The sequence below is a fragment of the Athene cunicularia genome, assembly GCF_003259725.1.
Source record: "Athene cunicularia isolate RWA chromosome 2 unlocalized genomic scaffold, athCun1 chr2_part1, whole genome shotgun sequence".
Lineage (NCBI taxonomy): Eukaryota > Metazoa > Chordata > Aves > Strigiformes > Strigidae > Athene > Athene cunicularia.
This window is the reverse complement of record NW_020799095.1, coordinates 30,254,565-30,390,069: the sequence shown is the minus strand read 5'-3', so window position 1 is coordinate 30,390,069 and position 135,505 is coordinate 30,254,565. Positions and strand designations below refer to the sequence as shown.

Here is a 135,505-nt window from a genome sequence, read left to right as displayed (position 1 = left end):
GATCGCCCCTACACCCCCTCACCCCCCCCGTGACTTCCCGGTGTGTTTCGCAGAGTCAGTGTCCTGGTTGGAGCTCCCAAAGCCAACACCACGCAGCCGGACATCGTGGAAGGAGGGGCGGTGTACCGCTGCGGCTGGCCCGCCGCCCAGTGCCGGCAGATCCCCTTTGACAACACCAGTAAGTCCGCCGCTGAACCTGGGGAGCGCAGCGCTGGGTGGGTGGGGGGCTCTGCCGCGCTCCGGAACCCCTTCGGCACGACTTTCTGCCCTGCTCGCTTTAGCTGTGTCGTTTTGATCTAAGGGTCTGCACTTCGCTGGAGAAATCCCGCTCCTGGGAGTCCGTATGCGCCTGCGCTCCCAGGGGAGGGTTCAGTGGTCCCCAGAGAAGTAACAGGAGCAGGACCTCCAGGATCTGTGCGTCGTTCACCTTCATAACTGCTGCTTCTTTTGCTATTAGAGCTTTTATGAAAGGTGTTTGTGCAGATTCCTCATTTAGAAAATAGAGGGTTTTTTTGAGGGCTCAGAAGGCAAAAACCCAAACGTGGACATCACAGGATTACTAACTAGCCTTTGCTGTTATTTTCAGCAAGGGATTTTCTGTTTGTTCAGATGGATGAAGTACCTCATGTGGCATACTGACTTAATTCTTTTCAGAAAGCAAGAGTTTTATTTCAGAATATTGAAGCTAGATGCAAACTGATTTAGGCACAATGAGGATAGATTATATCCACTTCCAAAATCCCAGGACAGATGTTTCTTATTTAATTAGAGGGAACACACGTTTTAAACAATTCAGGCTGTTCATGTTTTCTGTTGTCTCTTTATAAGGTCTTGAAAATGGTTTAAGCCTAGTGTTTGCAGGGACATTAAAACAGATTGGCTTTATTTAGGCAGACTTTGACAGTTTAATCATTAAGCAGAAATTCTCTAGGTTATATTTAATCTTAACATTTGTGGTTTATTTAAATGTGAACACAATGCAATTCAGTTTTTTTCAGAGAGCACGAATTAAATTAGAAGAGCTTACTTAACATGTAGCAAGTAGGCAGTGTGGTTCTTTACTCCTTCCAGCTCCTGCCACCCACACATCCTGTTACTGTGTTAGTGTCTAGGAACTCTACTCAGGATGACTCTCCCATCATGCTGGGCATTCTTCAAAACAGAGTAGGAGATAGTTCCTTGATGTGTATGTGGCTACTTGGGCATGTAGTACCATGTGCAATGTATGATTATATATAAGTGTGAATGTACAGACACAGGCAGTATGCATACAATATTTTTTATTGTACTGTGCCCTGAGTGTCCATCTTTTAAAGTAAAACCAGTTTAGGTAATATTCCGTAGTTCATGTAACAGAAGTGGAATATATTATCTGTACAAATTAATTTCAGGTTTGAATAGAAAACTTACAGACCAAATGAAAATGCCATCGCATTTTAAAGGGGTGTTTTGAAAAATTAATGAAAACCTGGTGATGAAACCCAGAAGGACATCTGGCTTTCCTGGGGGAAACTCCAGAAAAGTTGACTCAAGAGACTCAGGACAAATCCATGCTCTTGGCAGAATGTCCTTTTGCACGTACTATGTTTCGAATAAAATCGCAAACACAGGCTGGTGAGGAAGTATATCAACAAGGCTTTGGACTGTATGAGATGGCTATTCAGCTTGCACTCACCAGAGTGTGGTGCACTCAGTCTTCCTGGGGCAGTTGTTTCTGTCCTCACGGTAGATGTCTGGCTTGTAAACAGCTGAAGTTAAGCCGGAGAGAACCCCTTGTGTAGATGTACTTGGAGGAGGGACTGAGTTACAGGCAGGTTTGGCAGCATTAGGGTTAGCTGTCTGGTTCAGGTACCAAGGGCAGTGAAGGTGCCATTCCGCACAGTTCAGCAATAGCTAGCTGCCCTCATAGATGGGGACCCTGGGAAGGTTTGCATAGCTTGTGCCAGTACCCAGTCTTCATTGCCACCAACATAAGGGCCATCTGACTTTTTGCTGAAGTATGGATGTATATTCATGTCATCTTTTTACTTAGAGAAGCAAGTGTTCCATATTTTCCACTGTTCCCCCAAACAGAGCAGTCCACATGAGCTCTAGCCTAGATGATACTATTTCAAGTAGTCTGTTACACACAGTTTCTTTTGAAGCTTTTGGCCACTGTATGCCTAGTGGGACTTAGATAGTTCTTAGTAAATATGAGGAGTATTTTCAGTTTATGGCTCTTTTCCTTGTACACACACCTCGTACTCACTATGCTCTCTCCCTACAACATCACTCAGAAATGCTGCTATTCCCATTTTATATTCCCATTTTTATATTTATTCTGATAAACAGGAAGAAGTCAGTCTGGGCTGTCAAAGATCATATAGGAAGCTGCTGATAGCACTGATAACCGAGTCAGGATTTTTTTCTTCTTGCTCCAGTTCCTTAACCTAAAAGTTATCCTTTCTCCCAAAGCAAAACCAGCCAGGACTGTAAATTCAGCTCTAGCAGCTTTAATTTTAAAGATTAATACTTCATGCCTCATAGGAGATTTTGAAAAGTCTTGGAAAGCTTTGGGAATGTTTTCTGAAACAAACCAGGAAAACTACAGAGGCTGCTTTAGAGCTGGAAGATTTCATTTTGAAGGATTTTTACACAAAGCTGCCTTTTTAAAGGGCTTTTTTCTTACTCTAACCAAATAATATAATCTCTTACAGGTAGATTCACTAAGCACAGTAAAAGAAATAAAACTGCTGAATAATTGAAAGCATCTTTAAGTAAGGTCAGAAGTGAAAATTGAGTGGAACTAGAAGGAAAGAGTATAATGTAACATTTAAAAGGCAGTGTGACCCAACAAATACGTAAATAATTTACTAAATCAGTATTTTTCAGCCACGAGAGTTCAGTGGAGGACTTCTAAATTCTAAAGAATTTGTAAACGAAAAGCAAATTCACATATACTACATCCCAAGTTAGATATGTGAAATTGCTGCAGGTCATAAAAACTGTGAATTTCCACCGTAACATAAAAATTCAAGAAATCAACAAATCCAAGTGGTTGAAAACCACTGGCTTAAATTACTTAGGAGCATGAGGGCTCATGTCTTCTATTTCTGAGGTCAGGGTACACAAATGAAGCTCAGGTACGTTGCACTCTGTGCTAGTTTATGTTCTGCCATTGAGGAGGGAACATACAGTGCACTTGGATGTTACTGGGACTTTTACTGCCACAAATAAGTGTGTAAATAGGCACCTAATTAGTAAGACTAACTTTACAGATTATTTCACTGTTTCCACAAGAAGAGTAGACCTAATTTCAGGAAGAGTTTCATTTGCTAATGCTTTGGTGGTTTTTGTATTAACACTGTTAATATCTTGCTCCTACTAAATGAAAACAGTGAGGTCATTGACTAGTATTCTGTGATGACTTCAGTCAAGATTCTAGACTTTTTGAATATCATGGTGACAGGTGTGGAGTCGCTTTGTATTAATTTATAGTTACCTGTATTGTACAAGTATTGAGATGTTTACTGAATGAATGGACAGGTACGCCTTGTTATGGGACTGTAAAGTGTAACAAATTAAAAAGCAACAAAATCTCTCTCCAGAAGTATTTAGGGCTTTTTAAGAGGCAGTGATGACCAAGAACATACTCATGAATCAGGGAAGAGAAAGAAGAGAAAAAGAAGTTGTTGAGTGTGCAAAGTATGTATTGCCTTAGACAGAGGGGGCTCTTGTCCTGAAAGTGATTTGAGGGAACAACTAAGTGATAGATGCCTCAGTGAAAAACTTAGGCTTGCTTAGCTTAATACTATAATGATAAGTGCTGATGGTCCTGTAGAGGCTGTTTTGTTGAAGAGTTTTGTTTTTCTCTGTGAATAATATCTTTCTATTTTTAAAATAACTGAAGTTTTAAATTAAAGAAAGTTATTCTATATCCTGCATGCCATAGAGTGCTGAAGGGAGAATACAAATGCTAAGCCCAACTGGACGTGACGTCCTGACACTGGTGTAAGACCACCGTGATGTTCCCCAGTGGGTCAGAGATCTGACACTGGAAGGGTTGCACCCAGAGTCACTGGCAAGGTGCAGCTAAACCCCCTGCCACCACACAGGCTGTGACACTCAGGACTGAACTCTATTTTTTGTCTCGTGTAAACTTGAAACAACAAAAGACATGTCCCTGTAGTTTGTGAAGCTTTCTTGCTCCTTTTTTCTCAGAAACGAAGATTGCATGAGGGAGTAGACATTGCATTGGTTACTAATGTATATGCAACAGGAACACTCAGTATTCACTCAACTCTCAGTGAAAGATATAACATCACCTTTAAAAATGTGTCATTACTTCTAAGTGCCATGTTCGAGTTGTGAGACAGACTGGGTTCCTTACTCCTGGCATGGGTACTCAAAAACAAGACTACTGAAGTAATCTCTGTGGCACTGTGCATATGTTAGGATGTTGAAGCTGGTTTGAGTGCTACGAGCAGCTGCATAACTTATGTTAATGTGGAAATATGTGTGGACCAAACTGCTACGCTGAGAAGATGGCTCAGTTAGTAGAGGTGCGGGAGTATCTGCAGCCCTTTCCTAAAGGTCATACCAGTTAACTGAAATTGTTCCACAGGCAGTTCTCCCAGATTGTCATTGATTTCTCAGGTGACCTATCTCTGTTCTTCAGAGTAGCTAATGCAGAGATGTCCAAGGTGATAAGGTGATTTACTTGCAAGCCAACATCAGTAATTAATCCTATTGATGAAAAAGACCATTCTTGCCGAAGGGACAGAGGGGCAGAAGAAGGAAGGGGGATGAAATATTGACATGCTGTAGAATTTGGGCCAACCCATCCATACGCAAGTCATGCAACCAGACATTCCCATATGGGTTGGCCAGTGATATGGCCTCCAGCCAGGAAGGGGCTTTAGCAGGAACTCTCTGTGTTTCCTGCTGTTGGTACATCATTGACTCTGCAGTCACGTGTTTGCAGTTCTTTAAAGCTCCCTAAATGCAGGCGCAGGGGCCAAGACTGGGAATAAGCTGAAAGCACTGCCCCTGAGAGCACAGCTGGTGCGTTAACCTGCTCCATCACAGCAGGGAACTGAGCTAAAGTATAATGGAAGGGTTTTTAGTATCCCCTTACTCCAGGAGATACAGACTGAAGGGCATAGCCTCTTCTCCCTGTTTCCCTGCTCTGTAAAGCTGTCCTGTTGCATTGCAGCATAAGGTTATGTTACTCTTTGAAACTCAATGAGAGGACAGGGGAACAAGCATTGGCATTATATTAAAGACCTATGATCTGTCTTTTCTTTCTTACCTACACAAAGCTAACTTCTCCTTTTCAGTTTCTCCATTACGAAATGAGGTTTAAAATGACCGTTTCTGCTTTGACATTGAGGTAGAATTACCAAGTCCTTGTGTTTAAGCCCGGTGCTCTTCGTTCAGCTGCCAGGAGAGGTAGCAGGAGAGCAATATGAAGAAAACTTGCTTCCTGCTTGGTTAACTGAGGAACTTCTGAACCCTTCAAAGCATCTTGCAGCCAGAAGCAAACTTAAATGCCCCCTGAAGTGCACTATTGCATTTGAAATCTAGTAAAAAGCTAATAGTTGATATTTCAGAAACTCATTATAATGGTCACTTTTAATTGAAAGGCTTAACAGACTGCAACAAGTTCTTATGTTTTAAATTAGCTCCTAAATGCAGAATTTTAGATACCACTTCCCCTGAGTTTCCAGAACTCACTGAGGTGTTGTCTTTGTTATCAGTTAAATTTGCCAGTTTTAGTAAAACAGGTTATATTTTTCTAAACTAGCTTGAGAAAATTTGAAGAGCCTCTGAAGAGGAACAGGGGAGGGGGATGTAGATCAGTTCTGGCCAAGCGTGCAGTTGATAAAAAACATGAGCTAATCTGGCCAACAGTTGAGATGATTGTAACAGAACCCAGGTACTGTGGGACTCAAGAGGTTTAGTTACATGAAAAAATCATTAGCTGTAGGGAAAACTTAGAATCCTGTTATAAAAGAGAATTTACATCTCAAGAGAAAGTGCTGAGGGAGAACTTTGTTGTCCTTTTAAACGTTGACACATTTCAGTCCACTGTGCCAGTAAGACGTTATCTAGAGCCTCATGGTTCATTTGTAGCATTCTGATTTGTAATAGACCCTCATGGGTTTCTTTTATGAGTCTCAGCCTTATCTAAAGAAGGGAAAAAATACTCTTAGCTATGTTAGTTCAAGCCCTGAGGTCTTAATTTGGTTTTGATCAGATTGTACTTAGGGAAAAAATCCTATTGGGTTTGCTGATTCTTTTTTTCTTGATTTGTGGAATGAAAATCCAAATAAAGCTCTCCAGATATGATCTATTAAATTAAAATAACTCATATGAATAGCATCTAAGGCACAATAAAACCCAGAAATTAAATAGATGTTTGCAGCATCAGATAAATCCAAAATTAGAAGCAACTCGTCTTGCAAGGGTTTTGCATGTCCTTACTGTCTCTAAACACTGTGGAGTCCCCTTTTCCCCCAGCATTGATGTTGAAGGCAATTGCTTGGCATGATTCCCTAGATCACAGTCTCTAGCTTTGCATTTGTATTCTGTCTCTCTGTTGAGAGTCTAAGTATCAATGACCCTGTGAATGTTACCGACTTACCTTTGCTTAGTAATGGGTGGTATGATTGGAATTTTATGGTGACGATACCAAAAAAATACCACTCTGCCATGGTGGTAGGGTTGACAAGATCCCTTCTCTTCCCTCACTGCTAGAATATGGGGCCCTGTTTGCCAGTACAGATCCTTCCCTCTCTCTCTCCTCCTGGAAGGCAGGGCTGTAATGATGCAGCGGGGCTGATCTCGAAGTTAAATTAGGTTGCTGAGTGCCAAGTTCTGAAACTACCCAAGGATGGAGACGCCACAGCCTCTCTGGGGAATCTGTTCCAGTGCTTAATCACCTTCACTCTGAAGAGTATTTTCTGTAAATCTAATCAGAAATTCCCTTGCTATAACTTGTGTCTTTTGCTTATTTTCCTTTTGCTGTGTACCTCAAAGGGGAGTTTGGCACTCTCTGCCTATTGAACACTGGATGAAGTGCAGATAGATCCTCCTTTGCTTTCTCTTATTTGGGCCAAACACCTGCAAGTCTTGTACTGGTGTCTCAAAACTGTACATAGCATTCCAGGTGTTGTCCCCAGGTGAGGGGGATATTCACTTTCTTTGACCTATATGTATTTCTATAAATGCTTGTTGTTTTCATACATTTGTATTCCCATTTTCTATAAATATGGATTGGTTGTGGTGATTACTCACCTCTACTCTGCTTATATCTAATTATGTATAAATATATATGTTACATTTTATATTGTCTATTTATACATATGGATATGCATGGATACGTACACACACACACACACACACACACACACACACATATCAGAACCGTTTTTTGAAAGTGGTTTGCCATCCTGGATGTGGTCTGAATAGGTACAGGTTAGAAGGCAGAGTGTAACAGCCTGATGCAAATACCTGGTTAATGACCATCTGCATTTATCCAGGACATACAGGCAAATGCACATGGAGCAAGTAAATATAATACTTTTCAAAGCTCCTGAAGGGTGAGAACTTACCTGAAAGTGTTGCAGTTGTGTTACATAGCTGAATTTGTTGCTTTGATTAGAAGCATTATTTTCCTGTGTTAAGTTTGATTAAAATATTTTTATTTGCTTTTGTTCATTTGAGTATTTTCAAATTACAACAGATGTTGCATTTTTTACTTCTGGTTTTCAAGAGCTCAGTGAACCACAATGGACCACTATCAGTGTTTTCAAATACATGTTTCTTATGCAGATCCTGATTACTACAACAAAGAAGTATTTGTAAGAGTAATGTTTGATTTGTGACTGGTAAACAGTTTGTAATGTACTGACTCAGTGACTGAGAGGAGATCAATCCAAATAAAGGGCCACATTTACTCTAATGTGCGCAAGTGATGAATATACCTCAGTACTTGCTCCAGGTTCAGGCTTTTAATTCCTAAAAATGAATTCTGCACCACTCTTCTTACATAGGCTTGCATTTTACTGTCTGGATTCAAATTTCTCTACTTGTCCAGCTACTGCTTTGGCATTTTAAGGGGCCTTTTTTTCCTTTGGTAGCCCCTAGGTACCTTAAGTCTAAAAGACTGGGTGAAGGAACACTGACTTTGGAAATCATGCTTCACCATCTCCAGAGCTACTTCTGAAGCTGAGTCTTGGGGCAGTACCAGTATATAGGAGTCTTGGTTCCTGCAGTAGAAAATGAGATTCTTTTGGGTTGCTGAAATGCAGTTTAAGGATTTCCTTGTACCTAGATTTACACTTGTACATCTCTGCTCTTTGCATATTCTTGACTGCCTGGGCTTTAGCCTGCAATACAGTCTTAGGCAGTACAATTATGAGTGACTCCAGGGCTGAGTTTTAAGCCAGATTTGTGAGTCATCCAGACTATTGACCATCTGGAACAGCTCCTGGGCTGGCTCTGAAGCAATCCAGCTGGTACTCAGGCATTCCCTGGACTGCTCTGTGGACAGGCCCCGGCGATGGGTGCCCAGCCCAGCTGCTTTCGTGTATTCTAGCTATCCTTGCACTAGTGTCACGTGTCATGATACAAGATAGCCTGGACTCCTTCCTAAAAGGGGCCACCCATTCTTTTCCAGAAGAGAAGATGACATTTGAATGCAACCTGAATTCAAGCCAAGTTTTTACTGCTCACAGAAATATAACTTAGCTGGTGGGCAAGGTACAGTGTAGATAGCCTGTGGGCCTCAGATCCCCATAAATAACACAAGGAGAGATACTTCCCTGTCATATAAGGGTGTTGTCAGGATACAGACCTGTTATTTTTTGAAACACTTAGGTAACAGTGTTTTGAGGGATATACTCAAGGCATTTTTTTTTTTTAATTGAATTGGGATTTATCTGAGTAAATGAATAGTTTTTATCTGAGTCGACTCTAAGCAGGCCATTCGTGACTATGTACAGCTGGTAAAGAAAAAATTAAGTACTTTTAGGCCATGGATCTTCTGACCTTCTCAGATGTTTGCTTTAGGAGAAGAACCATGCCCTAGATCAGGTTCTCAGTTGTAAGTGGATGACTAGCTCAGAAGTGGACATTTACAGTGGCTTCATTCAGAGCCTTCTTGTCTAATAGAATACAATCAGGGCACAGTAATGACAGTCCTTGTCTATTCAGATGAGTTAGTTGTGTATATATAGCTTCCTTTTAATAAAGTTATAGAAGAAGCCGTAGCTGTTTTACAGCAATCTGAAATACTGATTGGTTATTATATACAAAAGACTAAACTGTATTTTAAGGCACAAACTCAGAAACTGGGAATATGACTCCATAGCTACAGTAGGGATCCTGAACACAGGTGATTAGACAATTTCTGTCAAAAGAGATTTATCTAGGGAAAAAAAAAAAAAGTACTATTTATTAACTTGTGTGTCTGTGATATTTTACTAATTATTTTATAATGAAAATCCCATGCCACATAATGAAGGATTCATACTACACCATATTACTAAGTGGAGTGGAGGTGTGTATGTGTGTACAGTTCTTGCAGATTTACTGGTAACTTCAGTGGAGGTTTTATAAATCCTGTAAATGTTTGTCCTAGTTTTAAAACCTAACTTCTTTTCAATTTTTAGTGTACTTTGCCCGTAGACAAGTATGCTGTTTTGATTGAAAATGTAAGCTCTTTATAAGTTAGAATATTGGTCGTGAGTATCCTCAGAGCCAGGCTAAGATTGGCTGCTGTAAGCTGACTGTGGCTGATTTTCAAGCTTCAAAAGTTTTGTTTCTATCAAGACCTCATCTGTGGACATTGATCGTGTTCAGATCTGCTGGAACATTGAAAAAAGAAAAAAGAAACCTTTAAAGTTTGAAACAGTCTGACTTCACTGGAAAAAAATAAACATGGTGTTGCCAACAACTAGGTAGAAGCTGGCAGCTCCTACAGTGCAGTGTGTCAAAGTCGCTGTCTCTCACACTTAAAGTTTAGGCCTAACTTAAATAAAATGTATTTTTAAATTAATATTTTTAAAGTGATTTTAAATTATACTTCCTGAATTTTAAAGATCTAAATATGCCTGATATTTATCTCTCTTATCTCTCTAAGCATGGATTTCCTGTAATTGGCATAGCCCAGAAACAAATATTTATATGAGGAAAGATGTTTTCTCAGAGTCTTTCAAAGTTTCACAGATCCATTCTCATTCAGCTTTCCTTCATGCTTATTAGAAAAAAAAAAAAGCGCAACTCACCAGAGATAGAGTACTCTTGTTCTTCAAATACAGTGCATTTTTCTTTGTAATTGAGTTTGTATCTGTAACACAAGATTACCATGAGCTGAAGTAACTGGTGATCCAACATCCTAGAAAAACATTCAGGTATCTCCTCTATTCCTGTTGGACAAATACCAGAAAGTGTTGATTTTATAAAAGTGTTGGCTGCATTTTCCTCAGTTTTTAAAAACTGTATGTAAATGCATAGAATATAATCTGACATTGCATTTTTTCTACATTTCAAGGTAGACAGTATATGGTTTTATTTTCACTTAGAGTGAATAAAAAGGATTGATTCTTGTGAAATCTATCCTGATAGGAACCAGAAACCAACGTAAGGGAATGCAGATACAAGAGAGAAGGAGTAATGCCCTGCTCATGTATAAATTGAGTTCATTAGGAATGACTGGTGAGGGAAGAGCATAGCTCATGAACATATGGGAAATCAGTTTACTTCAGAGAACTAGGGGTGAAAGGAAGGGATGTCTGCTTTTTATTAAAACCTGAAATGCATTATAATTGGCCGGAGTCTTTGCCCAGATGGCTTCTCTTATGCTGACATCTGCAAGAGTGTATATAAAGCAACATTAAGAAGCTGTCTCTTGTGACAGTGTATACACATGTAATTCTGTTAAAAACTAAGTCCTTTGCTATCTGTAGTGTTGGTCTTTGAATAAGCATGCTGAGAAATGTCATTTGTTTGACAAAAACTAATTATGGAACATGCTTTTTACACATAAAGTTTCTAGCACATATGAGAAAACTTTTTAGGGCTTTTCACCTATTTTTGTAGATTCTTGTTCATTCTTATCATAAATTCCAGGTAAACTTTTTTTTTTTTTTTTTTGGCAGGGGGAAACACAGGGTTTCTTCTTCCAGTCTTTTGTATTTTTTTTCTGAAGTTTAAGTGTAATTATTTTGAATTTTCACATGCGAATTTAAGGTGTTTTCCACTGACCAGTGAAAAGCTTAAATGATACTACAATTTCCTATTAAGCTGGTAGGATGATGACAGCAGATGCAATGTAATACATCTGTTAGTCTGTTCACTTGTTTCTGTAATTCACAGGGTAATACTTTTTAAAAATAAGCTGTCAACATACCTCTTCTTTTATTGTCAGACAACAGGAAAATTAAAGTCAATGGCACCAGGGAACCTATTGAGTTTAAGACGAATCAGTGGTTTGGGGCAACAGTCAAAGCTCATAAAGAAAAAGTCGTGGTAAGTCTTATGCTTTTGGTATTCATTTGGAGATAATGTTTATTTTTCTCAAATGTATCTCTTTAATAGCTCTCTATGTGTAGATTATGGAAATAACTCTATAATTATGCATGAATTATAAAATAGATAATGTATATAACTCAGAAAATGAAGGCAGTCTGTAAAATCAGGTTGAACTGATCAAGTGAAGATGATCCTGCTGGCATATGAAAATAGCAGAATGTCATAATGTTATGGAAGTGAGTGATGATTTTTTTTTAACAGATAAGGGACATATTTTAGAGTTACACAGTAACTGATAGCTATATGCTATAAAATGTTTTGTATTATGAAGAGTTTTTTTGAATGTTAAATGCAGAATGTAATGGAAGCCAAGAACCTGTGCTGAAGGTCAATTAGTAAGAGAAAGCACTGACCTCTTTTGTCACATTTACATTGTTTTGAACAGTGATGTCTAGTCATGGTAAAAGACCTGCAAAAAAGTCATGATGAACAAGCTCCACATCAAGATTGCTGTCAAAGTGCAATGTCTGTTTTCCAGTTTCACTGAGCATTTTACCTGTATTGATAGAGGACCCTATCAGGGGCCAAGTACTTTTATTGCTTAGTAAAGCAGTGGTGATGCTTCTTATACACAGACATTTTATACTTACAATTTATGCACTAAGGTTTACACTGAAAATGTTGCTGTAATAATTGTGATAAAAATAATTAATTTGATTAATTAGTTTTTACAATTGTAAAGTAATATTTTCTGGTTTGGGATTTGCCTAAAACTTCCTATTATTACTTAAGAAGTAGTTATAAGGCAAGAAGTATTTCAAGGAAATGCTTTCCTTTATATAGTATGACTGGTGGTTAACCTAGGGAAGGATTTTGACATGGAACGGGTAATAAATAAAACATCATCCTGTACTCTTACAGAGCTAAATAAATGTAAAAATTCTAAAAAATTCTAAAAATAGCTGAAGATTTTTCATTTTATATACTCAACTAAACAACAGTTCACAAACAAAAAAAAAAATAGTTCTTTACCACCATTTGCCGAATCTTAATCAAGTGAGCAGAAAACCTCATCACTCACTGATGTGCTGTGTCTGCACTGACCAAACTTTGATTTGTTTCTGATAACTTTTCTCAGGCTTTCTGAAGCAGATATGGTCAACACTTTTCAGGCAAAAATTCGAACAGCAAATCTAGAATAAACTCTTTTAAACTTTGTAGACTGAAAGGAGAAAAAATATATTATCAAACTGTCAGAACCTTTTTTTTTAAACTAAAAATGTGATAGTAAACTGCTTTAGGTCAACATGTCTGATTACATTGAATTCTTGTTCCAAACTGTTTTGCTCAATGTCAGATGTACCTGAAATCACTCTCACAGGACATGTGCTCCACTTTTTTGCTCTCTGTTTTAATCTGTAAGGTCTTCCAGGCAGGGGTACATTAAGAGTTCCTATTCCAGAAGCTCTGGCTTTTATAGTAAGCTCTGAGTAGCACAATGGTTCATCCAGCTGGAACTGATTGCAGGACAAAGGCTTATATAGTAGTGTGGATAATAACAATGCCTTGCCAGAGGTAGACAGGTTTCTGATTGGAAAAGTAAGACAAGGTATGATGTGGATGGAGGATTTGTTTGTATCTTACAGAGGCAAGTCTGAAGGGAGAGGTAGTGTCTTCCCTCTCCCCAGCCAATTGAAAAGTTTTAGGGCACAGGAATCCCTGAAGAATGACTCGCATACCTGACAGCTTATCTTTTTTATTTTTCCAATTATCTGAATTACTTTTGAAAAAGAATGTCTCTCTCTACACAACTTATCTTTTGTAACACCACTACTGTACACAGAAGATTAAATGCTAGTTTGCTATCCAAACCTTAACAAAAACTGTTCACTCAGAGGCTGTTGAATGCATTATATCTATATTGTCTCTCTATAAGCCAGGGGTTTATAGGAAGGCAGACAATCTGGTGATTGTGATAGACAATATGACACAACACCCTGACAAATGTCCTTCTGCTAAGCAGAGTAACATCATAGCAGTTCTGCTGCAATGCCTGTTATCTTAAGACATATCAGGACAGAAGTAGGAATGTCTTCAGCCACATGTCTGTGATCTACATCTTAAACTATGGGATCAAGTTCTGTGCAATGAGCAATAATAGAGTAAACCTATTACTTGTGAAACAGGCTTAGAGGGTATTTGTAACATATGTTTAAATGTGAGTTGTAGTCTCTGACAGATTTCACCTGCTAAGGGCTATAGGTGAAAGTTCAGACTATGCTTTTCAGGTTATAATGAAATTGTAAGAAGCAGTGGTCCTGCATTTTCTTCTGTCAATACATTGTGATCATCACTGTATGAATGATACAGTACCAGAGAGAATCCTTGTACACTGTTTATTAAAAACTACATTTGACAGATGTGTGAGTGTGTGAAAGGTACATGTGACATCATTGCTGTTTTGATAGGCTTGTGCTCCCTTATATCATTGGAGAACCCTTAAAGACAGCCCTGAGAAGGACCCCGTTGGCACCTGCTATGTAGCAATTCAGAACTTCAGTGCCTATGCTGAATATTCACCTTGTCGCAACAGTAAGTATTAATAGGAAAAATCCTCTGCTGGAGGAATTGATATTGCAGTCAGTGTTTTCATCCTTCCAGTCATCACACAGTCTTGTTTGAATGAAGATTACCATATGACATTATTGCATTGGATGAGGGTTTAAAGAATAATTGACATTAAATTATATGCCTGCAATTGGATGCTTTATTGTATAATTGAAAGAGAAGAAATTAAGTAAATTAAGCTTATGCAGTTACAGTGATGATATATAATTGGTTCAATTTAAATGGCTTAAAATGTAGCAAACGGATCTAGATAAGAACCAGACAGCATTTTAAACCAATTACTCATGCTCATGCTGAGTATAAATCTCTCATCACAGGATCACCATCTGAAGACCAGACCCTGCACAGAAACACATGAGCCTGTATCACCATTCATGCCAATATCACCCACAATAGCTCATTTATGAAGGACTTCCAGCATGGAAGAAAGCCATGCACATTAGCCATTCCACACTCTTCTCTGGGCTGTTCTGAGGATGTAGTAGCAATCTCTGGGCCTTACTTCTTCGGGAATAGGGAAAAACAGTGCACATATATTTAGAACCAAGTTCAGTTACATAGAAGTCTGCATAAAATGCCACAGTTTAGATTGAGTTGGTTGTTCATCTTGTTCAACATCCTATGTCTAAATGTTTGTGATGATTATTAGTAGTACTCTCATTACCTCAGTGCTCCAAATTATTAAAACAAATATGAAGTATCCAGTGCCTTTACTGAGCTTTGGACTTGCCTGGTTGTATGGCAGTTTCTGCACTCATGGATTAGAGAATTGTTCTTTCAGTTACTTTTCTAAAGGTAGTCTCTGTAAGATAGTAGATGTGATGGGCTTACCTGTCCCTTCCAGGGGAAACCCTCACAGCAAAACCATGATGTTGTTCAGTTTAGCTGAGATGGGTAGCTACTTCAAGCTGCATATGCTAGCCTCACATGAGAAGTTTCTTGTTATGATACCCCCTGTACAGAGACCCTGCTATTGCAGCTAGCATTCTTGCCATGTGCATGAGGGCTAATTTCAAAACATCTTTTAACTGTTACTCTACTGCAAACTGTGCTCCTGCCTTTGAGTAGGAGCCAACCATGCATAACCATGCATTATTTTGCCAAGAAAGTAACAGGCATTCTACAGAAGAAGTAGACACTTACTTCCCATAACTAAAAGGTCTCCTTCTAATGAAGATCTAGAGACAGCATCATATCATGTAGCTAGATTTTCTTGACATCTGACAGATATGTGATAATGTAGCCCAATAATGCTTTCTATGGTCTACCAGAAAATCTGCACACCTTTAACAACATGAGATATTTGCATGTGCATTCAGTGTTACTCTGGCTTTCCGTTTCTCATATTGCAGTATAGCTCTAAATTGGGTTGTGCTACATCTTTTAAAGCCTAATACTTGTCCCTGGATGGACAGGTACCAAAAGAAGCTGAATCTGTAAGAAATGGTGACCGTAAGATCTGCTTCATGTATTTCTGATGTCTCACTGGGGCTTTGCCAAAAGCTTATGCCATTTGAAGAGAGTTCAACTGGCCATTCCTACTCTCAGTTTCCCAAGCCTGCAGACTTCCAGCACTCCAGCGCTCATAGGAAAGCCCTAAAATGCATGCTAGTGCACTTTGTACAGTTATATAAGGATTTGGAGATTACAAATAAAGATAGACAGAAGCAGGAAGGATGTTTTTGCATGTACACATGACCATTCAAAATTATTACACTTTAGTTCTCATTGAGCAAATGTCTGTCAATTAAAGGACTGGTCCTTGTGAAGAACATGTGACCCTTTTTCTTGTCCTGGTACAGATAACCAGGATGTTGTCTGAACATTTACCCACGCTGACCCATCCACTGTGGCAACATTTTTTGAGAATGCCTTAGTAAACACTTGCTTTGTGTTTATGGCAGACTGTGGTGACCATTCTGTGATTTCTTGTTGTTTACTTTTGTATCTCTAGCCAAATTCAAACTGAATCCCTGTAGTTGTTGCAAGGGTCATTCCTTGGCAGTGAGACGAGAAGGTCCCTAGTGGTCCCACTTTTCAGTCTTCACAAGGGGGCTGCATATTCAGGGCCCTGTAGAAGGTCTTGATTCTAAAAAAGAGGCTCTGCTCTTCTAAAAAAATCTTTTAACATATTTTGGTAGTTTTATTTTGACAGCCTTTCAGCTCCAGGGGTGTGTAAGCTATCTTCTGCATGCACTGTGAAATCAATAAAATGCTTCTACCTTCATAATTCCAGGCAATGCGGATCCCGAAGGACAAGGCTTTTGTCAAGCAGGTTTCAGCTTAGATTTTTACAAGGTGAGATTCTGCTTCTGAAATACTTTGACCAGTTGTAATTTTGATATATCCCCAGTGTTCAAGCACTGTCTCAGTGATCAAGACTTCATCCTCATGCTGTTGCATATAGAGAGATTCATGAACTTGCAAGTTCTTTCCCCTTTTGCAAGCTTCAAACTTCCTGGTTTCATTAATAAAAGAAATACGGCAACCAGCACCTGTTTATCTCTTTGCAGCACTCCAGTCTGACTCTGCTCAGTCTACCTTAATAGGTAATTAGGCAAAACATTGTGTGTGCTTCTGTCTCAGTGTGTCCCACTGACAATGCTTTCCAGACAAACTAGTCATTGAGTAAGACCATTCTCTTGTGGAGGTTAAAGTGCTTAAGGGAAATAGCTAGTTGATCTTATATGCCAAGAAGGTCCAGAAACAATACTGTGGGCCAAAGAATAATCTTTGGAACTGTTATTAAGCTATTACAGCACTTGGACCTCACACAAGTTTGATCGCTGCCATTGTTTTTGGTGTTCTGCAGCTACACTGATATTCGTGTGCTTAAGAGCTGAGTAGTAAAGACCTCACCGTAGAGTAGACAAAAGTATATTTCTCTATAAAGTGTTACTGTTGCTTCACAGAATGTGAAAACGCTCTTTTATGCTGACTTTTTTTTACAAACAATCACTAATTTTTAGAATGCTATGTTAGTGCTAAAGAGTGATCTTAATTTCATTTAACTGTGGATTTTCCTGTGCATCCATGCACGTACATCCTTTCCTTGAACAGGGCTATTCTCCTTTATTGTGATTCTGATACTTTTTTGATGATTTAAATTTAGTTTCCCATGCATGCTTAATTTTGCTGTGTTCTTTTGTTGCTTAATTTTATTCAATTTTGTTTTTTGCAGAATGGTGACCTGATAGTAGGTGGGCCTGGTAGTTTTTATTGGCAAGGTACGTTCGTCTGGCTGGTTAACTTGATCTAAGCAGTGAAGCAGAAAGTATTGTGGAAAATGTTCTAGATTTCCATTGTTTTCTCAATTTAAGAGACCCAGTCTCTGGTCTTATTTTCAACAAATATAGATTGGAAGAATTGCTTAACAAGCAACTGAGCATACAAATAAGCCAGGGAAAATTCAGGATGTAGGTTGTATAGGAAGCAAAAAATATAGAAACAACTTATTTTTATGTTGGCATTTTAGAACATTTGTCATTTAATTAATAATTTAACTTTCTTCCTAGGAATACTGCAGTTTTAAACATAGCTAATATTTGTACAGCAAATGTAATATCTTCAACATTTTTGTCACTATTTGTTTCTGAACACAACATTATATTGCTACCTGCATATATTTTTAGTTCATCTGTGGCATTGCTGTAGTTTCCAACTTACAGTTTCTCATGTAGATAAAACCCGAAGTGGTTTGGTAAAGCGTTTAAAAGGGTATTTTTACTTTAACCTGTTTTGACATGTATGATACAGCTGATTCCCAGACTCTGCCCACCAACTTGCCCATTGTCAGTCTCATTGATGTGTGGTTTTGCATTGCTATTAAAGGGGGAAGATCTAGTTGATTATGATGGTGGGTACTCGTAGCTTTGAATTCCCCATTCAGAAATTGCTTCCACTGGTCTACTACTACATTTGTACAGTACAGCATCAGAAGCTAGCTGGGCCTGAAAATGCTTGGCTTTAGTTTGACTCAGTACCTTGAAATGATTCTGAAGATATTTTTGTGGTGGTTCAATAGAGTCTCAATGGCTTGTTGTACTGACTTATGTGTACTCTTGAGACTTTCAGGGTAATAATGGAGAAAGATTGAGAGAAGATATCTACTCTTTGCATCTGTGATATATTATCCCTTCAGCTATGTTCTGATGTTCTGCTAGCCCTATTCTTAGAAACTGGCTCTCCTTTTTGTCCCTTTCATTTATGAAGTTGTTTGAATCCAGGTCAGGTAATCACTGCAAGTATTGCGGATATCATTGCAAATTATTCCTTCAAGGATATTCTGAGGAAACTGGCACGAGAGAAGCAAACAGGAGTGGCACCACCCTCATATGACGACAATTACATGGGTAAGCTATGCTCTATGTCAGTTAGCAATATGTTCTAAAAACATGGGGCTTATATAAATGTGAAAACAAGCCCTAAATTACTAATGTCCCAGTTGTGAGAGGATTTTAACGTGTTTTGCCTTAAGCTCAACAGCAAATCAGTAGTTTGCTGGTTACTTCAGTGGATTGTGAACATTCTTAAAAATATGCAGAGCAGTAGTCTTTGAGGATTGAGATCTTAAATGGCTCATTAGGGTTCTTATTATATGATCTTAAATAATTAAGCAGAAATACAAAATTTTCCTATTTATATCTTGTTTCATTCCAAGGTGATGGATAGATTTTAAAGTAAATAGACTACTTCAATTTTCAATACATAAAATTCAATTGTGCAGTATTTTGTGCAGTACTGCACAAGTACTGAATTTATTCTCACTGATATTTAAAGGATACAATTCAAGTAAGCAATAACAAAAGTCAGTTTGAAGATATGTAATAAATAGAAAAAGGCTCTTCATGTACTTTTTATTAGTACTGATCTCTAAGAATTTGAATGATATTCACGTGTCTCTGCATGTAAGAAGTTTTTCTTCAACATAGTTATAGAAAAGATGCAGTGGAATTTGAAGACAAAGGTGCATCCTTTCATCTGTGCCCATAGATTTGAATTTATAGTCCCTGATACAGTCCAAAAGTCTTTACTGTGTCAACAGCAATTATCTCACAGGTTTACTAAAGCTCCAGGAGGTACGTAACTGGATCTTTGGAAATCTGTCTTCCATATAGAACTAAAAGAGGATACTCACATATTAATGAAGACCTAAATTGTGTCAATAGCTGTTAGAGCAAACCACCATAGTACCTTCTGTTCTTTCAGATAAATCATTATTAATAATTTAGAAGCTTATTTTTTGGAGAAGATGGATAGATTTATTATACATTCAGAATTACAGTTCATTTAGTCATGATAATGAGATAAACAATTTTCCTTTTTTCCACACAGTTTTAGTGTACTAATGTTAGAAAATTTGCATTCTGATGATCAGATGAACAGAAAAATCTGATTGTCCTTGCATATTTTTTGAAAGAAATGGTTTATCGAGTGTTTTGCTTGTAATTTATATTTAAACAGGCTACTCTGTGGCTGCTGGGGAATTTACTGGGGATTCTGAACAAGGTAAGAAGCTATGCACTTGAATGGAAACCAGATGGCTGTGCACCTATTAAATTCCTCATTATTCCTCATTCCTCAAGGTCTCTTATGTAGGAACATACCTTTTATACATTTGAAACACTGGTAAAACTTAAGCTATCTGTATTATCTATCAATATTCTCAGAGGCAAAATTTCCTTAGAAGGTATAGCATAACAGAGCAGAATTTAAGTAACCCAGAAGTCTGAATCTGTTGTTATGGTACCGTGCCCATGCATCTGTTCAGCAGTTAGAGCTGTGACAGCATGGTAGGTGGAGCTATCCAGGCTCACTTAACTTAGTTTGGTGGCCAGTAGTAAGAAGTGGAGCCATCAGTGCAGTTCTGTACAGTCTTTCAGTCCATACTTGAGTTACTCACCTGCCTCCGTGGCTGCTGGAACTCAGCATCTGGCTGGCCAGATGTAACATGTCTTGGAAATGTCTGTGTATGCTGAAAGCACACTTCTGACTGCCACATAAATATCACAGCCTGAGCTAGGAGGTAATATTCAGCTGCTTCTGGAAAAAGATTTGTCTACACTGGCATGCTAGCTCTTGCTGGTGAAAGCAGCCCTTGGCTCTATAAGTTTCCCCAGTTCCAGTTCATGTCCTTTAAGGGTGAGGTTCATTAGCTGATCCTTTTCATACATTGTATTTTCCTGCACAGGCATAATGCAGTAAGAACAAGTTCCCTGGGCTTTTGCTTCTACCCCAAGCCTTATATTTAAGAGCAGGGGACAGAATAATATCATTCCTTTTGTTAAAACCTGGGCTTGGAGGGAGAGAAAACATTCTACAGGAAGGTGAGGTGTTCTATTAGCCCTTGAATTAGGAAAAGTTGAATGCGCATGAATTTGAATGTCTGAATATAGAATCATGCCTGAGACTTTGTAAAGGTTCATGGACCAAGTTAGTTTGATGCAGGACATATTTAGAATAACTTGCATCTAGGCACAGCTGTCATCCACAAAGAACCAGACATCTCCCAGACTTAATAGCATTGCTTAAAAACATCATCACTGTGAAACCTTCACCGGAAATGTTTCATGATCTGTAAAACACCACCTTCTAGGATTCTACAGTCATGTTTTAATGAAGTAAGCAATGTGCATTGAGAAACCAGTTTTGACCAAAATTATCGGGTAAATATTTTTTTTAAAATTTGCAAAACTTAGAATTCATCTCAAACACTGAGGTTCAAGTTGTCCCTCTTGTGAAAGGTGACACAGGATATTTACTAGTTTCACACAGACAGGGAAGCTGGCAGCTCTGGTAAAAGTTCTGTAATTTTCTGAGGACAATGTCAGAACAATCCATCCTGGAGAGGCTAGGTTTAGCAACAGGAGCTCCTGGAACATCACTGGGGCTTTAAGTAAATACTAACAGGAGATAAACCTCACTTAATTGATGTGCTGAACTCATAGCATGAAGTGCTGTGGCAGAAGAACTAAAACCAAGCTGAACGTTGTCAGATTTTTAAGTTGCAAAGTAAGTTTTGCAGGTGTGTTAGAAATTGAACACTAGCTTTTCAATGTCTCTGCAAGTTGAATCCAGTATAGCAGAAAAGCTCCTGTCACAGCTGTCTCTTTGGTAGAGTATGCTAAAACCAGTCAGTTTTAAATAGAAATTTGTCCATGATTTAGCTATTTTCAAGTGTTCTGAAATTGTACAGGATTTCAGAACATATGGTCAGCTGAAAATATCCGTGATCCCTGGTGTTCCATACCTTAGGAGCTATGTTTCTTGTGTAAAGCTAACAGTTAGTCTGAAAGTATTGCTTAGGGGGTAGCTTTCTTGAGGAGGTGAACAGCTCCATGGTCCAGACTCACAAAGCCAACAGAGACATAGTACATTTCTACAAATGAACCCATCTCTCCAGAACTGCTGCTGCTTAATCCCTGTAAAGTTAAGAGTTTCCTGTCTTGTGCCATTGTGGGTTTAAAAAAAAAAAAAGCTCACAATTTTGAGCCAAACACTATAACATGAAAAAACAGATGTATCCCTGGTAATTAGAAGGCTGCAGCTACCTTTTTCTTTCTTTTTTTTTTTTTTCAATGCATACTGAAAGTTTTATAATGGATGATTCTTGAATCAGTAAGTCATGTGAATGATTGGCGTAAAGAATTGCATTGTTGGCTGACCCAGGAATCATCCTGTATCCTGTTCAGTCCTTTGTTACTACTTCCATCTCCCCTAGGCCAAACACATTCAACCACAGGGAGGATATAAAGCCAGAGAGGAACAGAGGAATGGGAGGTCAGTACAGGAAGGTGTCTGAGGTGCTCTGGTATCTGAAGTTCCTATTGCTGTCTTCTGACGTGGATATCCTAACAAGGGAAAGTTTAGATAGTAAGACACAGGCTGTCACTTTGCTCTTTTCTTCCTTTTTTCCCCATTTTTTCCAGTAGCTGTTTAGGATTTCACCATTCAGCAGAATTACACCCTAGAAGGCAGCTTGGTCCAATATTTCATTTTCAGTGGATCCCTCCAGTGCCACTCACAGAAATTTCTTTGTAATACTTTTTGATAGCCTGTGCTGAACTGGTTGAACACTTTCATGGCATCAAGCCAAATAACAGATGAGACAAACTGCTGTGCAGCAAGAAATAAGAGGGGTATTCGTAAGGACAGTTGCATTTAGCTTGTGTACTCTGTGATGCCAAAACTAATTCTGGTTCCATCAATCCACAGCTGTCAGGTAACAAGCTGAATTGTACTAAGAACTTTATTATACGGTGCTATGAGAAGTATGCTAGGCAGAAAGAGATCTCTGGATGGGTGTATTCAACAGTTGAGATGTAATTTTTCATGCAACTAACTGAATGAATGTTAAAATCTTACGAATTAATGTCTTGAAGTGATTTGCAGGTGTTTCTGATACAGATAACTAATCAAGATGCTAAAGGTTCTATGTCAAGGAAGATTTAAGGGGCACGGGATGCATGTTGCATGCACACTTGCATAGCATAACCAGTTCACTGTTGATCATTTATCCTTTCAGAGCTGATTGCTGGAGTCCCAAGGGGAGCACAGAACTTTGGCTATGTATGTACTGGAACCACATTTTATCCTTTTTATAGCAAGAAGGCAGACTATTTGGAAGGTTAAAGACTTCATTACATTTCTGTCTCTTTGACCCTAATCTTTCTAATCAGAGAAAACTGCCATTGACTTTCACCCTCAGACTTAATTGGCTGGGTTGAAATGCCTGACTGGTTTGAGCTTTGAATATTAAGACCTTAGTCCCTTCTGAAGTCTGTTTTCAATAGCCAGTTACAAGCATGCTTTGAGTATGACTGGTATCCCTACACCCACTGAGCGTTATCAGACCTAAGCGTACCCACAGGTTAGCATATTTCACGTGCCATGCTATGTCCACAGTGGAGAGAAGTCTAAATTCAGATTACTCATACCCAATGTTTATTTTTAGTGCTCTAAGTATGTACACTGAATGCCACTTGCAGAGTCATGATACGCAGTTAGAAGTGAAGGGAGAAAATTATATACATGTGTGGATACAGCTTTTACCTCACAGGAAAAAGAAGTTTTGGAACTAACCTGATTGGGAAACTGAGATCCCAGCCACAGACATATTCTTTAGTTTTGTGTACGCAAAATTCCTTGTGTCTCTGGAACTCATTCATACCATTTTTCAGAAGAAAGGTGTTTATGTGTATGTATATATATTTATGTATGTATGTATGTATATAGTTCTTTATGTTTTAAGTTCATGTTTTCATGCCTAATAATGGCATGAAATAACTGATTAGCTGATAGTCTGTGATTTGCTGCTGTTCAGTGTCCAGTAAGGAAGGGAAATACCTTTTCCCCATTTGATTCATGGGGAACCTGAGACTCATAAGATCTTAGTGATTTGTTGAATATCATACAGGAAAACAGACCAAAAAGAATCATTTTTTCTTGGCCACTTGGACCATCTTTCAGTGTGTCAGACTGGTTTGCAGTGATGTTATGGTGTAGCACCTCCATGTGTGCTTCAAGCTTTCCATATTTTTCTGTTACCAGGTCTCAATTATTAATTCTTCAGACTTGACCTTTATCCAGAACTTCACTGGTGAACAGGTAATGTCAAGCAACTATGTGATGAAATATTCTATCTCTAGAGCATATAATTTCATTAACAGATCATATAAAAAATTTTTAGAACTAATGACCATAGAAACAAAGAGGATTATCAGTAAAATTTTTTTAAAAATTTATATCTGATATGAAAGCCTATCTGTTGTTTTTTATTTCCAGATGGCGTCTTATTTTGGGTACACTGTTGCAGTATCTGATGTTAACAATGATGGGTAGGTTACCAAATATATTCAGCTCCACTGAACATTCATAGAAGCAATGCCTGACATTTATTAATAAACATAGGTGTTGAGGTGCTTCATACCTCAAAATGCTTCTCTTGACTTCTCTGCTTTTCTAATTTTAATTGTTCACATAGGCTTATCTTTGTGCAATCACAGCGGCACAAGTATTTGCAGGCATGAGTTTATCTTTCTGAATATTTATTCAAAGCAGCGTGGCAGAGTGGGAATGTCCAAAGTCTTAGGAAACAGGTCCATGTAGAAGAACAGTGAATAAACAGCACTAGCAACTTCTGGGAAGAGATAGGTGCGAGTAAAAAGTTCATTCTCCCATTCTTAAAAGCAGGTAAAGCTTCTCACAATGTGGACCATCCATAGCTTCACTTCTGAATTTTAAAAGCTTTCCAGTATCATCAGCGTCTCATTCCAGCACCTGCTGGTTGGCCATCCATTTTCATCATCCAGAGGACCAAGAAGTGTCTGTGGCCTGTAGTTGTTACAATGGGCATTATACTTGTCTGAGGGAGAATGCTGCTCAGCTCCCAGAGTCATGTCTAAGACACTTGGGGATTTTTCAGGCCCTGTTGAACAAAACACTTGCTAACTTTGAACTCATGTAAAGTCTGATTAAATATTTTAGAAGATCAGGACTTCAGTAAGAGAGGAATATTGATACTAGCTTTCTAGCAAGGAGATAAAGATCCCTGAAGCTCAAAGCCTTAGAAGGCTGCACAGAGGTGAGCCAGGATTATATTTAGAGCTGTGGCATACTCTTGCCTATTGCAAAATGTCTCATATATGTCTACTTCATATTCTTTCCTTACAATTATTTCTCATTAATTAACATAGCGCATTAAATAATTTTTTGGACTCAATCTTTGCTTCCCATCAGTGACTAGTGACCTTTTAAAGAGTGAGGGATACAAGAAAAGAGAAAAGTAACAAGGTGATAAAATGTTACTGCAGTTCCAAAAGAACAAAACAAAGCAACCCCCACCCCCCAAGAAAACAAAACAAAACAAAACAAACAAACAAACAAACAAAGCTTCAACAGTTTCTGTTGTGGCTTCATAGTACTCAAATCTTTTAAAGCTTCTGAGGTCAATTTTTTTCATAGTACAATAGCTCTTGAAAATTCCTATTTTTATGATATACAGAGTCAGGATTAATTTAGTCCTACCATAATGCATTACTAATATGATAGGGTGGAGAAACACTAATCTAAGTTGCAATAGACATTCATTAGACTTTCTGGGAATTTACTATTTAACTTCTCACTGAACCAAACTATTTCCTATGCAGGTTAGTTCTTGTGAACCATAGGGTTACTTGGCAGGTCTCACATTTTCTGTGTACCTCTAAAACCATTGTTTATGTCAATAATATAATCAAACTGCTGTTGAGGCCTGTGTGGTCTTCCAGTCTATATCTTAAAAGAAATCTAATGACTCTCTAAGATCCAAACATCCCATAGAAAACAAAACACAAAAAGCTCTCCTTGATAAACACGTCTGATTAGATATGTAGTCTGTCTTTGCTGATTTGCACATGTAGTTCATAAAAATATTTATCCGAAAGGGAGAGTAAAACAGAGAGACGGGAAAACGAAAGCAAAAGAGAAATGACCACTTCAAATTCACTTGGGTTTTTTTGTGCAGCAAAGGATAAAGGATGGCCTTATCAGTACGAGAAACCTGATTAAGTTGTATGCTGAAAAGATTAATAAGAATGATGTTTTGTTGTAATAAAAGGGAAGACATGGCTCAAAGATTAGGATTATCCTAGGAAAAACGTTCTGTAGACCTTCTGCTCCAGCAGTTCTGCAGGTGTTCCAGGGTGACTCTTGCAGTTTTATCTGCACCATATCAGTATTGTAGGCAGAACAGGGAAATTGAGGATATTGTTTGAACTACCGTTTAGTTGCCCACTGATAATAATGAGAAATTCACAGTGAAACTTAACAAATCAGACTTTGCCATCAACTTACACACTACATTCCTATTAAAGAGGAAAAAAGAGAACACTTCCCATTTAAACTGAAACAGTCCAATAAAAGTAGTGGAATAAACTGTTTACTGGTCTTTTATTTGGCCTATATCAAAGCTTCCCAGAGTTATACTTTGACCTCTTGACATTTCCCATACTCCTGCTTTTTATTACTCAGCAGGATACAAAGAAACTGCATACAGTCTCAGCAGGTGGTCAGCTTGTGCTTGTTAAAGATTTTTCTTTTTTTTATCATAAGGGAAGCCATAATAGCTGCTTATGTTTCTGTGTTGGAACAAAAATAAATATATAATTTATATTAACTACAACATCTCAGTGCAGTAATGAAATAAATCTAATGAACCAGTTCAAAATATTACTGCAAACTGAACTGCACTTTATGGTTTAATATTACTGTCCAGGTTCTTTTGCCATTGTCTTGCTTTTATGCCTTTTTAAAAGGGATCACGTCGATCTGAATTTGGCTCAGAACTGCAATTTTAAAAATATAAACTCCTACAATTTAAATATTCTACACCAACAAAACTGCATCATTCTAATCACATACGTACTTATAACCCAACAAGTGACCCCCCACCTTGGCAGCTTGTTGTCTAAATACTTAAACTGTAGGAGCTGAAAGGTGAAGCTGTCTATAAAGCATGATAAGCAACAATTGCTTGCTTATTACCCACTTGGAGAGAAACCAGGAATAAGTAAATGAGGATCAGAGAGAGCAGGGTAGCTGAAGAATCCTTCCTCTCTGGCTATAGTACACTGCTGTGACATTGAAAAAAACCCCAACAAATAAACAAACTCAAACCCCTAGAATTGCCTGAGGGAGAATTCCTTCTTTCTGAGGTCTTGCTGAAGCAGCTTTCCTTGACCTACAGAGTTCTGCACTGACAGAGAAAGGGGGAAAATCAAGAGAGTGAGGAAAGAAAGACTTCGGTGTGGGACATGCCAAGTCCTTGAGGGAAGGCAGACTTAAGTGCTGCGGGTGTTCCAGTTTGCTCTGCTGCCCATAACCAGTTTAGAAGTAGGTCAGTGTAACTTAGATGACTGCATTCTCCTGCCTTTCCCTCAGCACATCCGAAGATGAGCCACCTTAGCTACTGGACTGTGGTCCCTACTCCCTGGACTATTAGTGCATTTTATACAATCATTGTAATTTATTTTAGCAAATTGGAAATCTTCCTAGAAAAATAGCGTTATTTTTCTGTGCACTGTGCACTCCTGCTGAGATACTATGATCCCTGCACAACAGACTTCAGCTCCTTTCTGCTTGCTTTCTGCTCATCTGGTGAATCTTGAATTCAGGGTTAGGCTTCTGCTTAGAGAATTTGATGCCACTGTGGATGACAGATAGTCACCTATCTCTTTTCATCATTTTAGGCACTCTGAATATTGCTCTATGAACCAGAGTTTTAAAGGTATTTAGGTATCTACTTATTTTACATTGATGTACTGGGAGCTTCCTCGCTCTGAATCTTTTGGTTCCTTACCACCTCTAAAGAAAAATCTTCCCTTAGTCTTACAATCTTTCATTTGTAAAATATTCATTAGAGCCAGGTTCATCTTCTACTTCATGGTTTATACAGCACATAACACCATGGGGTCTCAATCTTACTGGAAATATCTGGACTGTGATGTAATAAAATAATAATTGATGATAGCGCCACTTTGTAATCCTTTTATTACAGAACATATGTAAAATAACTTGTAAAAAGAAGAGCATTCATGATCTGTTTTTATTGTTGCTATTGTTTCATGGCAACTATTTCAGCTGACATTCTGTCCCAGCCACACACATCTTCCATTAGTAGAGGAGGACTTTTGATGTTTAGTGTGAAAGGAAAATCTCACCTTTGATGTCAGCATCTGCTTCCTTCCTTCTTTAGTTATTCATGCCATGGGGTAAAAACTGACATACAAAGAATAGAACTGTACCAAAGTGACCTGACATTTTGAATTAACAGTTTCCTTTATGGAAACATACTATAAAACTTAATACAAGTACAGTGACAATTTATAGAATATGTAAATTCTACAATGAGATTAAAAGGCTTCTAGATGTGTTATTCCCTACTAAGTTCTATCATATAGATGTTAGAACCATAGTATATATCTATGGTAAAGTAGTAGCTGAGCTAGTCCTAAATCATATGGGGTTTTCTTCTGTTGGGATTGGGAAAAACAATATAGTGCCATTTTGTTAATTGTTTTACTAATGGATAAAGCCTTTGTGAAAACGTCACTATTGGGGAATATGATGAATTGAGAGTAGAAAGTTTTCTACAAGTTTTACAAAGTTTGAACAAAGTTTCACATTAGCAAGAAAATATGTTTTCCAAACTAAAAATTCTGTGATAAAATAGTACTAGTTATTTGCAGTAACAGAGTTCCTTAATATGGATGACCAATGTCCACTAAATACATGGGAATTATCCTATTAATTTGTATAGGCTTGAGCAACCTTCAGAAATTAATCTGAAACTATCATTTCATATCTCAGAATAATCTATTAAGAATATTTCTGCTTGTTATGTGTCTGTCAGTCTTGCTTGATTTTATTCTTCACTGTCCAGGAAAAGGTCTTTTTTCTCACTAAATAAAAGTTGGTAACATGTTTTGAAACACCCCCATTTAGAACAACATGCAAAATATCCTTTGATTAGTCTGTCTTCTTTTACTGATTCTTCTTGGAGTAGCAAAATGGATAGGACTTTTCCCTCTAAGCCTCATATTTTTGTGATGCTGTGATGTCCTTTAATACTTAATACAGCAAATTATGTGAGCACTGGAAATACTCATGTATCTAACAGTCAGCAGAAGTGTTTTCAGAAATAAAGCTTTGACTTTGTTTCCCAGCTTCCATTTGAATTAGTGATGAGGCATTCTTTATTAAATGATCCTCTACATGTGTTTCCTGTATATTACTTCAAAAATCTGCTGGAAAGTGGCAATTTTTGTTCTGTTGTTCACTAACTGATACAGAATTTTTGAAAGCTAGATTTTATACTATAATTTATCTCTCACTAGCACCTTTAGCAGGATAGATCTACAGAATTTGTCTTAGTAACACAGATCCTCTCTTCGTTACATTAATGTTTTCTTGATCATTAACTGTAAGGTATAGCTTTTCAGTGTTTGTTGTGGGCATAAATTGAAGTGCAAGAAATTCTGTTTAAACCTAGGAAGAAATGTTTTTACTGAGAGGGTGATCAAACCTGGAAACAGTTGCCCCGAGAGGCTGTGGAGTCTCCATCCATGGAGATACTCAAAACTGGAGTGGGCACAGCTCTGGGCAGCCATCCGTGGTGAACCATGCTTCGCACAAGTGTTTGGACTAGAACTCCAGAAGTGCCTTCTTACCTAAGTTAATCAATGCCTCTATGATAATTATCAGCTTCCTGTTTAATAAATGCATGAACTGTGTCGATCACACTCAACCTCAGTGACACTGATTTTTGTTTGATTTTTCCAGTTTAGATGATATCTTAGTTGGCGCCCCTCTCTTTATGGAACGAGAATTTGAGAGCAAGCCTAAAGAAGTTGGGCAAGTTTATTTATACCTGCAAGAAAGTGCATTCCTCTTCCAAGATGCGCAAATTCTGACAGGCACTGAAGTGTTTGGGAGATTTGGCAGTGCAATCACGCACCTTGGAGATCTTAATCAAGATGGATATAATGGTAATTTATATGTAATGTAGTAATATATATCTCTGTATATAAAACTGAAATTTAAAATGGCTAAGCATTGAATATGAAGTGTCTGTGCAGTGGCTGAAAAAGACTTTTTAAAGGCCTTTGAAAATCACGAGTATTTACACTTAATGAAACTGATATTGAGGGCCAAACTGTGAAAACCTTACCTGTAGGAGGGCAGTCGTATTGGCTACAGTGCTATTTTTTAGTAAATATTAGCATGTTCATTTGAAGAAAAATATTATCTGTTGGTTTTTAAGTACATTTAAATATTTAGCTAAGATATTGCATTTGTTTAAAAGCAGAGTCCTCCTATCCTCAAATACTTGGATGAGTTTGAAGATTGTATGAGGCTCAGTAAATGGAGCATTTTGCTCACAGTAGAAGTATTGGATAAGTGCGGATGTACTATTTTGGAGTCAGACTTCCATTGGTACTTAGGCAACAAAAGAAGCAGGTGCATAATGGGACCTTTTTCTAATGCCTATAACACATACACACAACAAAATGTTCATGTAAGTTAACTGGGAGCCTAAATTCAAGAAAGCAATCCAACTAAACCAACTTTCTTAATTATCTGAGATATCCTGGATGCCTTGAGCATCTAGCATTAAGCCTCTTAGACAAGGTTAGTAGCATCTTGGTTTTCCCTGCACAAATTTCTATACTTCTTATTTCCAGGATATTAGGGATCTGCAAAGCGTGCATCTCTGCATCTAAAACCTCAAGGAGTTTTTCCTGAAGGAGGTATTTTGCACCGTAGCCTTAAAGATAGTTGGCCCACTAAGGAAAAATTAATGGACTTAGCTCCTTCTTAACCTGAGGGCTGTTTTTCATGGTGATTTAGCCACTAGACTCTTGGGCAGAATCACCAGTGTATGGCTTCTGTGCAAGGGAGAAGTCATGTCAGGAGCCGCAGGATTGTATTGGGGTTCAGGGTGCACAAAATCTGAATACCTTCCTTTGGGTAGAAGCCACTGGATTGTGACTGATGAGAATACCCTCACTGGGTTGTCCTGAAATCCCACCATGTTGTTCAGCCCAGCTGGATGCCACTGTGGAGACTTCCTGTTTTCTACCTGTAAGCAGATGCCCTCAGCTTCTCTGGGTAGGGAAGGTTGTTATATCTGCTCTCCAGCATTCCGGTAAGGCAGGGAGGATGCATTTCTGCTTTTCTTTTTCACTTTAGATAAGGTTAAGAAGGAATGGCCTCAAGTTGCACCAGGAAGGTTTAGACTAGATACTAGGAAGCATTTCTTAGGTGTTGGAATGGGCTGCCCAGGGAGGTGTTTAAGAGTAGGGTCAACATAGCGCTTAGGGACATGGTGTAGTTGGGAACTGTCATTGTCAGGTTAGTGGTTGGACTAGATGATCTTCAAGGTCTTTTCCAACCTAGACAATTCTGTGATTCTGTGATCTAGAGCCAAGGTCTTCTGCTTCAGGACTGCAGATGGTAGTTATAGAGCTTTGGTACACTTCTGCCTTTAGAGTGAAGGTACAAATTCTAGGTGCTGCAGTCAAGTTTAATAGAGGAGTCCAAGCATCAGCTCCTAGATCAGAATCTAAAAGTAAGAGCTATAGTTACGTATTCTCTTCTAGTGTTTCCTATTGGCTAGCTCAGCTAGTGTGGCTGTTGAATCGCAATCTAGACACATGATTCTCTCCACATCCCATGCATGGGAACTAAGAAGAGCATTGTGAGTTCTGCTTCTTGCATATGGCACATCATTTCTTAAGGATTGCAGCACTTAACTGCATAATGCCCAAGGCCTCCTGTTAAATTCCTGACTTGGTACTATTTTCATTTCTCAATAAGATGGTGGCTTGGTGTAGATGAAAACATTATATTTTGTTCTTTTTAGCATAGTAAAGCACTGGGTGCTTGAGAGGGTGGGTTTTTTTGTCTATGTTGGATATTTTATCTGGAAAAAGAAAATTAATTTTATCTAGCAGGTATTCCTTATTAGTTAGGTGATAGGAAAATCAAGAAAAAAATTGTGTCTCAAATGAAGAGAATGAAGCAGTCATTCATTAGGTCGGAGTTTATTAAGGCTTATTAAATGGTAGAGGAATCCAGTGTGGACTGGCAATTTAGTATAATGCAATAACACCTATATAGGATGATTTTATAAGCTTTTGTCATGAATGTTTGACACAGAAAAGAGATTATAATTTTTTTTTTTGTTTGACTCAAAACTAGAATCCATACAGAAGTACAGATTGTTGAAGTTCTTGCATGTATATAGCAGAAGCCATTTATGTCTGTTTTCCTGCAGAGAATTAATCTTTGCTTTAATTGTGCCCATTCTTTTTATTCTTTTATTTCACTGCAGATATTGCTATTGGTGCACCATTTGCAGGAGAAGATAGAAGAGGGAAAGTGCTCATTTACAATGGATACAGTAATGGGTTAAAGACTAACCCTTCCCAGGTTCTTAATGGAGCCTGGGCCTCACAGTCCATGCCTTCGGGATTTGGCTTCACTTTAAGAGGAGACTCAGATGTAGACAAGAATGATTACCCAGGTAAGATCTTTTCATTAGAAAGGGAATTTCATACTTCCGTTCTTTGGAAAATGAATCATGCCTACACTGCTCCTTTTGGAAGGCAGAGGTCAGAATAAAGAATATACATTTTTTGGATAGTTCTAGCTTGCTTTCTTGAGAGTTAAAATCAGACAAAACAAATACTCCCTTTCCTGTCAAAAGACATGATCAGAAAGGCAAGAAAGGGTTTAAATAGTTACATTAACATAAAACATGTGAAGTTTACAATAAAAAGTTTAACCCTTTCCCCCCACTTCCAAAATGCTCTCTGCTTATTGAACTTGTAAGGTCTCCTTCATCCTGGCATTCTTTCTTAATTAAAAACATGTTGTGTTATAGAAGAAGGGATTGACTTGGTTGTGTTGCTAAGTTCTTTTTTGCTGTCCGAAGAGACACTGAGCTATATATAGATTCTTAATGGCTTTGACTGCATTACCAAAAAAAAAGCAGAGAATGCAAATACATTGCTTAAAGGCAGATATTTCATTTGGGCCTTTCCACCCCTTCTGTTTTTGCATTTTGCTATATGGACTTTTCCTTTTTAGGTTAGCTTTGATTCTTCCTTATTAGTTTACCTGACATGCAATTCAAATTTATCAAGTTTGTAATATTAGTTGAGCTTCTCCTGGGAGGTATTTATTTTTGTAAGAGGCATGTTCCTAGCATCTAAGTAGTCTGAATGTTGAAGCTAATTTAAATGTGCTTGTATTTATGCTCTCTCTCCTCTAGAAGAAAACCTGTTCTGTCTCTTTTCATCACAATTCAGAAGCCTTAGCCAGGGTGTGCAGTAAAACATCATACTTTGTTATTGTGAAAGGTTCATCCACAGTAAAATGCTAATAGCCTTTACTTCCCTAACTTACTATAAAATCACTTTTGTTAGCTTGGTTATTTCAATGGTAGTATTCTTAAAAGCTGTACTGTTTCAAAAGTGGAAATTGTGATTTTCAAAGGGACAAAAATGGGCTCTCTTTTACTTTTGATGGACTGTAAAAACCTTGAAAGGTGTCTTTTTCCAAAAACGGAAGAGAGTTTCTGGGAAGGGGTGTTTATGATAGATTTTATGGTTTTACAAACAGAAAAGCTGACTGCAGAGTAATAAAGTGAGGCTATCATAAGGCTGAAGTGAGAGGATCTTTAGCATTACAGAAAAGAAAGGGCTTTTAAACACTGTTCTGACTTTTTGCTTGCATATTGTTGATGTTGCTATTAATAGTCTTTCATTGTCCATGACTAATGAGGTTCTTTTGGACAAGGGAGTTCTTTATTAAGGTTTCAGCATTTAAACATTTCCTAAAGCACCCACAAGGCCCCCTAGCAAAACCAAAGAAAACAGGATATTGCATTCCTGGCATTTCTAAGATTGAAAAGATAGAGGGAAAGGAGAGATTCTTTCGGGTCTTCTTTGAGTCACATGGGGAAGAAAGAAGAGTAGAAATCTAACTAGTGTACTAGCATACTTTATGTGGAGCATCTCTTAAGATAATTTATAAAAAGTTTGGGTGATAGGTCTCGATCTTTCTAAATGTGTACTGAGGAACTGCTATAGTCATTTCAGTTGTGAGATTTCTTCTAGTTATTCTACTTGTCATTGTTGGCTCTACTACTTGCATCTTACTTGCAGAACTTCATATTGTGATATGGCTTGCTATATGTTACATGGTTTGGTATTATTATTATTAGCAAAAAACCCCCACCCTGCATTTACTGTAACTAGCTTTTCCCTCCATCCCTCAGTTGAATACCTGGATAAGCAATCCAGAGTACTGGTGAGAATCTGTCAGAAAATTACTATAAAAAACCATTACTGTCAGTCAACCACCTTCTCCTTAATTCACAAAAACTTGAAGCACCAAAATAGAGCTGTAAAAACAGCACATCCATGGCACAGTTTTAGCACAAAACTAGAATGCCTTCCTACAGGAAAAAAGGAAAAAAAAGAAAGGAAATAATGCAGGGAAATGCAGGACCAGGACAAACACCCTAGGCAATCAAGTAACTAATCCTTCTTGTGTCAAAGAGCTTTTCTGCTTCAGCTCCGGTCGGAAATGCTGAAGGTCAGCCCTTGTACAAGGAGGAAACAAGGTACTGAACTTGGAAGGAATAGGAAGTTTTATTTTAGAAGTCAGCTGAGAGGCAGAGTATTTGCTGAGCATAGAAGGTCTAGGAAGCTAGTCCTTAATTCAGTGGTTCCCAAACTACTGGTCATGTCTGTGATTCAAAGAGGTTTATGAAAGACTAGAAAAAAAAATCTCAAACATTTTCATTTAATCTTTTTAATGTGTATATTATAAAATCAACAATTTAATAAAAAAATAATAAAACCAAATTATACTGACTCATTACTCTTAGAAGTTCAGTTCCCATAGACTGGGAAATGAGAGCCAGCTGTAAAGTCTGGCTGCAGGTATAAACGTGTATTACCACAGTCTAAGGTAAGATTCTCCAAGAAATTAGCTTCTTCCATGGCTAGAATTCAAGTGCTGTGTTAAGACAAATGAACTCAAAAAGGGATCATGCTTGCAAGAAGCTCAGGACTGACATCAGTTTGTGAGGAGTCATGTAATTATAGCTGTACTTGTACAATTTACTCAAGCCCTTGTGCCTAACATTGTTCATGAGGCAGGCATATCCCTGCTAGGAAATGAGAGCCTGAGAGATGGGAGTTACTCCCCTATTTCAGTTGTAGTGCACTGTGTAGCATTTGCAGAGCTTTTAGAGTTTCAGACCTTCTTTAAATCAGATCATGTATTAATGTTCTTGGAGCAGGTCACAGCCCTGGAGGCCAGAAGATGCCACCTGTCTGTGTGGCTTCTTATTACAGACCACCGAGCTTCATCCTGGGCTCACTGTATTGAGGCCAGGAACCAGTGCTCTTAGAGACTGAGTTACAAGTTGGGGAATGCAGATCCTAAAAAGGGAATGTGAATTACAGTCAAGTTTTTCGCCTATTGGGCAAAGGTTCTATCCTCTCCTGGTTGGGAGTTCAATTCAGGCTGAGATCTACCCATTAGCTTTTTGGAGAAGAGCCACCATTTGGTACAGGACGTGATATCTTTCTCTCTTCATCCAAATGCCTGTATAAGCTCAGGAACAGAGAAGGAACTAAGGACCAGACAAAGGCTATGTAATACTCGGTGCTGTTCAAATCCCCCAGCTTTTCTGTGGACAGAGGAGTGGTTTCTCATTCCTCTTCCTGCAACTCTTGGCCAGCAAAAGGAGAGAGACCACCTCCTGCTTCCTGGTCTTATTTAGGAAAGGCAGAAGAAGACACTCTTGTCCCTCAGGACCTCTCTTACGTAATAAAAATGTGAGAAACCTGATCAAAGGTTTAATAGTGGAGTAGCAGATCAGGCAGGGAAAAGTAATAATACAGCCATACTGATACAGATGAAAGATCTGTCTAGCACCACAGCATGCCTGCAGTACTGGCCAACAACAGATGTCCAGGGAATTGTGCAGTTGTTTCCTTCTTCCCAGAATATTCACCCAGCTCTAACCAACTGGAAGAACAAAGTGTCCCTGAGACAGAGGTGGCATCTTCAAATTTAGTAGCCCTTGCCAGACTTTTCCATGAATTTGACCAATCAGTTGTAGGACTTGTGTGAACCTTTGGGAGCTGCAGAAACCTGTGCTAAGGGGCCCCACAGCCTAGCTGCATGTTTTGTGGAGAAGTAGTTCTTTTCACTGCATTTCATTCAAATCTTGAATGTTCTGCAGGACAGTTTCTTTGGATGTGCCCTAGTTCTTATACTGAAGAGACAGAAAACAACTCTTCTTTAGCCCATTCTTGTTTTACAAACCTCTGCCATATCTCACCCCTTCCTTGGCCATATTCCATCTCTCGGCCATATGTTTTAGCAATCCTATGGAAGGAACCCTAATTTACTTAATTATTCCTTGTACAGAGGCAAATGGCACACCAGTCAAAGAATCACAGAATCATCTAGGTTGGAAAAGACCTTGAAGATCATCCAGTCCAACCATTAACCTAACACTGACTGTTCCCAACTACACCATATCCCTCAGTGCTGTGTCACCCCAACTCTTAAACACCTCCAGGGATGGGGACTCCACCACCTCCCCGGGCAGACCAACCCCTAACAACCTGTTCTGTAAAGAAATGCTTCCTAATACCCAGTCTAAACCTTCCCTGACAAAACTTGAGGCCATTCCCTTTTGTCCTATCACTTGTTACTTGGTTAAAGAGGCTCATCCTCAGCTCTCTGCACCCTCCTTTCAGGTAGCTGTAGAGGGCGATGAGGTCTCCCTCAGCCTCCTCTTCTGCAGACTAAACACCCCCAGTTCCCTCAGCCGCTCCCCATACGACCTGTGCTCCAGACCCTGCACCAGCTTCGTTGCCCTTCTCTGGACACGCTCGAGTCATTCAATGTCCTTTTTGTAGTGAGGGGCCCAAAACTGAACACAGGAATCGAGGGGCGGCCTCACCAGTGCCGAGTCCAGGGGTCAGATCCCTTCCCTGTCCCTGCTGGCCACGCTATTGCTGACACAAGCCAGGATGCCATTGGCCTTCTTGGCCCCCTGGGCACACTGCTGGCTCCTGTTCAGCTGGCTGTCAATCAACCCCCCCAGGTCCCTCTCTGACTGGCAGCTCTCCAGCCACTCCTCCCCAAGCCTGTAGCGCTGCTGGGGGTTGTTGTGGCCCAAGGGCATCCCCCGGCATTTGGCCTTATGGAAACTCCTCCAGTTGGCCTCAGCCCATGGCTCCAGCCTGTCCAGGTCTCTCTGCAGAGCCTCCCTGCCCTCGAGCAGATCAACACTCCCACCCAACCTGGTGTCATCTGCAAACTGACTGAGGGTGCACTCGATCCCCTCGTCTAGATCATCAAGAAAGATGTTAAACAGGAGTGGCCCCAACACCGAGCCCTGGGGGACACCACTCGTGACCGGCCGCCAACTGGATTTAACTCCGTTCACCACAACTCTCTGGGCCCAGTCGTTAAGACAGTTTTTTACCCAGTGAAGCGTGTGCCCATCCAAGCCTTGAGCAATCATTTTCACCAGGAGAATGCTGTGGGAAACGGTGTCAAAGGCCTTACTGAAGCCAAGGTAAACAACATCCACAGCCTTTCCCTCATCCAATAAGCAGGTCACCCTGTCATAGAAGATTTGTCAGGCAGGACCTTTCTTTCATAAGCCCATGCTGACTAGTCCTGATCCCCTGGTTGTCTATTATATGACTTCTAATGGCACTCGGGATGACCTGCTCCATGATCTTCCCTTTCAGGTCAGACTGATAGGTCTATACTTTCCTGGATCATCTTTCCTGCCTTTCTTGTAGATGGGTGTCACATTTGCCACCCTCTTCCAATCCAATGGGACCTCCCCAGTTAGCCATGATTTCAGGTAAATCATGGACAGCAGCTTGGCGAGCACATCTGCCAACTCCTTCAGCACCCTTGGGTGTAACCCGTCCTGTCCCACAGACTTGTGTGCATCCAAGTGGTGCAGCAGGTCTCTGACCACCTCCTCTTCAACTGTGCTGACCTCAGTCTGCTTTCCCTCCCCATCTCCCAGGTCCTGAGGCTGGGTGTCAGGGAACAGCCAGTTCCACTGCTAAAGACTGAGGCAAAGTAGGCATTGAGCATCTCAGCCTTTTCCTCATCTTCACAGTCCTGCTGTACCAGATGATGGTTCAGTCTTGCCACCATTACTCTATCTTCTTCATACATTTTTATGTAAAGAGCAGTGTGTAAGGTGTGACATGTCTGGCTGAAGCATTGCTTATAACAAAGATTTTACCACTGACCCAGTTTTTGAACTTAGGCAACATTAAATAAAGCTGTATCTTTCCCACAGAGAAGAAAATCAGAATTAGTACTTTGTCGGAGAAGGGAGACGCGGACACCAGTTGGTCATCAGCAAGTCTCATTTATTAGTTGCTTATGATCACTTAAATAGCCGTGTTAATCAGCTCATACATATTGCAAAATTCTAGCTCATCATTGGTTAATTGCTGCTGTCCACGCGCTCAGGCTGCTTTTGTGATTGGAGAGAGTGTACTGATCATGTTCCATGTCGTAAGCCTTGCTAAGCAGTTTCGTTTCTTGTTAGTTTCGTTTCTTGTTAGTTTCTTCGCAGAGTCTGCAATTCTTCTAGTTGTAGCCTGTTCCTTATCCTGTAGATAAGAAGTCCTCGTGCTGCGGGGTCTACGTGCCGAAGTCTGAGTGCTCCTCTGGGCCTGAGGCCAGGTCGGCCTTGAGCGTCTCAAAGCCTGCATTGTACAAGTCCCAGACTTTGCCATGTCCCTGTTGTATTAAAAACTCCTCTACAGTACTTGACAAAAAAATAATCCCACATCTTTTTCGTTGGTATCAGTGATTATGTTTGTGCAAGAAAATAAAGTGAGACAGGAACTGTGGTCTGGCTTTGAGGCTACATGGCACAGCACAGCTCACCACCATCAGATGAAACCCTTCTGCCCACTGAAACAGGATGCCTATAATCAAATTGCCTTTTGGGAAAGTTCCTTGGCCCAGGCTATTCCCCAGACCATTCCTGACCACTGTGTGGGAGAGTACTAACTTTCACACACTAAAACCAAACCAGAGTTTGTGCTAACAATATAAAAATCTGGACAGTACCAGCACAGTCCTCAAGCTGACTTTATTTTCATTTTGCTTGTGTAGTCACTCACTGCACAAAGCACAGGAAACAGACAACTGGATGGCCACCTAGTCAACATCGTACCTAAAAATGAAACTTTCTCTAGCAGAGTCAGCATGCAGACAGGGTGCTTTCCCTTCTTGTTAGCAGTCCTGTCAGTGTAATGACCATCTGTCTAAAGCTGCCCTGGCAAAGATGTTATCGCTGTAGCAGTAACAGACTTCTACTCTCAACATTGTGAAAATACAGGGATTTTTCTAACCTTTCAACATGGAAGATTTAGTTTTTGTTATTAAGCACAACCCTTGGTTTACATCTCCACAGCTTTCCAGGGAAGAATTTCTGTAAATTGTGTCATACTGGCAGATGTTCCAGGTGTTATGTGCCCAGAACTGTTCTTTTATCTACACAGACAGGGGTGATAATACGGTTAGCCTCTGCTTTGCAGGCTTGGAGGCAGTGTGAAACTTTAAACCCTGGGAAGCAGCAGAGGCAGAAAACTGTGCTGATCATCCTAACAGCTGTGTTGCTCTAAAGACATGCAGCTGCCCCCTCTCTGGTGTTCATCCCTTTCAGTCCCAAGCAGAGTGCTGTTCCTCACCTAACAGAAGAATTGCAATGCCAAACAGTGGTAATGCTGGTAATGAATGGATGGATGCTCCTTTCTCTGTAGTCATGTAAGACTTAGGCAGAACCTGACCAAACTTTATAGTCAGATAAGGCTAGTGAGAGGGGCGCAGTAAGAGGAAGCTGATTAAGCGTGTCAGTCAGATAGATTGAATGTACCAAGCCAGCTCTGTGCTTTTTGATGTGACTGTTCAGGGGAACAAACAGAATGCAGCTTTCCTGGTCTTCCAAGCATGACACTGACAAGCTTTGTAGCGTACTTACTTGTGATACTCAGGACCTCTCCAATATATCTACTATATGTACCCAGTATTTGAAGGAAAAGACCAATTAATCCTCTTAAGCTACATCTACACTGGTAAATTAAATTTGGTTCTGAACTGTCACTGAACAGTCCTTGTCCATACTATCAAACTCACTTTCTTGCCAGAACAGGGTTGCTGCATGCTCTCTTCCAGAGACTAATAACTGGCATGTGACAACTGCTTTAGGGCCATTCTAATGGTACCAGTGCAGACCGTGCAGGTGCAGCACGCAGGCACATTCTCTGGCACTTACTTACTAATACTGACATAACTGTAACATCGATACATTTCAGTTTGCTGACAACTCATATTCTAAGGACACATTGAAAGGAGGGGATCCAAACTCACTTATGCTGCTATAGTAAATACAGACTTAATGCCATTACTTCAGATTGACAGTCATGTCAAAAAAATAAAGGAGATTAAAGAAATAAAGGGGGAGTGAGCAGTCAACACAGTGAAAAAGTGTAAAGGGTGGACTTTTTTTGTCAGTTTAAGTGCAAATACAGCAGTAGTTGGAAGGAATTATGTGTGAGATTCTGTGCTGCACTTTTCCGTGCTGAGGTTAGGACATGGCAAAGCAGCATCATGCTGTATCTGAGGCCATACTGGTGAGGCCCATAACACAGTTTATATAGCCATGGGATTCTTGGTAAAGCAGCTCTTCAAGGTTTGCATAAAGATACTCTGAAATCCCTGTCTCATCGTAACCTTCCTGACTGTCTTTTATGCTGGAATATCTGAGCAACATGATGATAACTTTCAACACAGCTTCTACTCCACTCCCCAGTAAATCTGGGGCTTTTAGGGCCCCTTTGGTCCATCCTGAGCTTTATTTGTGTCATCAAGGCCTGGAGCAGAGAATTGAAGCCTCAGCTTAGACATGTATTTTGAATTGTAGTTTATTTTATTTATAATTGTATTTGTCTTTTTTTATTAGCATAGTTCAGTTTTCATAAGAACAGAAGAAATCCATAACTCTACTTAATGGGAAAAAAAATGGTGTCTTTTGTCTTCTGGGCATCCGTTCAAAGCTGGTTCCCACTGAGTGCTTGGAGTCTGTGATTATCTAGGTGATGGTGCCACACTTCCAGCTGGTTCATCTATCTGTGAGGGCTCAGGCATTTGGAGGCTGTAAGGTTTCCACCCTCACATTTCAGCATATGTTCAGCCACTTGATGGCTGATTATAGCTGAGCAAATAGTTTATAATGAATAACTTAACTCATTAAGCTTGCTTTTTTCTTGTGGCATATCCTCCGACAGACTGTGGTTTCTTCAAATGTGTTTGTGAACCAGGATGATTTAACCAGTTTCTTTTAACAGTCTGGGTGGATTCAGAGCAGTGCTCTAGATGAATTCACTATTCAAAGACTGTTGATTAGTTAGTTAATTGCTCAAATAAATTATGTACTATTGTTTCTACTCCCTGCCTGTTTAGACACCTGTGTAAGTTTTTCTTATTAATTTAGAGTCACTCTGGATTCAGTGCCACTGAAGCTTCATCTTCAAGGTATCCTGCTTTTATACAAATGCAGCTGTTGGCCTGTTATTTTTAGTCAAGCCTTTGTCAGCACAGGGAAATATATAAAGCCATCTTCACACCTTGCTATTTTTGACCTAGTTATTATTTTAAGAATAACATATAGTTATAGAATTCTAGAAACAGATGACTCTAGAAACATTTTAAGAAGGAAATAAGTGTAATAATCAGACAAAACTTCCTCAGAACTTCAGTAATCCAGACTAATCTTATTAAAATAGGAGTATTTAACAGTTCCATCTGCAAAGTACATTAACTCAAACAGGAAGAAAATGCTCAGGTTCCTTTCTGAGAGGCAATGGTTCTTTAGCATTCATAATTTTTTGTGAGAACAGTAGGCATTGTGCCAACAATATCACAAATCATAATCTAGTGATGATTAAATTATGAAGTTGGTCCAGGAGATTTGTGGAAGACAAACAAATTAAGTCAACGAGAAGCTGCATCTGCTCTGGTAAGAGAGAACGGCTGTGCGTGGGAGCCAGAGCAAGGGCGTGGGTTCTGCGAGCAAATACAGAAAAGCTGAAGTGTTTCTACCAGCTGATTCTGTTTTCACATGAATAATCAATCAGAAATGTAGTGACAAGCCTAGAGTCTCCTATAAATATGTTAATTTTATGGCAAATTATTTGTGTAATTTACAGGTATGCTTTTCTAAAATTCTTTAAGATATTTAATGAAATCACCATATTGTGCCCAATGGAATAAAGCAATTAATCCTAGTAAGCAGGGATTTACTGAAGTGATAGAACATTAACTGCCCTCTTTTTCATTTTTTTGTAATACAGCGAATAATAACATTGTATTATGAAAGGGTCTCATTCAGTCAAAAGGGGAGCATTGAAATGAATTAGCATTAGGTGCTATCCTTAACAAACCTGCTACCAGAATGGTTGGAAAGCAGAGAAGGATCAAGGCAGTTGAGAATGGTAGGATTGGAAGAAAGTGACTCTGTTTTGGCTGATGGTTGTTTGTAGCATTTAACTAAAATTTTTAAATAAAGTTGACTGAACTGAAAAATCCTGTGTCCTTTGTTATGGTCAAGCCTGAAGTAATGGCCATTTAAAGGAAATTTTATTCTGGACCTTTCCTACTGAGATTAGGGAGTGTGGTGCTCTCTGAAATCCTAGAAAACAAATAGAAATCTGATCATGAGCCTTTTTGGCACCTCATCTGCTGAGGGAAATACAAAACAAAAAGGTTCACAAAGATTTTTTTAACAGGTTTTCCACTTATGTGGTTTTCTCACTCTTTTATGAAATTTCCATTAACACCTGTTCTCCGATAGGATTCTAATTGTTTTCCAGTCCCTATTTAGACTATGCAGTTAAACTGACAAACTTAATAAAGTGGTGTTTAAAGTTGTCAGCAAATCATTCTGAGTCCATAAAGTCAACACTTTCATGCCTGTATCCTGGTAGAGTTGCAGTAGGCAGGTGACTCAGCTATGTTGTTTCATTTTGGGGTTTCTCACAAGTGTAGTATGTGCCAGTTATGTAGTCCTTCATAGACTGTTACTCTTGGCCACTGTCCCCCATGAAGCGAGATGAGATACCATGCCTTTGAGATTGCTTTTGGGATTGCTGGGCAGACTCCAGCCAAGTGTGGGTTGCTGAACATGCTGCATGTTCCTCCCTGCTCAGACTCCCTGGGGCTGCTTCTCTCACAGGTGATGGAGATGTCCTTTAAAAATACCAGGGGATCAAAGAATTTGCTCAAGTATCTTGTTGAGACTGGAGGTTGGACTTTGTTGATCTTCCTACTTCCTCCAGTTGATTGAAGGCTTAGTCACCATCATGGCAAGTTTCTGCCCCTTGTCACATGGTAAGCTTACAAAACCCAGTATGCCTTTCAGTGCCATCTGTGAATACTCTTTCCTTAACTTTTTATGGTAATTTTATCTCAGAAAATGGATTTTTTTCACCAGACAACATCTTGCAAGCCTTCCCTTCAGAGCAAAGTAAAATTTGAAATAAGCATTAGGATTGTTTAACTTTGCACAGTGACCCATGACTTCAGTTAAGTACATGCCAAGGACACTTGTTTTGGGATTAAGCTCTATGAACTTTACCAGTTTGGGTTTTAGTGCATACAACCCTCAAGCTGTGTTGAAAGACAAATTGAAAATTCATTTGGAGTCACTCCATGCTTGTTTTCTTTAGTTTTTGCAGTGTAGTTGTGACACCACAGCTTATTTATTCTACAACATGAATGAGGCAGAACCACATGGCTGCTGCCACCAGGCCCTCCTTACAGATATCTGCTTCTCTAAAGGGTAGCAGCTGATAAAGGATCTTCTCAATGAGATGACATATTCACACTTGTCATTTACTTAAATCTATGAGGTCTATCATTCTCCTGAAAACATGAAATATGAGAACATGTGGAGTGAAGGAGATTCTGTAATTCTGATGCTTCTTTCTCTCTTTATTTATACACATTTTAATCTGGACTTGAAAAATACCCCCACAAATGCAGAGAAGCACTTTTCTTCAGGCTATGGAAGGGTTATAAGCAGTTAAATTAGCTTTTTTGATATGTAATTTCAAATTGCTTGTTAAACCCTTACTTTTCAGCTAATGACCTTTGCATCAGTGACATTGCGTGCGTAACATTAACAAGCAATTAATAAAGACAACTTCTCTCTATTTTTAGGAGGGGAAAGATGCCAGACTTAAGATAATTTAGACATCTCATGCATTTTTTCATATAAATTATTAGTAACTTTTCTTCTGCAGAACACACAACAAATTCAAAACTTCTGTTACAAAAGTGCTTGGATTTGATGATTTGATGTGTATTCAAATCTCATGGATGCATATCAGTGTTGAAAAAATTTTTTCCAGTGATGGGTATAGGAGTTGCACCCCATGCAATGAAAGAAAGAATAGTAAAACTACTGCTTTGTTACAGAACAAGTAGAAGCAAAGCAAAATACCTAATAGAACTTCCAGTGAATACTCTGCTTGAATATATGATGGCTTGGTCCTTATATTAGATTGTAGATGCCACTACTAGGTATAAGTATGTTTTATTGTTTGCATAGTCATTTGTAAATCCACTTTTCCTACTCAGTAGTTGCACTCATACAAGCTCTTTGGGTAAAGAATAAGCATGGCTTAGACCAGAGAATTAAGGATGTCAGGTAAAAAGAGCATCCAAATGAGAGCAGGATGAGCACAGTTGTGGCTGCCCTGCTCAAACAGGGCCTTTGTGATGGTGCCAGGATTGATTGTTCTCATCTTCTTTGCTGTGTCTCCAAACCTGGCCAAGGTGGCAGTTTTCCATGAGCAGAAAATTGCTCATGGAAAACCAATCTTTTGGTGGCCTGGGCCTGTCATTGCCCCTCTAGACCCATTCAGATAAACTGGGCTCTGTCCCAAAGAAACTAGAATTTAACTATCAAGCAGATGTACAAAATCTCCTTTAATATTAAAGTGGGGATGCTGAAATAGTGGCATTCTAAGTCTGCATAGCTGTAGATACTGAAATTAAGAGTTCACTTGTACTAGTGAGGCTACCTATCTCACAGACTCATTCTTTCTACCTTCAGGTTCAAACAGGCTACATTTTATTAAGGTTACTTAAGTTGTGTGTTCAAGCTTTCCTTTGTGCCTGTGAAGGGTTGGAGTGCTTTATCTTTTAATGAAAGATTAGATTATGAAATCATCACAAGACAGGATCTGGATAAATCTTGGATATCTACCTGTTTGGTCTCTGCCATAACATAGCCCTGTACTGAAACCTTTTGAGTTATCAAGTCTAGTTTGAAACAGTATATATCGTAAGTTAAGTCTGTTGCAGCATTCATAAAGAGCATCCATCTGGGAATAACTGAACGGAAAGCCCTTGCTTCTTCTCTTTCAGTTTTTGTTCATAACATAATGTTTCTTTTTCCTTTTAAAAAAACCCCAATAAACCAAACCCAACACAAAAACTCCAAACACAAAAACCACCAGCTGAATATTAAATCCTTTTTTGGGGTTACCATGGGTGCTGCTATCAGGAAGCTGCCAGGAAGAGTTCTGCCATGTGTGCTGTGTAGCCTTTATGGTAATGACTATGTCTCAATCAGTTGTTTATTTAAGAGGAAGATATCTTTAGTTGTTGGTACTCTGCGCAAGTTGTCTATAAAAGCTGCTAATGAAAAGGACTCATAAATGTCCCAAAAAGGAGATAGAAACAACACTGATTTTCTTCTGCTATTTAAAGTGTTCCTGAAGGATATTTCTCTAAGTCCAGTGGAAGTAAATGTTGTACAAAAAGAGATTCAGACCCATAAACTCTCCATGCCTGTTCCTATTAGGACATTATTCAGTGGAATTCATTGTAGGACAGGCTATGTGGAGTACTTCTTTAAACTTGTGAAATCCTGACCATCTGGAAGGCAGACAGAGTGCTGGAAAACACACTGCCAGACCTGGCTCAAACCCACCCAGCTAATTAGCATCAAAGCTTTGTATTTGCATCATGCCCAATGACTTCAGGGCTTCTTAAGCAAACCAGTGCTCAGGCTATGGAAGCAGCAAGTAAGGGTTTGTTTACAGCCCTGAGTACTGGTTTAATTAACTCATTTAGATCAGTTTAGGTTGCCAATCTGTACCACTGCAAGGTCTGTTGTAAGACTCGGGTCTACTGAATTGGACATGTGTAAATCAAATCATAAAACAACAGCGGAGTGAAAGGGGTGCCCAGATGGATACTAGGGGTTTGATAATGAAACAAAGCTCTTCCCTTTTCTTGAACTGTGCAACAGCTAGAGGCAGCAGGAAGGTTGATCCTTTTTCCTCACTGCTTGGCTCCAGCTTTTCTCCAGTAGGCCTGAGTGGTCCAGCAAGCCAGTCTGGATCTTTCTAGAGAGCCCTGTGTGCGAACTCCAGGCAAAAAGGAAATATTTGGGCCTGTAGATTCCCGACCCAGGCTGGTGTCCAGTAATAAAGATGTGCCCAAGGCCTGGAGTAGTGCTTGTGTTGTTGACCCCATCTGTTCCAGATGGTGACTGATGAGGAAAAAGATGGCTTTAGACAGGTAACTATTGTAAGCCTTAGCACATGCTGCCACAATGCTGAAAACATCAGAAACTGTGAATTCAGCCATCCACTGACATGTGCATTGTATTTGTGTACACAGAGATGTAATGCTTAAATTAATGAACAAAATACTTAAAACAGAAAGCAGGATGGGAAGGATTGTCAGGAAAGAACACAATAAATTTTCCACATGGCCTGTATGACAGAGACAACAAAGTGGTTTGCATCTCTTTGTGTAATGGGCAATTAAATGGGCTGGAATAAAATGTGTAGGGGTTAATGGCATCTTTCTTTGCCTTTAATCTTCACCTAAGTTGGAGAGAAGCAAGATTGTGGCATGGGTGACCTTGTGTTAAGTAGATTGGCGCTTACTGGATACAACAAAGACATTTATGAGGCCGTCTCTGACAATCTGAAATGTTTTCTTTCAGGTACACTTTTAAAAAAATTACTTACAAAGGAATAATCTCATTTATTTTATGTTACTTCATTTTTAATATAAATAATCTAATTTAGACTGGAAAAAGAATGCATGAGAGGCTTCTATATAGTTCTGAAGCTGTTTTGTTTTTCCAGATTTAATTGTGGGTGCATTTGGAGCTGGAAAAGCTGTTGTTTACAGGTACGTGGTAAATCCAATTGATTTTTTTATTTTACAGCTTTGGCGGGAGATCTGCAAATAAACAAATTTCACATTCTTGTGTTTCCCTGGTGCAGTGTGTAAAAGATGCTCATTAAAGATGATAAATTAAGCATCTTGTGAGAAACAAATGCTTTTTTCCTATGCTGAAAACTTGTCATTTTCAATGAAAATTTCCATGCTTGGTATTAGCTCAAGAAACTTACAGAATGTTTGACTCGGTTAATTGTAAGAATTTTAAAAAGTGTAAAATTGAAAATCAATTTATTTCCTGGGAGAATGGTGATAGTAAGAAATTTTCAAGTGACTGATTCTTCAGAAGTCATGTACATTAAGATGTGAACTACTCATTGAAAATTGATACTGCTACTTTTAGCCTCAGTTTAGAAAAAATGTATGAGATCCCATTCTACAGATCACAAAGTTGTTGCTGACTATGGATTTTCACTAAATGCACTGTTTGATTAGAGGTATAAATGAAAACTACCAAATAAATAAACAAAAATCTGCTGCTGCCCTCTTAATCTTGCCATGCCAGCAGTTCTTTGGATTTAAATATTCACCATCCGTTGCTGCAAACGACGTAGTCATATATCTTGGTTCTTGTCTGTCTTCTTGTTGTCTGTATTCCCAACAGTACCTGACTGAGAGAAGGCATGTTCTGCTTCTTGACTGAATGTTTGTCAAAGCGTAAGAATTTTGTAAAACAGGAATGTTCCTATTAAAGAATCATGCAAATACTTTGCAGTGCATTACTTCGCAGTGGCATGAATGACCACACAGAATATGAAACACTGGAGAATTAGATCCAGTGTGTATTTTAGATATCAATAAAAAAATTTCTTCTATTTAATGTAAGAAAGTGAATAGCAGGAGGCCATTTCCTGGCCAGAGTGTATCTAATATGCAGTTTGTCATATTGGAGAAGCAGAATTTTATTAACTAAAATTTGCTAGAAAAAAGCTTTTCCCTGTTGTTCAAAAATGAAGAAAGTAATTTTATTTTGTAATGGCTTGCTGAAGTAATATAGAGAAGTAATCAAAAAAGCTCAGCTGTGGATTAAAATATGAGTAAGGTGATTGTGCAATAAGATGGTTTTGCCAGAATTCTGTAAATTACTGTAAAATAGTACTGCTGTCTTAAAAAATCAGAATGTAGATCCTTTCTTGTTTTCATTTGTCTTCTAAATTGCTCTCAGTTATAGATTATCTCATTACTTAATAACAGATTGTTATTCAGAGGGATGGTTCCCATCACCACAACTGTGTATTCACGTACTCAGCAGAATTTTGTGATGATTATTCCAGGTTTTCCAAAGTCAATTGGCTCAAGATATTCTAGATCAACTTCTACTTTAACCAAATTATATTTATTATTTTAAGAATCTTAAACAGAGATAGCAAGTCTGAATATGTCACTGTTAATGGAAGCAATATAAAACAAATCCAACAGTATAAAATATAATGGCCAAAGGACTGCTGTAAATTCCAAAAGGCAGACTCCGTCCCTTTATGAAAACCCAGTGTTATGAAATGTGTCTGATTTGCCTTGGTCCCAGGACACGCCTATTGGTTGACTATAGGATACTGTTTCAGTGATGCTGTTAACTTGTGATTTTTTTGTGAAGAATGTTCAAAATGTCATAATAGGAGGTATTACAGTTTCTGACTGAAAAAAAAGAGTTCTTTTGTGTAGGAGCAGTGTTTGGGTAGTAGTGTTTTCTCCTAAGTAACCCTACATTTCCAGCTTCTTTGTGGCCATCTCAGTGAAGTGTTTTCTCCGTACTAATGTGCTCCTTCTGTATGCAGTGAACCTTATTTCTGTCCCTCAGAGCCAGACCTGTTGTGACAGTAAATGCTCAGCTCATTCTGAACCCCATGATTGTGAATCCTGACAACAAAACTTGTCAGCTGCCTGGTTCTCAGCTTTTGGTGGCCTGGTAAGTTCACAATTAGACAAAAACCATTCTCATCCTCTTTCTCAAAGAACTTCCTATTCCTAATTTTTTTTGCTGTTTTTTGTTGAACATGTTCAAAGTTCAAGAAAAGTGTTCAAACATGCTATAAGCGCAACAGAAGACCCTATAAAGAACAGAGTTCTTCTTGATATCTTCCAGTACTTCAGAGATTCTCAAAATGAACTAGCTAAAAGTTGAGTCCCTTCATAATCTGAGTCTCCTTCTGCATAGGAGAATGCTTAGTGTTTTCTAGGATCAAGCTGCAAATTCATGTGCAATGTTTGGGTAAATGAAATATGGAACAGCTAAGACAGACAAAACACCGAAAATTGATCTATCAAAACATACATCTTTGCTGAGAAAATGTAACATTGGAAGTGATGCAAAGAGCTGGTGGGTCCACCATTTTCTGTTAGAGAGAGACCTCAGTCCTGTGTGGAAGAGAGAAGATATCTGGCTGGCCATCCTGAGAGCAGTTCACAGGATGTTGTTGCTGGATGTCGTTGGTCAGAGGAAAGCTTCCTTTTAGTGTGTCGTACAGGACAATTTTACATACATCTTTAAAAGAGAAAGCTTCCACCACAGTAGCATTTAACTTTGAAAAGAAAAAGTACATTCAAAAACTTGGAGCTAATTAAAACAATTTATGATCCATTACAAATATAAAATGCTTGCAGGACAGTTGGAGGCTATCTAATAGCACATAATACCACATAAAGGCACATTTACTGCACTAGAAAAAAAGTTACTTAGGGCCCCAGGAATGGTTGATAAAAGAGGCTAGGACAAATACATAAGAGACTGTTTAAAAGTGGAAATCATAACAAATGAGGAAACTAAAAACAAAACAGAGCATAAACACATGCAAGTTGAATATAAAATACCACTAAGTCCTGCCAGAGGGACTGCGAGGAACAGATTTCTAAGACATAAAAACTACTCATATAATTTCATCTAAACACATCAGAAGCAGAAAGCCTGCCAGGATGTGGGCTGGATGAAAAAGAATCTCAAGGTGTAAAGGAGGACTCAGAGGATAAGGTGACTGCAGAAATTTTGCATTGCTTTTAAACCAGAGGTGGTCAGAGGGATTCCCCACAACAGAGACATTCTTTATGAGTTCTAAAAATCTTCTGAAATGTAAGAGTACACAAAAGAGTTTGTAGAACAAATTGGTAAATATGAACGGTAAAAAATAATCATGACCAGAAGCAGTTTATTCAAGAGTCATAAAGGAACGCAACTCTGATACCCTTAAACCACTAAATGTATGGGCTTTCGGTGCATCTGGGATAGGGCTGTCAAGAGATTTTCGCTTTTGCACTGCTCTCATATTTGTCATAAAGTTCCTCACTTCTTCATCCTGTGTAGAAAATCGTAGAGATCAAGATCCATCCTGATATTTTGATACAAGCACCATTTGTTTTAATAGATGATATAACAGCAAATTTAAAATACTAGCACTGGGTTGAAGCATGTTCATTGATCCAGATTATGTTTTTTCAGAACTTCAGTTTTTAAGATTTTTTTAAGAGTGCTTTATGCCATAATGGAAAAGATTTCAAAAGCATAACATTTACTGACAGTGTACTGAAAGAAAAAATTGGCTTTTTCACAAGAGAAATAAATAAATCATATTTCTTGAAAAAGTATTCCTACTGTGAGATACTGTTCTAAAAAAGGGAGAAAAAAGAAGGTATGCTCCTTTAACATGTAGTTTTTTCATTACTATTGATTTTTGTGTTACAGAAGATGTTTGGTTCATACCTACAAGAGTTTTAATAGGAGCATAATTTAATTTCTGTCTGCTTTATTCTAAGATACTCTTCCCTAAAGATTTAGTTTGTATTACAGAATGACTGAAGAGCAGCTGCTACTTTCCATGCTGTAATGTTTCTCTGTTTCTGTAGTTGATATAAGCTTGTATTGTACATGTGAAAACAATTAGTAGGGAAACTCCAACAGGCAGAGAATTCCTCACTCCCATGGGATAGATTTCTGTATCTTTTAGCCAGCTGTACAACTTGTATAAAATGTCTACTGACTGACACTGCAAAATTAGAATGAAAGGAAACCTACCAGAAAAGTTTCAGGAAGTGTGTGTGTATGAATAATGTAGATTATTGTACATTTTCAAGTATAAGGAAAACATTATTTTTGCATGATATAAATTGGAAAGCTGGAGCACAGAGAAAACATACACAAAAACTTGCACAGTCCTAAGAGAATTGTCTTGAACTTCTAGTAACATATAATTCATTCCCAAAACTAATAAGTTTGGAACAAATTCTGCAACTTTGAAGCTATTAAAGAAAATGTAAAAGGACTTTTTTTTTTTTTTTTTTTTTTTTTTTTTTTTTTTAAAGTGTGGAAGATGCTGGTTAATTTCTGTAAAAAGGGGTAAATAAATCAAACATTTACATTTTTCAAAAACTGTTTCCACATCATTATTAAGTCCAAGACTAGGTTCCACCTATCAAGAGGTCTTATTTATCTTTGCATTGGTATTTTTATTACCATTTGAGACCTGATTATCCACTAGCTACTTTGTTGCTACTCTGTGCTTAAATGTGTCTGTAAATGTTATTTACTCTGCCTCTCACTATCTTGAGGTAGTGTGCCAATACTGTAACTTCCATTTGGCAGAGGAGCAAGAGGTCAGAGAAGTTACCTCATTTACCAAAAGTTAATTAGCACAGAAGTATCCAGTCATGATAAAAAGTCAATTTGCAAGATATATTTTTTATTTGTTAGTGGTTTTCAGGTATCTGAGATATTATCTGAGGTATTATCTGAGATACGCCTTGTAGGCTTCTTCAGGGAACCCAGCTATCCACTTTCTGTAAGGCCACTAAACCAGAGGCAAACTGCTTAAAATTTCTAATCCTCAAGTTCCCACTATCAAAAGATAATTTGAAAAAATGTTGTCATGCTTTTATCTCCAAACGTGTTATTATTAGTAATAAAATATTTATAATCTTGAGTCAGCTTGATTCAGTAAATGAAACATTTCTACATACACTTCAAAAAAAGCTAAATACAAAACTCTTACCAAAAATATAAAATCCAAGACCAATAATGTTTCAGCCCTTCCTAACTGTATAATTTTTGGACTGTTGTCCTAATTTTGCTCCTTTCCGCTCCTAGTATTTTCTTTTCCCATTGACTTAATTTGAAACTGGATGTGGTTTGTGCCCCATGGATATGGACCCAAGGGCCTTTGCACTCTGTTGTGATGAATTTGTGAGATTTGCCATAGACTGTTGGCCAGCCTGACTCCATGTCAGATAGCAAAGTCATATGCACTAGAGTCAGAAGATGCCAACCTCACATCTCAGTGGCTGATGGGAAGAAAGTAAGCAGGTGGTGACAGTCACTCCCCAGGAAGCCTATTGCTCTGTTGCAGAGCTCTGCAGTGCCAGGAATGCAGCTGGGTAATTTGATGCTACTAGTTTTAGTAGCCCTGGAGATATCCAAAAGGCAGTCATTTGCATTATCTAGCAGCCCTTGTGTTACCACATGCTGGCCATGTGACGTAGCCTAGCCATGGAAAGCCTTCAGTATTAAAGCTCCATGTTGGTCACTGTGGGTCACTGGGTTAGACTTTGGAACAACAAAATATAAAAGCAGGCCAAGTATTAGAGCATTGTAATAGAAGTATATTGACTTGCTTTTATGTATTATTCTTCAAAGAGGAAGCAGGTTTTTTTAAAGGTCATGCAGTAGGCGATAACAGCTTCTGCTATTCTTCTGTAGAAGTTTGTGACCTTGCAGGTTGGGTACCTCACACAGAATGGCAATCCATAGCATCAAAACTTAAAATGCCTTTCTATCCATTCTTCCTCTTCATGTGCAATCCTGTGTGCTAAAGAAATTGTTAACAATGACAAATGACATCTGGTAGGATGGTCATTCCTTGTTTTTCACTTCCTGAAGTAAGTTTCCTTTTTTTTTCCACCTACTAGAATAGGTAGACCAAAATAAATTCTTTCTGGTACAAACTGTAGTCCAGAAAACATTATTTGGGGGTAACTAACTTATTTTTCTAATAATTTTGATTATATTAGGTAATTTGGTTTGATTTCTGAAGAGATTACTCCCATCTATGCTGCAAGTAGTTTTTTAAAAAGAGGAATATTTTTAAGCTTCTTGTTCTAATAATATTAAAAATAAAATTATTTCAAACAAACTACTTTGTTGCACCTATATTATGAGGAGAAGCTAGTGTGTTCACTTTTAAGGCTTTCCCTCTATTTTGTAACTACAGTCAAATACTATTCAAACCATAAGCTTATAGTGATGACAGACACTGCAGAATAAATGTGATATGGGGATCTCTTCCGAGAGGCAAGATTGATAGCACATAAAAGTTTGTATGCTTCAGGATGGTGGACTGTTTCCCAGTTGTCTCCTATCTGCTGTAGTTTTCTTCCTTTGATTGTTAATTGTCTTGTTTGGTTGATTGCTCCTACATGCAAGCTTGAAAGCTCAGCTGTTATATGCCTTAGTGTGCCTAGGAGCCAGATCTTAAATCTCATAAATACTTTAGACTCTCGTCCTCTTTTGTGGTCTGCTTTCCCTCTGCTTTTCTTTTTCTCACAGCTAACGCATCCCTCGACATCTCTACAGCATCTTCTTGTCAAGGTGATGAGCAAATCTAATTTTTTTCTGGGTTTGTGATCGAAATCTGTGATGTCTTTAGAACTATTTCTGAACTAAATATCCATAAAATCACAAATGTCTGGCAGAATTCTGCATGGCCAGAGGCTGGGAGACTCATAAACTCCAAATTTTTGCTTTTTTGCGCTGCCATTCCCTTTTTGACATGCTCTGCCTGGAGTGGAAGGATTAAATCTTGGCTTTTACAGTGATACATGACTTCAGTTATCAAACATGTATAGTGAATTATTCTATTCATTACAGCAAAATAAGCATACACTGAAATTGTGCTGTTTAACAGGTAAAGCATTTCAAGCTGGATTTTTAACTCAACTGGTTTTTTAAACATGACACTGTAAAAATTATGTGAGACTTCCAAAGCAAGATCACCGAGTTTAATACATGATGGCATTTAATGAGTTTATATTTGAGAAAATAGACCCTTACACTATGACATGCAAAGACTGTCCTCTGAATCCTGGTGTCTGAATTGCATGCATGCAATTACACAAGCTTTTCTCATTTTTGTTCTTGTCCTTCTTTATTAGGAAATAATTGGTGCTTCATGTGTTAACTCATAATTGTAAAGTAGAAATATGACTGAATTTGCAAGTTCTGCATGGACCATAATGTCATTTGAAAGCTACATTTAAATAGAGTTTAATGGCATAAGACGTTTTTTTTTTCCCAGGAGAAAGGTGTTTAATACGGTTGTGAGAGTGACATGTCCCAAGCATGGCACAGTTTCATTAATTTGTCAGAGGAAGCAAGCGTGCAATTAGGATGTGATTACGGATTATTTTACAGATTACTGGTTTTGAATCCACTGCATGGAGAAGTTAGTATATAGTGTAACAGTAGGCAGGCTTTTAAGAACAATGGCTAATTCAAATAAGTTTTTATTTAACCCAAACTTATTTCACATCTTCCAGTGCTGACGTGAAATCCATGTTTAGCTGAGTCTTCCATATACAAAATAAAACATTTTCTGAAGCCACGAAAACATTCTTTAAGAATGATTGGTAATCGGGGACACTTGCAAATTTTAGGAAGTCCCAAATCTTTTATCTGAGAAATTTTCTTATATTATACAGGACTTCTGAGGGAATAAAAGTGTGGAGAACTAAGTCCTTGTGGAGTGTGACAGCAAAAATCAAAATTCAAGAGCATCTTTCCAGTGAGAGATTTCTTGTTTTGTGACTCATCAGGGAAGTACACCCTGCTAATAGCATTAACAAGCATCATTATAATTTTCCCTAGCCATCCAGATTAATTTGTGGAAGCTTTTTAAAAATGTGATTCAGTTAAATATTCATATAATTTGCATAGGTTATTTACAAAGTGAAACTCTTCTATAAGCATTTATAATTTTTAGGTTTTTAAATTAATTTTTATAGTAAGTCTTTTTGGAAAGTATCAGCCAGTAAAACTCTAAAAGGCTTCTGTCAATTGTTGAGCGTAACTGCAAATCTATTGCCTCTTTTACAGAGAAATGGAAGTAAATGTTTATTATGAGAAATAACTAGTTATGGCTGAGGTGATGTTTGTATAATACAGTTGTAATTGTGGTGTGAATATTGTTAGGCTCAAAAAAGCTTGCTGCACACCCTGAAGAGGCAAATAAGAAACAATTAACTTACTATGTGTTGCATTCTGTACAATGTGTTACGTTCATATACTAAATAATAAACATGCATAGCCACTTTCTCTGTGCTTTGATCTATGTCATGTACCTGCCAACTATTACAAAATTAGCAAATTAAATACAACACATTCTGGTTAGCCTTGTGCCACAAAAATTGGAACAATTCAGTTGGTATGTTTGGAACAAATTGAAATCATGAAAGTCTTACAGTAATACCAGTGGAATACATTGGCATCCTGTATGTTTTGATTTGCTAGAAAACAGTTTGAGTGTTGACTACATGCTCAAGTATTTTTCTTATTTGACTATGATGCACCAGAAAGGACTTCTGCAGACAGCCATATACAGAGGTTGTTTGCTGAAGCTTGATGTAAGGAACCCAACTTTGCCAATAGTATTAGAAGGGTGATCTTTGTAGGCTATCTCAACAATTAGTAGGAACAGAGACTCTTCTCCATACTTCTTCCAGGAAGATATTCAGACCCTGTCTTCTTTGGTTATTAGTGAAGCCTAGGAGACTTGCTAATTTAGGGAATATCAAAGATAGATAAATACAGATCACAATGAACATCTTTTTAAGAAAAGGAGAAAAAAAACTTAAAAGGTATGATTTCTGCTGATTCCCAGGTCAGCTCTCTTTCTGCTAATAATTACTTGTACTTTTTTATATGTAGCTTTACCGTAAGAGTCTGCGCAGACTTTGCAGGTCAAAGTATTTCAGATGAGATAGGTAAGAAATGCTTTATATTTCTATAATTTACTCTTTTTCTTACACCTTGAAAGATGATAGGACTGAGATCCTCCTAAGGCAAGAAAATACAGGTTTAAAAGATATATATATCTATATATCTATATAGATATAGATATAGATATATAAAAACCACAGAGCTTGTATTATTCACTTGAAGGTTTTTTTGATTAAGTTTACACCATTTTCCAAATAAAACCAAGAATGTACCCTGTTGGAAAATGTTCTGTTTGGAAGAAAAAAAAAAAATAAAAAAATTTAGAGATGGAAGTCCTGCACACATGATCTGTAAATGAAATTATAAAGTTTAAATTATGCACATTCCATCCTTTGGATCAAAAAACAGTGTGCTGCTAAACAGACAGGCACTTAAAGCATGGATTAGTTTTGCTTGAAAGACTTTGTTAATAAATTTATTACATAATGAATTGTTTAGTATTTTTTCTTTCCATGTTAAATAAATATTTGATTTACTTGTATCCTTTAGTGCTGAAAGGTGAATTGCAATTAGATTCATTGAAACAGAAAGGAGCTGTTAAAAGGACCCTCTTCTTCGATTATCATCAGTCACATCATTACTTCTCCATTGTCATGGAAAGACAGAAACAGCTCCATTGCCAGGACTTCCTTGTTTATCTCAGAGTAAGTTGTTTAAAATATCTTGAACTGTCATCATCATTTGAGTAGTGTTAGGGATTTAAAGATAATAATAAAAAATGGAGCCACTGGAAAAGGAAGAACAATTTCCATTGTTCTTAGATCCCAAAATTACAGAAATGTGAGATAAGAAAGGCCTCATGTGGGTGTCCAGAACATTTTTCTACCTGGGCAAAATATCCTATGTAAATCTTCAGCTCATCTTTCGTCAAAGACTTCCTTTGAAGAGTTTACAGTTCCTCTGTGTACAGATACATTCGTTTCATGCTCTTCTGGGAATTCTGATAAACTACTGCTTCTCCTGATACAAAAATGCAAGACTGCTCTTCCTATAGTGTTCACAGTGGGATAATCAATCAAACATGATAAATGTCGTACCATTTCAGTTTCAACAGATATTTTAAAGGAGTGTCACGAGCAATATTGGCCTAAAATAAATATATTTTTAAAAATATTTTAAAGATATTTTTAGAATGTTTTTAGAAAAATTAAAACTGTGGAACTGAAGTTGTGAAGGAGAAAGAGTCATTAGTCACACTTGCAGCTGGAATTACCTCATGCAATTGAAGCAGATTCCAAGGCTGGTCCTAGAAATACAGTGGGAATTGAAATGGAGAAGTCCCAAGCATTATGTAAGAAAGTATCTAGGCAATAAAGGTGGTAGAGTTTTACCACTGCTAATCCATATAAATTCTTGGTTATGGAACAAACCAACAATATTACCTCCACACATGCCCTACCTCCATTCTGAAAGGAAGTAACCGATAGAAGCTGGTTCTGTATGTCTGCTTTAAACAGCTTCATTTTAGGCTAATTCTTTGAAAAAAATTCTGAGTCTACTCAGCAGCCAGATTCTTCCAGATTTGGGGCTGTGGAGACAATGTTTTCTGGGCATTCCAGTTACTGGTGAGTCACTTTGCTTTCCTAGTGACACTACATACAGTCAGCAGCTGTCAAGGAACTGTATCTTTACCTTCAATGAAGACTAAAGTCTGAATCTGTTGCCATACCATATTAATCTGAAATAATTATAGGTTTTTATTATGTGATTGTCACTCACAGGATGAAACAGAATTTAGAGATAAATTATCTCCCATCAATATAAACTTGAATTATAGTTTGGATGAATCCAGTTTTGAAGGTGGCTTGACTGTGAAGCCAATACTGAACTATTACCAGAAAAGCTCAGTAACAGAACAGGTATGAATTTTGCATGCCACATTTTCTGTATATAAATGTGAAAACATTTACAAATATTATGTGTGTCATCTCCCTTGAAACAGAATATCATTATTAATTTATTAATTAATTAAAAATGTAAAATGAATATAAATGTAGAACCAAGTAGGCCTTTAAAGCATTTCCAAAACTTTGTTGCATTCATACTTTTGATTGCATTCTAGAATATGTAAGCAAGTTAGCGTGGGAAAGGGTCTGAAAGATGATACTGTTCAGCTAAGGATGTAGTTGACAGCCTAAATAGTCTCCAACTACTCACAAGGAAGGTAACTTACAGAAAGGAGAAAGAAATTAATTCACTAAGGCAGTGCTAATGATATTTAAGATATACAGGTTAGAGATATTTAATTAAGTGATTTAGACTTTGAAGCATGTACTAACTGTATTATATTTTTTTTATTTTTCAACAATACAGGCTTACATTCTGGTTGATTGCGGGGAGGACAACTTGTGCATTCCTGACTTGCAGCTTTCTGCTATGCCGTAAGTTAAATAAAATAAGTGATGCTGTATAGAACAAAATACAGACAATGCTAACTGTTTTAACAGAATGAAATATGTAGGACATAGTTCTGCTGTTTGCCATAGCTATTCATTCTTACTTGACTTCCAGATTTTAATTTGCACATCCATTTCATCTAAAAAACCAAAAAAGGGAGAAATATGCACTTGAAAATGTATCTTTGTCAACACATTCATGATGTTTAATAGTTATCTTAGAAAAAACAGTTCTCAAGTGGTTTTTAGGAGTGATTCTAGTTATCTGAATGCCAAGTGATAATACAAATTGTTGTTCAAGAGATTTTAAATTTCTTTATTTCAGTGTGCCAGTGACTTTGAACTTGGGACACAATTCTCCTGAACTCAGTATACAGAAGTTCAGAATAAAAGAATTTCAAAACATGGCAACAGTTCCTCCTATGAAGGGACAAATATGCCAAGCAGGACAAGTGGGGAAGCTCTGACAGTTATCCGACTTTGTGCCATCAAAATCAGTACATAGCTGTGAAAGGAAAAGGCACAGTGCCATTGCAGGTCTCAGGAGATCTTCTGTCATTGTTCATTTAACAATGAGCATGAGGGGCAAACTGGAATCTTCTCACCTTTGTGCCCTTCAGAAAACAGTGCTGATGGGACCCCCGCAGCAAGTAATTCCTCCACTAAATACTTTTGTCTGGTTAGAAAGTAGTCAGGCTGTGAAATTTTATACCCTTAACTTTCAAGTTCTGTGGCAGTCCGCTTTGATTGTCCATGGTGGTGTTTTCTCTTGACCTCTTTCCTACACAGGTGCTGGCATACTTTTCCCTGGGGTCATTTTTTATGGAAAATGTTTTATTCTGCATTCATAGAATATTTTCCAGAAACAATGCTATGAAAGCAAAATGTTCTTCTGCTTTATTCGTACATAAATCATAATTGTGTATGTTTTAACTCCTGACAAGTAGTATGTTCTGTATAGAGATAAAGATCAGCTAATAATTGGAGAAGAAAACTGTGTCATGCTCATAATAAATCCAAGGAATGATGGGGAAGGAGCCTATGAAGCTGAGCTACATATAAAGATTCCACCTGAAGCAGATTACACTGGGGTTGAACGCAACAACAAGGTAAATGAAAACCAAAATGTTAGCAATAATAAAGCAGGAAAACTGAGAGCAAGGTTAACCTATATAGGCTATACCAGGTGAAAGCAACAAGTAGAGTGGTACCTCTTAGGAAGGGAGATTTGACTGACTCTCCGCTATCCTTGCTCACACAGTCCAGGCTAAAGATTGTCCATGTTCCCAGAAGATGGGAAGGAGAGGGCTGTTCTGGACAGAACCAGCTCAGGTCCAGCTCCCTGCAATTAACTTAGCAATAATACCACACAAATACTGTCAGGTTTCTCCTAGGGCTAGAGGTATTCACATCATTCAGATTTTGAACTAGTAAACCCTACCAGTAGCAGGGAGTGATAATGCAGAATCCCCTGAATGCTTCCAACCTTGCATCCTTTGTTACTATCTCTCAGTCAGAGTTAATGATGAGCCCTGCTGAACCCCAGACACTTGGACACTGCTGTCTCATGCTCTCAGCACACCGGTGTTCTACCATTATTAAGGGTATCCCAGTCTCTGATATGCTGAATGGTTCAACATTAACTGCAGTATAAACTTGACAAAGTTGTTTTCCTTTGTAGTTAATTATTTTATCTTATGTACAGGCCATAAAAGCAGTTATAATGTAAAATGTGCCAGTGTTCACAGGATTAATGTTGACTGAAGTCCTGCTGAGCTGTACTGAACGTGCAGTGTTTCTTTTTTGGGTCTGTTTGGTTTTTAAGAGCAAAGACAAAACACTATCCTGCAAACAAGCAGAGTGGTCATGTACTCTCTGTTGGACAGCAAGTCTGAATCGCCTCATCCGGACATAAATCTCCCAAGCTGTTGCAACATGACCTTGCTTTTTTCTGTCAGTGCCTGGAATGTTCAGAAGGACCAAAAGGGTGAGAGTGGGAGAAATCAAGTTAGTTTCCTTTATAAAAGTAAATGTTTTTAAGGAAGTTGAAAGTAACTTACAAGGTATTTCCTTATTCTCCTTCTGTCAGTGTCTTTATTAATAGGCTTTTAACCCAGTTTGGAAAAAATTACAAGAATTAATGATGCCACTAAAGATGAGAATATGGAAATTCTCTGCAACCTCATGTCTCAGAAGCGTATCTTCGTACACAAAACAAATAAGTGAAGACACCAGCCTCTTTATATGGTCGATTTCTATTGTTCTTTTAACATAGCCTCTGTTTTTTTCAGACTGTGATCTACAAAACTTAAGTTCTCTTTAATACACTACACATGGTTATATTTTTTCTTTTGTTGCTCTTTAGGAATCTTTGGCTGTTCTTTTGGCCATTACCAAGTATTTCAGGGGAGGTACTTACTCCAAAACCCACCATGGTCTTCATGATGTTGTGATTCCATTAAATAAACAAAAGAATTCACTTCTAAGTGCATTTAGAAAAGAAATTGATATTGTAATTTTCTTCAAAATGACAAAGCTAAAATTTTCTGACATTTAACTGCTGGTGGAGGTTGGGTCTTGTATGCAGTTACTTTTTTGTACTGCTGTATGTCACTTGAAACTGCTGTGAACATGACAAAGAAGAATATACAATCTTTGTAACTTGAAAATGTAGAATGGAAAAACACTTTTTTAAACTCAGGCATTCTTTTATATCCTCCCATTCCATTTTCTCATAAAATTCATTCTCTCTAAATGTACAAGTTAAGTAATTTGACCACTCAAAACAAGAATTAGCAGATTTTTTTCAGATTTTTCTCCGGAGTGATCAGAGGTTCATGTGTTACCAGGATGTTCAGATTCTTAGGGGTCATAGTATAAATGAGTGTAAATTAAAGAGGGACTCAATTAATTTAGTCTATAGGGCTTTAAAAAAATATGTGCACTTGACAAGAGCACAGAAGAAATTATCACACTGGTATGCAGTAAATACAGAGGTTTATGGAAAGAAGGTCTCTTGGTCTGTGGTACTCTGAGGCGTGGACCATAGATGAAAATGAATGTTTTGCTGTCAGTTGCAGTGGAGTCTGCATTTCACTTCTTATTTTTGTGTTTGCACTGCACCCGGCCAGTGGGGCATCTGTGACTGCTCCTGAAATGTACTTGATGTAATTCAGAGTGATTTCTGCAGATGAGTGTATTTGTGGTGGAGCCTGTTGCAATCATGCTCTTAAAGCTCTGAATATAAAGATTTCAGTTACTCTTCGATGTATCGGTGTTTACAGTACTCTGTGTAGCTGTTTTTCTCCAAACTGCAGAATTTCTTATATTAAGGCAGAAATAATATTCACCTCAGAGCCAGCAAAACAGGTGGGCTGAAAGCAGAATAGATGAAATGTAATGAGCTGAGTAAATCACTTGATACAATTCTGATGGAACTGAAAAACCTCTAGAATCCAATCATTCTATTATGCTGCCATCATTTCAAAGTAACTATACTCATAGAGGATATTAGGCTACTTTATTATGGCACTACTCTGGATTTAGTCAGCTTAATAGAGAAACAGATTTATCACTTAAATTCTTCCTGTCCAACCTGGTTTTTTTGGAACAATTTATTTAGTCTATATCACTTGAATTACAATTGGAAAGTGTTAAAGCCAACAACTTAAGTGAAAATTCACTTGCCATTTACTCTTTATGGAATACAACGTTTGACCTACCTGAGCTGTCATTATCTTGTTATCTCAGGCCTGATTCTGTAGCATATTATACATAGACTACGCAAACCTTATCAAGAGTAGCATTTTGCAGACATGTACATGATCATATGTAAGTGGAGAGCCAGGTGAATGTGTTGTGACCGTAAAGTTTGAGGTCAAGGATGTGATTTTGGAGTTTCATTGATTCTTGCACATACTGATAATTCCTTCAGTCAAAACCTGATTTAATGAAATACAATGAAACACAAATGTGTTATTCATTACTTGCATTGTAGAAACACTTAGAAGGTCCAAGAGACCAGGTAAATGAGTAAATCACCACAGCTTTATTAGTTACTGGAAACCCATTGGCTTGTAATAATTGTCCATATGCATTAGGTGTGGAGTTACTGGAATTAGCTGCAGTGAAAAAAGTCTAGCCATGTTATATTACCTCACACTTCCATGGCCAGCCGTAGATCCAGAGACAGTACATACTTGCCGTATGGTACATTCTTAGACTACAATAGCGTGATTGTTCATTTGAACCCCAAGCCATTGCCTGAATACTGTGTGCTAATCCTTTGCCCAGTGAAAGAGTTCCCCATATTGAACAGCTCAGTCCTGCCTATAGCAATGGCTGGAACCCAAATTATCACAGAATAATTACAAGTAAATCAGGCAGATACAAACCCTAACAGGTACTTGTTCCACACCAAAAACTTTATGAATTTTGGCATAACTTTCTGCTCAGGCTGGAAACTGCAGACCTGTTGCCCTATCACAACCAGATTTATGTTGCAGTGGAGAAGCTCCGAGCCATTATCCCCATATCTTTCTGAACTAAAGCATGACATTCTCTTAAAATAGGAAAAAGACCTGAAAGCCTTCTTGTCTTACCGGAAAATTCTCAGAATAAGTACATGGTGACTGGCTAGATGGGATGTGATTTGAGCCTTGTGAGGACAAACACTACTTCTTCATACATCAGCTAGATGAGAAGATAGATTCTGGCACCTGGTACCAAATCCATCCACTTTTCCTCAGAAAATAAAATTGGAAGGTGTTGATCAAGGAAAGAGAGGAGGTGCTCTATTCTGCAGCCTGTTGTGCTTAACTATTCTGGCATCAATTAGTAATTCATCACTAAGACCACCAGAAAGAGTTCCAAGTTTGTAGGCTGCCTGGATTACTTAAAGCATCCAATCATTTTCTTGTTAAAATGCACCCTGGGAGCACATGTGTTAATTGTTGGGGTTTTGCTTCTGCTTAAGACTGCCAAAAAGACCATGTGTTGCTATAAAAATATAAATTGCTACCAGTGGCAGGTAGAAGGGGTTTGTGGCAAAACCTTCCATCTGGTTGAGTTAAATATGAACTCAGTGATACTGACAATACTGCATGTGTAAGTCTCTGCTCTTACTTACATCCCGCCTGGTTTTAATTTTCCCGTTTTGTACTTAACCGTCTCAAAAAGGTGATCAGTGAAAAAACAAAGGCAATACATCTTAGTATTGAAGAAATTCTACCACAGCTGACCCTTTGTCACGTCTTTATGCTGCACAAATTACCTTTTTGGTGCTGGTCATAGAAATTCTGTGCCATTAATCATTTTCAGTCTAAGAGCATAGCTTCCAAAACTGCAGAAAATCTACTCAGAAAACTCTTATTTGCTTAGCCTTTGAGGGACAAAAAAATGTGTGGTAAGAGCTGATTTAAGCTGTGCTGGTCTGTGATACAGCATTAATAAAGGAACTGATAAATATAGATTAATATTTATTTTCAAACATTTAGACCTCAATTTCAACTCCCTCCCGAAACAGAATCAAAACCATGCATCAAGCTAAAATGAACAGTTTTCCAGACAAGGTTGGTTTCAACTGTGTTAACACCCTCTCTTGTCCCATGTGTTGCTTCCCACCTTTAACTGACCAGCTGGAAAGAGTGTAAAAATCCCCCACTTCCAACCCTAGAAAGGCATGGGAAGGCTATTAGTGCACTGGACATGCTGCATAACAAACTTTGTTTCCTTCTAGCACACTGTAAAAGTGTCAGTATACAATGATGTGTGCACTGAGGGCATGTTTCACATGGGCTCCTTTCAGGATATGCCCTATCTTTTCTTTTAATCTCAGGAAATTATAAGGTCAGCATGTCCATGCTGACTTTTACAGATAGGAATGAATTGGTAGTCAGTGATCTGGAGATTCCCCAGATCTTTTTATATAAAGAGAATAATTTTGGACATATTGCTTAATATATGAGAATCACAAATGAAAGGAAAGGTAGTGAGAGAGCCTTATAGCAACTAGGTGCATCTTGCTTTACAAAGCTGGTTTACTTCTGCACATATATGGAAATTTATTTTTTTTTATTGAATATGCCAGAGAGGAAAACAAAAAAAACCCCACATTGTGTTGCTTTGTCTTACCCTGTATCTCCTAATTTCCACTATTCTGTAGCTGTTCCTTCTTTTATACAGTCTGTTTTGTTTACAGATTATAATGATGAGTGATAAAGACTAAAGGGTTAAAAACACCCCCAAAACATAGGATACATTTTACCTTAATGTCTTTAGAGGGAAATTACATGAGTATATTCTCAAAGTTATTGAACAAAAGTGCCTGAGAAATGTTAGGTAAAAACTGGACTTTGAATAGTTGCTGGAAAAACAGTTGAATTATACTTACTGCTATAAACAATGAAAAACTTGATTTCTGATAATGTGAAAATCCATCATCTCCTTTGTTGCTAAATTATAAACACAGGTAACAGTTTATGTTTTTACAGAAGTATTTAATGGTGTAAGTACTTTACCATAGGTTGGAAAATGAAGCTCTTGACTTGGTCCATAAAAAAGTTCTGCCAATGCCAGAAATTCACTATAGAGCCTTCTAGTGATGGGTAATACAACTGCTGCAGTTAACGGGAGGCCTATTCTCCTCACCCAGTTTTGCCTACTCTTTTTTTCTCTGTTGAGTCATTATGGCTATAGGAAGGATTCACAACAGCAAAGTAGTATGTTAAAACTAGAAACAGAGTGATCTCATCCTGGCTCTTAGGGTACTGAGAAACTTGCCTGTTTGTTTTTCCCTGGCATCAGTTTTCCCCCATTGTCTGACAATAACCAATTAAATGTTTTGATAGTGCACTGAGCAGATGTATGAAATGAAATGTCACAGTCAAAAAGTCATCACTTTCCTAACTGGATACGTTCACTGTGATCTCTGACCTCTATATTGGTGTCCTTTGTTACAGGCACTGCGTGTATTGAGCTGTGATTACAAGATGGAAAATGAAACTAGAATGGTGGTTTGTGATCTTGGGAACCCCATGGTTGCTGGCGCAAATGTAAGGGAAAACCAGATGCATTTAATGATTTTTATCTAATTGAATTTTAAAGGGGAGCAAATGGAAATCTATTCAATTAGCAGAATGTGTCCCAATAAGCAGCATGTAAACCAGATTACTTACTTGAACAGGAAATTGTTGATGTAATAAGAAGCAGAACTGTGCTTCTGAAAAACTAACAATTCAATGTTCTAAAAGATTAATTATGCTAGAGCCTGTGTTTTGTTTCACTTACTGAAAAGAAAATTGGAGTGACTCAATTTAAGTCACAGAAGTTTCACTAGTGTAATGAGAAGAGAATCCCAATCCATAATGTGATCTGTTTGTTTCTCCCTTTTAGTATTCTTTCTACTTCAGATATACATAGTAAACAACAGCTTCTTCAGCCTGACTCTCATCTTGAGTGAATAAGGGTTGTTTTATCAGTTTATATCATGATTTATATCCATTAAAATGTGGTTGGAATCAACTTTTCCTTCAAGTTATTAATGTTATTCTAAATGTTTTTCTAAGACAGCTATTCATAAATTATACCACACATTAAATGGAACATCAGTAGCCTTGTTTTTAGACAAAAGTGGAACTGAATAATGACAGTGGACAACCGATAAGGATTAAGCATCAGTTTGGAGATTAAAAAAGTGCTCCCCGTTCCACAGTTGTCATCACTTGTCCCTATTTCATGAGTTCAGGGAAATCCCAGAAGTGTTGAACCCAGGAATGTTCAGCCATTCATGCCCTTGAAGAGGAATTCTAGCACTGCTTATAAATTCATAAATGCTACGAGTATTTAACTAAACAAGTAATCCAAGTTTTTATACCAAGATAAAGAACTGTCCTAATAAATAGAAGCAGTCAGCAGTATGAACACGTATGAGGAATAAACAGCTTTTAATTGAAAATTACCACTGTTTGTATTCAATATTGGACTTGGGGCTTTGTAAAGAAACCAAAGCAAATCTCTTTAGTACCTTCAAAATCCATAATAAGTTAAGGCTTGTCCTATGGAAGATGAATATTTCACTCTTCAGGGTCTCTGTAGAGGAGTGTTTTCCTGGCCTGTTACAACCTTGAAGCAGTTCCTGTCTGACTCTCAATAAACGAACCAAATGGGTTCTATGATAGGAGACTGGAACTAGAATAAGCTTAGTTGGATCATAAGGTTAGTTTCAGATCAGTCATAGAGCTTTTGAAAGTGATTGTGAGACAGACCAGGTGTCTCATACAGTCATCTGCTTTCATGGTCATGAGCAGTCCCAATAAGACTCTTTGAGATTACAAGGAGCTGGAAACCATTGAAAAAATGAACTGCAGGTGATAGACCTCCTGGGAGCAGGAACCTGCCTGCTGAGGATCCTTTTCTGTAGAACTACTGTGAACTAGAAGTCTTAAGGGGATACTATAAACATTTTCTGGGTAGGATATAGAAAAGACGTCCAAAAGGTTTTGTAGTTTTTGTTATATTTTACTAAATGAAATGCCTAAAAAGTAGGAGTAATTGAAAACATTTCTGAGGAACAGAGTTTTCTTAATGGGATGATGGGAGGCAGTGATGGGCTAAAGCACTAGATAAATACCAAGTCATGGCAGATAATTTATTGTACCAGAAAACCAGCAAATTTAAGCATTTAGATGCTTAGTGGCTTCTGATTAGTCTCATGGCAGAAGCAAATTCTCAAGATACAGACAGAAGCAGTCAAGAATCTTGTGGATGGTTGGGATGCAGAGCTGGGGGGTAGAAAGCATAAAACCCCATGGATTTGGACAAGAGAAGGAAGTCTAAACACAAGAGACACTAACATTGTATACTGATCTAGGAGTAAATCTTTGTGGTTTGCATATTGTTGTAAACATAAGCAATGGAAAGGTCTGAGTGTAGAGCTACTAGACTACAGCCCCTCACACTCCTCCCTTTGAATCCAAAGCCCTGTTTCCATGCCGTCTTTTACCCAAAATGCTATCAGTGTGAAGACTTCAGTAATGCTATTTGGCGGCCACTGAAGCAGTACTACTCTGACCTGTTTCCTTAGGAATTCTCACAGCATAACTAATCCTGTTCTTCAGAATCAGCTCTAGGATTGCCATAAATGCACTATTACCAAATATTCCTAAATAAAATACTTCACAAAGAGAGACTTGGACGTAACAGAATAAAAGAGCAGGGTTCATAGCATGTTTAAGGATATTCTGGTTTATCACAAAAGAGTCCAACCCTTGAAAATTAAGGCATATGAAGATAAAGCATTACACAGCCAGATGGCAAAAGTGTTTTATTATAATGAGTGAAAGCTTAAAGCCAAACTTTATCTTTGAAACCAGCTCTCCTGGAAGCTTAGTAAAGGTGAAAGGACTCGAGTTTTTTCAGTCCAAATGTATTTATGATGGCAAATATACTTCCAAAAACAAAATACCAGCCCTTTGTACAAATTGCATAAATCATGAAAGATTGCTCTGATCTATTTCCAATCTTGCAAAACAATTCTGTTCTGGCAGGAGATCAGTTATTCTCAAAATATTCAGTCAGAAAGGGACTCTTTGTGGAAGTTGTGAGGGAGTGGGAAGGGAGGGTTAGGTCAAAATCAAACATTCCTAAAACTCTTAACTATTGAGTCACTGTAATGACTTTTCAGCACCCTGAAACCCTAGGATTCTTGAACTGTTTAAGATCAACTTCTGCATATGAGGGTTATGTCAGGATTTTGTGATATAACCCATGTGATATTACTGCAAGAGGCTACTGAGTTATCTCTTCATATCTTCAAAATGCGTTATTCTCATCAAAATTGGTATATCTCTGACTTTTTGAAAATCTGTGACCTTAAAATCATTTACTGGCCTCAAAAATTACTTAACCTTTTCAGTAATATCTTTGTAGTTGAAAAAAGATGAAAATGTAAAAAAAGATAAGAAGAAATGGGAAGGAAACTCAAAATACCATGTGGCCCAGAATGCAAGCTAAATGCCTGTGATACCATCTCACTGGCAAAGAGTGCTCAAAGTACTTATTTATGACACTGAAATGGGTCAGACTGACAAGCTTCCTGATGCCTGTTCAGTGGCCTTAGCAAGTGACATGCCTGGTTTATCATAAATTCTGGTAGAACCATTTGGAAGTTAATAGAAATGAATAGAAATAAGGTTAGATAACTAAGAGATCTTGCCTATTTCTTGGTATGTATCAAACATTCTTCATTTAAGAGCACTAAGTTTTTCTCATGCGCTGTAAGATGCTTAAAAAATGCTAGCCCTCTGTCTCCCAGCATGCTCCTAGATCCTGTCAAACATAATAACAGATTACAGTTTCCCTGTAATAACAGAAATGTCCTATATTTCAAAGATACATGATGTTACCTAATGTGGAAAATAATGCAATTTTAATTAAACTAACTTCACTCGACAAATTTTAAATAAAATTAAACTATTTGATAAAATAAATATCCTACTAAAATAAGGATGTTGAGTGCTAAGTTACAGGCTCAAGCAAACTCAACTGCTTTGGCCTCAATGGATTTTCAGCAAGAGCATGTGAGCATCTTTGCCCCATTATTAGTAGCAGTGTCAAGGGCTACTTGACATTACAAAGTCATACAGCCATACAAAGGCAACATCTGCAGCTTATCAGACTTGTACAGTAGGAGTGTGTTTCAGTATAAAATAAGGGATTCTGCCTCAGGTGTATAATAGATCATCAAAACTGCAGTTTACATCTGCTCTATCTGAGGAAAATTTTCTCTTTGCTTCATCAATCTTTTTACTGCTCTAAGTGGAAACAAATTTATATAGACTGATTAGTAAAAACAATAAGCAAAATGCTGAATTGACTATTTGAAAATTCTTGTCTCGGAGATTAAAAAAATCATTACATTTTTAAAGGTGATTGAAACATCAATACAGTTGTTAAAATCATGTCTGAAAAAGTGGTCTTAAAAATAGCTTACATCTCTATTCCAAGTCAGCTATTCAACTTCTGTTTAATTTAATGAGAATTATCATTTCATCTTAAAGATTTTACTTCCAAAAAGAGAGATTAGCTGTAATATAACTATGTCATTAAAATGGTCAGAATTCAAAGGTTTGAACTTGCCATTTCTTTTATGATGACAATATTACTTTCAGCATAGGACAGTTGAAAGAATTAACTAAAACATGTTAGCTAAGTCTTGTTCTGGAGATGCGTTAAGATCCAGTGATGCACCACTACAGGTGAGGAAATACGGAGAATTGAATGAAAATTAAAAAAAAAATCCTTGGGAAAAAGGGATTGCTTAAACATCTGAAATGACACTCACAGATGAAAATGCCTCCTCTTCAGTGATGTTGAATCTAGGTCCCGAACATAAAACTCTACATTGTTGTGTCCTGTCCTGTTGCTGACAGTGCTGCCCCAAATATGTTAAGGAAAGTATGGAAGCAGGTAACTCTTTCTTCCCCCCCTGCTTCTGGCCTCCACCCAATCTAATCAGATATTGGCAGAGATGAAGGAATGATGTCCTCATTTCCTGATGCCTTTTGATAAATTTCTCAGGAAGGTTGTTTCTCCACGTGGAAAATGTGGCTATATGTAACAAACCTTTTTAAAACAATGAAAGCACAGTGTGCAGGTTATCTGGCAGGAAATTCTACCATCAGGCAATAGGGGAGGTAGGGGAGAGTTAGAAGTTGTACAAGAGAAAGTTCAGACTAGATATTAGGAAGCATTTCTTTCCAGAAGGGGTCGTTAGGCGTTGGAATGGGCTGCCCAGGGAGGTGGTGGAGTCCCCATCCCTGGAGGTGTTCAAGAGTAGGGTCAATTTAGAGCTTAGGGATATGCTGTAGGTGGAAACTGTGCTAGGTGAACGGTTGGACTAGATGTCTCCAGGGTCCTTTCCAACCTAGATGATTCTCTGTGTGTGAAGATTACAGGGTGTAGGCTTTGCTGCCAGTCTCAATGCAAAATCCACATTTCAAAAATTACCAGATTTAAAACATGCGGTTGAAATGTAGCAATTAAAAACATTAATTTAAACATCACAGCACAATTTTACTAAGTTAACATGGAGGGCAGATGTCATCTTCTGGTGCTCTCCTGGCACTTATGTACTGGGCTTGTAAATACAGAGTTACAGATCCCACCACATGCTATTGTATATTCCTTCTTTAGTTAACTCTGCAGTTCCATTCTCTCTTCTGAATTAAGTTGGTCTGCTTTACTATGTGCTGTTCTTGAAAAGCAAATGGAAATTATCAGAGGGAGAAAGAAAGATCTGCAAAAACAAAGGAGCACCCTTATCTCCAGTTTTAGGAAATGTGTGGTTTAGCCACTATCTTCTGTGGTCACACACTGCAAGTTGTGGCAAACTGAACTGCAAATATAACTTTGAAGTTGGGTTCCTCTTAACTGGACTGCAATGAAAAAACTCAAAACAAATCAGACTAAACATCAAGCTGCTGCTAATTTAGCTTCTAGAAGAAAAACAGGTGATCAGTCACCCTATGACACCTAAAGCATGCAGTTCATATGTCACAGTCAAAGAGACAACGGGAGGAGCAGGAAGCCCTGGAGACCTGGACAAAGGCATGCATGGATGGAGGTAGGGGTGAGAGGTGCCAGACAGCTATTATTTTCTTTTGACTTTGCAAAGTAAAGCAAAGACTGTTTGATGAAGAAGGGCACACCACTGTGTTCTCGGGAGTATGCTTCTCTATTCCTCTTGATCTTTCTTCTGTCCAGCCAAGTTTTCCATCTGGTGACATACACAGGCAGGATGGTAATTTTTCCTGAAAACAACTAGATCATATTATTTCATACTAATTTTTAAAGACAATATCCTATACAAGTCTGTGAAATGCAGTGTTGAACAGTACTGCTTTCTTGATACGGAGAGATCAACCATTTTTAGTAACCTGTTGTTTTGTTTATTTCTCAGTTCTCTACAGGCATTCGATTTTCTGTTCAACATTTTGAAAATGCATATTTCAACATCAGTTTTGAGCTGCAGATAAAAAGGTTAGCTGTTTTATCAAGAGTATGGTTATTTAAATTCTGAATTCCTATTGATAATCTGAAGCTTAATATATAAGAAGGTAACTAACTCTTTGGTTTCAGTAGTTATTTCATGGACTTTCCTATGGTAGCTTTCTTCAGGAGGATTTGTGGAGTTGGATCCTTGTCAGCTTTTACTGAAATCAGTCTTAGAGTTATTCTGAGCATTTTATTTTGTTAAAATTCAGGTTAACTGATTTTGGTCAGTAATTCAAGGATCTTCTACAGATTTCCCAAATTTGCACTTCATTTTCCACTTCAGAATTAATGAACAGTAATCACATTGTACCAAAGTTCTGTATTTAAAAACATATTCTCTGAAAAAAAAAAAAAAAAAAAAATTAGAAAATAGAAGGAGAGCAGTTAAAATCTGCTCAACAGATTTACTGGCACGAAGAGAGAAAACTGTTTGAGTTTGATGCAGGTGAACCTTTGTTCTTTTTCCATTAGATTCCTCCACATTTGTTGGGCTGAAGTATTACTGCTGGAGAATCTTCTTGTTTATGCTGAGCAGTACTTCCTCCATAGCAACAAAAAAGCACAGGGTGGGCTGGGTTACAATAACAACAAGAACAAACCTGTGACTTTTTCAGTAGGTGGCAGGGCTTCTGCCCCATCTGTCCTCATCAAATACACACTGGAGGTCCTGATGGGGCCCTCACTGCCCTACACACACATTTTTAATTGCTAATGTCTGGCCTTTAATGAGTACCTTGATCATGTTCACTATAGTAAATGAGACATTTAAAATGTTTTAAGTCATGTTTCCATAATGTAACCCTTGAAGGAAAGGACATGCAGAAATTTGGGAAGGGTACAGCAGCCCCACAGAAGACAATGTGATGCCTGGTCAGGCCTCAGCCCTCTTGCTGGGGTCTGGCTGGCAAGTTGCAGACCATTCAAACCTGGGCATGGGCTCCTCCAGAGAGAGATACAAGATATAATGTCTAGCTTGTAGGTACCCCATCCATGCCACTGTTCACTGTCAGGTCATTTATGTGAGCAATACATTTTTAAATGGATATCAGAGGCAGGCTCTTGTCACTACCCTTTTCATGCTGTGAAATTGGGGAGGTTCAGAGAACTTTGGATATCTAGATCTTTTTAGGTAATAAGAGTTGAGGGTAGTTGACTTTCGTAGAAAACATGACAAGGCTTTACTGAAGAGTAAGTCTGAACTTGAGAAGATAGCAACATTTCCATGAGTGTGACTCACTAAAATGTAAAGGGAGGAAATCCACTGGGCTACCAAAAAGGACAGTTTCCACAAAATGGTATCAAAATTCTGAAGAGCGCCCAGCTACGTAAAGAAAAAAGTAAAACTTCATGCATAGGGAGTGTACCCTACAGTTAAAACTCGCTGCTGTGTACAATCATTCTCAAGCAGCACTACAGTTTGTTCATGTCTATGTTCTTAGTGAATAGGTAAAGCAATCTTAAAAGAAAAAGGAGACAGAAATCCATAAGGCAGAAATTACCGCTAAATTACCTAAATGGAAGGAAGGGGGAGCAGAAAGCATGCCTGAATTTGTGTCCTGGTCTGAGTTATTCAGAAGAGACCTTTAATTTGCTCTAAAACATCAAGTGGAAAATAAATATTTTTGTTTGAAAGACTAAAGTTCATTACTTATAGGAAATAAGCAAGAGGCTGAGTAGTGTCTTGAAATCTGATTCCTTTTCTGATGTGGATTTTGCAAATAAGGCGAATATATCCCTTAGAGAGGGAGATGTCCTGGCATCTATTTAATCTAAACCATTTTCTTCTCTACAGAATACCGTAACACACAAAAAAGATTTGAATACAAAATAGATGTAATCAAAATCTGTATTTGAACTCTATGGAAAATAGTACCATTATACAAATTGGAGAGCAGCTTATTCTAACAAATTAGTGGTATAGTCATTTATATCCTTTAAGCAATTTTTGTACTTTTGCACACAAAGCAATGACTATAGAGGATTACATCAAAAGTTCAAATGGTGATTTGAGGGTAATCTACATTAGTTTACAAACAAATTAGAGCTGCTCCTAATTTTAACAATCTGTAACCAGAAAGCCTGGATCAAAGAAGTACTGCCCTTTACTCTTCAGGAATCAGTTGCTGGGAATGCTGGCGTCCTCTGAATGTTTCCATTTGACTGATGCTACCCACATGTGATAACAGTAAACTGACAGCAGTAGAAACTTAGTCTCCATGAAATAAGGAAGTACTTCCACACTTGCTTGGAAAAAACCTCCAAACAGTATCATTAATCCCATAATTAAATAAATTCTAAATCTGTAATTATTTATTTTTACTGTCTTCATGAATTTGAAACTGCAAACCTTTCTTTACATGAATGGGCTGTAGTCATAGGAATGAGTTTAAGGTAGAGAAACTACATTTAGTATTAAAGATTTGCAATAAAAGACAATAAAATGAGTGAGAGCACTAGGCTTTAACATGGGGATCTGTTTTCACTGCTAAGTGAGGTTAAGAGTGTAAACACTTTCTGGACAGGGGAAGGGAGAAAATAAGAAAGGTAAAGAAATAGTTTATTTGGGTTCTTTTTCTTCAAAGACTCTGTCATGCAGAAGTCACAAGTCTGAAGGGTCATAAAAGCAAATTTTGTTGCAACAAAGCCTATCTTGTTCATTATGTTCAGCATTAGTCCTCCAATGCATGAAACACCCTCCTATTCTATTAAGATAGTTCTGTTCATGCCGATAATCCAAGCTGAACAAGGAAACTGACATGATACTCTGACCTAAATAAATTTGTATCATCGTATTCACACAAAGGAAGCTTGAGTTGACTATAGTAAACATGTGATGAGCTCATATAATAGCAAGCTTAAATATTAGTGTCCTATTGAGACTGAAGAGTGGCAATAGCAAGCCGATGCTGTAATACCTCCAATGGCATTTCTTCCTAATTGTAGGTCTTGTGGTATTCAGTGATGTATTTATAATAATCTGGTGTTCTGCTAAATAACCTGGTTTAACCCTTGTACGTATCTTTTCCAGTTCTAACAAGATTAATCCCACCAGCAATTTAGTTAACCTCCATATCAACATCAGTGCTATGGCTCAAGTACAGATCAGAGGGTAAGTATTTGACCATTTCAATTCGTAATGATAACTATTTTTTGTATTGAATTTTTCCATGTGTAATAATCCCATGTAGTGAATTTTTTGACATATTATAATGCCAAAGACCTTATCCACCAAGAACACCTGAGAATTCCCATGGAGTCTCACCCCTGCAAGCTTTGCAGGATGGAGCTACTAAGGACTTACCAGGTCATGTAGGGCAGTATTGCCCCCATGGACTCTAGTAAACTTACTGAGTGTCTGTGCAAATGCAGCACACTGTAGAATCCCACACTGTAGTAACACCAGTCAGAGCCAACATTTTATTTCGGCATTCAAATTGTATATGGATGATACTAGTACAGAATGCCTGTTCATATGTGTAGGGTCTGCTTGTGTAACCATGTAAGCACTTAATTCTGAATACCAAAGCAGAATCTGCTGCTTTTATGACTGGAATGATGAAACACATGGCAAGGGATATACTGATAGAGAGCACGTTGAGACCTTTGGAGAAAGGAATGAGCTATGACAAGAGGTCAACCAGCTACTACTGTAGGATTCTTACATTTCCATCTGAAACAGGTGCCTGCCCACTGACACAAGGGATACCAAAACTAAACAAACACGATATATGGTCAAAGACGATTATTTCTATCTTTATTTTCACATACAGCTTGGTTTCAGAAACTGTAAAGTGCAAGTAGGTGATCAGAATCTTAGACTTCCCTGTAAACTCTTGGAACTAGATTCCTAGCTTGGCATCCTGAAGGAAATCAGCAGGATGTTCTTTTAAAGTAAATAATTGCCCAAAATGCTTTTTGTCTGGGATCTCAGATTTCCTCCATCTTCTCAAACTACAACTCTGGACCTTAACCGTTCTCAGCTCTGCAAAGGGACAACAGGAGGTACACTGCCCAGCTTCACTCCCACAGTCAGGCCGTGAGGCCTGACTGATACAAGAGGCTTGGACGTCTCTCATATGATGCACCTCAAGGGGCTGCCTTAGGTGTAAACAAATAAAAATGTATTTATTTATGCTTTTATAGATTTATAAAAATCCGTTGATTGTTATCACTTCTAAGACAATACTTGGACTACCTAGTGCCAGCAGAGTCCAATCATTTTGCAGATCACAGAGATCATGTTTTCTGCTTTGATATTCAATCTAAATCAGGGAGATTTTTAAAGTATTTTTCAATACATTTTGTAAGTGTTTTCCAGGTTAAGAAGACTATCCAAAGGCTAGAGTTAGGTGGAAAATAGAAGACTGGCCCTCAAGGACTGTGTGGATATATGTTAATGCTTATATTTGTGAAAAGGAGCAGTTGAAAGACTGTATGTTTAACAAGAACAGAAATGAGAGAAGTATTTCATTTTCTGTAGTTAGTGGTGATCTAGGGAAATGAGCTGGATAGGAAGAGAGGTGAAAAATACAAAATGAGGGAGAAGGTAACACAGAGGAGTAGAGGATGAGAAAATAGGAATCTGCAGCTGGTGGGCTGCAGATATGTGAGAAAATGTTGGGAGCCAACAACAGCTAGGTGTTGCCCAGCAATGGCTAGGTGGACACCCATGTTAAGGACTGGCTGGAGTTTCCATGCATCAATGAAATAGTTATGGATACCTGTACAAGACTTCTCAGTAAAGGCTGCTTCCAGAGATGTGGATTCCATTTTTTCCAGTGAGGTTGCTTATCACTTTCATTGAAAAATATTTCAAACTTTTTGTATTCTTTTCAGACTTATTAAACCTTTTGCCTCCATCATGTTCTTACTGTACCATAGTGAGTTCTTTTATAAAAAGTTCTGTAACAGGTAAATAGATAGACACCAAAAAATGACGAAAACATCCTTGGTTCTTAAAAAGAGCAAGCCCACAGGTGGAAGAAGTGGCTTTAATTCCTGCCTGCAGTGCTAAGGAACAGTCATTAAATACAGATAAATTTCTTAATTGAATGACTTCCAGTTCCTTTCCTCTTAAGTTTTTTAGTTTTCTTAGTAGCTATAGCATGCCTGTACAAAGAAAAATGCCCAAGTGCTTTGTTGACAGATTTTGCTAATTACTCAGAAATGCTAAAGCATACAGTTCCAAGGGAACTATTTGCTCACAATTTCCTAGATAAAAATAAAAGTGAGACACTGCCCACATTTGGGCTGGAAAATATCTTGCATTGGTTTCTCTACTGCTCTGCACAGAGTTGCATGAAGTGGGACTGGAATTATTTAAATTTTACTGAGGAAAATTAGTTATCAAATTGTGCATATGTATACATGCATATATACTTACTTGCACAGTGGGCCCATGCAAATACTGTCTCTATGAAAGAGGAAGAAATCTTCTTCAGTATCCTATTCAAAATAAATTTAAGATACCTCCTCAGATAGTTCGTTCAATGAGCTGTTACTCTGATAACTGAGATTTGATTACTTTGCTTACCTTTTTTTTCCTATAAAAATGTAAGTTTTTAGTTGTTAGGTTTATAGTTATTTCCACTGCTGAAAGAGCATTAGAGGAATGAGGAATTCAGGAAGGAATTTGGACTGTGAGGATTAACAGCTGGCAGATTTCTTATTGTATATCCCACATTTTCTGTAGAACATAACCTCCTTTATCTTATTTTTCAGGGCTCTTAGTTGACTGATCATTGTCACCTAAAAGTCTAGGAAAAATCCTCATCTAATAAATCATTCAATTGTTAAAAATATTCTCAGTTAAACCCAAAATAAAATACTAAAAAGAGAGGATTTCTGTTTCATTTGATCTGGTTCTGCTACTTTCATGTCAATAGCAGAAGTCCTCAAAATAACTGTAAAATCTATAAAAATAAATGTTCTTATATACTTTATAATCATTTCAATTTAATGTCTACATTTACACTTTGCACTTTATAATTATATGGATAAGAAAAAATACTACACAGGGAGTGTAATAGGAAACACTGTTTTCTGAAACCTCCTGCCTGCTTTTTTTTGTCTATATACAATATCTGGTTCACAAATTTTTGCAGTATCTTTAGGGTCTCTATGTCTTGGCTTTTGTAACAACACAGGAAAGTCCCTATTCTCCAGCAACAATTAATAATTAAAATTCTTATTGGAAACAAGGCCATTTGTGAAATATAACGTTAGGCTAAGTACCTCATCTAAAATGACTTTTTAATTAATATGTTTAATTTCTTTTATTATTTGGTTTGGCTTGTAAATTTGTCCTCTGGCCTACTTGTTAGTACAAACTGCTGGCCTTTTGAAGTCTGGGAAACTACTTAGAGTTAGCAGAATACTCCAAGATACCCTAAATTTCATTAAGAGTTGTACTTTAGCTGGATGGTATTGAGCTGTTCTTCTCTAGAATCCTTTGCTGCTTTAAGAAGCTGTATTCTGCTGAAAAGTTTCTATCAGACATTTCATTCATTGTGTATGACATAAGAGCTGGAAGCAAGAACAGTTTGTTTCTTCCTGAAGTATTTTTAAATGTCAGCATTTGCCAAAAAAACATCCAGTCTTCTGTTCTTTTCTTCAAAGACCAATTTGCAGTAGTGCTTTCTCTGTTTAGACTCAAGGGAAAGTGAATTGACAACAGCGGATAGAAGTCCATCATTTTAGTCAAATGTTACATTCTGAAAAAATAGTTAGCAATTCTTTTTTAACAATTTTCTGTCAGCAAAATTCCAGCTTCAGCAGAACTCACCTACCATGGTAAAAGAAATTCTTGGAATTAGACTTCCCAACTTCTCAACAGCTGAATAAAGTTAAAGTGGGCATCTGAATAGGCTCCTCCAAGGAACTTAGAGTTTTTGTGGGAAATAAAATGCTTGTGATTCAAATAAAAACATTAATAGAAGACTACTTGGTCCTTTCTTGAGGTCAGACAGAGAAGGAAAGGAAAAATAAAATAGCAGATGGAAAGGAAGATGTCAAATATTGTCACTCTTTTCTTCATTTATGTTTGATTTACATGTTGCAGTTGCAACAGTATTTCAGGGAATGCCTTAGCTGCCACTTCATTTGCAAAGCAAATGGGAAGACTGAAGCACTCTTTCAGGTTCTAGTCCCGAATTCAGTTTCTTGATACACCAGTTTCCATTGTGACTTTATGGAAGTCACAGTACCTCGGTTTCACACCTGTAAAATGAGACTACTTTGCAAGTTTCCTTAAAAAAATAATAACAGAGATTATAAGGAATTTACAGTGAGAGCAGTTAAATAAATGTCTAAAAATGTATTGAAGGGAAGGAAGATGCATAGCAGTAGACATCGACAGGCTTTAAATGGAAATAAAATAGATTTATTTATGTATCATTACTCTAGTTTTGTGCATAAGGTATTTAGATACCTCATCAGTGAGAATTAGATAAATATCTGACAGACTTCATTCCTCTCTCCAAAAAGAAAGAATCACTGCCTTGTCTGGAAAGAACCATTCATCGGAGGAAGTATGAAACTAAATGCACATCCTCTGTAGTCTGTAAGGACTGGGTAGTACTTTGTGGAAGCATTGTATTGTTCACCTCACCTATTTCTAATAAGTGTGCCCAAATAAAATGAGGGCTCAGGTTTCTACAGCAGTCTTTTTTTTTTTTTTTTAAAGTAATGCAGCTGATCACTAGTAACATTACTCTTTAACCTCTTTTATATGTTAGAGTGTCTCACCCCCCAACAATTATTTTGCCGCTTCACAACTGGGAACCCAAAGATGAACCTACAAAAGAAGAAGAACTTGGTCCTTTAGTGGAACACATCTATGAGGTAAAAATTATATATGTTGCCACAGGACCTCGTGCTGCTCCCACTGAGACTCTGATGAACTTTGTTTATTGTCTTTATCTGCATGTAGATAAAGCCACAAATGTAAATATTCTGAATTTAGCACATGATGCAAATTTAATCTGGGAATTCAAAACTGCAGTATCTTAATGTTAGTGGAGGAGATATTAGTTTATGCTAGGAGTCTGTCTTTGACATTTAGGGGATCTATAAATATTTTAGGTGTTTAACAAGAATTAAAATCAGTGCTTAAAAGCATTTCAATCAGTGCCAAATATTTTCAGTGATTTGACTGGTTTCTCATTAAAATCTGTGAGTGTTCTGCACAGGAAAAAATATGTTCTTTAACATTTAGCTAACTGGAAAAAAAAATGGTAGACATACATGTAATTTGTTACCTCATTGCTCAGAAAATACTCTGTTGAAAATATCTCTTGAAGTTTGAAGTATATATATTTCTACCTTGTATTGTTGAGTTTTTTCTATGGATGATTCATCATTTAAAAGAGAAGGGTTCAGGTTTGAAAAAACTGCATTGAGTGAACTACATGGAACACAGGCCGTCTTTGGAATCTGATGGATGACCTTTATTCTAGGTGGTAAAACAGAATGCTTCACATACGGTTATAATTCACAAACCAGCACCCAAGAAAATATAAGCAACTGACCTTAATCAGCAGTGTAAGATTACAATTTACATGATTAATACTAAACTGTAATGAAACAGACTGTAAAATACAAAATATTCCTGAATTCCTCATCTTAATACATTTTTCTAAACTGAAAAATCTCTAACAGATCTTCCTGTCTCAGGCATTTTGGCTGTTTGTGGAATTATATATGTGACTTCAAATGTATTAAAATAGTTAAGAGCGATTAAAGAAACTACTTTTATGGTTTACTGATATCAGCAAAGTATAAAAAAGGTCAAACACCCACCCAAGAAGAAGATGTAAGATTGAAAGTGGGTTTCACTTGATTCTAAATTAAGCTCATCAGTCACAAAAATTCTACACATTTAAAGAAAGGAGGTTCTTACATCTCTAGAAACTTTGCATAAAGCTCAATGGTGTTCTGCTTCAGCTCTAATGGCCAGTGTTAGCACATATCCAAGCTTTCTGTGGTCATCAGATATTTTCAAATTGTAATTTGATATAAGGAAACTATTTTAATAGCCCAGATTTTCAAATTTCTATTATTTCTATCTTATTTTCCAACAAAAGAGTAATGTCCTGGGATGTTACTTTAGGAAAACTAGTTCCTTTTTTTCTTTTGGGAAAATCTGAATTGAGAAGTGTTGAAATTAGAGTTCTTAACCACAAAAACTCATTTAACCTCTGCCATACCTTCTATTCCTGCACACTGAAACGTGATTTTTTTGTGTTCTGAAGTTTCAGCTACTATTTTTAGTTATTATTTTACTGTTTTAGGTAATTTTAGCTCTTTCATATGTAGGAAAAAATGGGAAAGGTGATGAATTTCATGAATACAGACTCAGACAAAAAAGGTTGATCTCCCAGATCTACCACTGGCTTTGTGATTAACATGGTGAGGTCCTTTTTCCCTACCTGCCACAGATTCTCCATCCAAAAAATGATATTAATAATCTATACATCTTTCCCAAAGTACTTCAAGGCTGTGGACACTAAGAATTTGGAAATGTCTTAGTGATGGTTGCTGTGGCTTTTGTTGTTATTTACTGCCTTGGAAGGCACTGATGATATTTGTTTCACAGCTGCACAATATAGGACCAAGTGCTATCAACAGTACAGTTCTCCATGTCGGTTGGCCTCTGTCCAGTGGAGAAGAATTTCTTCTTTACATTCTTCATATTCAGACACATGGACCATTGCACTGTCAGACAAGCTCTCCTATTAATACAATGCAAATAAAGGTAAGTCAGCCGCTTTTATTTCCATCCCTGTCTGCATTTTGCTTCATTTTTTTCTGCCTACACTTCACAATAGGATGGAACTTTTCAGGAATTTTTCACAATGACCCAGAGATCATTTTCCTGGGTAAGAAGCAAGACACAGACAGTCTATAATATTTCTAGTGTAACAGTTGTATTGGATGGTATGTGTTTGGTTTCTGTAGTGTTCTTATCAGAAGAAACTTGTATTTTGATTCAGTATTGCAGCATTAGATACAGGATAGTATTTTAAATGAAGATTTGCAGGGTTTTCTTTGAGAGTCATTTTTAACATGGCTTGAATAGATGACACAAAATTTTTCAGTTCTCATGGGACCCTGAAAATGCTTTAATTACATTATATCAATTACAATAATTCAGAAAGTCATCTGTACAGCAGTGCTTAGCAGATGAACTCCCAAAGGTGATGTAAACCTTTGTTATATCAAGGTAGGCACAGAACTCTTTGGTTGAGTCTGATACAACCTAGCACTGGTTTGTTTATCAAATGGTCTTACACCTGAACCTGTTAGCAGTGCAGAAAATCCCTCTGCTGAGCAGAGGGGACTAATTACTTCCTCAACGTCTGCTTTTGCTCCTGTTCATACAGCACAAGATGCTGTTGGCCCTTGCTGCTGACAGGGCACACTGCTGGCTCATGTGCAGGTTAAGCCAGGTCTTTTTCTACAGAGCTGATTTTTAGCCAGTCTGTCCTCAGCATGTTTTGTTGCCAGGGGTTATTTCCTTGCAACAAGTATATGATAAAGTACATATTTTTAATATCATATGCTGTATTTTATATTATGGTTAAGCTCAACCTAAGTATAAGACAGTGTCATCTGTAAAATGGGAGTCATTTTAGAAGCCCATATATTTTTTACTTGTCTTAAAGTGTTAATCATTTTTCAAAGAACATACTTTGAATATCCATAAAGTGAAACTATCAACTGGAATTCTGCATGGAATATACTCCAGAAATTGAAGAGTTTGTGTATTGCTACCATATAGTCTATGATTATTCTATGGCTTAATCAATGTTAACTATAAAAGGTACCACTTTGTCAGCAACATGACAGGTTTTTGGTTTATCTGCTTGGAAATGATTCTGTAATTATCTTAATCATACCAGCAAAAAGGAAAAAGTTCTTCTGCCATTTTTTTCTTAAGTGTTACTCCTACGTAGTGTGTGCTGACCAAATTGCTTCCCCTTTCATGGACATGGTTCTTCTTTCATAGCAGAGCTGGAGATCTCAGAGTTTGGAGGAAATGCTAACAAGGGGAAGCCTAGTAGCAGCCTCCTCAGTAAAGTGTTGATATGCCAGTGCCTAAAAGCCCATTTTAAGATCTGTGTTTGTGATGGCAAATCCCCCCAAAAGAGCTTGGTTTGGCTCAAAGTCAGAAGATTTAGCTCTACATATTTTCCCATCAAAAACAAGGTATCCAATTTATTAAGCATAACTGATTCCAGACACTTCTGGAGTAAACAACACTTCTCGAATTTAACCAGTAGCCTGTTAAACATCTTGCAGGGAGAGCTGTGTTCGAAATGCTAAAATTGCTATAGATCTTTTGCATATCAGAAGGGGTTTGAGTTCTATACAGTGGATTAAAGTGGAGACATCTTTCTAGTGAAGGGGATTGCTCATGACCACAGGAGCTACAAGACAAGACTTTAGCTTAGAGAGACAGAACTACAGCATATACTTACAAGTATATAGAAAAACTGAGGTATACCAAACACATTATGACTAGATTTTTGTGTTTCACCCAAGAAGCCAGAGAGGGGTTAGGATTCCACCCTTTTATTTAGTTTCTTTAGAGGAAGAAAAAGGAGATGAGTAGTCAGGAATGGGAGATAGAAAATATTTCCATTTTGTAGCCAAAACACAGCAAGTTTGGAAACAGAGAATTTTTTCTTTTAATCTTTTCCACCCCATTTCCAACTGTTTCTCGAAAGTGGTGATGGACAGGAAAGCTGAGTTGCTGCATTTGTATTTTCAAGCCTAGCATCTCAAAGCCACTGGTCAGATCAGGTTGCAAGTACATGAAAAGGAGTTCACCATCCCCCCTCCCTAGCCGCTGTCTTCTAAGTTTCAGTTAAGAAGCTGAGATGGGAGCATTACTGTCAGGAGGCAGAGCTCCTGGGTAGAAAAGTGCCACGGTTCTTAATGACATTTTCAGGCAATATATTTTTGATTTTTTTTTTCATTTTTTTCAGTTTGCTTTTCCTTCTCCTACTTGATAATGATTGCCTCTGTTACATAAACAAGACTAAATTCTTGTGAAGCTTTTAAGAAATCTTCTGTAATGATGAAATAATGGTTCATCTGTTTTAGCAGAATATGTCTTTAGATGCACAATCATTATTGCAAGAATTTAAACATACTTTCCTTATTTCAGTTTTTTAAAGCACCGAACAGCATGAATACACAAATCAGGTTTCCAATATGTAATACTTCTTTATTGCTTCAGATGGGAAGAGGATAGAGAGACAGCTTCTTTCAGGTTTTCTGTAAACAGCAGGATGCCAGGCTCAAATTTCCAAATAAGGCTAAGGACATGATATGCCTGGCTTCTCTTGGGTTTCAGAACATAGCTCCCTTAGGGTGCGTGGGCATTTCCCCTTTGAAATGATTTAGATTGTTCAGTTTCAGGCAGAGCAATGTATTCTTCCCCATTGCATAATTTCTTGTCTTGTAGAAAGGTATCCTTTTTGCTTTGTTGTTTCTTCCACAAAGTGCACACATGGGAAGACTCTTATTTAGGGACTTTTCCTTTTCTGTAGCTTATCTTTCTCTGAAGGCAGTGAGGGACATGAAAGAATAATAAAATAATCAAACCGGATCTTGCAAAAGGTGTAAGGAAGAGCAACAGGACTGATCAAAGATATGGAACAGATTCCCTTGCAGAAGAACTCAGTACACTAGGATGCTTCAATCCAGACAGAGGTGACTATGCACAAATATGATCTGCAAGATCAGAAGTGGTGGGAAGGGCGTGGGTGGGGATTGACTGCTTTCTGCCTGTTCCTGCACAGGAATGCAGTATGTTCACTGCACAGGAATTAGAGCAACAAATGTAGCCTGTAGAGCCAGATTCAAAACAAGAAAAAGGAAGTGGTGGTTCATGGTGACAGGTATTAGATGTCTGGAACTTGTTGCCAAAGGAAGTAGTCAGGATTAAAAGTTTACATGGTTTTAAGAGGCAACTGGACAAATTCACAAAAGAGAAGTCCAGTGAAAATTAATAATGAACAAAAGCAGATCAGGAAGTCCCTGAACTGAAACATTTGGAAGCTGAAAGTTTTTAGGAGAGCGCATTGTATATGCATGCTCTGTGCTTACTCTTTCTTCCACGTCTGCTTAAATGCAGTGTTGATGAGAAGAGGTCTCAGCTAGATGGACTTTTGGCCTGAGCCAGGACTCCTGATACAGTGACACACATGGCATTCTCAGTAGCTGAGCACTGTATTACCATGAGTGAGGCATCTCTTGGGGAGGCAGCAAAATAGCAGCTAAAATCCACAATGTGGTTAAGGTACATCCACTAACATGACTGGCAGGAACTAACCTCTTCCAGAGGCAGTGTCTCCTCATATTGTAGAGCCATTATTACTGTGTGTAAGTCCTGGTCTGGAGACAAAATAATACCGTCCAATGCATTGCTCTTGAATGGTGACTGACACCTCTTGTATAACAGGTTTTACACAAAGTTTTCTTCTGGAACATTTCTGCTGGAGTTATACATTGCAGCAGAGGGTATTGCCTGGCTAGAAAAACAGGAAAGCTAAACCAGGTTTTGAAATGAGAAGTGAAGAAATGGAAAGATCTGGAAATCTGCTCAAGGTGACAAGGCTCAGGAGAAGAAAGCAGTGCAGTTTTCCCTGGTGAGGAAACTGAGACTGTCTATTGTAGTTAAAGGCAGGGAGCAAGAATCATTTTTTTAAAAGGTACGGTGTGCTAAATGTGTGGCATATAAAATAGCTACAGAGACAGAGATGTACAATTCCATGTTACTGGCTCAAGAGGGATAAAATATCATCTTTAACCTGAACATCTAGACCACTGGAGAAATTCTGCTATTAAATTGTTTCAGGAGGCACGTATGTTTTCTCTTAATTGCAGAGGACTGGTTTTGAATCTTTGCTGTAATAATTCACTACTGAAGATGCTAACACTCTAGGATCTACAAAAAACATAAGTAAATATAAAAATCATCTAGTATTCAAATGGATCTACATGTGTATCAGTTGTGATCATATACTGAGGGCTTCTTCAAAGGCATGTCATTATATTGTGGTTCTTTTAATTTGTCATCATTAAAGAAGCCTGTAAGTGCTGGTGAAAGAATCCTGGAAAGAGAATTCCCATGTGTTATCACATTGAGAGGGAGAGATTTACTAGCTATTTAACTGTTCCATTATTGCAAAGAGCCAATGTTAATCTAATTAAGCAACAGGAAAAAAAGGATTTATTTTTACATAAGGGGTTTTCATCAGTTAATAAATCATAGTATCTTTCACTTTGTAGGATGCTTTTGACTGAAGAGCTCAAAGTCAAAACAGTTCCTTCTTTAGCCTTATAATTTTAATCTGATGAATGGTACAAATTTTCCAAATCTAGTACTACATAGCATTAGTGTGTGGAAGGCTTTGTGTGTTTATTACTATTTTCTTCCCTTTAGTGCTACAACATTTCTTACAATTCCAAACATTTTCTTTGGGGATTTGTTAAAGATACTTAGTGTTCAGAGGTTAAGGGAACTGATAAAATGGGTCTGAGTAGTCCTTCATAATCTGAGGCCCTTAAAGAATAGTCTTGTATATGTTTAGGTGAGTTCCAGTTGAGATCTTATTGCAAACTTCCACATATATTTTATTGTGAATTTACATGATTGGATTGTCATGAACTACAATTTATCTTTCCTTCTGTAGCAGTTGGGTTCCTAAGGCATTCTCTGAGGCTCCTTGGAAGAAGACATAAATGTTCTTTGTAGAAGGCAACAGTAAAAATAGATTTTAATCAGAGAATAAAAATATGTGAAGATAAAGCTAAAGAGAATACATTTTAATATGAGATTAAAAATTAACAAACTGTTGCATTATACAGAGTTGTTAGTTGAGATAGAGAGAAATCTGTAAAAAATAAAGATCAAAAGTTGTGTTGCTAGAATTCAGATTTCCTTTTTTTTTTACATTCTAAAACTGGTAAAATCAGTATATTTCAATAGGTAGATTCCAATCTGAACTAATGACCAGATTTCCGTGAAGCAACTTTGAATTTATCCTGTTACAGAGGTAAGAATCTGGCCCCAAGAGTCTAACAAAATTAAGTACAGCAATGAAATTGACACCAGTAAAAAGTTGAAAAAAATTTTATCTACTGTAATTCCTATAACAGGGCAATATCTTGCTGTGCTGTTACACATCATGTTCCTAGTTGAAGACAGTATATTCTCACGATGTGATGTTAAATTGACAAAACTATGTTAATCCAAAATTCAAGATCGCTGAGAAGGGAACAAATTTGTTACAATAATTGTATGAGTATGTCCTTACCATTCACATTTTTTCTCTTTGCAGTTTGCTATTCCACAAGACACTCCTGAACTTGCTGCTTTTTTGTATAATTCCACAATTTCTCATTACATCAGGAGAAGGGATGTCACAGTGGCAGAACCTTATAGGAAAAACTCTGCAAAAATATTGGTGAGCTATCCAAAAACTATAAACTGGGACTATGCATACAGTATATCAAGGTGGCTGTTGGTGACTGAAGTTTACTTGCACACTTTTAAATATTTTTCTAAGTGATTTTTAACCTCTCAGTTTAAAATATTGCTCATTACATATCACCATGCCACAGGTTAGCAATTTTACTTGACAGATTTTTACATTAGAGAGAATGCATGCCAAATTCCTGGTGTCTTACTCATGGTTATTAGCAGACGAGCCTGTGGTCATGCAATAGCACACTTATCACAGGGAATTTCAGCACAGATTTAGAGAATGTGTCCCTCTCTTCCACAAATGAAATTTCAGATTCTGACTCCTGAAAGGTAGGTCTGTTCTTGTGAACTTGACTCCTAGCATTCAGGCTCTTTTGTAAAGAGTAGGTCAGACTTAAAGTTAACATTTTCATGTAAAGTAACAGTTCTGACAAATACTTTGGAGTATATTTGTGTCCCCCAGTAAGTTCTTATATACACATGGAAAGGTAAAACTTTCCTTTTACAGTACCACAAGCAAGGCAAGTGGGACAAGTCACTGCATTTTTAACATTCCAGACAATGCTGGAACAAGAGCAAAAATCTCTCTCCCAGGAAAATAGTTCTGATTAGTCAGTCTGGTACCTGAGTATTTGGGTTTGGCTGTATTTTTGGAACGTTGTGAGGTTTTTTCCCATTCCTGCATTCAATGTCTCATCTTTAGCATATTTCAGCATTGTAGGTATCAGCTTCCTTTGCTTAGAGGCTGTGTTCAGACTCAGTGACCTTGAGGTCAGTTGTGGGATTCATGCAGTCAGTGCTTTCCATTTTTATGAACCTTGGGCAGAGTTTCTTTCATGCTGTCCAGTCTCTTATTAAGCTGTTTACTGCAAGCTCATGTGTGAATTCCTCAACATTACTATGATTTAGTAGGAAGAAAAGAACCTCACAGACCTAAGTATTCTAGAGTAATAGAATAATCATGCTGCTTCTGAAAGTTAGTTTGGCAATTTTTATAACAGGAAGAAGATAGAATCTGAAAGTAATGAATACCATAATGTTATTAAGACAAAATCACAGATGAGCCCATTTTAAACAGTAATCACTGTTGATTCCTATGTAATTCTTTCATCAGCCTAATACCCTGGAAAGACTCTGATTCCACTGGGGCTGAAGAAAAAATGCCTGGGCTTTCGAAGCCATACAAGTCAATACCACAGAACAATTAATCCATTCTTCAGTAATATCTTAATTATCCATTATCCTTCTCAGTGATTAGGCTCATATGCTGCCAACATAGAAATTACTGCAGCAACTGAAAGTGGTTAATGTTCTTAAGTATGTACTGTGTCTGCATCTTAAAATATGAAGCAGAGATTTTTCAGCTGCTTGATCTAAACAGATAGTATTTAGCTGAGTACTTGGGAATACAAAATTGGCACCGTGATGAGTAGTCTTGTAGTACAGTATGCTTTTGATAAGCACAGATTAGGACAAGATTGGGTACAGTGCTTACCACTGATATGTAGCAGGACTTTTCCAGGATGAGCATAGAAAAGCACTATGTCATTTGTTCAGTTAGAAAGGTGTCCAGATTCTACGTGTCTTCAGCATTGAATACTACAGATCCAGAAAGATTAAAATTTTTTTGACACAGTGGAAGTATACATGGAAAGGGAAGGTTGCTCTGGAAAATGACTGATTGGCCAAAGGTAATTATTTGTTAAAATTTGGTTTTATTTTTCAGAAATTTTGTTATTTTCATTTTCAACAGAGAATTTTCACAGAGAGAAAAATATTCGGAGAACCTTTTATTCTATTTATACTGTTTATTAAACATTTAGTTTCTCTCCCATTAGTTACAGTGTTACAGTGTTCTGAAAATCAATACATGCTAAATGCATTACTAAGAAAAATAGAAATATGTGTTCAGGTCCTAAAATGTCAGCCAAAAGTAGAATTTTGCATACTAACGATTTATTTTGTTAATATGTGTTTTTGGCCAATATGATTAATGAAAACAGCTTTCCTCCTTCCTGCAAGATAAATAAATCTAGTTGGAGAATGTTTAAATATGAAAAGCCAAATAAACAGATACTTTGAAATATTCATTTCAAAAAAAGGTTTACAGTTGCAAGTTCCAGGGTTTACAGTTTCATTTTCAGGCAGATTTAGAAAACAGTTATTAAGCATACAGCTTCTACTTGTGATAAGACAGAGATTTATGGGGAAAGCTGTCTATAAAGATACAGATTCCTTAGAGATGTTTTCAGATCTGTTACATACATCATCATCTCATTTTCTGAAATATGGGCTTTAGTATTGCAGCCATTCTTACTCTCCTGAAGGATGAGACTTGTGAAAATTTAGCTTTGCTTTTGAGGTCACAGGACCTTCTGTCATGAGTGTCAGTAAAGCATCTGCAAGGGAAGGATTCTCTGCTTTTTTACAAAAATATCAATCAGTTAAAACTTCAGCCTTCCTCCTGAATCAAACCAAAACTTTTCCGTTAAAAACCATTTTTATATATATATAAACCTATACATTTTTTTACACATGCTTTTTAAAATCAATTTTCTGTAAGATGTTTCTTCCTTTCTACACCCCCAAAAACCCCATAATTTCTGTGGTTGCCCCATAACACTCTGCTCATTCCCTTCAGTGGCTTCTAGTCAGCTTTTAGCCTCTCCTGTGGCATTCTTCTGTCAGACTTTATTAATAGAGTATATAGTTCTGAGTTGCATTGCTTGGCTTTTGTCTTCAGCCCTGTGTATGAGCCAGAATCACTGCTCATCAGGAATGTTTCATGGACAACAAATTCCAAGTAGAGCAACTAATGAATCTCAGCAAATGTTCTGACTGCTGTAGTGTAAACATCAGTAGGAAAACCTACAGAGTCAGAAGAGGGAAAAGATTTAGGGACATAAATAAAGACTTCAGGCATAGAAAACAGGAAAAAAAAGTGTTGAAATCACAAAACAACTGATAGATGAAGACAAAGCACATGCTTCAAAGGTCTGATAAGTACTGGGACATTTTAAGAGTTCTCCAGAGTAGATATTGTTGAAAATTATTACTTTTATTTTCATTACTGCAGATAGGTGGTTGTATTCATTGGTGGTGCAAAAAGAATCTCTCCCTTGGTTTATAGTTCTTACAGACTCATGGGGTATCTCACATATATTAGATGAAATTACTGATTTCAGACTATTTAACTCTTTAAAGGAAAGTTGGTTTGTTTTATTAATTTATAGCATTTAAAAATTACTACATACATTTTTAAAGCATAGGTATGACTTCCCTTTATTTTATACACAGAACTGTACAAATGTGAAGTGTATCCTAATTTCCTGCACTGTGGGACAACTGGAAAGAGGGAAGAGTGCAGCATTAAAAATCAGGTCCCGGCTATGGGCCCAAACATTCCTGGAGGTAATGCACATAAAAATCTCTTTCTATACACAAAGAGCCCTGTATCTTTTACTTGACCAGATATTTAAGAATACAAATGATGGAATTAAATGGGCGAAATGCAAATACTTTTTGTTACCACTTCCTTTGAAGATAATATCATACTGGTTCCTGTTCAAGTTGCATGCATGCTGCTTATTTTTCTTTTTCTTACTATCAGTCCCTCTCAAATTCATGTCCTGAATGTTGCCTGAAAATTTCAAGCTTATTTTTAAACACCTTTCCTGCTTTTGTTACTGCTTTCCTGGCCCAGATCAATAATCTTATAGGTCTCCATGATGTGCTCTGCATTCATCACGTCTTTCCTTGGAGCCAAACAGTATGTGGTGTTCACTGTGTCCAGCTTAAAAAATTCGTTGTTATTCACTCTCTGTTGATCTAGGGAAGAGTAATATGTAGCAAGCTCTTATGCCATACAACACTCATGTAGTGACAGTCTGTGTCTTACCACTAAAAAGAAGGGACAAGTGCAGACCATAGAAAAAGTTAACTTCTCTGTGCAAATTCTTGCATTTCCAGCTTCATCTGATCTCAGAATTGTATTTACACGGCATAAGGCAGAAGAATTGCACTGTGAACTGTTACCTCACAGCTGGCTATGTGCCTGTAGTACTATGTGGTTGTCATATCTTTAACACTGGGCAGTACATTGATAAATTTGTAATTCAGTTTGCTGTTGCTAGTAAATACCTGGAGATCCTAACTTGATCAAACTGCATGATTATCAGCTTCCTTCTTCAAGGTATTTAGAATTCCCCAGTCTTTCTACCTGGAATGAAAGAACCTTCCTGTCTTTCCCATAGCTGTAGAAGAATGATTTGCCCCCACAGTACCTCTTATCCTAGCAAAACAAGAATTGAGGCTCTTCAGCTTACAACAGGAGCTTTAAATTAAGCTACTCACACCTCTTAAGTTAATTTCTGCCTTTTCTCAAATGTGAAAGTAGATAAAAGAAATTCTTCCTTGCTTAACTTGTTTTCCTGGAGAAACAAGAGAGCAGATGGGACAGTATTTACAAAAAGTTGAAGGCCAGCTCATGAGCTAATCATCGTAGCTTCAACTCCACAATGGGTGCATACCTTGGGGGTCAGAGGTCTCTTAGTGTACAGGGCTATGGCAGTGGTTACCAAAAGACTGGCTTGAAAGGTTTTTCTACCGTCTGTCAGGATTTAAGGTCCCATTCTGTGTTTCTTCTGCAACAGCTGTTGTCACTATTATGACTGAAGAGGGCATAGAACTATCATCTGGCCTTGCTTGAGAGAGAGTGATTTCTGTCTAGCTCAGTAACAAAGGACATCCTTTCAGATACTAGGTGAATTAATTCCTCACTTGTCAGTACATTTTCTTTCTATTAGCAATCAATCCCAGGAAACTTTCATATCCTTTCTTCAGTTCCCTTAACACAAATACAATATTTAGCAAATGTGTTTGAAAGACTACGCTGAATCTACTTCATTTAGGTTTGCTCAGTGAGTCATCTGCTGGTGGAAAAAAAGGGCAGGCTCTGGTTCAAATTTAAGCCCAAAAGCTTGACAGTTTAGATGTCTCTTTGTCCTTCCAAATCTGAGTAACTGGGGTGCACATCTGGTGTAAGCTTTTGCAAAGGTCTTACAAATTTTTGCATAGAAAATGTCAGTATGTAAGCATCTCTGCACTCATAGGAAAAACATACTGGAAAAGATGACGGAAATTTATTCCCGTTTTTTTCTAATTCCAGTAAGAGACTGTGATGTTCTCCCACTGGTTAGTCTCTGTTAAATTCAGTTAAGAACAGTTCACTGTTCCTAACACATAGAGACAGGCAGAGAGGCAGAGATATTACTCTTGGCTGGAACAATCTGTGATAATTTTGACCACTGCAGTGTGCAAGAAATATCACAGTGAACCTTCCCTGTCTTCTTCACCAAGCAAAAGATAAAGCTTAGCTCCCTTAGCTAGCTACCTTACTGGGAACTGGACCTGACATATTCCAGATCCAGTCAAGTCTTTCTGTTCATCATTCTGCTGGTGAAGTTTAATTAATTAACTCTGTATCGGCCAAAAACCAAGGATTTATGAAAAAAACGAAGACATAAATGAAACCCCTTGCACAGATCCTTAGATGCCAATTTTCTAGGCTATTTACAGCTATTTTAGTGGGAATTAGCCTCATAAAAGTTTTTCTAAGTCCAGCTTAGTATGTAACAAGAAGTAACTGTAAGAGATTAAAGCTAAACAAATTTAATGAGAAACAAGTGTTTTTCAGAGTTTTTGGTTATGACAAAGGGTGTGTAACAGTTGGAACAAACTAGCTACAGAAGACATGAAATATCCTTTTCCTGGTGATGCTTAATAAAAACAGAATCTTTTTCCGTAAGCTTAGTTGGCCTGATTTAGGTTCAGAACAAGGATATCTGCATGAAATTCAGTGCAATGTTTAATGCAGGAGCAGTGGGACTCATCTTACCTAATTTTAGTCATCTGAAAGATGCCAAAGCTGGTTGCCTAACTTGTAGCCAGTGATGAGACAGAGAGGTATCTTCAGAGCTGATCTGAAAAACCTTCTCTGCCCTCCTTCTGTTCTGGATGGTGGAGAAGGGTTAAAGATGTGCCTTGGGATATGAGTATGTAGACACACACACACACACCAGGCAATGCCAGTGCTGCAGTCCCTTCAGCTCCTCCTTGCTCCTTAATAAATCCATCTTGCAATGCCTGCGCCTCCTTTCATTCAGTGAGCTCAAAGCAGAGGTGGAACCTTACACCAGCCTGTTGGCAAGGGCAATGAAGAGCCATCCCTGGGTGCAGAGACCTCATGGCAAACACTCCTACAAGTATATGTTTTGCTTAATCCACTGTCCTTTTATACCGTTGCTATCAAACAAGCCTTTTTATGGGCTGTGATTTTACCTGATATCTGCATCCTTAGGAAACATTTCTGTTTCCTTTGAATAATAACTTGAAAGCCTTATAAAGTCTCAGAAAACTCCACATAAATCGACAAGATTTTTTTCGAAATAGAAAAAGGTAATCCCCAGAGAACTGTTGCATCCTCCTATTTATATCTAAGAAGCTGCTAGAGTAACACGACCCCTGCTTCACATGCAAATTTAGATATTGAGAAGAGAGAGAGAGCAAATAGTGTGATGGAATCTGGTTGCCTTCCTCCCACTCACCTCAAAACAGTTCCCTTTTTCACAGCCCCGTTTAACAGTTATACAGCCATCACCCTAAAAGACTGTAGAGCATAATTAGTTTCCTAAAAAGGGCATAATCTGCTTTTAGTAAGCCTGTAAACTTCTAGTTCCTAAGGTTATTCCAGAAGTAAACTAAAGTATACCTAAAAAACAACTGCTGTTAGCTAGGCTGAAATTTGCAGATTTGAATTGAGGATTAAAATACAGTCAAAATAATCAGGATATGCTGATACTGCACCAGGAGGGACTGTTCAAGGGCCAGACTCAACCCCACAGTCATGATTTTGTAAAGAAACTTAGAGGAAAAGTTGCTGTCTCTACAGCAACATCCCAAACTTTTGCACATGCAGTTAATGTACAAAACCTTCATATGCCAAAGAAAGCAGGATAATAGTGATATACAACATTCCTCAACTGTGTTATAATCTAACTGGACATGGTGATCTGCAGAAAAAAATTGCTTGTGCTCATTAAAGCTGAGAACACACTGTCATTATGTATTTTCTTCTCATAGATATGCTAATGCAAACCTGAGAGGAATTTGAAAGTGATTGATTAATGCTAGCATGAAGTAACTCATGTATCTTATTGAAGTTATATGCATCAGCCTGTACATTTTTGTTGCCACAAACGATCAGTCATGTATTGAGTGACTCCTTTGGCTTCCACTTAGTTTAACTGACAACAGCTGACCCCTTTGCCTCTTGACAATTGTAATCTGTCACCTTAAAACCCAGACTCTCGTAACAAATAACATTTAAGTAACATGCAATAATTAGACATGTTTCAGTAAATAAAGCACTCCAAATTTCCCAGTGAGCCAAGAAAGATAGAGACAGACATTGGGCAAAGAAGAATCACAGACATTTTTGGATTAACTTCAAAGCCTGCCTGCCAATATGAACCCTCTAGTAAAGCTGACTTTCTGATTCAAACTTGCTGATCAAGCAAATAATAGCCTGAATCATGCAAAAGAGAAACAACGTTACATGGTTATGTTACGTTGTGTTCTGTTAGGACTCTATTATGTCTCCATTTGTCTAATCGTCGTATTTCTGAGTCACCAGAGGGAGATCCAAGCGGATCTTGCCCAGTGTTCTTTGAACTCTTTTAATTGAACTTTTTAATATAAGACTCAAGAGTTGGCTGGTAAAACATCTGTTTTGAAAATGTGTTTCTAAATTATGAGTCTGTACCATCTGTCTAATTTGTGACATCCTTCCAGACTCCAAGCTCTTCGGACACTTACAGCACCATGGAAAGTGAAACTCAGCTCATTCTTGACTGTTATTTCAGCCTGTATTGAAAGTTCCTCATAATAATAAAAATCTCCTTCTGGGAGAGCTTGGGGAGGCTGTAATGTAAAAAAGCCACAGAGGGTGTGTGAGGTTCCCAAGAGGTTTGACGTTTATTTTATTTTCTTTTAATGTTATTGAATACAATTGTATTATTTCCCTCTTGACTTTTAGACAGATCTAGATATTTGAATTTGGCACCCCTGACTGTATGAACTTTAATAGCTAGAAGGGAGAAAAATCTAGTTTTAATCAGAGAAAGCTGAAAAGCAAGAGATACATGGCAGCCACACTGTAATTGGGTGCTCCCTTAGTATACAAAGCCATTTTTTGGCTGTTCTGTTAAATACTTGTTATTTCAGGGTTTCTGAACATTCATTGATCCTGTTTCCTTTTAGATGCCTAAAAGTGGAAATATATGCCTGATGTAATAAAAGTGCTGCAACACCTACATCTTAAGTGCCTGGCCCCAGACTGGTATCCAAAACTTGAAACTAAATACCTAGGCTCCCTTTACCACATATGGAGACAATGAGGTACCTCAGACAAGTTAACTTGCACTAACTGTCAGGGTGGTGCATGAGGGCTATCCTTTATGAGGAGGATAGGCACTCAAATCAGGATTAAGTGGGAATATTTCCACCCTCAGAAGGCAGAATCCAAAAATGCCTCAGAAGTACCTATAGTATTAGTTGACAGACTTAAAGAGGACTTTGTTTGTTCCATATTCAGTGGCAGAAGCTAGGGATCAGAGAATTCATGACTGAAGATGTGAATTAAATTTCCTCCTCATCTTGAAAAACCCCACATCCCTGCTTTATAGAATGATGGTGTTCCCTTCTGCTGAAGCTGAACCTCTACAAGGACATTAAAAAAAATTGAGAGGTCTGGAAGGGTATAGAAAATGCAAAAGAGCCTGTTGTTTTAAAAATACTTTCAAAATAACCCTGTTATTTTGGTCCTCTCATCCTCCTTTGCCTTCATTGCCTGGCACCTGGAGCTGTCATCACTATTAGAGTGCATGCTCTAATTTCATGTCCTTGATGAGAAATTTTGTTGAGAATGTCCATATTCTATTACTGGTGAACTAAGAGACTCTTTTTAGTATGGTAGAAATTCTCTAGGCCAGGTAATGCTTTTGGGACAAGGATTCAGTTTAGCTGCACAAAATCCATTGGAAGCAGAATGGAGATAACCAGTGCAGTGGGGCCACACAGACTGTTCTCTGTGCAGCACATGTGTTTGGAGAGGCTTGGAAGTCAGAGCAGAGGTGAAATGGTGGAGGTGGTCCAAGACAGGTGAGACATCTAGCTCTTGTATAGGTACTCCTGTATTCAATCACTTTTCTCCCTCTCCTCTTTACTATGGGAGCAGTTATGACCCCAAGGAAGAATAGTTTCTACCCTCAGCATCCCTCAGTACAGAACCTCTTTGTGTGTCCAGTGGAAAACATCTCAGCCAGGGGAAGCTTGCTTAGTGTTTTCAAAGCAAAGGAGGAAGTCATCAGATAAATTTGCCTTTACGTCAAACAACTGTTGTTATTGAAAAAACAAAATAAGTAAAAAAGAAAACTGTGTGTGTGCCAAAAATACTGTATTATACTGAATTTGATTGTTTATGTGGAATCAAGGCTAGAAAGAAAGAGCTCTTGGCACTGAGCTGAACTAGCTGGAGATTTTCTTGGGTTTGGGCTAGTTTTGTTTTCATTCATTGTTATTTAAGATAATATCAAAATGTTAACAAGACCAGGACATGAGACTTGCTAGATGTGCTAAAATATAGGTAACATTAGGTGTATGAAGAAATAAACATCTTAAATTGATAACCATTAAAATCTGTATATGTGTTGTGAAATCACAACAAAATATCTGCCTCTATCATAATTTAAAATAGGCTGTTTAAATGAATGTAAAATATATAATATGTGAAGTGTAAGAAGTTAATAGCAGAGATAAGGATGTGTTGATTTTCAGATAAGTTGTATTGTCTTTGGTCACAGATACGTTTGGGTGGACGTACCCTCTTGTTAGAAATAGCACAAGTATTTTTTGACCATGCACAGAGTCATACATACATTTTTTAACAAATTAATACAAGAACAAATAGTTGTATGACCTCTACTCTCAGCATTTATGTAAGCTACTCTATTTATTGGCAGCAGTTGAGGGTTTTGGAGGTATGGGTCAAAGAAAGCAAGCTAATGAATTCCCAAAGCATATATTTAAAAGGTAACACCATATTGCTTACCCTCTTTTCTCTAAAATGTGCCAGACTCCAGCAGACAAAGGGAAACAAGTTTTAATCAAGCAGGGCCAATATTGTTATAACATCACTGAACTCCATATGTAACAGATGAGTTCTCAGGGGGAAATTCCACCACAGCTTGCAATAGACAAAGTATGTGCCCTTCAGTTAGGGTGACTTCCCTGGGTTGCATCTAACGAAAAAAAAAAAGTATTTAAGAGAAGTTGAATGGTGCTCCATAGAGACAATGGAACAGTCATTCTGGGGAGTCTCTCCACTAGTTATACTCTTCAAACCTGCAGAACAATGACCTGTCAGACTTCTTTAAGCTGCTAAAAGTTTTGTTCCTCTTACCCTCAGTCTAGCTCCCTGCATTTTAGTCTGCTCTCTGACTAGGATGCCTCCATATGCTTTAGAGGTGCTTTGGGGAGACTTCAGGTCTTTGCTTGAACTTCCTGCAGAAACCACCATCATTCCACCGGAGCTGAAGTACTCTCCTTCAAATTGTCCAAGACTTTCCAGCACTTCCCATATTATTTCTGTTTGTCTCAATTGTACTTAGGGAAACACTGCACTGAATATTTACTGATAACACTTTCCTTCATTTCTGGATGCATCTGTATCTCGCAATTGTTAAAGAAAACAAAGGCTTCAGTTCAAAAATCTATTTGTAAAACTAAAGTGTGTAGAGAGAGAAGCCTTCATAAAAACACCAGCAGGGATCTACCACCCAAGCAACCCAGAGGATGTCCATGTTTTGCCTACTTACCAGAATACTGGCTAACTACTGTCTCAGTGATGCACACAAGAGCAGGCTTTGCTTGTTCTAACAGAAGGGGAAACTCAGAAGGCCATTGTAGCTAGGGCTGGGCTTCCTACTGTTGGTCATTAGGCCCTGTCATTCACAAATACAGAATTCCTTCTTCTGAGCCATAATGAAGTCTTCAGCTTGAATTGCAAACTACAGGTCCTGCTGCTTCCAGTAAACACTGAATATTTAACCATATGCTATTTTAAAAATGGTATGGTAAAGAAATGCGGTTTCTCACAAATGACTTGAGAATTATAAACAAGGCTGTAGGAGAGACAGTTGCCTGTATCTCCAAGGTATCGGTACAAGTAAAAATCCTATTTGCAACTGATGCTGACCACAGTCATTGTTTTAAAGCCCTTTGCCACAAACACATAGTTCTGTGAATGCAGGAAGAGATGCTCTAGTCTTTTATATTCTCCATTCCTGTAAAGCAATGGAGATATGCACCATTTCTAGGAGCCTAATGAAGGGTTGAGGAGAGTTGATCCCTGTGGGCACAACCCAAGGTTATTAACCCCAGACAAGCATTTAAACTACAAGAAGTACCTTCCTCTGATGTTCTTATTGCTGATATAAACTGAAAATGAAATAAGCCATGTATAGTAGGTGAAAGGATTTATTTTTCCACAAGTGCTGTGTTTCCTTTATATGATGTTTCAGGAGAGTTAATGCCTTTACTATACCTTAGCCAATCAGGCTGTATGTTTTATGTCTACTTCTTTCAGAATATAACATATCCTGCTCCTTCCCTTACAGAATACTTTTATAAATCATATAAATCATATCCAGAATCCTGCTTAATATGAATTGCTTAGAATAGAATACATAAAGTTTTTTTCTGAATGCAGGTCATTGCACGACTACAGGAACATGCTGGGATTTTGTGTGAGAAGTCTAGTGCTGTAGAATAAAAGACAAAGAATGGCTTGAGTCTGAAAATGGAAAATAATTAGTGTGATAAGGAAAAATTATTTTTGTGAAGATTGTCTCATAGATGTTCAGCACCATGTAAAATCTATAAAAATTACTTATTTGGCAAGTCCAATATTGTATCAGTCTAATTTTTCATTTCAAACACTGTTGATAGAAAAGGTAGTTCCCTTTCATTAGATGCCACCTATGTTAAGGATCTGATTTGACTATCCCTATGTAGTCATTTGAGGTAGTTTACTTCATATTGCTCATTCCTAATATGAGCCCCAAGGAGAGGTTAAATGTTTTGATAATAAACATTCAGCTGCTCTCAATATTTTAAAAGAACAAAATTATGGCATAGCCAAATGAGTTCCAGAAGGCAATAAATTTGCTGGCTTCATATCACCAGTAAACACATATTTGAAGTGAAAACTAGGGTTTTTTAAATAAGACAGAATGGATAAGGCAAATACCAGAACTACAACTCTGGACCTCAGGAGAGCACAGCCTGCAGCCTTTTCAGGGATCAGCTTGGAAGAACTCCATGGGAGATGATCCTGGAGAATTAGTGATTCTGCAGGATCACCTCCTTTAAGCTCAAGAACTGTCCATCCTGACATGCAGGAAATCCACAAAAGGTGGCAGAAGGCCTGCATGGATGAACAGGAGCTCCTGATAAAACGCAACATGGAAAGGAACATAAAAGTGATAGAAGCAGAGTCAGTTGACCTAGTGCAGGGCCTGGGTGGGGAATAGAGAGATGGTGTCAGAGAATGCAGGGACAGAGTTAGGAAGGTAAAAGCCCACCAGAAACTGAGCCTACTGAGGGACTTAAAGAGCATCAAGGAGGCTTCTGTAAGTATATCAGCAGCAGAAGGAAGGCTAGGGAAAATATGGGCCTTCTGCTGAATAGAAAAGACTGAGTTACTCAATGCCTCCTTCGCTTTGGTCTTTACTGGTGAAGTCTGCGTACATTAACCCAAGGCCTCTGCAACCAGAGAGAAAACCTGCAGCAATCAACATTTATCTTCAGTGGAGGAATATCAGATTAGGGGAACATTTAAACAAATTGGCCAGGCAAAAGTCCAAGGGACCTGATGAAATATACCTACAAGTGCTGAGGGAGCTGGCCAGTGTCAATGCGAGACCCTCACAATTATCTTTGAAAGGTCATTGTGACTGGGGGAAGTGTCTGAGGGCTGGAAGAATGCAAATGGCACACCTGTCCTCAAGATGGAGGATCCAGAGATCTACAGGCCAGTCAGCCTCATTTCAATCCCCAAGGAGGTAATGGAGAAAAGAAACCTGGAAGCCATTTGCAAATATTTGAAGGACAAGAAGGTGATTGGGAGTTGTCAGTGTGGATTTACAAAGAGGAAATCATGCTTGACCAACCTGATAGCCTTCGGTGATGAGATAAATGAAGTTCATCTTGGCAGACAAGGGAAGAGCAGTCATTGTTTTTTATCTTGACTTTAGCAAGGTTTTTGGCACTGTTGAGTGAAGATAGGTAGACAGAGAGGTGGATTCAAAATTGACTGAACTGCCAGACTTAAGCTGTTGTCATCAGCAGCATGATGTCCAGCTGGAGATCCATCACTAATAGTGTACCCCAGAGGTCAGTACTGGAGCCAGTACTGTATAACATCATTAATGACTTGGATAATGGGACAGAGTACACTTTCAGCAAGTTTGCAGATGACAAAAAAGTGGAAGGAGTGGTTGATATACCAGATGGTTGTACTGCCCTTCAGAGGGACCTCGACAGGCTGGAGAAATGGGTTGGCAGAAATTTTCTGAAGTGTGACAAAGGGAAATGCAAGTCCTGTACCACAGGAGGAATAACCCTATGCACTGGTACAGGCTGGGGGCCAGCCATCTGGAAGGCAGTGTTCTAGCAAAAGATCTCAGAGTCCTGGTGGACACCAGGTTGAACATGAGCCCACTGTGCATGCCCTTGCAGCAGAGAAATTTGACAGCTTCTTGGACTGCGTTAGGAATAGCGTTGCCAGTAGGTTGAGGGAGGTGACTCTTCCTCTCTACTCAGATCTCGAGTGCTGTGTCCCATCCTGGGCTGCCTGGGACAAGTGAGACATGGACATAGTGGACAAAGTCCAGCCAAGGGTCACAACGATGATTAAGGGCTTGGAGGATCTGATATAACAAGGAGAAGCTGAGAGTGATGGGACTGTTCAGTTGGGAGAAGAGAAGGCTCAGGTAGGATCTTATCAACATCTGATAGGAGGAAGTGAAGGAGACAGAGCCAGGCTCTTCTCTGTGATATCCAGTAGCAGGACAAGAGGCAGCAAGAAGTTCAAATTGAAATACACAAAATCCCATTTAAACATACGAAAAAAATTTTTAGTAGTCAAACACTGGAATGGTCTGCTCCTAGAGTTTGTGGAGTCTCCATTCTTGGGAGATACACAAAACCCAAGTGGACAAGGCCCTGAGCATACTGTTCTGTTGACCCTGCTCTGAGCATGCGGTTGAAGGTAGACAGTCTCCAGAGGTGCCTTCCTTAGCAGTTCTGTGAAAACCTCGAGTTGGGCCATGGTCATCCAGTTGCATCCAAGTTGTCTCCCAGGTTTAGGTTATGATTATTCAGGTCATTTCCACAAACAAACCTTTCTCCATTAGTGAAGGAAAGAAACAGTAGCCCAAATTATTATGGGGTCTTCTTACCTCAGTCTTTGCTCCACAAACCATCTGAAATGGAAGAAGCAATTCTCAGAGAGGGTTTATACCTTTGATGCAACCAGAAATACCAGAGAAAAATACCACTAGCAGGGAGGAAAAGATGTGGAGTAATCACACTGCAACCAAGTGTTGTCAGTGGAGCAGAACTCCTGAATGTGCAAGAAGTAGAAGGAAGGAGAGTTTTGTAGAAGGGGATTTAGGAAGTGACAGTGATGTTCCAAATACACTGGACTGTAAGAAGCTAGTGCCAGAATGAAAGATTGCTTTACTTACAAGGCTCTGTCTTTCTGTAAATCAGTAGTCAAAATACTGTGTTGAATCCTGGTCATCACATTTCAGAAGGGATTGAGAGAGGTAGCAAAAATTATTAAGGGCTTAAAAAATATTCTTATACAAAAGATTAAAATTGTTTACCTCAAGGAATCTAATGTAAAGGGATATAATGATAGTCATAACTCCTACCCCTCTGGATTCCAGTGGACATATTAACACATAACTATCTAATGCTTTTCAGAGTATATCAAAGCACTTTCAAAGGAGATCCATATCATTCCCCCAACTTTACATGGGATGGCATATACAAGATAAGTTGCATGTAGTGTCACCCCAAAAATCAATTGCAGAGATGGAATTAGAAACAGGTTTGTTGACTTCTGAAAAGCATGGTAACCACTCAGCCATCCTTCCTTGGGATAAAAACAAGGAAAAATAGGACATAGTTCAACTGCAAGATCTTCTGTCTGTAAGAAAATAATATTCAGTGAAATTTAAAATGTCAAATTCAAAGTTAGCTGAAAGATTTGCTTGATATGTGATGTCCTTAGCCTTCAAAACTAACTCCAGTTAGATATCACGGGGTTCAAAATATATGTGTGGAAAATATTTGTATCCGTTGTAGTAAATGTTGCAACCATTAAGATTCTTTTAAGGGACATGCACTTCTATATGTCAGCATGTATGCCAGTTCATAACAGATTTAGTCAGGTTATTTTTCCAGTGGACATACCGGCACTTAACTATCACTTCAAGGCAGTTTGCAAAGAGTGGGAGATGATTTTCAAGGTCAGAACAGCACAATGATACACACAATTGGTCAGGTGTAGCATGTCAGCACCTACCCAGCTTCCAAATGAGGTGAAAGCACTAATTACAAGCCACAGCATGAGCTGTATGATGTGTCAGATTTTAGTCATTCTGAACCAGGGAAGGTAATGCCTAATCTAATCTAATCTAATAATATTTTATAAATACAAGCAAGTGTAAATGAAACACAGAGAACTGACAGAGATACATTTTGTTTTGTCTGCACATCTTCGGGTTTGTTGAAGTGCTTAATGAGAGCTTTATAAATATTTTACTAGGCAGCCAGTTAAACAATGACTGCTGTACATTCTTATTGCAGTTGCACAGTGTAGTAAAACAGCAAGGTGAGTTGTTCTGGATTTTTGGAGCTCTACTCCAATAGGAAATCAGTCACTCTCTAAGAGAAATACAAAGATGTTTGTTCCTATTGTTCTTTGATGGGAAGGCACAGCCATTCCTTTGATGCCATCAGGGAGCTTTACCAGCCTGGTCTCAACATAGGCCTGGAAATCTCAAGATACCTGCATTTGTTGTTGGGTTTAGTGTAGAAGCAAGGTTTTAAAACATAGACACCCCATAAACCTCCACCCTGCTTCAAACTCACCAGTCTCCTATTTCAGATAAATATGAGAAACAACTGTATGTGTCTTCCTTCATATCTAACTCTTCTTCTCCATTTGTACATGCGGTCTTTGTGTTTCAGCTTTATGTTTATGTGTTTGTCTTGTGGACACATACAGATCCCAGGATTACCCTTTACCCAGATACCCTTTACCAAAAGAAACCCTCTTTGCCTTAGGAAATCAGTTCTCTGTATTTTTTTTCTGCTTATATCTCATAATAGTTTTAACATGGTTTTTAATGATTTCTTTCTCTATATAATTACAGAGAAAGAATGAGCTCTATACTCTTTCTTCCAATGTGTCCTTCGAAGTTAAGAGCATGCCATATAAAGTGCAACCAGCAAAGCTCCCCGAGGGAAGCGTAGCAGTAAGTAACTGAAGATGATATCTTTGTGTGAAGCACATGTATTTGGTCATTCTGATCACAGCTGTGAAAGTTTTTATAGATGAAATTATTGAGATCAGTCTTTCCTGTGTTTCTAGTGCAAATTCTTGAAATAATACCTAAAGGAAATACCTTTATTGCTTTCTGTGGAAGTTGATGATATATGATACTAATTCCATTTCTATTTCCATTTCTAAATAATTTCTTGCTGCGTTAATGCGCAGACTGCTTTATTGCAACCAGGATGGATTTTTCACCCAGAAGAAAACAACAAAACTGTGAAAGCAAGTGTCTAATTACCTTGTTTGGCGTTAAAAATACTTGGAGAAATTTTTGTGCATAATCCAAAACCTTGTTTCTGTCAGGTTTAGAGATCTCACTCTTCTCCCAGTCAGCATTTTTGTCACAGAAGCTTACAGATTATCTATGGCAACTTCTTTTTTATCTGTATTAAGCTTCTTTGATACCCTGATTTTCAGAAAGGTCTGCATGCCTCTCTAGGGTTTCCATCTCACAGCACATCAGGTGCAAGACCTTCTAATCCCTACAGATGAGGTAGATAGATAGATAGATAGATAGATAGATAGATAGATAGATAGATAGATAGATAGATAGATAGCAAAGTACTTGCTTTATTTGCAATGCAAGATTTGTATGGCTCTTGATTATTATATGAAAAATTAATCTTGGAGGCGTAAGTCTGATTTAATTGCTTGCTGGTGCCAAAGCATTGAGTTTGGGGAGCAATTTAAAGGAATTTGCTTCTTATGGTGTCAGATACCTCACTCTATTTTGTCATTACTGATAGAAATAAGTAATATACAAGTGCAAAATCTGATTCTAATATAAGAGTAATCTGCAATTTGAAAGCTAATTGTGCTCATTTTTATAAAGATTTATCATTTACAGTCCTCTTCTTAAAAGGTAAGCTCAGTACAAACTTTTCCAAGTTAAATCATGGTGCAAAGAAATCGTATCAGCCTGTTGAGATTATAGTAGTAGGGAACAAAATACTTTTTTTTGTATGTAAAACCAACATAATAATACACCTTACAGCTTACTTTGAATATATTTTAGAGGATACAGGTTATAAAGTTTTGTTTTGAACAAGCATAGATTGAATGGTTGATTGATACTTGCTCTGGGAAGACATGAGGTGAAATCTTGGTCCTGTATGTCCAGTGACTCCAACCTCTAACATCAGGAGATCCATGATTTCACCAGAGAGATTTGATGCTTAGTGCAGTATTCATCCAGAAAGGTTCAAAGGCTCCAAGCTGACAGATACACTCAGGCTCTTTTTATTTTCTTGCAGCATGTGTTCCATACCAGAAACACATGTTGTGCAGAACTCTTTTGATAGTGGTGCCTTCATCTGGACTGAAGTGCTTTACCCCAGGTGATAGCCTGCTGTTCTCAACAAGTGTCAGATGATCTACCAAATGATCAGATAAGCATTTTATTCTCTTACTCCAGCCAGTATAATGGTTGTTATTTGCTGCAGATGATTTACAGCAAAATGCCTGTAATAGCAACTGTAAAATGTTGAAAAATGATAGCGCTTTTATGTCGTTTCATATCTGGACATGGCAGTGGATGCTTGCCAGCTCTACAGCTTGATGTGTTATATGCACAAGCTCTTTTGATGTTCCACTTGCAAGAAGAAATATTTGCTTGAAGTTGGGCAATGCTTAATACTCTTGCTCCTTCTGAAAAAGATCACTGGTTGTGTTTTAAAAGTTTCCAAAGATTTATTTGAAAGTTTATAGTTTTCTTTCAGACAATGCAAGGATGAAAGTAGAATAAAGATTATAATATTTTAAGATTAATTGTTAAAAGTATGTATCTAATAATCAGCTAACACTTTACAGTTTATATAGTGAAGATAATATATTATAAAAGAACAGAGCATATGTCCTTCATTTAATTTTTACAGTGCTGGGTTCCAATTATGCAGGCTGATAAGTCCATTTAATTTTAATGGCATGAGTAATCCCATACACATCAGTAACCTACACAGTCATGTGGTCATATTTGCAGCACTGAGGTCTTTATTTCCATCATCATGGAATATAGATCTGTATCTTGAACGGAGGGTCATGATACATAGGTGTGTGAAAAATTATGTAAATGTAAGAAAATCTGAATCTTTTATAGTAAAATACTAGAGTGAAAATGGCATGAAAGAGAAAATTAGCTTGGAACTTAGTGGAGCTTAAATTAAAATCTACTGCCACCAATAAAAATATTTCTATTCATTTTGATAGTCTTGGAATTGCAACTATATATTGTACAACAGGTTGGATTTCCTTGCTAACAACTGTATCATTCAAGAGAAAGTTGCTGTTTTTTCTTAGAGGTATTATTATGGTAAATACTACTATCCTACTTGATTAATTTCATGTGCAAGGTGAAAGTACTTTTTATTATAAAAAGTACAGAGTTAGAATAAGCAGTAACTTGTTCCATTTTAATTTACGATTCTTGAGCCAGGTTTTAATAAAATATGATTGCTTTTCTTAAATGTTTGATAACATCTTCAGAGGGGGATGTCTTTAGTCTAAACTGTTTGACCAGTGTCCTACAGTGAGTAAAATTGATTTCAGACTAAGGCTTATAACTTTTTTTAGCTATTACACAGTGACAGTACTTTAATTTTAAATGTGCTTATATTCCTAATGAAATATATTGGCACACACATTTGTAAAATGTAAACATAAATGTCAATATTAATTATGACTCCAAGCTCAAGGGAGCTATTACATTTTATTTTGAGCATTTTTTCAGACCGTACAAAAACATTGTACTGCAAAGGATGGGAACATGTCGAAGCACTAACTAGTTCTTGTTTCTCAGTCCCTGTAAGCAAAGTGACTAATGATTAGAGGAAGGTCATCATATGCAGTGAAGTGATAGCATTAGAAATAATAAATTTAGCTACTGTTTCTTAAAGTAGCACATTAAATTATAGATAAATTATCTTTATTTTTAAATTGTGTCTTTTAAAGGACAAGTGGGATAAGCCGGCAGCTTACTACATAGGCTTCTCTGAGTTGTGCTGCCTTCCAGTGGAATCAAAGACAATTTTGAAGCTACACTGAGTAGCACCCAAATCAGGAGCAAAATCCAAACTGTACAAAAAACAGTGGCAGAAGCCCTAATATTTCTTTTATCTATTTACAATGTGCTTAACTGTGGCACGTTTAAAAAAAGAAAAATAAAAGCCTCCCTATGGAAATACTTGCATGAGCAACAAGTGACTTTCATGGAACTACAACAGTGATTCTGAAGACTACTAGACAGCTTCTGTGCTAAGATCAGCTTGGATTTTATTTCCAATAGCAGACAAAGGCTCTGTCCATAGCTGTCTGGCTGGCAGATGGCATTCCTTGTCACCCCTTTGCATACAAGAGGTGTGAGGCATTCAGCAGTGTGAAAGGCCATAAGTCAGATAGCTCCTCTCAAGTCTGTCAGGTGTGCTTTTCACCAGCCTGACAGAGAAGCAACCACTGTTTTCAGTATAAGACCATCTTTGAGTCCTGAATGGAGAGGAAAGACAACATACATCTGAAGTACAGTGCCAACATGCAACACTTTTGTAAAAATTCCACTTCTTCATATTGGCCACCTTAGATGAAAACAGATAAATCCCTCCAAAAAACGTTCCCTGGCTCTGATCCTGCAGTACTAAACCTACCACATGGAGAAGAACAGAAATCCAAGCTGAATAATGCAAACTTGTCTTAAATCAAAATCATATGTAAAACTGTTGTGGACAGCATGGGGTGGAGGAGGGACAGTCTTCTGTGGAAATGGTGAAACGAGGCAGGCAAAACTGAAGGGATGCTTTGTTTCTTTCTTCCCCTCCAGCTTCTGCCTCAACTCTGTGGGTGTTCAGGACTTGCAGTGTCAAACTGCTCCCCAAGAATTGCATTAGCAGCCCTGCAAGTCTTTGTATAGAGTATAAAAAGCGGCAGCCCAGGGGTGTTATATTCTACTGGTAATGCACACAGGCAGGAGTGAGACTGACGACTACATATAATCTCCTGCTCAGGAAATATATCTCAAGCATTTAGCACAACCCTTCTTTTGCTTTCAAAAACCTAAGACAAAGAAGGATTCATGGGAAATGGGTGTGGGTGCAACAAGATGGTTTTAAGATTTTAGCAGACAAATATTTCATTAGTCATTCGCTGCACTCCTGCTGCAAGAGATGTGGCAGCTTTGTAGCAGGATTCTGCTTGATGTGGGATAGACCAAATTTCTGCTCTCTGTTTTACTCATTGCTGATAATCTAAGGATTATAAACACGATGCTCTGCACTTCTGTAAGATTACAGTTTCTTGCTTATATTTAAACATTTGTCAGGCTTCAGCTGAGCTACTGAAATTACACTGTAAACTACACTCTACTGTCTGTAAAGGCAGAATGACAGAAGGAAGAAGGGAGAGAGGATTATGAACCCATGCAGTATAAGCAAGGCTGAACACTGCTACATCACTCATAATTGGTTACAGTTTTTCCTCAGGAAGACCCAGATATCCTTCTCTGGATCCATGCTGATAGGTGTTCTATAGGTTTCACAAGAAGAGCTACATTGCCTTATTGTTTTCACAGCCTAAGAAGAAAGAAAACACAACATGCAAATGTAGCAAACATCTATGAAGTGGTGCACAAATGTGGACACAGAATTGCTACATAGGTACTTGTACTTGCATACACTACTATTGGCTTTACCAAAGCCTAATAAAATCCACCATCCCTAATGAAGTGGACTGTCTCCACTGATTTCAGCAGGATCTCAAACATGCTTTGAGGTCTGGATTGGCCCCACCTAATTTTGAACAGTGAACTGGAGCACTGGAGTGCATTAGTTAAGAGTCTAGTTGCTGTGCTCCTGTGCAATCAGTAGGCAGTCCTATGAGCTATTCAGATCCTGGACAACACTGGCAGGAGGTAAGTTCATCCCTGTCCCAGAGCACCTGTGGTTCTGAAGTAGTTGCCTTAGATTGGATGAAAGTGGACTTGGTGCCCATGGAGACAGATATGGTTCAGTCAAATACTATCTTAAGAAATCTGTAAATAAAAAATCCTTCCTACAGAGGTACTTGCCCACTCTGATAATTTCCATATTGAGGATGTACAATTTCAGTAGGCTGTCCCTCCACCAACCCATCCATAGCTGACCAGCAGCTTGCCAGAGCCTTTTTGGTCTGGTTTGCCAATGTACAGTCCAGCCCAGAGCAGTGATGCAGACTCCATTTCATGTTGCATTTTTCTCACTCACATTGTCCCACCTAGGAATTTGGCTCAAGCTATCAGTACCAGAAATAGCTAAATCAAATTTTTGCAAGCAAATGGGTCTTCCCTCAGGTTTGATCTTACTCTAAAATGGAGTCAGTCATTTTTTCAAAGTTGAGAGGGCAGAAAGTGCTGCTTGGGTTTACTTTTTGCTGTTGTTTACAAATATTTGTTAAGATGATTTTGGTAAGTGGTCTATCACTTTACTGCTCCAGGTCCACAGCAACATGCTCAGACAAGTGATAGTGTTAGAACAGAAACTGTAGTGAAGCTCAGTTAAGGTACTCACACTGTACGTTAATAGCATCAGATCCTTTTCAAATAATAATTTAAAAATTATAACTTCTTGTATGTAGTACCACAGAGTTTGTCAACAGAGGAAGCGTACAGTGTGGATGAGTTGGGGTTTTTTAATCAGTCTCAGTTTTTGCCGTCTTGGGGCCCACTGAATATTTGTCAGCACTTCCCAATTCTTGTGCTATATGTGATCAGGTCTTCAAGGCTTGCCTCAGGGCAGCATGCACAAGGATCTTCAAGCAGTAGAAGGGAAATTATTTCTTCCTTGGACATCTGAGCTCATTGCTTGCTACAGGCTTCGTGCAGCCCATCATGACTGCATCTCTTCTGATTTCCCTGGCAACATAAGCCTTTTACTTACATTCATCTTATTCCTTAACTGTCTTTTCTCTGGAAGGAATCTCTGCAGACAGTTCAGATGACCTTTTTCTCTGCCCTTGCACTTTAATCCCAGATGCAGTACCACTCTGAGACACAAGAAAAGCCATTCAGAAACATTTTGTCCTTACTAAATGAGCACTGCTGTTGCTGAATCTAATGCTACAGAGAGCCTATGAAGTTCTGCGGTTGTTAAGAAGCAACCCAAAGAGGAGTCTGGGGAAGGAATGGTATCCCCACAGTGGCATAGTTGATCACTTGGTCACACTGTGGGTGGGATTTCATGGGTTCTTTTACTAATTCTGTTTGCCTTGAAATATTTTTTTTTCTTGCTTTAATTGGCTAACATATTTCTTCTTTGTATATGCTATCTTTTTAAAGTCTTTTAGAGTAATAACTATTTACAGCTGCAGCAGAGAAGTATATTAGCTGAGTGTGGGTTTAGATCAACGACAGTACGGCCAGCACTGCAAGCAATTAATCTTCAGGATACAGGTTAATGTTAAAGTGGTAACCCCAGAAGGACTGATCAGTGTCTCAGATTTTTTTTTGTGTAACCTTCAGCGTAAGATTTGGTAGAAGGCAAGCAGTATCCCACATGGAAAGTTTATCCCTAATTTCAACTATGATCTGTGTCCCATAACAGTGAGGGATGCTATAAAAAATACATGCATCAGTAGATCTCACCGGACTGCCATCTTTCTAAGTGCCATGTCAGAGAACAATTGGCTGCACAGATGAAGTAAGTGGAAAGGACTATTCTAAAGTATCTTCCAACTAATTGTGACAGTAGCTGGGAGACAGATGTGCTGGTGCTTGCAGAATGAAAAGTCTAGGGAAGTAGACTGATCATGAGAAAGAGTGAAAAGGGAAAGGGCTAGGTGTTGCAGAAAGGCTGAAATTTGCCATCCTCAAGGAGAAAGGTGAGAGGCACAAAAATGGCATTAATTTTGAACTGGACTAGAGTTGTGTCCATTCTTCAAACTTAGGATGCTGTTCCATGAATGAAGGAATTAGCATTGTGCTGAATTTAAGGTGCATCAATCAGAGAGTTAATAGCAAAAAGGAAGTAGAAAGAGAAGTTGCAATGCATGCAGATCGGGGACTGGGCAATAGCCAAGAAGAATAGATTTCCTGGATGTACCTCAATCACTGAAAAGGAAGATCATTTGAGAGTTTTTGCAAAGCAAACTGATTTCATCTTGTCAAGAAGGAAATAACTTTCATCTGTCACATACTTATCCTCTTTAAGGTTGTCTAGGAGTAAATGAAAGAGGTCCAACACAAAACCCCAGAGAGAAATAAATTCCTAGGCTAACAAAGAGGAAAGTTTGACAAAATAAACTAAAACTGAAGGGATGTAACTGTAGCTGAGCAGATAAGGAAAGCTCAAAATCATTCCTTCCCACTTGGGAGCAGCAGGGAGAACAAATATTCAATGTGATTGACGAGGAGCCTTCCAAGCAGACTCTGAGAGCATAGAATAAATTTGGTACAAGGTATGGAAGGGAGAGTGAGGAGGAGGTTACTTATGTGGATGGCCCCAGAAGGAGAAATACAGAAGGGTTATTATTACTCTTTGTCAAGATGAAGGTCGAAAGAGCGAAGTTTGCCAAGTCAATTAAAACCTTTGATAACTCGTGTTATACACACCTGCGTTCTAGAGCCTCAGACAATGAGAGTGTTTCATGCTTATTTCCCATTTAGGTAATAATCCATATGCTTGGCTTCTTTTAAGGAGTGTAACATATTGTTCATTAGGCTTTATCACAAGGACAATGCACTCTTCTTGACTTTCATTTTTGGACTGCTTAGCTGAATACAAATAATAAGAAGAAAGTATATACTGGTGTGTCAGCAAAAATTTAATTAATGTAGCTGGTATCTATTGTGGTTTGAATTAAGAGTTTGAGCTAAAGTCAACGGTTGTTTTAGGGTAATTCAGTGTAAGTCAGTTATACTGGCCTAGGCTGTAGCAGCATACATGGGAGTAGAACTTTGCTCCTTGAATTTTCTTGAAGCATCTGCACAGAAGGGTATTCTTTGCTATTCTGTATTAAATGAAAATGATTCATATGTCTGATATGACAAGACTTGTATATGTGCAAATCCCATTTCTAGTAATTATCATGAACAAGTGGAAAGGAACTTACAGTAAATGAAGCCAACATGGAAGAATTCCAAGCAATGTATACTTCTAATCTGCAAAATGCTGTTGAAGTGAATGATTAGAACCTCTGTATTCTACTGTCAGATTTGCTTTACTTGCTTAATTTTTATTTGTTTAATGTATTTTTTTCATTTCAGATCAGAACATCTGTCATTTGGTCCACTCCAAATGTCTCCTTTGTAATCCCTTTATGGGTTATAATACTAGCAATACTTCTTGGACTACTGGTACTAGCTATGTTGACCCTAGCTTTATGGAAGGTATGTTGCATTATTACTGTTACTGTTGCCTTAAAAAACCCTGAAAGATACTAACATAGGAAAAAGAGAGTCTGTAATTCTGTGATCCTTAGCATTTTGGAGAAAAAGCAACAATACACATGTGTCTTTTTTTGTTTTGGCATTTCTGACATGCTAGTGTCATTGACCTTTATCCAGGGAACTTGTTTTCAAAGTCCTCCATTATTATTAAAGTCTGGTTATAAATGGGCATACAGAGTTTGGCTTCATTTCCCAAGACCTATGATCCTCTTTTTCAGGATGTTTACGTTCAAAAAGAAGTGACTCTAACTTTGTTTTCTCTGCATACTTCAGGAATTTCCAGTTTTTGTCAGCATGTAACAACACTCCCAGCTTTGCGAATTAATTTTTAGAAGATTTCCTTTTATATTAGTATCTCATATCTTCTGTTTTAAAAGTTTTCTAGTTCTGTGTTGGTTGTTACACTCCCTTCACAAGTTTTAAGACAAGTTTCTGGAAACTGCAATATAACAGGGAGCGAACATAGCTTGTGGCCATCCTCTCAGTTCCCATTAAAAATAATTCAAGTAATTTCTTAAGTTAGGATATGCCTCACCTGCCTTTAGCTGTCTAAAGCTTATGGGTTAGGTGTCCAGCTAACTTTTCAGATTCACCTAGTCAGTTAACAACAGCAAAAAGCTATGTGTAAGGCATGGGAGGATGAGAGGAATTACCGTTTGGTGGTACTTTCCTTTGACCGCTTGTGAAGCCTTCATAACTTTCAACCTATTGACCAAAAGGGTAACTTTGAGACAAAATAAGGTGGGAAGAATCTCATCTTTAGTGATCTTTAGTCCAGGTCACAACACCGTGCTGTGCGCATTTCCCAACACATATTCCACCTCTGTTATTATTACTATTTGTCAATCTAAACATCTTTTATGAACGCGTGTCTTGCTGAACTGAAATTAGCAGTTTTCTCATTAGAATAAGTCAGTATCAGCTTTACATCTTCTACAAAGACATCTTTCATATAATTTGAATTTTTAAAGCTATACTTTGAAATTCAATGCCTTGCACCTAAAACTGTAATTTTTCTTAGGGAAAGATTTGTATAGAAATAAACAAGCTTCTTCATAGTCTATCAGCCTCCCGTAGATTTTACCCGACCTTTCAGGTTGAATGAGTGAAGAATCAAACGGCAGCTGAGTCTTCCTGTGGTTGTCTTACCATGACGCCTTTGTTTCTGTTGATTGTTTCCTGCAGTGTGGCTTCTTTGACAGAGCTAGACCCCCTCAAGATGACATGGCTGACAGGGAACAACTGACAAATAACAAGACTACTGATGCATAGAGGAAGAGAGTGACAGTTCGAGTCAGAAACCTGCCTGAGACTAGAAACATGATGAGGATTAAATGAAAGATTCCTTCCACCAGTCTTCCTTTGTAGCTGCAAGTGACATGGTGTTGTAATCTGATCTATGCAACGTTCTGAGAACATGCCACATGATGGCCATCCTTGCCAAAGAAAGCAGCTTTATCACTGCCTTACAAACATACTCAACCACGGAACAGAATGTTTATCCCATATTCCAGTCAGTCTATGTTTCAGCAGATGCTTTCGAACACATGTGGTATACTGAGATGCTTCCAGAACAAGCCCAAATCTCCCAAGGAGAGAACACCTGCATTACTGTATGGTCTAGAAGATGGACCAGGCCAAAACTTCTAAAAGCTACTGTATCATGCGGAATACCTTTGACACCTCCCTAAGAACAAGAACTTTTACGAAATTATGGCTCAGGGAGACAAGCAGTATATCAGTACTGTGAAAGTACTTCTGAAAAACAAAGGTAGTCTATAAAGAACTTTATAGATGGGGCAGAATTATTTATTTTTCCACCTTTTCAGGATAAGTATCTGATATAAGCATCAACTTAGATTTTGAGAGAAGAAAGTAAAAAAATAGAAAACATGTACTTGCCTTGCATGTAAATAGAGAAGTAAATCCATTGTACGCAATAGAATACATCTTTCTTGGCTACAAGGTATTTTGCAAAACAGAAGATTCATGCAACATTTCACAAGATGAGACATACGATAAACAAATAGATGTTGTATCTCTTTCAACTCAGAGCTGGCAGTATCACACCCAGATAACTAAATCCATGCACAGTATAGCGCAGGGGATGAGTTACCCTCTCCTTGCATTGCTGATGGCTGACACCTGTACAGCTGACACAGGATACAGTCATTTGTGAAACACTGATTTAAATTATCACAGCCACACTGGGGATATTGAGAAAGCTTGGGGGTTTGGGGCTAGGGAGAATTTTCTTTGCCATTGCCCTGTTACTTTGTTGAAGTGGTCTATTGAAATAGAAGGGCTACTGCCATTGTGTCTTCTGTTTAATTTGTGTCATACACTCTAACACTGTTCATGTAAGGAAATCATTGCCTTTTTTTTTTAATTTTACAATCTATAAGCTGGTGTCTTATTTAAAGTGTTGATTTCAGCAAAGTTTAGAGCTGAATATAATTATTTCTTAAGCAAAGTCTTTCAGGGAAGGTGGGCAGGATTTGTATTTGTGCAGAAAAATAGAATGCCAGCCAGCCAAGCATGAACAAAAAGAAGGAAAGATATTTTGAGGTAAAGAGTAAAAATACACATGTAGTATTTTGAGTTTTTCTGGGTCGAGAATTCTGAAGAAGAGAAGGCTTCATTCTTTCTCTTCTGTCAGAAAATGGTCCTTATCTTAGCAGGGGCTTTAAGCTCTGAGCTGTGCAAATTTGTGCCTGAAAGCTTGAGTCTTCCAGTGCTGCCTGTGAGTGTGAAATTAGCTATATTCTGTAACCTTCAGGAGGGATTGTTCATTTTCTGAAACAGACCTCACTTTTCTTCTCCTGAGCTCCTTTTCTTTACAATCCATCCCAGCTTTTTAATCAGGAAACAGCCTTATCCATTCTGTCACTTCTTGGCTCCCTTTAGATACCTGCCTTTCCTCTTCCTAAGACTTCAGGACAGGACAAGCCATGAGATATTGTCACTTCTGTCAGCTGATAGGAGATTTTTTAGTTTTACCATTTCTTGCACAGACTGACCTGTGAAATCCAAGCAGGAACTAGGAAACCTGAGTAGGTGTGTTCCGTCTTCATATCTAAGGCAAATTTGCAAGAAGATCTATATGGAGTCCTTAACTTGTCAGATGCAGTGTGCCCATGAGATTTAATGAGAGGAGGAGAGACATGCCTCAGAAAATGGAGGTGCTTCTGAGGATGGGGAGGTCTGATCACTTCCCAGTCCCCAAGAAAACCAGTAACAGACCCCTTCCCCCAAATGGGTTTAAGATGACCTCTTGTAGATTAGAGAGATCAGCTGAAAAATACTACCACAAATCAAGCCTGTCCCATATTTGCACACCTCTGTATCCCATACATTCCAGGCAAAACCATCCTCCCATGAAAAAGAATGAGCTTCTAGCTTTTGTAAATACAGAAATGTGTGTAGCAGCTTCTGAAATAAGATCAGCTAGTTCATTACAGTCACATCATCTGCACAACTCTGATGAAATAGCACCATAAGGAGATACTGAACATAGGACTTTTGTATGTGCAATACTTTATATTACTTATATACCTGAAGCATGTTTACACTGGCATTTGTGGTTGTTTTTTAAACTTTTGAATATACTGATTAATGATTACAATAAAGAAAAAAAATAGGAAAAAAACTAAAACAAACACAGTTCTGTTCAGTATTTGTTGCAATGTGTTTTCAATCCCGCATTGCTCTGAGGATAGGAGCAGGTGACCTAATAAGTTCTTTGCAGTTGTAGCATCTATGGTTCACTTTTGAGCAATTACTCTCCATTTTAATGATGGGCAAAACATGTTCAGATACTAAATTTAAACCAAAAAGAACCTCAGTGACTGCTGGACCTGGCTGGAATCCATTGGCTGCAGCTGTGTAATGTCACTGGAAACCAAATTAGAGGCACATGATCTGACAAACAGTTACTTTGAGCAATACTTTGTTTTATATTTCTACATCCTTGTAGATTAAACTTCCCCCATGGAAATGTCTGGAGCCGTGTGCTGTCAAGGACTGTAGTCTTTGGTCCCAGCATTTGTGGATAGCTTTGGCTGCAAATTGCAAACAGCTTTGTAAAGAAGATTGCAGGGTTTCAGTGCTTGCCAAGAGTGTTTATCCCCTGGGGAGATTGCATCCTGGCTGTGGACACTAGCAGGCAGCTGACATAATCTTCCCCCCCAGTATATTAGTAATGTGCTGCACGATAACCTCTGCCACATCCCTACATGACTGAACTTTTGTTTCTGTGATGTCAGCCTTGTAATGAGTTACTAAATTCAGCTTTCTGTAAAAGTAATTCAGCCTTACACTTACTTCCAAATGTATGCGGTGAGCTCCTAATTGCCGAGTAGTCCAGAGAGCAGAAAAAACAGGTTACTTTAGAAATTAAAGCCTTTTAAAACTGTTTATTGCTATGACCACCACAGCGTCTGGTAAACAGAGAGACATTCATCTTTTATTTCACATGATTCTTGCCAAGTTTGAGAAAGGCTGCCCAGTTATTTTACCCATGCAGCAGACACTAAGGTATCAAGTGTCAAGTGACATTTTCTGTTTTATGAAAATTTCAGAATTTACTTAACATGGACCAGTACATTTGAATATGTTGCTACTTATGGTTTTAATCTTCAGAGACATTTAGCAAATACAATTTTCAGTTAACCAACAGGTTGTTAACAAGAATTTTTTCTTGTCACCATTCTGTAATTCATTTACAGTTTTGTCTGTCTTCAACTTTTTTGCCCTGACAGCTTTTACACGTTTCCTACATTAGACATCTCTTGAAAGTGGCACTGATTTTCTTTACCTTTTAATTGTGATTTTTAAATCCATTAGCAAGAAGAGTCTTCTGGTAGGCATGGCATACTACCTAAAAAGCCTTTTGGGAACCGACAAAACACCTAAAGATATTCAGGGGAAAGAAAGTCCCAACTGGCTGTGGCCTACAGTATTCCACCACATTGTAACAAACTTTTTTTTAATGAAATACCATCTGACACACTGCGTTTAGGAATTGTTTATGAGTGAGTGTTTTATTTCTGATTGTTGGCAAAGATCCATATTAAAATGTAGCGTGATGGTAGTGCCTCTTGACAATAAAAAGTATTGAATTTAGCTTAGGCAGGCGCCATGATGTGACACAGCAGGAATGCTTTTAATATTGAAAGACTGTTCTTGTTTTGCCTATATGTTGTATTTGAGGGGCACTTAACAATCCAAGATGCTACCCTACTGTACACAGTGATTTTTAGAAAAGAAGAATGGAAGTAATTGTTCAACTCACTTTTCAGATGGTTTCATTTGTTCTCATCATGTTGCTCTATCTAACTGATGTACCACATTTCATTTGCTTGTGCATTGTTTTTTGTTTCAGTAACAGTTTGTAAAGCAGACTTCAGCAACTCTTTCCAAAACTGGACTGTGTTAGGCAGTATTGCTTTTCCAGAAGCAATCTCAGGATAACAGCAGCAGAGCAGAATTCAGGATGCTATGTGAAATGGTCGGTACATTGCAGGGGCTAGTTTTCAGCAGTTTACCCAAATACATATTCAGAGTCATATTAACAAAACATCGACCTTAGATCCCCCATTTCTCATGGCAAGGAGGGCCAGGGTGTGCCCTCTTTTATCATCACTGTAAAGACTAAATACCAAGCAATCCTCACATAAAAGCTGTGGAGGGGAGGGCACATTTTCTATCTTCACAAGACAAATAAAAGGCAACCAAATCAAGTGTATGGCAAAAGCCCACACAACATCTGTCTTCTGATGCTCTCCTGGTCATGAAGGTTTAACATTTTCCCAGCAGAAGCAATCTGCCCATTTATCACATTATACCAGCAGCACCAGAAAACAATCTGTGAAGTTGCAAAAATTTTCCATGAATCTCAAATCCTTTGTAAGATCTATGAAGTATATATTTGAAAAGCTCTTGGCTCTTCAAATAGCCTTACTGGGTTTTTTTGGTTGTTTTCAATATTTTAATAGCATTTAGGAGAAGTTAGGTCAGCATAGTAAAAGCTGAAAGAAAATACATTTAAACTAACAGTGAGGTCTCACAGGAGACCCAGGCTTAGATCTGGATTTATATTTACTGGTTTTAGGCACAAAAGATGCATCAGGACGTATCTCAAGTGTCTGCCAAGACTTCCAAGGGTGTTATAACTTTGTTATAACAAACACTCCCATGCCAACTAATGTGAAAACCAGAAGATTTTAAAGATTCAACAGTCTATCATCCTCTGCTATATGCCCTGTAAATGAGAACATGCAGAGCATGGTTAAATAGCATCATTAAACTAAGCGGTAAGATCAGCCATTCACAATTTGACTCAGTATACCAGGAAGAACCTTTCCTGTGGAGAAGAATGAAGACTGAATTTTTTCAATGACTAAAATTAGGCAAGATTTGTTTTTCTAGAGAACATGACACCACAGAAGCCTTACCCTTCAAGCATAATGGGTACAAGCATAAACACAAGGTAGTTGGGCGCAAGGGACTTTTAAGCAGTTAAGGAGGCTGCAGAATAAAACGTTAACTATAAATGACTTAAAGGGAAGGGTTAGAGGCTCTAGAGGAGAAATCAAACCTTTAAACACACAGATGTTACCACAGAGTAGATCAGGAACAACAAGAAGGTTGATTAGTAAGATGGATGGATTGGAAATATGGCTCAGCTACAGCAGATGAGAAGTTGTGACCCCAGAAGATAACAAGACTAATGATCTACTAGAGTGATTTTTTTTTCACAGTGACCAACTGATTGATTCATTGCTCATGCAAAGTTTGAGGAAGACCATTTCCCTAGTAATTAGATAATGAAAGGAAAAAATATCTCTGCAGCTGTGACAGGATTACTGAGTTATCTGTGAATCCCTCTCATTCTTAAATGAAGGGCTGTATTCACTTCATTGATTTTGAGAGAAGGAAGGAGATGGCAAAGACATGAAACTTGAATTTGTTCCAGCGTCTGCTAAAAGCTTCTGGCTTCACTGCTGTTTCAGAGTGACTGTTCAGCATTTGCTGAGGCTGTACGACATCTTTCACTCTAGTAGTACAGACTCTGCTATCCAAAGGTAATAGAAAAAGACATTTTTTTCAAGCCAGTAAAAACTAAATCTTTTGTGGAAACTTTCTGTCTATGCCTGGCTTACCCAGGAGGACTGAGGAGTAGAGGGGGGTTTAAGAGGGATTCATTTACTTATTTATTTGTTTATCAATTGTTACATACATTAAGAAGCTTCTTACATAGGTAGACACCTTCAGTCCTTATACACAGTTTTAAGTAGTTGAACTGAAGTAATTCTTTGCTAAAGATGAAGGAGGCACAACTAAGTCAGCAATGAAATTGAAAAGTGAATTGATGTAGGGAAGATGGCAGTGATCCCATTTAAGTTTGGCTGTAATTAATGTTTTGCTTGATATTTTTAAAGTTTACTTTTTATTTAATTCTATATTTATTATATTATGGTACTAATGAAGCACTTAGACATTACTAACAATGATATTTCACTAAGCAACCAGCCAAGTCTTTGTTCTGTAATTTAGCAGAACAAAGTAAGTCTGAACTTGACCCTCCAGCCATTTTAAGCAAACAACATCTGTGTGAAGCCATTAGGTTTCCAATACATTGACTCACTGCAATGTCTTTCAGAGCAAATCTTGCAAAACATGTTGTGGACTCTTCAGCATTATCGCTGCAGTTGGTATGCTGTGTCAAGCATATACTGATCTTATACAGATCACATTTAGCTGGTTTTAGTATCTCAGAAATGCTTTTTCTGAAGAGTGGGACTGAAGTGCAGGAGAAAAATGTGAGTCGTCTTTTTCAAGCACACTCAGAAAGAGTTGGTGAGCTTTTAACTATCCACCCCTCAATTAGCCCCTCAAAGAGACCTCCTAAGCAGGTCTGCAGGAGAAGGGGAGGTACAGCAGGGGGTGTGAGTACTACCAAGGAGGAGTAGAGCCTGGAGAGATGCGGACTGGCTCCAGTGCATGGCACTGCCCCGGAACTGTCATGAAGAGAGGCTTCCTTGGCTGCTGGAGGACTGAGAGGCTCTGTGCTTGGCCTCCTTATTTCTTCCCTGCATTCTCTTCCTCTGCCTCGATCTTCGTGCCCTCACTCCTTCCTGCAGGCCAGTGGCTTGCCTACCCTCCGGCCACCTCACAGCTCCTCCCTGGGCTTCCAGTAATAAATTCCCCTCTGCCTCCCCACACTGCAGCAGCAGCTCCCCAGCTCTTTCCCCACACTCCTGACTTCACCATTTGTCTTCCAGTCCTGTGATGTGATGGGGCCCCAGCTGGGCACCACAGGTCACCCAAAGGCTGGTCTCACCCCATGGCTCCCCCTCACCTCCTCCCCAGGGAGGTTTAGGCAGATCCCGGGCCTGGCAGAGGGTACATCAACTGTGTAATTCTCACAGGACTGATGAGTCATTATATGAGGAGCACCTTGCAATGGCCATGTTATCACAGATGCTCAAGCACACATAGGGGATAGCATCTCCCAAATCACTCATATCCTTCTGTTTCACACACACATGAGCCTTCTCAATAATAAACCTCTCTGGTCTTCTCTTATTACTCCATGTAATGTCTCTTGTCCCATTCTTCTTTCTCGGCTCATCCCCCCATGTCCCAGAACAGTGTCCTGACCCATTCCTTGCAAACAGCCCCCAAAACATCTTCTCCCACTTCTCCCAGGCAACCTTGCCCTAGCTGAGTTCTGCTTGTTCATCTTGGCTGTTAAGGCAGGCCCAATCTCCAAATCTGCCCATGTAACATGTACCCTGGAGCTTTCTCACCACCACCCCAGACCCTACAGCTTCCTCTGGGGCAGCCACTGTTGCCAGTGAACATCAGAGACATGGGAGGGAAGGGATGGCCTTGTACTTAGGTGCTGGGCTCAACTTGGGAAAACACTGTTTGTTGGCTTGGCCACAAACTTCATGTAATTTTAGTTTTTAAATTAAATTTTTAATTTAATTTCATGAACTTCACCCCTCACATCCTCATCTGCAGTGGGGCCACCGAAGAACAATGCTGGATATCATCTTGCAGATAATAAACTCCTGAGGATGAAATCAGGTCTCCCCTATTTCTCTAAGGCTGAAGCAAACTTACAATGCTGTATCAGTGCTGAATAACATCACCCTCCAGGGAGCAGTTACTGCGAGTTCAAGAGCCTGTATCAGAGAAGAATGTGACTGCTTCTTTTCTTTCCCCACAGACCCATGAAACCATATAGGGTTATTTTTTAGCTGCTTATGCCTGCTTTATTAGGGCACCAGTTGTAACTGGTGAAATAAAGTAAAACCAAACTGATGAGGAAAGTAGTTGTGGGTACTGTGATTTAAGCTATTTATTCATCTCAGGACTGCTGAGAAAGTCTGCTTATTCCATTATCCAGTCACATATAAAGCTACTGAAATGCCATACAAATAATAGTCTTCTAAGATGTTGTGTAGAACAATTCAGATGGGAAGAACTACTAATATTAAATACTCTTTTCAACTTTGGATCCACGGACACCAAGGGGATCAGGCTTGCTTTTCTTAGATAGAATCATAGAATTATCTAGGAATTACATGTAATTTCTAGAGCTTCTCAACAAATTACTCTGAAGCGTTACAGCAACAAGTTAGACGTGTAGAGCCTTGCCTTTGCTCTACTGCATGCCAGAGTATTGCCTTTTTTTGTCTCTGTAACTGAAGGGATGCACAGCCCAGAATGGTAGTACAGATACACAAACAACCATGAATCAGATCATCGAGGAGGATTTTGAGGAAGGGAAATACGTGTCCCTGAGCAACATCCAGGGAGGGGTGTTGACTCCTATAAGTAGTGGTTGAAGGTGAAGTGACTGGGGCATTGAATCCCTGGGTGGGCACTGAAAAATCAGACCTGCCTGAAACTGAGCAGTAAGAAACATTGTAACACTTGAAAATCTTGGCCCAGGCATGGCCTTTTGTTAAACGCAGGATCACTTCATCTTGGCATCCAGAGCTGCTGTGAAACCACCATGAGCAGAAGAGGGTGGCAGTCGAGCCTCTGTGTTAACGTTGTATTTCCTTGTTTTGCCTGTCTTGTGTCACAGATGTAAAGATGACATCTAAAGCTTTTGTGAAAACTGTCTTTTCTTCTCAGCATCCTGACAATGAAGTGTACAGCTTTGAAAGACTGACAGGAGAATCAGTCTCTTAATTTGCCCTCCAAGTCCTGAATTTTTGCTGCCATTGATAGCAGGCACCAGCAGACAAACTCAAATGCTAGTGCTCTAAGTAGAAATGAAGCATTTTTCTGAAATATCTACTGTCTTAACTGTTCCATTTAACTGTTAAGTGCTTCCACAGGGACTGCGGGGGAAGTGCTGAATTTGGGTGTTGGCATGCCTGTACTATGTGCTAAGCACAGCGCAAATTTGTGGCACAGAAGGCCTGCACTTCAAATATAAAATATGGAGCAGCAGATGGATATAATAAAACAGGAACCATACAGAAACAATGACACGATTATGAACAGCATAATAAGCAATGGTCATAGCACACCAGGGCCAGAAGCAGACTTCCTATTCTGGATTCCTAAATTGGGCATCTCAATACCTAAATAGAATTCATCTGGCCCATCAAGGCAATCCAGAGCATCTCTCCTAGTTACTCCAACGCCTTATACAGACAGTGGAAGGGACAGCTGTGGGTTTGCTCTCCAGCAACTCCCTTGAGCCCATCCGGCAACACTAGAGTCCGATGCCAAGGAGGAAACAGCAGGTGCCAAGTTGGGCTTTTTCCCTGCCTTGCAGAGGGCTGAGGCACTGGGTGCCACTGAGATGTGCTGTCCTGAGGCCATGTTTTCAGAAGAGCACTGGTGTGTGAGGTGGGGGGAGGCGAGCAGCCAGAGGCTGAGCCCAGGAGCTTGTCTCAGCCCCGCGCCGCCTGCTCTGCTCTCAGTGGTGCTGCGGCCCGCAGCAGCCCACTGTGCAGTGGGACCGCAGAGCTCCAGGGAGACGGAGTGGGAGGGTCTGGCTGCAGTAAACCGATTGGACTGATCTTCTAGGACTAGAAAATTATGGTCTGTGCTCATAGGAGTGAGTGGTTTGCATCTTTTGTATTACAAAATACACAAGCAGGCCCAAAGTACGGGGGGCGCCTTTACCCACAACAGGATGGTCCCCTCTCACTGAGTGCCAGAAGGACGCTCACTCTCCTGTGGGTCCAGGGTGCCCAGCATCCTTCTCTGCACCAATGGTGCTAATGCCATGGGAGAGATGAAGCACGTGTCTCTTCCCAGACATGTCCATCATCCAGTTATGCTTTTCTGAGAAATCCCTCAGGTCTAGCACTCACTTCCTCTGATTTGTGATTGACTGCGGTAGCCAAGAGGCTGTTACACATTCAGAGTCCCTTTCTCCTTTGGTCCTTTCTTGACCCTGTCAGTGTGCAGTACAGACTGAGCAGTCTCAGTGGCTTTGGGGCTCCCACAGACTTTTAAATTATTCTGCACCAGTTACAAAAACTCTGGCAATGGAGTGCTCATGATGATACACTTCTGAGTGTGTGCAGTAGAGCATGAACATCTAGAGAAAGCAGCAGTAAAAGCAGCACTGTTAAGGTTGGACACCTCCACAGGCTGGCAACCCCAACCAGTAGTATGTGGTACAAATTGCTGTGCTGAACTAAGGCTCCTAAATTTCTCTTAAATCAGCCTCAGGTTTGCTAACAGTATAAATGTGGTCCCCTGACAATAACAGATGAACAGAAGAAGCCTGGAATTCCAACTATTTTGTTTGAGATTCCCAGTGAATGTCTTGGAAAGTTTACAGCCCTGCCATGTTCTGCTAATCATTTAAGCATTTAACTTGTCAGATGCTCAGAAGTTCACCATTTTCATGTTTCTTTCCTGAATATACTGGCCAAATTTTTTCCAATTTGATAGTTCAAAACAAGCACCTGTATTTGTATGTAGACACCTAAATCAAGACCTTGCTCTCTCACACCCCTCATCTCTGAAAATCAGCCACTCAAATATCTACATACGGTTTTAGGGACCTAACTTTTGGCAGTCAAATTCATGTTTGTGATACTTCCACATGTTTTTAATAAGAATCTAAACATAAACCAGGCCAAAGAAAAAGAGAAGGGGGTAGAAAAACAATACTCTGTAGGATATCTATGTGTTGACATAAAATATGGAATAATCACTGCCTATTGCATCTGTGTATGAAGATTTTTCTTTCAAATGTGAATTACTGAATCAGTAGTTCAGCCTGTCCTTGGAAGAAAACTACTGTATCTCACACATACCAAAATGGCAGGCTCCGCATGGAGATGTTTTGCAGTGGTGATTCACTTGCCCATCACGCCTCAGCAGGTCTTCACTTGCTCCCATGTCCTTACTTCTATCCCTGGGCCTTCTCAAAAATTGTTTGGTGTCACCAATGAGTAAAGGTTTTCATGTTTTCTGTTCTTATGCTATTGTCTTAGTGGTAACTATTCCTGGACAAGAGAATTAAAATTAGCATGTCCACACCTTCTAAAGCTTCCTTTCACTGCCAAAAGGGTGCAGGAGCAAGGGCAAAGGTCAGTTCTGGGCATCATGCCCATTCTGCAAACTGACAGCCTCAGGAGGGCTTCTGGGTGAAGAAAAAGTTAATGGTATGATGCCACATGTGACAACATCTAGGAGATACCCAATGTTGTTGTCAGCAGAAATGACTTGGTTTGGCTATTTCATTTCAGTGGGGTTTGTTTTTAAATTTACAAATATGATAGGCTTGTCAACTTACCCGCAAACTCGGGAAAAGCTAAATATCTGCCTGAAGATCCCTTGAGAAGCTGTGCTTTACCCATATGTTCAGAGAAAATAAACCACAGTTTTTCTTTCATTCATGGGGGCACACAGCACAATAGTACATCAGCAGGGTCAACACAACGAAGTGGTAAAACACTATCTGAAAATGTTGAGACTGCTGCTGTGATTTCTCCATCCAGTAGACTAAAGTCCAAAGAAAAACCAAAGTTCTTCTGGGGACTACTCTTCCTTCTTGCAACTCCTCTCTCTGCTCAGTTGGTTCTCTGGTGAACAGCACAGCAGGTCCATCCACTGCTCCTCCAGGTGGAGAGCACAGGCTGGTGATTCCAGTTAAAAGACAGTATACCTCAAGCAGCACCTGAACTTTTATGACGATGCTGCTACTCACCACAAGGCCAAAATAGCACAACTGATTGTGGTCCCCTCACTATTGACCTTAGTCATAGTGTCAGATAAGTCTGGAGAACTAAAGGTGTTTTACTGTTTTGTCAGGCCTCGGCAGAGTTTTAGCTGCAGTGACCCTCCAACCATGTGGGAAGAGTTCTTCTTCAAAGACTGGAATAGCATGTGCCTATGTCCAAAACTTAAACTGAAATCCAAAATGATCACCATACTCCCACCTGGAGAACACGTAAGTGTGAAAATGGAGTGCTTTCACTATGTATGTTCTTCCTGCTCCAGGGAGCATCTACAGAAAAGCATGAGAGCGTGGAGCTGCCACAGCCTTGTACGTACTTGTCTGCTGTGAGCAAAACTTCCTAGGCAGGATGTGTGCAGCACCTTCAGACTTTGATCTGGCCCAGATATTGCAGCAGGAGCTACAGAGGCCACAGAGCTCCTTGCTCAAGCCATAAACTGAGGCAAAGATTTCCCTTCCTGTGTACACACCAGCACATGCATACTCCTCTCCCATGCAGTGTTAGGCAAGATGAATTTCACCTATACAGGGGCATCTGATGGAGTTTAGCACTTCCATGGCTTTGTGTGTGTGACTCAGCTCACTGGCTGTAGTCAGTTGTTGTATAAAGCCTTCTTCATTCTTTACATTCAGTACTTCTCAGTTTGGTTTACACCCACTGAAAATCTTTTCCATGTTTTTCTTCCTTACAAGGAAAATAAACTCGTAAAGAGGGAGAAGTGAAGGGTTACATCTGGAGAGAGTTATAGCTGTGGCTCAAAGGAACAACTGGAATGTCTGTAATGCGGAAGTTTCTTCCACGCAGCCATTTTTCTCCTCTTCTACAGATACATGCTGCTGCTGTTCACACAGTGCAGCCCCACTGCAGATTCCAGTGAGGGACTGCAATAGCATCCCCGCTAAGAGCACTGGTGGTGACTTACATTGGTCCTGCCCTCTCAGCCTCACACACTTCACCAGGAGCATCCCATCTTCAGAAACTTTACCTGTCTTGGAGCTAATTATAAGAAGCCACAGCCATAATAGTGGCAGCAAAATTTATAACTGGTTAATTCTGATACTTTTGGGTATCTATTTCTGACAAGCTGAGTGCTTGCAGACCCCAGTGAAGTCAGCTGGCATCAGGATGTTTGGCAGAGAAAAAGACCCTTTCTGTAGATGGTGGCTTGGAGATCAAAAGTACCAAGTGTGCCAGAGCCTCACAGCTTCATTCACCATTCACCACCATCATGTTGGACAGTGACATCTTCCACCTCCAGGCTCAACTCTGAATTTAGAGGATCATATGGGATGAAGAGACAGAAAAAGAAAACACTTTTCTTTCATGTGTATTAGTGATGTGAAGGCTGGGGAAACATACATACAGAGGATTCAGCCTGCACCTCTTGCATGTCTAGGATATCTGTCTGAACACAGTTCTCAAGGGTTGGGATTTTTTTTTGTTGTTTCATGAAGGTTAATGATATGCAGTTCAAAACCACTCTTTTCTCAAGCTGATGTAGTTTGCAATTAAATATTTTTTTAAACAAAAGATTGATTTCCGATCCTGAAATTCAAGTGTTTATCTGCATGTTTCTATTTCTAAATCCCTCTTTAAAAAGAAGAAACTTGTCCAGATACTTAACTGCTTAAAAACAACTCAATTTCTGAAAAGAAGGGTCAATGTTTGAAGCCCTTAATCTTCATTTAAGCAAAAGTAACAAAATTATTTTAAATTAATGTGGTATCTGTAAAACCATTATCTCTGAATTTTTTACACATAGTTTATAAGTTTGTTAGTTTATAAGCAAATTAATGTTGGAAAAATGAAATTCAGAGAAGATAAAAAACAGTCTATGAGACCGTAACATCTACAGTGATTGGGTTGGGGTTTTTTCCCATTCATAACGTCTGGAGTAGTTCTAATTTACAATATCCTACATACTGTTCTTGTTTTTCTTTTCTCACAAGCATGCCCGACTCAGAACAAGATTCTGTGAAGAAATAGTGAACTTGGTTTTAAATATGCCATTTGATGGAAACTACCTTCCCCATTGTGGATCTTTTTTTTTGTGGGGGATATTCTAGCTTCTATTTGCAGTCACTTTTTCTTTCCTTTCTAAATTGTCTAACAGAGCAAAACTATTCCAAAGTGAAAGTATTGATTAAGAAAAGAATTTGCTATTCACGTCAGTGTTTAGTGTATTTTTGGAAATAATTGTGAGCAGAACAGCTACCAATATTCTAAATGAGCAACATCTGCAGTGCATCTAGCAAATGGCTTTTCAAACATTCCCATGTGTGCTTGACTTGTTCCTGCACCATCTCCAGTAACTATTCCTGGTAGTTATATGTGTCACCAGAATGGATGTAGAGGAGCACTTGTGGTTAAAAATGGTGAAAAACACTGTGGAAAATCTAGGTCAGAAACATGGAGATCTCCTTGTTCACTCTTGAAACAAAGCCACTGGTCCCAACATGACAGCTATGAAAGCACTGGTCTGACAGTCCATCATCATGAAATAAAGACTATCCGGGGTGCCTCAGATTTTGCCATTCTTCATGCCTGAGTACTTATCTGCATCTCCTGAACATCTGATTACGCAGGAATTAATTACACACTATGTTAAATTCATCTGACAGGTACTCTGATTAGGTGATTAGCCAGCTGTTTAGCAGTCCTCACTGTTGAAAGTCTATGTCTCATTTGCCATCCAAATTTGTTTAACTTCAGAACACAATTGCTACATCTTCTCACACTTCCCCTTTGGATAGGGAGTTTGTTATCAATATCAATGTCAATATTTTATATATGTTGCTATTATAATAATGATTATATTTCCTTTGGGATTATTGATAAAAACATTGACTAACATGGAAGCAAACCTGGAATCCTCCTAGAAATATACTTTCTCAGTGATGAGACTCCTTTGCCAATGTTCTCCTGCTTCCAAATTATATTTTGACATATATCGTCTACTTAGTTGGTAATCCACTCAATATGGGAAATGCTGATTCTGGTTGAAGCTACTTTGCAATCAAAGTAACCCACAATATCAAATGTTTTGAAGAAGTCTGTCTTCCATCAGTGCTGCAGCTCTTATCAAATAAATTTATAGTGTCATTTCTCAGATATAGGTAGACAAGAACAGATTTCAATGCATCTTGACTGGCAAAAAAAAACCCTCTTACCTCCACTGCACTATTAACACATTAATGAGTTCTTCAGCAGCAAGTTTAGAAGCCAGAGCCATTAGCCATGCAGAACACAGGGTTACTCAGGAAACCACAGGACTTACTCCAGATGGAAATGTTTCATATCATCCTCCTTTTGAGGAACTAATTTAGCCCTAAGAGTTAATGCAGGATCTTTTCTTGACCTACTGAGGTGACATCCAGCAAGAAAGGGACAAATCATTAATGTTTTACCCACACTAAGGAAATGTGTACCACTACCAGTGATGGTTTTAGTCAGTCCCAATGACAAAGACAACTCTGTTTCCTTCTGTGGTAGAAGACAGGTTCCTGTGCCCAAATCAGTCATATCTGGGGCCTGAGTTTGCAGGTGTCTTCTCTGCTTTAAAGAAATGTGTTTAGATGGGAAATGTGTTGCTCTGAAACCAATGCTGAGTGTGTTCTGAGGAGCATAATTCAGGGAAGTGGTGTGCTGGTGCAGACAGGAGGAAAAGCATGTGAGTATCTGTGCCACAAGAAGTTTATTCTGGACTTGTTAGTCAATTGTAGAAGAGAATTCCTGTTTGGAGGCACTAATTTTAATGGTAATGCACAGTTATAAAAGACTCAGGAGAACTGAAGCCCAAACTGCATCCCTTTGCCATCACAAAGTCAGAGCTGCTACCAAAACCTCCCTTCTCTCCAGATGGAGGGTGATGGGGAGTGTGAAGGAGGAGCGGGCTTGTGTCTTTGCAAATATCTTGGCTGGGGTGGGAGAACAGCAGCTGTGAGCTCTTCAGCTCTTCTCAAATTCTTCCACAGCTTTCTTAATGAATGAGGAAAGGGAAATTGGAAGCTGAGGAGCATTCTACCTTACTGCATTTCTGGCTTCAGGTTAGAAACACACAAAAGATAGCCGGAGATATGATGCCTCTGTATGACATTTCTGTTGTAAATATGTTAAGAGTTATGACTATGCATGCAGATATATTGAAACTTAAAATAGGTGCAATTGTACTTAAACAGTTTGGCCTTTACTCCTAAAATGGAAAGCAGACATGGAATTATTTGCCATGACAAGAATAAAATAAAATTTGCATGCAGCACAGGTTCAAGGGGAAAAGGAGAAGGACTTTATATATAACCATGCACTAAAGATCCTGATTTGGCAGGGCTTCCATTTGTTCTCCTTTGAGAAATGTTTCTTATCAAGATAGCTATCTGGGATCTTTCTCATCTTTTGTGTTCCTTAGGGTTTTTTCCTTAAAGAAAATATTTTAAAATTCTAGATACAATCACAATTTTTACTCTTTACCTTTTCAGACTCAGAGGTGCCCTGGGTTCTGCATTCCCCAACACAGACTGCCAAGCAGCTGGAGGGAAGACTGCTTTTTTAAATTGAAGCTCTTGTTTCATCCCTTCTTTACTCCCTTGTCCAGTCATCCAGATTAATTCTGGATTGAGAATATAATTTAAAGCATTTATTGTTTTCCCTCAGGCCAGAGGACATTTATTTTTTAAAGGAAAATCTTCACAAATAACACTTTGCTTAAATAAATGTGCTGAACTGGTGTGAGCCTTTTGCACCCAGGTGCCCTGCAAATGAGCAGCCTCATGGAAAGGGCCTCACCACTGGGGCATGAAGCCAGGATGGCAGTTGAGATGTTTTACTCAGGTCAATTGGTAATGATGGTTTTCTCAGGTGTGACACACAAACGCAGCCACTTGGCTGCCTGTTTATTTGAGGCAGTCCTGCTAATCCCGGTTAATCCTACTAATATGCTGATACACACCACTGTGTGCGCTGGCGTGCCATGGCCATGCGCAGCAGAGGACACCTCGCAGTAAATGAGCTGGCTTCATAGCGCACAGGGGTGCGCGGGCCACCCCACCACTGAGATCTCCCTGCCCTGGCAGCTGAAACACCAACCTGGCAGCGCTCACCGCCACCTACAGCCACCACCCTGCCATGCTGCGAGAGCTGCTCCTTCCCTTTCACTCCCACTAACAACCATCACATGGATATAAATGACAGATGTGTTGAGGGGAATGAGATTAGATAAGGAATAAGGAAGAGGGAGGAAGCAAAAGAGAAATAAACTCCTGCTGACATGTCGTCACAGGAACATCTGCATTATGTCTGGGTGTGCTAATGATCTCCTCTCTGAAATGCCACTGCGAGACAATTAGGGCTGATAAATCACAAGGGGGTTTTTTTGGGTTTAAGATCCCAGGTGCTATGGTGGAAAAAAGGGGGTAAAAAGAAAAGAATGGACGTTTTATCTCACCTTAAATCTGCTAAGTGCTGACACAAAACCCATAACTTTAAAAAGATAGTAGAGTGCCATAAAACACAAAAAGGGCAGGTTTTTTCCACTTTTGTCTGGATTGCAACTCATAATCGAGACATTCTCCATGGCTCTCTCCTTTTTTTGTGTGTGAGAAAGAAAAAAAAAAGAAAAAAAAAAAAAAGCCTAGTCTTCCTAGTCTTTAGGAGTTGTGTATATATATATATATAGATATAGATATAGATATTCTTGACTGATGAACTCTTTTATGCACACATGAGCTTGCTCATCCAATAAAAAGTAATTTTAAAAAATCAAACCATAAAGTATAAGATTATTTCACTGCAAAGGGTAGTGGAAAGTCAGAATTGTTTGCTAATGTTTATTCTTTCCCTCTCTAGGACATACTCAATTAAAAGACAGTATGTATAGGGGCTTTTCCAGTTGTGTTTGTACACATTCTCTCCCACACCCTCACGCAGAGGTAGGAAGCAGAGTACATATTGTTTATAAAGCTAAAGCTGGACAAACTATCTGCAACAGATAGTCTGATTAGCCTGAGCCTCCACTCTTTTCAGAAATTCTCTGATAGTTGACCCTGGCATTTCCAATTACCTTGCTACTAAGAAAGGGACAGGCTGAAGGAGCTGGCTGTCAACTGTACCACTGCCCTGGGGGAGCTGTAGCAACTCTACACCTTTCAGAGACCAGGGAGGAACTGACTGAGGAGTTTACAAACACTGAGCAGCAAGCCAATGCACCACAAATAAGCCACTCATTTAATGACATCTCAGTTTTCTCAGGACTAGTAAACATTGTCTGGAGTCAGTGTCTGGAGTTTGTTAGTACAGAACCTCCCTCTCCAAAGAGTTCAGAAAAAACAAGTTCCAAATTATCAAGGTCTGTTGTTTAAACCAAAATAGGGACAGGCTCCTGCGGGAAACTGCCACTACAGATCTGTTGTCCTTCAGTGATCAACCACTCCCTGGATTTCCTTCATTAAAAGACACCTATGGTACTTGATCATCTGTTGATGATGTCAATGTTAGTAGAATTAGAGAAAATTGCTGTGGAGGGTTTCAGTAACTACAGGTGTGATTAACATTAATAACACACAGCAGTGCTGATGTCAAGTGATGTCATACATATGCTTTAACCGTGCAAAATATCTCGGTGCTAGCATTGACCTTATACCACTAAAAGCATGGCTTTCTGAGTACATAGTCCTAGGAGTGCAGGGTTTACTTTGCATACTTCTACGTGTCAGTGAATTTCAGGCAGACTGGGAGCTGCACTTTCCATTGGGCGATATGGGCTATTGAAAGCCTTTGACCCAATCTATGTGTAACAGCTGATCTCCCGGCTAAATGGAGGGAGACCGTGTCCCGTGAGGTGGAATCACCCATTGCTCTGGCTGGTGCTAATGAAGATGAGCGAGAACAAACATTTTCTTTACTATTGATGAATCCACACATGTGCAGATCTGGACATGAATTTTAATAAGAATGTGATTATTCCCCACTCTACTGAAGCACCTTGGCCTTTGCATGAAAATAAAAGACAAAAAGAACTGAAGAAAAGGTATCATGATTTTCCTAGAACACAGAGATGTTCTTTGAGCAGAGCAGACTTGAAAGAAATTACATGGGATGTTCGATGAAAAAGCTTCTGAATCTGGTTCTGCTCACACAAATCATTTGCTACCACAGTAACTCTTGCAGGCTGAAATCGCCTGACCATAGCGTGGGAAAGGGGTGAAGAAAGGGTCTTTGACTCCCAAAAGATACCATGGCCAGAAAAAGTCACCTAAATGTCTTTCTGGACATCTACCACCTCTGAAGGGGGATTCTGAAATGCTTCTTGTGCAGGGGCTGTGGACTAGGTATGAGCAAGAGGGTTGCCCAGGAGAGAAGGAAAACAGAGGGTGAAGTACAGATCTGGAGAAGATGTTTTCCAGCAGTTATGTCTGTTACACCACCCTGCAGCTGCTTGCCTTTTTTAACAGTCAGAGTATGACTGAAAAAAAAAGAAAAAAAAAAGAAAAAAGAACAGTACAGGCAAGCAGGAAGAAAAGTGCATGCTCAGGAAGGAAATAACTGGTAGATGGACTGTTAGGAAGTACCTTACCACCATCTCCACAGTTGTGGTCATTCTTGTTTAGCTCGAAAGCAACTGCCCAAAAACAAGGATTTAGATGAACACCAGACATGTGTTATAACCTGTAATTTTGTGAATGATGACTTGAGAATTATCTTCAGTGCAGTGCTTCTTCCAGCTTGTGTGTCCACAGAGAGAAGACTGCCAGTGAGGGCTGGGGATGAGGGGACACCCAAGCAGGTTGGCTAGACCCAGCATCACTGATTCTCAGCTGGGTTCCCATATACATCTGTCAGTACACCAGAGAGGACTCAGTTACTTCTTCTGCAAGAATCAAATCCAAGATATTGGTAACCAGGGCAAAATCCTGTCAAATTCATCTAAACACAGGCAACAGTGGGGACACCACTGGAAATATGGGTTTATAATCTAGCACCCTTTGATTTAATCCAACACTGCATGGCATTCTTGCGACTGGCTGGCCATTCCCTTAGCAATTCTCTCCGACATTTCCATGGGTCTGGGTGCAAAGACTGGTATTTTCTCTTTTTTTTTCCTCACAGAGCTGGGACATCCAGAAAAGCCCAGTTCAAATCTACCTGGACTTGTGCAAAGCATTCAACACTGTCCCACACAACATCTTTATCTCTAAATTGGAGAGATATAGATTTGACAGGTGGACCACTTGGTGGATAAAAAATTGTCTGGATGGTTGCACTCAGAAAGTTTTGGCCAACAGCTCAGTGTCTGGGTGGAGACCAGTGATAAGTGGTGTCCCTCAGGGGTCCGTATTGGGACCAGTATTATTCAACATCTTTCCTGGGGACATGAACAGTGGGATCGAGTGCACCCTCAGCAAGTTTGCGAATGACACCAACCTCTGTGGTGCAGTTGATACTCTAAAGGGATGTGCCATCCACAGGGACCTTGACAGCCTTGAGAGGTGGGCCTGTGCAAACCTCATGAAGTTCAACAAGGCCAAGTGCAAGGTCCTGCACATGGGTTGGGGCAATCCCAAACACAAATACAGGTGGGGCGATGAGTGGATTGAGAGCAGCCCGTCAGAGAAGGACTTGGGGGTATTAGTGGATGAAAAACTGAATGTGAGCCAGCAATGTGCACTCACAGCCGAGGAAGCCAACTGTATCCTGGGCTGCATCAAGAGAAGTGTGACCAGCAGGTCGAGGGAGGGGATTGTCCCCCTCTGCTCAGCTCTGGTGAGACCCCACCTGAAGGGCTGTGTTCAGCTCTGGGGCTCCCAACATAAGAAGGACATGGACCTGCTTGAGTGGGTCCAGAGGAGATCATGAAGATAATCAGGGGCTGGAGCACCTCCCTATGAGGACAAACTGAGAGAGTTGGGATTGTTCAGCCTGGAGTAGAGAAGGCTCTGGGGAGGCCTTAGAGCAGCTTTCCAGTACTTAAAGGGGACTACAGGAAAGATGGGGAGGGACTCTTTACCAGTATAGGTATATATTTACCAGTATAGGAGTATAGGGATAGGACAAGGGGTAATGGTTTTAAACTGAAAGAGGGTAGACATAGTTTAGATATTAGAAATAATTTCTTTCCTGTGAGGGTGGTGAGACACTGGCACAGGTTGCCCAGAGAAGCTGTGGCTGCCCCCTCCCTGGCAGTGTTCAAGGCCAGGTTAGATGGAGCTTTGAGCAACCTGGTCTAGTGGGAGGTGTCCCTCCCATGGCAGGGGGGGGTGGAACTGGATGATCTTTAAGGTCCCTTCCAACTCAAACCATTCTGTGAGTCTACAAATGCACGCAATGATATGGCCCAGTGCAAGGCTACAGCAAACTACTGGAGCGTGACCCACAAATACAAACTGGATGCACACCAGCATGTGAACAGGTTGGTTTCTATGTGAAATGACCACAGAGTAGCACAGCCAAATATCCTGGTTATTCTCAGCAGAGTACAATGCAGTTTGGAAGAACACCAAAATAATTCACAACTCAAGATACCACAACACTTGGACTGTAAGAGGAGAAAAAGCTGCACTTCTACTCACTGCCATATTTTAAAGATACACAACTCAGAGCTGCATTTTAGTAACTTTAGTAACTCTAAAATTACAAAGAGGTTGCAGAGAAGCAGACTTTTTGAGCTGGACAAGTCTGCTGAAGTTATCCATTAACATTATCCTAAATATCCACTACTGAGACCCGTCTGTCTTCATAAAGAGTCAAAGAAGCATGAGACAGAGAAGACCTTCAAGGTCACCTAGTCCATCTCCTTAACAGTGTTTGTTGTTTTGCTCCTCCATGGTTTCCCATGTCTTAGTTTAAACTTGTCCTTACTTCCTTCCTACTTATCAACCATATGAATCTCCTTTAAAATAACTGCCCTCCTCCTCAGTATCCGATCAGATAATAGAGTACATATTTCAAGTCTTTCTCTTGTATAACCTGAAATTAATCTGTTTCCATTAAGAACTCAAATGCAGTTAATCACTATTGTCCCCATCTCTTCATTTTTCCTTCTTCTACGCACTTTGCTTTTTGTCAGCTGTGGCCAATAGTCCCCCTCTTCCTTACCCACTCACCTGTGAAATTTCTCTTGCATGTAGTCACGTAACTTTTTTTTAAACATCTCTTTAATGCTTAGTGAATAT

General features: G+C 38.6%; 1 protein-coding gene across 2 annotated transcripts; it reads left to right on the top strand.

The window, feature by feature from the left end:
- Positions 1-16,393: 16,393 nt before the first annotated feature.
- ITGA8 (integrin subunit alpha 8) lies at positions 16,394-117,510 on the top strand. 2 transcript variants are annotated; one of them, XM_026842925.1, is made up of 26 exons: positions 16,394-16,443; positions 17,327-17,372; positions 18,358-18,497; positions 19,609-19,653; positions 22,670-22,713; positions 23,695-23,751; positions 23,929-23,981; positions 29,464-29,669; positions 32,018-32,209; positions 46,938-46,983; positions 48,833-48,940; positions 55,937-55,992; positions 56,498-56,652; positions 57,730-57,867; positions 58,322-58,389; positions 59,366-59,513; positions 65,364-65,456; positions 71,363-71,442; positions 74,486-74,566; positions 79,194-79,299; positions 81,053-81,211; positions 86,811-86,936; positions 90,254-90,367; positions 103,522-103,623; positions 111,925-112,047; positions 113,293-117,510. In XM_026842925.1, exons 3-26 carry the CDS (start codon positions 18,494-18,496, stop codon positions 113,377-113,379), a joined length of 2,391 nt encoding a protein of 796 aa, XP_026698726.1. In that variant the 5' UTR covers positions 16,394-16,443; positions 17,327-17,372; positions 18,358-18,493; the 3' UTR covers positions 113,380-117,510. The 2 variants fall into 2 exon arrangements, with proteins under 2 accessions (XP_026698726.1, XP_026698727.1); XM_026842926.1 differs by lacking the exons at positions 16,394-16,443; positions 17,327-17,372; positions 18,358-18,497; positions 19,609-19,653; positions 23,929-23,981 and having other exon boundaries at positions 22,668-22,713.
- Positions 117,511-135,505: the final 17,995 nt, after the last annotated feature.

Excerpts from the sequence above, each read along its gene's own strand:
- ITGA8 (XM_026842925.1), top strand. Across the intron at positions 56,653-57,729 it reads ACTTCCTTGTTTATCTCAGA|GATGAAACAGAATTTAGAGA; the intron begins GTAAGTTGTTTA and ends TGTCACTCACAG. Across the intron at positions 59,514-65,363 it reads GGGTTGAACGCAACAACAAG|GCACTGCGTGTATTGAGCTG; the intron begins GTAAATGAAAAC and ends CCTTTGTTACAG.